Source organism: Cololabis saira, chromosome 3, assembly GCF_033807715.1.
Source record: "Cololabis saira isolate AMF1-May2022 chromosome 3, fColSai1.1, whole genome shotgun sequence".
Taxonomy (NCBI): domain Eukaryota; kingdom Metazoa; phylum Chordata; class Actinopteri; order Beloniformes; family Belonidae; genus Cololabis; species Cololabis saira.
The window spans coordinates 52670753-52814931 of record NC_084589.1 but is presented as its reverse complement, the minus strand read 5'-3'; the positions used below and the strand labels follow the sequence as shown (position 1 = coordinate 52814931).

At 42.5% G+C, this 144179-nt stretch overlaps 2 protein-coding genes and 1 long non-coding RNA gene across 3 annotated transcripts in view; 1 reads left to right on the top strand and 2 right to left on the bottom strand.

Moving 5' to 3' along the window:
- Positions 1-26256: 26256 nt before the first annotated feature.
- LOC133441200 (uncharacterized) lies at positions 26257-36152 on the bottom strand. The gene is made up of 3 exons (XR_009782409.1): positions 36019-36152; positions 32066-32125; positions 26257-26405 (listed from the first exon to the last, which is right to left on the bottom strand). It is a non-coding gene; the product is annotated as an uncharacterized LOC133441200 (long non-coding RNA).
- A 211-nt stretch (positions 36153-36363) lies between these two features.
- Positions 36364-127195, bottom strand: LOC133440788 (collagen alpha-6(VI) chain-like). Its single transcript, XM_061718108.1, has 40 exons — positions 127181-127195; positions 125163-125262; positions 123727-124314; positions 115499-116164; positions 102580-102872; positions 100741-101047; positions 95690-96244; positions 93959-94516; positions 92320-92486; positions 90530-90941; positions 86445-87008; positions 84782-85116; positions 82990-83068; positions 81388-81530; positions 81054-81146; positions 80724-80777; positions 78795-78866; positions 76316-76342; positions 76134-76178; positions 74785-74838; positions 74643-74705; positions 72592-72657; positions 67595-67648; positions 65816-65851; positions 65668-65730; positions 64614-64676; positions 63697-63759; positions 51671-51733; positions 48880-48930; positions 47947-47982; positions 47786-47848; positions 46227-46289; positions 45208-45243; positions 44927-45122; positions 43915-43926; positions 40613-41106; positions 40436-40532; positions 39921-40182; positions 36774-37168; positions 36364-36464 (listed from the first exon to the last, which is right to left on the bottom strand). The coding sequence occupies exons 2-40, from the start codon at positions 125233-125235 to the stop codon at positions 36364-36366; spliced, it is 7362 nt and encodes a 2453-aa protein (XP_061574092.1). The 5' UTR covers positions 125236-125262; positions 127181-127195.
- A 14454-nt stretch (positions 127196-141649) lies between these two features.
- rpp25l (ribonuclease P/MRP 25 subunit-like) overlaps positions 141650-144179 on the top strand; it is a 3234-nt gene continuing 704 nt past the window's right edge. Inside the window, exon 1 of the mRNA XM_061718601.1 lies at positions 141650-141727. The gene's annotated coding sequence lies outside the window, so the exon portion shown is untranslated. The remainder of the gene's footprint in view (positions 141728-144179) is intronic.

Below are 144179 nucleotides of genomic sequence, written 5' to 3'. Positions count from 1 at the left end.
TGCATTGTTTGTTTTCATGGATTAATGTTAATGTTTCAGATTTAAGTTGATCACAAGATAAAAAGGTATAAAAGCTTCGGCTTCAGCTACACCTTTTCGGCAAAAGCAATGTTTATTTTACTTTTTCATTTTGTTTTGTAAAATAACTTGTACAAGACTGAAATAAAGAGCATTCATATTAATTAACACTACATGAAGCAGTGTAAAACATTTTAGCAGAAATGCTCGTTTCCACCACAGAAAACATAAAAACTATTCAGTCAAACAATAGAATCAAACAAGAGAACAAACATAAAACATAGATAGCAGCAAAAATAGATTCACCAGCATTTAAAAGCAGTATGGATTGTACCTAAAGTGACTTTTATTTTGAAAGTCTGCATACTTTTGCTTGCTGTTATCTTATAGATTTTTTTTAAAGGAAAATGTACTGAAGTCTTAAGTATGAACAGTTAAAGTTATTCCAGATGTTCATCACCACCCGGACGACTTTCACCTGAGATATGATTCTACTTTAAGCTTTTCAAGCATAAAAGTTGTTAAAAGTCCTGCTTTAACGCATGAATGACTTTAGAGAATAAAAGACAGATCAAGAGGAAAAACAGCTGGACTTGGTCCTACATTGTTCAAATCAAATGAAATCAAATGAAATCAAATCAAATCAAATCAAATCAAATGCATATTAATGAACACTACATGCAGCAGTGTAAATATACACCGGGTTTTAGCAGAAATCCTCGTTTCCACCACAGAAAACATAAAAACAATTCAGTCAAACAATAGAATCAAACAAGAGAACAAACATAAAACATACATAAAACATAGATAGCAGCAAATTAGATTTAAAAGCAGTAAGGATTGTATCTAAAGTGACTTGAGTTTAAAGTGACTTGAGCAGAAAATGCATATTAAAAGCTGATGTTTTTTCAGCTAAAATCCAACACCTGTATCTGAGCAGGAGTTACTTACAGATGTGCAGCTCCACGTCCGTCCGTCCGTCCGTCCTTCTCGCTGCAGCCAGCCGAGTCCCGGAGGCCCTGGAGGATCGGGCTCCGTCCTCCGGGCCCCTCCCTCCATCCCTCCATCCCTCCTCCTCCCTCCCTCCTCCCTCCTCCATCCTCCCCCCTGCAGCAACATCTGCAACACAAACACCACCAGCTGATCAGAATCTGCTCACGCAGAAGTCTGTCCTGCAGAGACAAACATCTGTAAACTCTTAGTTTCCGTTCGGACCTGCAGACTCTGAATCACAGAAATGCTGGAGGAGTCACATGACCGGCCTGAACTCCTGCAGGTTCCCAGGTCCACGGGTCGGTTCCTCCTGCAGGTTCCCAGCTGCTGGACGGTTGAATTCTATCTATCTATCTATCTATCTATCTATCTATCTATCTATCTATCTATCTATCTATCTATCTATCTATCTATCTATCTATCTATCTATCTATCTATCTATCTATCTATCTATCTATCTATCTATCTATCTATCTATCTATCTATCTATCTATCTATTTATCTATCTATCTATCTATCTATCTATCTATCTATCTATCTAATCCTTTTTTAACATATGTGTGTACAGATACATGCATGTATGTAAGAGTGTACATATGTATGTGGATATGTAATGTGCTTATATGTATGTACATGTGTAGGTTTGTCATAAGCAGACAGGTATGCATGTACATGTGCATATGCTCTTTGTTGTTATTAGCTATTATTCATTGGTTGTATTTTATATAAGGGAAATGTCTCAAACATGTCAGATAAAAGAACATTTTGAAATGTAAGAAGGGGGGGGCATTCATTCATGCGTGCATTCATTCATTCATTCATTAATTCATTCACAAGCCGAGGCTTCAGCCGCGACCCTTTGGTTGTGACCTAAGTGTTCATGCTTGGTGGTGACCAATACATTTTATTCATTCATTCATCATATACATGAATACATTTCCAGTTCTTATAAACCCTGGAGTAGTTACAACCTGATCTCACAAAAATCCGTGAAATGCCCACGACCTCTCACCACTATTTTCCGCGGTACCAACAAGGAAAGTGGTATAATTCCGTGTGAGCACCACGGATATTGTACCATGCAAAGTCAATGGGATCCGTGGTCGTGATATATACGGTCGCTTGCCTGACCAAGCGTCGGTTTTGGACGCGTCCGGAGTGAGAGTGTGTTGAAGAATAATATATAAATAATAATAATGTCATAATCCGTGTATATACCACAACCACGGATCTTCTGTGGTCGTGGTCGATCAGCCTAGCACTATATCCGTGGTGTTCCCATTAAAACCTCAATAAAACACTGCTAAAACATCGTTAAAAACATGTTTTTACAAACTGACAGTAACAAACAGTACCTTGCGTGACAAAAACGTATAACTTAGCCACTATAACAAAGAACAATATATAAATAATAATAATAATGTAATAATCCGTGTATATATCACGACCACGGATCCCATTGACTTTGCATGGTACAATATCCGTGGTGCTCACACGGAATTATACCGTTTTCTGTGTTGGTACCACGGAAAATAGTGGTGAGAGGTCGTGGGCATTTCACAGATTTTTGTGAGATCAGGTTCAGTAGTTACAGGCAACACCGTACATCTTTCCTAGGAAAGTATCAAACCCTCATCATTATGCAACTAAACTTTGTACTTTCCAGAAATAAAGTAGGTTTTGTGTAAATGCTGATGGAAACAATTACTGCTGATACGGTGTAATATTTCCAGAGGGAATCAATCAACCGTGATTTGTTTCCCAAACGTTATCAACATAATCTGTCAAACTGTGCACTGATCAAAGAACCAATCAGGTCAGGAGAGCCGACAGCGCGAGGGACAGGAAGTGATGACGTTAGTGATGAGGTCATGGACCTATAGGAGGAAACTCCTTTGCTGCCGTAGATCTGGGACGGTTTCTAATCTGGGAATTTATCAGCGGAGCTCATTTCATCAGCTGATTGCTCTCCCTGGAACTTCCTCTTCCTGGAACGCCCGGAAACGGCTGCGTCTTCACCGAGGTAAGCTAAGAGATCTGTAGAGGAACCGCAGGTCTGGATCTGGACCTGGTAAAGCCTGCAGGCGATATATTAGTATCCAGAAAAGGTTTCTTCTTCTTCTTCTTCTTCTTCTTCTTCTTCTTCTTCTTCTTCTTCTTCTTCTTCTTCTTCTTCTTCTTCTTCTTCTTCTTCTTCTTCTTCTTCTTCTTCTTCTTCTTCTTCTTCTTCTTCTTCTTCTTCTTTTTCAATCATTCTCACCGACACAGACGCACAATCACGCACCGGTGGGGGGGGGTCCAGTACCGCCCCTTCGCCTATGTGCGTATGAATTGTATAGGGGGGGGAAGGAGGGGGAGCGGAGGCCGAAGCCAGGAGGCAGGACCAGCAGAGCCGGCCCTGGAAGGACGCCCACGCTCCCCCACCGGCCATCCAGTTTACGTTTTTGCGATTTTTAACTTTCAATTAAAAAAAAATTCCATTTGACTTTATACGCTTGTTGCTAGGCAACAGGTTATCGTAGGGACATGATTCAAATGTTCCAAAATTCGCCTCGCTGTGGAATACAGCATATCGAATTTCATGAAGATGTGATTTACGTAAATTTTTAAGTCAAAATGCTTGCCAACTGGCCCCATCCCCAAAGTGTTATCAACAACCTTTAACGGTTTATTAACAACCCTAAACTACTTCTTGGCCATTATTAATCACCCTAAACCACACAACCCCGAAGCAGAGGGTGTGGTTTATTAACAACCCTAAACTACACTCCCTGCAGGGAGAACAGGGACCTGCAGGTCTGGATCTGGACCCAGTAAAGCCACTGCAACTTTCTCAGCTCCTGCATGGATTGAACCCAGAAAGTTGGGACTGAGGTCCGAGCCACCGAGACTCCAACACCAGCCACATTTTTGTCTTAATTCAATCAGATCAGGTAACTTGAATGTCCTTCTGCTGGTGTCAACAGTTCATGTGACAAGGTTAGTCTTCGGTTCTTAAAGGGGACCTATTATGGATCTAATATCTATTTTAAACAGGCCTTGAATGTCTTAAAAACAAGCTTTTGATTGTTTTTTCTAAATACATTAGAAATTCAGCCTCTAAACCATGTCTTTATCTTCCCATTCTCTAACCTCATTATCTATGCAGGATTCTGAGTGGGCGGGGCTATGATAATGAGGCTCTGTGCTGATTGGCTGCCTGAATGACATGATACACCGCTACAAAAAATGGAGGAAGCTCCGGCCGGTGGAGTTAGTTCTTAGTGGTTTCACACATCGGAGGACAACCGATGTAAATCGCTCCCGTGGTTCCGTAACGACGGGAGCACAATCTTATTGACTTTTTTGCTTGACATTTTTACTTTTTTCCTTGACATTTTGACTTTTTTCTCGAAATTTCAACTTTTTTCTCGAAATTTCGACTTTTTCTCGACATTTCGACTTTTTTCTCGAAATTATATATATATAAGTTAAAGCAAGAGGAAACCTGTTTTTCAGAATAGTTCCCCTTTAATCTCGACATTTCCACTTTTTTTCTCGAAATTTCGAATTTTTTGCTCGACATTTTGACCTTTTTTCTCGAAATTTTGACTTTTTTGCTCGACATTTTGACTTTTTTCCTGGACATTTTGACTTTTTTCCTCGACATTTTGACTTTTTTCTCGATATTTCAACTTTTTTATCGACATTTCGACTTATTTTTTCAACATTTTGACTTTTTTCTCGAAATCTTGACTTTTTTCTCGAAATTTCGACTTTTTACCTCGACATTTCCACTTTTTTTCTCGACATTTCGACTTTTTCCTCGACATTTTGATTTTTTTCTCGAAATTTCGACTTTTTTCTTGAAATTTCGACTTTTTTCTCGAAATTTCGACTTTTTCTCGACATTTCGACTTTTTTTTTTCGACATTTCGACTTTTTCCTAGACATTTCGACTTTTTTCTCGACTTTTTTCTCGAAATTATATATACATGTTAAAGCAAGAGAAAACCTGCTTTTCAGAATAGGTCCCGTTTAAATAAAGCTCCTAACACGTTCTCATCGGCCGGGATTTAGTTCCTGACATTCACTTGTTTGTTGGAAGAAGGTGGAGAATCCCCCGCTGGAGATCCGTTCCTGGCTCAGAGGAAGAAAACAGAGGAAACTACCGACATGATATCAAGTCACCTTGAGTCCAGAAATCACCGGTAAGAAGCCCCAACCCTGCTCTGCATCTCAGGCCCCGTTTCCACGTATCAAAAACGGTGTTTTCATGCGTTTTGTTCGTTCGTTTACACGAAAACGAAGCTCAAAGTCTCCAAAAACCATCATTTCTGAAAACTCCGGCCAAAGTGTAGATTTTTAAAACCTCCGTCTTCACGTTTGCTTGTAAACGGAGAGAAACGGACATTTATTCTTCAGAACGTCACATTATGAGACAGAAACGTCACCAGCGTCATGAGTGACACCTGTGGTTACAATTAGTTTGTAACCGTCAATATTTTCTTGTATTTTACCTGTTTTATATTCTAAAGTCACACTTAAAAGTAACTCCACTTCTCTGTCACTCCAAACCAAAGACTCTGGTTCATCTTGGAAGTAACTGGAAGTTCCTCGTGTCATTTGTTGATGTTTTTTTCCAGGATTCTGATTGGCTAGCATGACTTTATCTTCTCGTTACACTGCCCCCTGTAGGTCTGGCTGCTCATAGCACCTTAACAGATATTTATGCAGGTTCCTGGAAATGATGGTATTTTTATAAACGTAGAGGGGGAAATATCCGTTTTTGAGAAATTTTGAGAAATGTTGAGAAATTTCAAGAAAAAAGTCGAAATGTTTAGAAAAAAGTCAACATTTTGTGAAAAAATGTCGAAATTTTGTGAAAAAACTCGAGAAAAAAGTCGACATTTTGAGAAAAAAGTCGAAATTTTGAGAAAAAGTCGAAATGTAGAGAAAAAGTCGAGAAAAAAGACGAAATGTCGAGAAGTAACTCCACTTCTCTGTCACTCCAAACCAAAGACTCTCATTCATCTTGGAAGTAACTGGAAAAATCTGTCAAGTTACTGATGAGAAACAGGGCTGGGATTAAATACGTTTTCTTCTTCCCACTCCCTTTCGAGTGTTAATGAATTCATTTGAATATTGAACCTGCACGTCTACTGTTAAAGGTATTTGCTTAATTTTCTGTTGCACGCAGGTCACTTATGTTGTAAATGTTGTACCGCTTGAAATACATATGAACTGAACTGAAGTGAACTGAAGTGAACTGAACTGAAGTGAAGTGAAAGTTGCTGCATCATTCAGGACCAAAGCTGGATGTGATCACTGAGACAACAGAACAAATGTTCTGACCCGTCAACAGTCATTTATCTTAAGCGTTTCCAGGATGTTCAGCCGTGACCGCGCGACGAGCGGCCGCTCGGCCGTAAATCTGGCCGTCGTTACTCCTGCGAGGAATTCAGCCGCAGAATCCTCCCATTATCTGCTGGAGAAAAGCGGTGCAGGATGTGGCGGCAGAAGAACCAGGAAGATCTGGCTACGGTGGGGGAGGGAGGGACGGGTGTGCCAGAAACAACACATGTGATGAATTTCTAGAGAAGCAGACGCAGGAATCTGTGGATCTGGCTGCTGACGAAAAGGAGGAGGAGATGAAGAAGAGGAGGAGGTGACGAAGAGGAGGAGATGTTGGGAAATTCTGAGGAAAACTGCAAAGAATAGACGGGAACGTGTTGCTGTTGTTGTGATGCAGCGGAGCCCTGGTACCCCGACCGGGAATCAGGTTCACAGCTGTGTGTGTGTGTGTGTGTGTGTGTGTGTGTGTGTGTGTGTGTGTGTGTGTGTGTGTGTGTGTGTGTGTGTGTGTGTGTGTGTGTGTGTGTGTGTGTGTGTATATGTGTGGCTATGTGTGTGCATGTATGCATGTATGAATGTATTCTATGTATCTCTATTTTAGAGATCTTGACTCACTTATTTTGGATTTTCTTTGGGGAAACTCGCATCATCGCTTAAGCCAAAAGAAATGACAAACTCATACAAAAAGAGGAGGATTTTCTCCTCCCAACTTTAGACGGCACTGCTGGGCTATTTATATGAAATATTTAAGAGCTGTATATCCAAATATTAAGACAAGAGATAAACGTAGTTATTTATTAGTTAGTTATTTATTATAAAGCTGCCATTACTAGCTGCCATCCTGTCATCACAAACACTAAATTATTGTGGCACAAACACACAGATCTGGGACTTGTTTAAATCCCCTCATGCTCCTTTATGGAATAAAGATTCTGATTGGAGGCAGAACGCTTAATTGGACGATTTGGCAAAAAGCTGGAATAATCTACATTTTACATTTATTTGATGATGAAACCAAAGCACTTTTGTGTGTGTGTGTGTTCAGGACGTTCCTCCTCCACGTGGAGCAGCTGCTGAGCTGTGATTGGTTGAGGACGTATCGCAGGAAGGACGACGGACCTGGATGATTGACACCTCGGAGGAGTCTCCACGGCCAACAGAACCAACGACAGTTCACACGTCCACATCCCTGTGGGCGTTGCCCAAGCGAATGTTGACCTAGCGGGCGTTGCCCAAGAGGGCGGTGCCCAAGCGCAAGAGGGCGGTGCCCAAGAGGGCGGTGCCGAAGCGCAAGCAGATGTTCCCCAAGCGGGCCGTGCCCAAGCGCAAGCGGACTTTGCCCAAGCGTGCGTTGCCCAAGCAAGCGGTGCCCAAGCGCAAGCGGGCGTTGAGCAAGTGGGTGGTGCCCAATAGGGTGTTACCCAAGCGGGCATTGCCCAAGCGCAAGCGGGCGTTGCCCAAGCGGGCGTTGCCCAAGCAAGCGGTGCCCAAGTGCAAGCGGGCGTTACCAAGCAGGGCGTTGCCCAAGTGCAAGAGGGCATTGCTCAAGCGGGCCTTGCGCAAGCGGGCGTTGCGCAAGCGGGCGTTGCGCAAGCGGCCGTTGCACAAGCGGGCGTTGCCCAAGATGGCGTTGCCAAAGAGGGCGTTGCCAAAGAGGGTGGTGCCCAAGAGGGTGTTTCCCAAACGAGTGTTGCCCAAGCGCAAGCGGGCATTGCTCAAGCGGGCGTTGCCCAAGAGGGTGTTGCCCAAGTGCAAGCGGACGTTGCGCAAGCAGGCGTTGCACAAGCGCAAGCGGGCGTTACCCAAGCGGGCGGTGCCCAAGAGGGTGTCACCCAAGCCCAAGAGGGCGTTGCCCAAGAGGGGGGTGCCCGAGCGCATGCGGGCATATCCCAAGAGGGCGTTACCCAAGCGATTGCTGACCGAGCGCAAGTAGGCGTTTCTCTAGCGGGCGTCACCCAAGTGCAAGAGGGCGGTGCCCAAGCTGGCGGTGCCCAAGAGGGCGGTGCCTGAGTGCAAGAGGGTGTTGCCCAAGAAAGTGTTTCCCAAGCGAGTGTTGCCCAAGCGCAAGAGGGTGTTGCCCTAGCGGGCATTACCCAAGCGGGCGGTACCCTAGTGGGCAGTGCCCGAGTGCAAGAGGGCGTTGCCCAAGAGGGTGTTTCCCAAGCGAGTGTTGCCCAAGCGCATAAGGGCATTGCCCTAGTGGGCGTTGCCCTAGTGGGCGTTGCCCTAGTGGGCGGTGCCCAAGAAGGCATTGCCCTAGTGGGCGGTGCCCAAGCGCAATGGTCCACTACAGTCCACCACCAAGTTTCAAGTTGCAAGTTTCAAGTTTAGTTTATTCATAGATAGCCATTAAGATAAACGTATACGATTGAGACATCTATAATGGTCCTTTTGGGTGTATGAATGTATGAATGTATGAATTTATGAATGGATGAATGGATGAACGGCTCCCCCAAAGATAGATATTGAAAGCTTTTGGGAGGAAAAATGAAATTTACAATGTAATGTGGTATCGTGAGGAATATGAAAACAGTAGAAATTACAATACAGACAATCAAACATACAAAATACATACAATCATTCCACGGTCCACTACAGTCTACTACAGTCCACTACAGTCCACTACAATCCACTACAGTCCACTACAGTCCACTAGAGTCCACTACAGTCCAGTACAGTCCACTAGAGTCCACTACAGTCCACTACAGTCCACTACAGTCCACTACGGTTCACTACAATCCACTAGAGTCCACTACAGTCCACTACAGTCCACTACAATCCACTACGGTCCACCAGAGTCGTCTGCATCTGCATCTGCATCTGCATCATCTGACGACGACACCACACATGAAGTGATGATTTCGCTTCAGACCCGTCACGTTCAGAGACCGTTGGAGCTTCTTCTGCCGTCAGTAACTCCAGTAAATAAAAGTCCCCTGCCAGAACCGTCCGCCGCTCCGCTCTGAGGACTCTCCAAACCACATGATTCGCCATAAAACTTTAGTGTCCCACAGAGCCATAAAAGCTAACGACTCAGCAAACGGCTGCTGCGACTGTCCAAGTCTGACGTCTCCATCAGAACTCCGGTTCCTGCGGGACTGCAGCTGCTCGCCAGGACACGTTTCATCGTTTAGAGTCTGAACCGAGTCCAAACGATTAAAACAAACCTCTTCCACGCTTAGACATCACGCCAGGACTCCCCCCGACGCATCGGCGGTTCCTTGGAAAGACACTGATATGAGACATCTATTGTGATCTAAAAGAGGGATAACAAAGTTTTAAGTCGTTACAGTAAAAACATCTGAAATGTCTCCGTGTTGAACTTAAGAATAATATATAAAAACATCGAAGTAGATCAGTTTAAACACTCTCTGGTGAAACAAGGGCCTCTAAAAACCTTTTAACAGCCCTCCTGTTAGCCGCAGAAGCTAACAATGCTAACACACAATACTTTAAAAAAACAAACAGCAAGGTTGAACTTTACCTCCAGTTGGTTTATCCGAGAGTCGTGGAGGGAATTGTTAAGTTTGATCACGTCGGAGTTGCAGCTCCTGCAGCTCCAGCAGCTCCAGGACCTTTAATTTACACTTTATTGGCCTTTTAAGATTGATTTTCTCTGAGTGACACCACAAATGGCGGGAATTATTTCTATATTTACACCAAGTATTTTCTCCAAGTTCAAGTTCAAGTTTATTTTAAATACATCATTGCATAATAATGTGAATTATGATGTTTTTTACACTTTGCGACACGAGGACCGCTCTATTGAAAAAAAAAACTCTTCCACGCTCCGACATCACGCCAGGACTTTGAGAGCGCCGGTGTTTGAGGCCGAGCGTCTCCACGTCCAATCAGAGCAGGTTCACGCCCACTCACCCCCAACTGCAACACCCCCAACCCGACAACCATGGGGCAGGTTTAGGAGCTGATCAAGAACTGCTGTAGGGCGAATGGCTCCATGTGTAAATTATCATAAATATATGGACGACGCGGAGGCGTGAACCGGTTTGCCTCCGCGTCATCCATATATTTATGTTAATGTCACCTGGAAGGACATTATCCACTTATACCACGGTCACTTACCAAAAAACATGAATATTAAATCAGTTCTTCATGCTTTAATGTGTTTTCAGTGTAAATCATTAGTTTTATAACGAGCCACAGCTGAGCGACTATTTAAACTCTCGTCTGCAGCTGTTGGAACCTGGTAACGTTTTTTAGCAAGCCATAACTCTAAATTCTAAAACTCCTCTCCCTGGCCCTGCCCCTTCTCAACCTTTCCCCGACCCTGCACCAACCTGGGACTTGCTGATTGGGCCGGAGCTTCGGGAGCTGCGTGCTGGCCTGCGGTCCCCACCCCTGGTCATCTCGTTGCTGGCCCCCCCTTCTCCTCCCTTTTCTCTCTTTTGTCCTGCAGGTGGTCGTGGGTGGCTTGTAGCTTGCATTACGGAGCACAAGTCTTTCCCCAACCCTGCACCCCAACCTGGGACTTGCTGATTGGGCCGGAGCTTCGGGAGCTGCGTGCTGGCCTGCGGTCCCCACCCCTGGTCATCCCGTTGCTGCTTCCACCTGCCTGCTGTGCTGCTGACGTCCCTGACCCACCAGTCTGGCCCTCGGCAGGAGGGTCCCCCCTTATGATCCTGGTCCTGCTCAAGGTTTCTTCCTCCTAAAGGGGAGTTTTTCCTTGCCACTGTTTGGCTTAAGGTTTTTCTCCCACTAGGGGAGTTTTTACCTGCCATTGTTTATGTAATAACTGCTCGGGGGTTTATGTTCATGTTTCTGTTCATGTTCATGTTTATGCTCTGGATCTCTGGAAAGCGTCTGGAGACAACTTTTGTTGTATTAGATGCTTTATAAATAAAATTGAATTGAATTGAATTAAATCACTACCGTCCCATAAGCTCCCTATTGGACACAGTGTTGATTCTCCAGTAACTAGGACGGACCTGAAATACGACTCAGCACCGGGAGATATTCTAGTCCGCTCAGCTCCGCTACAGTAACAAACAGGAAATAGATTTGTGTCAAAGAATCAAAGTCCACAGGTAGTTTCCTAAACCGTTTTCTTAAGCTACTGTGAGAAAGTGAGCAACCCCTCCCCTTCTCACCGGACTTTTTTTAATGCATGTGGCAGAGTGGAGGATTGGGCGTGGTCTGCGGGGGAGCAGCACACAGGTGTGCCTGGTTCTGTTGATTGTGGCGCACCTGTGTCCAATCAACCTCTCCACCCTGCCTGGGGTTAAAAGCAGCAACTGGATACCAGAAAGGAGGCTGCTGAATGGAGGAAGCTTGCAGAGAGGCTATGCCCCATTGTGCCATTTTAAAGACTACTGTTTTGCCTTCACCTGTATGTCTTTGTGCTTTTTACAATAAAAAGCCTTATTTTTTGGCATTCTACGCTCTGCAAGGTTCTTTTTACACCTCATCACCCAGGTCCAGTTTTGCCTTGTCCCCTTGTACGTGGGGAGGCCGCTCTGGTTCCTCACAGCTACATATATGATCAACCATTCAAAAAAATAAACGTTTCACCAAATAAATTAAAATAAATGACCAAATCCCTCATGTGTCCGTTCTACGGTAGCCGGCTCTTCTTCTCTGAATCTCCGTTGCTGTGGTAACCACCTGGCAGCTGATCCAGTAATGATATTAAAGTTATCAGGCAATTTGACCGAACTTGTTTTCTAGGTGGAGGTTAAAAGTGATGACCCACACCTGCCAGCCAATCAGAATCCAGTATTCTGCTCCCCCACTATAGATGCACACACACACACACACACACACACACACATACACACACACACACACACACACACACACACACACACACACATACACACACACACACACACACACACACACACACACACACACACACACACACACACACACACACACACACACACACACACACACACACATGCTGGCTCTGTAGTTTTTGGGGTTAGGTAGCGATAGCTTAGCTCAGACTGCGATCAGATCTCAAGATTTGGGTCGATTGCTGCTCGTGTTTTGGTTGGCTCCGTGCCGGTTTCGTGTTTTGTTTGTGGTTTTTTGTTGCAGATTTCCAGTGCTTGACGTGAGGCCTCCGTGTGTTCCTGCTTCCTGGATTGGCAGTGGATGTCGTCACCCAAAAAAAAAACACTCACTGAGTTTGTATGCGTATATATATGTATATATATTAAATATAGTAATAATGCACATACGTCTTAGGTTTTTACCTGCATAGTATTAACCATTAATATGTGCAGACAAGGTAAAATAATAGAAAAAAAAAAGAATCAAGTATTCAAACAGACCGTGGTGTAACTTCAGTAGTAAAGACCACTATAGTTCCAGATCTTTCTCAGATCGGGTCATACATGGTGAAGCTCCGGAGACGCCCCTGCTCCGTCACAGGAGCCCTGGATATATTTTAGTTATACAAGTAAGAAGATTCGTGTTTAAAAAACATTTATGTTAGTTGAGGAAAAAGAAAATCTCACCTGTTTTCTTTTAGTGAAAGAAGTTGGAATGAATCTTTTTTTTTTAAATGGTTCAAGAAAAGAAACAAAAACAACAGATGTTTTTAATTTACCAAAACATATTTTGGATTATTGTCTTACTGGTGACATTTTTGTCTCAATTCAGTTTCATTTAAAGTTTCTGGCTGCAAGCAGACGAACAGCTGACACCAGGGGCCCCCAGCTGACACCAGGGCCCCCAGCTGACACCAGGGGCCCCCAGCTGACACCAGGGGCCCCCAGCTGACACCAGGGGCCCCCAGCTGACACCAGGGGCTCCCAGCTGACACCAGGGGCCCCCAGCTGACACCAGGGGCCCCCAGCTGACACCAGGGGCTCCCAGCTGACACCAGGGGCCCCCAGACACTGATATGAGCCATCTATTGCAGGGGTCTTCAACAGGGGGTCGGCGACCCCTAGTGGGGCTGCGAAGGTACTGCAGGGGGTCCAACAAAATGAAGGCAATTTTGACCAAGATAATTTGAGAGTTAAAAAAAAAAATATAGGCATATATATGTAACAGGGTTGAATACGTTGTGGTTAAAATCCCGCTAAATGGGGAAACTACGCCCCCTGCTGTTGTACATGCCTGCATTCATAATAGCGGGGAATTGTGGGAAATCCTCAGTGCTGGAGGATTCCCATGAGGCAGGTAATGCATCTGTATGTCTGTGGACAAAACAAGTTATAAATGTTTTGTAAAGCACTTAAAAGTTTAATCTGGGATAAATGTCTGAAAGCTAATTATATTATACCAACTTTGTCACGTTTTTTGTTCAGTCAAATATATGTTCTGTGTATGTTTATTACTTGTAAAAAAAACGTCTCCAATACAAGTAGCTAACAGGTTTTATTGTTGTTTTCCCAGACAGATTATGTGCTTTGGTCCACACATTAATGTGCACTGTCTCCTGTACCCCTTTTTCTGTTGATGCAGGTATGTTGAGTGTCACAATTTTATGTTTTGTTCAAATTCATTAAGCTAAAATAATATATAAAAAACGGTAACAGTTCATAGTAAAAAGATAATACATGCATTTTACATTTTCTGTTTTTTTATGTATTAGACATTTGATTTATTTTATTTTGCAAATATGAAATCCACTATACGATCACCATAGTATATTAGTACTCTCAGTGCTGGAGGATTCCCATGAGGCAGACAGATTATGTGCTTTGGTCCACACATTAATGTGCACTGTCTCCTGTACCCCTTTTTCTGTTGATGCAGAATAAACACCATTTGAGCTGTTACCAACACACGAGTTCCAGAGCGTGATTAATTGAGAGAAGACATCCATCGGTCACATATATATATATATATATATATATATAATTATATATATATATATATATATATATATATATATATATATATATATATATATATATATATATATATATATATGATTGAGAAAACTCTCAGGCGATAATAGTCTACTTTTGACAATAACTATTTAGTCTACAACTCTACATACTGTCTCAGAAAATTAGAATATTGTGATAAAGTTCTTTATTTTCTGTAATACAATTAAAAAAACAAAACTGTCATCCATTCTGGATTCATTACAAATCAACTGAAATATTGCAAGCCTTTTATTATTTTAATATTACTGATTATAGCTACAGTTTAAGATTAAGATTCCCAGAATATTCTAATTTTTTGAGATAGGATATTTGAGTTTTCTTAAGCTGTAAACCATGATCAGCAATATTAAAATAATAAAAGGCTTGAGATATTTCAGTTGATTTGTAATGAATCCAGAATGTAGGACATTTTTGCATTACTGAAAATAAAGAACTTCATCACAATATTCTAATTTTCTGAGACAGTCCTGTGTATTAGTTTCACCTTTTAAGTTGAATTGAAATAAATTAACTTTTACACCATATTCTAATTTCCCGACCTTCACCTGTATCTATATTTATATTTAGCATATTTCAGTTGCTACATGGTTGTCTGTCTTTACAGTCATGCAAGTTCAATGTAATTAAAGCACTTTAAACTTTAAATCAAAGTATTTAGTTTTTTCATATAAAATAAATACATTTCTATGCAGTTAAGAAGTTTTGGGGACATTCCCTTTTTTTTGGCTCCTGCGCTGCTGAAATCGGGGCGTCACTTATTTCTATTTCTGAAAGGTGGAAACGCTAAAAGATGCAGAACTAACAGTTTATTTAGTTTTCCTCCGTCAGTGTTTGCTGGTGCGAGCAGCTTTCATTCTGAGTGTTTATGAGAGTTCATGTGGTTAAAAACATGTCACTTAAACCCTCGACGAGGGTGGAAACTCCTCATGTGGTTTTAAAGTTTAAACCGACCGGCCCGGAATATCTGAAAACCACTTCCTGTTCCTGCAGAATCTGGAAACCACTTCCTGTTCCTGCAGAATCTGGAAACCACTTCCTGTTCCTGCAGAATCTGGAAACCACTTCCTCCACTAATGTTATGAGTGAGCCTGTGGCAAGATGGCCGCCGGTGAACGACGTCGCAGCAGCGCGGACGAGTCATCTAGCCTTTATATACGTCGTTTCCACGGATCGTCAGATCCAAGATGGCGACGTGAGCGCTTGCATTTTCGGGAGCTGCCCACCTCAATCCGTATAAAACGAGTGAAACACGACTATATTGAGCTTTTTCTGTTGGCAAATATTAGAACGACGTTTATTAGCCACATTAGCGGCATGGAACCGAAGTGTGCACCGGAGAACGCGCTTGTGACCAACATGCACGACTACTGCTTGCTAAACCAGCCCGTCCTGGCTGTTGCGGAGGCGGACCTTCCTCCCCTGCCCATCTCGCCGACGAAGCCACCGCCACTGAAGAAAAGTAAGCATCCTCGTGCAACAGACGGAGATAACACGGATATTGTGCAGCAAATATCAGTGATGTTTAACACCAGAATTGATGCTCTGGAGAAAAATGTTGAGAAGCTAATAACTGACAACTCTTTGAAGATAGAGGGTCTCAAGAAGACAGTTGACTTTGCCTGTGCCGAAATCCGTGAGGTAAAAGGGAAAGTTACGCACATCGAGGGACGTATCGGAGTGGCGGAGAAGAAAGCGGCCGTGATGGAGCAGCGGCTGGCTGAGCTCGAAAGCTATTCACGCGATGGAACCTGCGACTCTACGGGGTGCCTGAGAAGAAGAATCAAAACGTCCGTGAAGAGGTGATACTGATCTGCCAGGCCGTTTTACCTGACAACAAAACCAAGTTTCCTGACGTCATCGACACTGTGCATCGTCTGGGCCAGCTGAAAAAGGATGAGTCCAGGCCTCGAGGAATTATCCTCCAGTTCAGAATCAGAATCAGAATCAGAATCAGAATCAGAATCAGAATCAGCTTTATTGGCCAGGTTCGAACATTGTCCAACAAGGAATTTGATTCGGTTATTTCGCTCTTTGGTAGTAAAACAAATAAACAATAAACAAATGTGGTATTACTATATACATATAAACATTTTAACATTTTAAGGTGCAGCAGTTTGAGGTAGTGATAAAAGAAGGATAGTTCTGAATAAAAATAAGAATAAGTATAAGTATAACCTATATACAATTTTAACAGACAAATTATACAAAAAATACAAAAAATTATACAAAAGGAAGTACAAAAGTGAGAGGTGCAGCAGAGTGAGGCAGACATGATTATTAAAGAGGGTGCTGGATGATTTTTATTGCACGTGTTTGGTTACTCTGAGACTTATTATTTGTGGGAGTTCATCAGAGCAACCGCTTGCGGGAAGAAACTGTCTTTGTGTCTGGAGGTTTTGGCGTACAGTGCTCTGTAGCGCCGTCCAGAGGGAGGAGTTGGAACAGGCGGTGTCCCGGGTGTGAGGGGTCTGCAGAGATTCAACCTGCCCGTTTCCTGGTCCTGGACCGGTACAGGTCCTGGATAGATGGGAGGTTAGTCCCAACTATCCTCTCTGCAGACATTGCGAATCCACCGGGATGCAGTTTGGAAAGCTGCAAAAAAGTCCACCTTCCTCCAGAGCAACAAGCTGCGTTTTGCTGAGGATCTGTCTCCGATCATCAGACAGAGAAAGAGGCAGCTCTGGTCGCTGGTGGCCAAGGCACGCGAGCAAGGAAAGACTGCTTATTTCGTCGGAGGACGAGCCTTTGCAGACGGGGCTGAACTGGCACTGGCTACCTAAGATTTCTGTGGTGATCTCCACTGACGGGAACTGTTGCTGAACTCTCATGTTACTGAGATTTGTTGGATACACTATACAATGTGTCACATATTAATAACTGAACTCTGCTGAGTAACCCAAGTGCTGAACTTGTGTATTTTTTCTCTCTTTTTCCTCTCTATCGAGATGGCTTTTAACCCTTTCCTTGAAAAGGAGTTTTTTGTTTAAGACTGAAAAGCACAATAATGCTGTTTAAGTATGTCATTTTTGTGACAAAGACTATATCCCTAACTATATTGATATATCTTTTTTATTTTTTACTTATGTCACTATTCTGATGAGTATTAGTTTGGTATGCAGGTATAGTTTATTTGACAGTGAATATCAGTTATAGGTTAATGTTTACTTTATTTAGTTTCTCAACCTGGGTTATATATATTATGTTTATTATGTTTATATATATTATGTTTAAGCACACTATTACTCAGGGTTATATTCATATGTAGAGCAACAACTTACCTCTAATAAAGTCCCGTCAGCTCAATGTTACTGTTCCTTAAAAATGTCTTCTATTTGAGAGCTGAACAACTACTGAAATGATCTGTCCACGGATAACTAAAATATTTAACTAGTTTCATAGCTGTGTTCCACTATTTCACTTTATATAGATGTTATAAGTGTGCAGCTCCTGACAGCAGGACTGTTTCTCTAGCGCACTACAACTTAAATCTTGTTCCTATTTGTGTCTTAATTAGGGCCCGAGCACCTTCAGTGCGAAGGCCCTATTGTATCTGTAGGAATTTTTTTTTTTTCTTTTTCTTTTTCTTTTTCTTCCTACGAAAGGAGGGCCTTTTTGCCCCCCCTAAACGTGCCCAAAAAGTCACCAAATTTTGCATGCAAGCCAGGCCTGGCGATAAATTTGATATTTAATGGTTTGCATTAATGGGCGTGGCCTAATGGCTCAACAGCGCCCCCTAGAAAACTTTGCGCCTCAAGCCCCACAATACGGTTTGACGTACATGCACGAAAATCGCTACACACCTGTATCAGTACACAACTTAAAGAAAAGTCTCTTGGAGCCATGGCCCAAACCGAACAGGACGTCGGCCATTTTGAATAAATTGTGTCATTTTGGCGAAATTTATGCCATTCGTTCGGCAATTAATAGGGCCCGAACCGTAACATGCACCCAGGTGTGTTATACATCAAAATGTGCGTCTCCATCCTGCGACGACGCGCATTACTTTTCTCTTTCAAAAGTGTTACCGTGGCAACGCTAGACGCCAAAAGGCGGGCCCCCCCTTCATGTGATTGGTCCATATTTGATAGTTCTCCAAAAGGCACCAAATTTTGCATGCAAGCCAGACCTGGTGATAAATTTGATTTTTCATGGTTTGCATTAATGGGCGTGGCCTAACGGCTCAACAGCGCCCCCTAGAATACTTTTATCTGCCATAACTTTTGAATGTTTTGACATAGAGAGTCGTGGGTGGCGTCATGGGACTCTGTAATGAGTCCTTGAGCTTCTTTGGCCTTAATTAGCCCCGCCCCTTCTTCTGATTGGTTGTTCCTTTTTTCTGCTATAACTTTTGAATGGTTTGACATAGGAAGTCGTGGGTGGTGTCATTTCTGATATGCTTATGGGGGGCGGTGGCCGTGAGTGCGAGGGCCCGTTCATCGCTGCTTGCAGCTTTAATTGTTATTAATACGTCTTTGTCTATTATTACTCTCAATGCCAGGGGGTTAAGAAATATTATAAAGCGTAAAGCTATTTTTTTGTTTGCTAAACAACACAGAATTGATTTTTGCTTTATTCAAGAGTCACACTCGGTTGCCGATGATGCAAGGTTATGGAAGGCTCAGTGGGGGAATGACTTATGGCTAGCGCATGGATCTGAACGTTCTGCTGGGGTCTCCACGCTCAAACATTCATTTTCAGGAACTATTTTACATTCTGTCTGTGATAAAGCAGGACATTTCATTTAGTAATTAATACTGACAACTTGAATGTGATAGTTATTAATGTGTATGGGTATAATTCCAAATCTGAGAACGATAGTCTTCTTGAAATCTTAGAATATCAGATTCAACAGTCTCTCAACAAGTTTCCAAATTCAGGCTTGGTGTTAGGAGGGGATTTCAACATGATTTTGGACAATAATATGGACTGTTGGCCTCCACGAGATCAATCCTCTGTAAATAATAACTTAAAGACGTTTATGCAAACATTTAATCTGATAGATGTATGGAGGAATAACAATCCAAACCTGAATGCTTTTACATGGAGAAACAGAAATGCCACCAGACAATCTCGCATAGACTTTTGGCTTGTTTCCCAAAATATGAACCTGATCTCAGTTAATATCATTACAACACCTTTAACAGATCATAATTCAGTCTCCATTTCTATCCCGTTACTATTCCTAAAATATACAGGAATGCATACTGGAAGCTTAATAGCTCACTATTACAACACAAGACAGCCAAAACAGATATCGAAAAACTAATAAGGAAATTCTGGAACAAAGCAAAACCTGAAAACTCTTTCTGTAGCAATTGGGAGCTTCTTAAATTTGAGACCTGTCAATACTTCAGAAATGATGGTAGTGTCTTAGCAAAAGCTCGTAGATCTGAGGAAGAAAAAATAGTTTCTAAAATAATTGCCCTGTCACAAAAAAGTCCTGCAAATATGTCAGATGAAGACCGACTAGAATTAACTTCAGAACAATTTAAATTAAAGGAAGTGTATCTTAACAAAGCTAAAGGAGCCTTTGTGAGATCAAGGAAAAGATGGATCGAGGAAGGTGAACAAAATTCAGCCTATTTTTTTAATTTAGAAAGGCATTATGGAAAAATCAATTAGATCCAGCAACTTAATGTTGATGGCGTCATAACTGATGACCCAAAGAGAATAGCCAGTTATTGCTCTAAATTTTACAGTAGCCTGTATAACTCTAAATATTGTGAACATTCAACAACTACTTTCTTAGATGCGCTTAACAATGTCAAACAGATAAATCAAAACGACAAAGAATTTTGTGATGGAAATATCAATATAGATGAATTCATTTTCGCAATTGAACACTTTAAAATTAACAAATCACCTGGAGTTGATGGTCTCTCTGCAGAATTTTACCAAGCCTTCACAAAATATTTAGCTCCTTTTTTGCTTCAAGTTTTTTTAGAAAGCATTAAAAAAGGTTGTCTACCCCCGTCACTGACTACGTTTCCATGCAGTCAATAACCCTTTTAAAACCCGAATATTGGCAATAACCCGAATTTGCACGGCCATGTAAACACTTTAAATAACCCGAATTTGCTCATATTCCGGTTTTTAAAAACCCCAATATTCCCCTGGGTTACTCCTTTTAAACCTGAATATTGGGTCATGTAAACACCAAACAGAATATCCCCATCAAACGGAACAGGAATGTGTTTTCTGCACATGTTCTGTTCACAAGGAATCCTGGTCTTTTGAGTCCAGGAAGTTCTTATAAACCAGCCTTTCTCGACCGGGCTGTCGCGGCACCCTGGGGTGTCGTCAAAAAATGACCTATTCTGACATTTCATATATAAATACCGTATTTTCGCAACCATACGGCGCGCTGTGTGGAAAGGCATACCCTCATTTTTGTGTGTCATTTGTGTATTTAAAACACACACACACACACACGGCGCGCCGTCTACACAGGCTGAGTTATGTTTCTGCGTCAAACCAACGCAGAGCACACGCCGCAGCCGTGACGCCGTCATGAACCCTTCTGACTTCTCCATCACTCCATTTCTCCACGGTGCAGTACCCCCCGCGGCCACTAGTTAGCGATCTTTTCCTGAATGGTTTATCCGACTTTTTCCGGTCACAGTAAATCAAAGAAATAAGGACAACTATTGTGCAAAAAACAAAAACAAAAAAAATCACATATAAACGAAGAAAAGAGCCCTGGAAGTTCACTACTGATTCAAACCGGAAACCGGAAATGCTTCGCTTTCAAACGAACCAATCACAGCCCTCTCGGTCTGCGTGTGGACGGCGTCTCCTCGACGCGTAGTTACAATTTTCAGGAGGTGCACGTCAGTGACGGCGCAGGTGACGGCGTGTCCTCTGCGTGTACAAAAACCACACGCCGTAGACACGGCGCCATTTTGACGCAGAAGCATAACTGAACACACACGCGCCGCGGAACACACACACAAGCACGCAAGTGTGCGTTTTTAAAAATAGAGCCGGAGCAAAACTTAGTTTGATTTACTTTATTTCAGTTTTTACATTAATCAAACCCATTGAAGTCTCATCCTCTGTGTCTGCATTAAAGAGCTCCGCTAAATCAGCTGTGTCAGTCCGGATTCCTCGCTGTCAGAGTCTCTTTCCGTGCCGTGCGGCGCCTCGGAATGCTGGCTTTTGCAAAAGCTCGCAAAATAGTCCCAGCAGACACGTTAGCCCACGCATCAACAATCTATCTGCAAACTGTGGCATAATTTGCCCGGCGCTGCTTTCCACTCCTGGAGAAACTGTCCCCCCTCAGTCATCCATCTCTCCCACGCCGGTGCAGCATTAAGGCTGATTTATGGTCCCGCGTTAAACCGACGCAGAGCCTACGCCGTAGTTTACGTAACCTCCGGCGTAGGCTCTGCGTCGATTTATCGCGGAACCCTAAGGCTTCACTTTGAACGGCCGGTTCACACCGACGTCCAGCGGTTGGAGTTACTTTGTCAGACCTCCCGGAATAACAGCAAGCACAGCGTTCATATTTTTCACTTGTTTTTTTATACTGTCTGTGAGATGGGCGCATAGAGTCACAGATCAGCAGCGATGGTGATGTGTGGAAAATACCACCGGGTCCCCGCAAACATACACCTGCCTCAGCCACTCATCATCATGCCTTCATCCATCCAGCCCTTTTTGAACATTTTGTCATTTGTGGACGGTAGAAAGTACAGGGATAGCGAGATTTACATGAAGTTGAGAGAAAAGTTGCGCGAAGCAGCATTTGTTTTGAATTTGGATACAGGAAGGAGAAGCAGAAATGACGGTAATTGTGTCATGACGTTCTCCGTGCGTTGCTGGTTTGATCCAGATATCCTGAATGATTAATCACCATGGAAACAGGGATAACCCTGTTTGCTCACGCATGGAAACAGAATATTCCCAATGTTTCAGTAACCGGAATATTATCAATAACCCGAATTTTGACTGCATGTAAACGTAGTCACTGACACAAGGACTAATTACGCTAATTCCAAAACCCAAAAAAGACCATAACTTTATTGATAACTGGAGACCCATCTCTTTATTGAATAATGACTACAAAGTTTTTGCTTCCATAATTGCTAAGAGAATCAAATCTGTGCTAGATCCAATTATTGATGGAGTTCAGTCAGGCTTCATGAGAAAAAGGCATATCTCTAATAATATTAGGCTTGTCCTGGATCTTATTGATTATTCATTCCTCTGCTCTGATGATAGCTACCTTTTGTTTCTGGACTTCTATAAAGCCTTTGACACGGTAGAACACAATTTCATATTTCGCTCCATGAAAAAATTTGGATTTGGTGACTTTTTTTGTAAAGCTGTTAAAACTATGTACACTAATGGTAACAGCTCCGTCAGATTGAGAAATGGAACCTCCCCAAGATTTGATTTAAAACGCGGCATCCGGCAGGGTTGTCCAGCCTCGCCATATTTATTCCTTCTCTGTACACAACTCCTCACCTGTCATATTAGAAATAGTTCTATACAAGGTATATCTGTTGCAGGCAGAGAGATCTTAATTAGTCAGCTTGCGGACGATACTACCTTATTTCTGAAGAATTCTAGTCAAATACCCAGTGCTATTAAAACAATAGAATGATTTTCTGCAGCTTCTGGACTCTGTTTAAACTTGAACAAATGCAAGCTTTTTGGTATCAATGAGTGTAATGGACCTTATATCTGTAATATACCGGTTAAAGAAAAGATGACCTATTTAGGGATTACTATAATGAAAGATCAGGTAACGAGATGTAATGAGAACTTTGATCCAATTGTTGATAAAACTAAGAAAAAACTTAATCAGTGGTTACAAAGAGATCTTTCTTTAAAAGGACGTACATTGCTGACGAAGGCGGAAGGATTATCTCGTCTCACATATGCAGCAATCTCCCTGTTTGTTCATAAGAAAACTTGTAATGCTATTGATAAGCTACTTTTTGATTTCCTTTGGAGAAACAAGAGTCATTATGTGAAAAAGTCTGTTGTAATGAATAACTTGGAGGCTGGTGGCTTGAACTTCCTCCATTTCTCTACCCTGAATAATACCTTTAAAATGAATTGGATAAAACAGTTTATGTGCAATCCCACATCCATTTGGAATTTTATACCTAATAATGTTTTCTCTGAGATTGGAGGTCTTAATTTTGTACTTTTATGTGACTATAAAATAGACAAAATTCCCTTATCTCTGTCCAACTTCCACAAACAAATGCTTTTAGCTGGTCCTTAATTTATAAACATCATTTTCCCCCCATAAATGTTTTATTTGGAATAGCCGACATATCTTATTTAAAAGGAAATCTTTATTCTACCCAAATTGGTTTAATAATAATATCATTTTGGTCAACCAGTTAATCAATGATAATGGACTATTATTGAATTATTCTGAATTTCTTAACCAATGTAGCTTCCCTGTTCCCCCAAAGCAGTTTGCTACAGTCCTAAATGCTATTCCTTCTGGAATTCTGCTTCTTTTAAAGGGCGGAAAGACCAGCCTGCTTAATCTGGACCCCAAGAAACTTCCGTGGGCAAAGTTTGTCTAGTTACATCCACAAGAAGTAACAATCGTAATATACCTTCCCTGTTTCAACATGATATAATGTTATTGCTTACTGGTCTGGTTTTGGTGATGACTTAAATTGGAAAAACATCTGGACTCTTCCATACAAATACCTTCTTACAAATAAAGTGATGGAAATCTCTTTTAAAATGTTACATAAGTATTACCTGTTAATCATTATCTTCTTAAATTCAAAAGAGATATTTGTGTTGACTGTTCGTTGTGTGAAATGTCCCTGAAACACTGGTACCTGTTTAAATGTCCCTACACTAACACATTCTGGAAAGATGTTTCCTGATTTATTATAGATAAAATTGACTCTGACTTCACTCTGTATTGGAAAGATGTATTGTTTGGTTTCATCAGTAATGAAATAAACAAATCTAAAGAATGTTTTGTAATCAATTTAATAATTATTCTTGCAAAGTTTCATATTCATAAATCCAAATTCAGTCATTCAAAACCCCTTTTTTTTAATTTTTAAGAATGAAACCAAACAATACTTGAGTTCCATCTCTGACTCAAATAACAAAAAAGCTGTAAAACTGTTAATTTATGCTCTCTATTTTTATGTGTTTGTTTAAAAATCCCCCTGGCTCCTGTGTTGTTGTACTTTTATGTATTAACGACTGTTTTGTATGTCTGTCTGTTTATGTTTTTTGTAATATGAGAACTATTCAATAAAGCTTGTTAAAAAAAAAAAAAGAATATCTGGAAACCACTTCCTGTTCCTGCAGAATCTGAAAACCACTTCCTGTTCCTGCAGAATCTGGAAACCACTTCCTGTTCCTGCAGAATCTGAAAACCACTTCCTGTTCCTGCAGAATCTGGAAACCACTTCCTGTTCCTGCAGAATCTGGAAACCACTTCCTGTTCCTGCAGAATCTGAAAACCACTTCCTGTTCCTGCAGAATCTGGAAACCACTTCCTGTTCCTGCAGAATCTGGAAACCACTTCCTGTTCCTGCAGAATCTGGAAACCACTTCCTGTTCCTGCAGAATCTGGAAACCACTTCCTGTTCCTGCAGAATCTGGAAACCACTTCCTGTTCCTGCAGAATCCACGACATTCCGACGAGCTCCGTCCGTTCTCTTCTCGTCTTCTATCTAGTCCGGATCTGCAGTTCTGCTTTTATTAGAAACAGATAAAAACCCAAACATATTTTAGGTTCTTGTCTATGGAGCATTTTTTGTGCCAAAATTAAATAAATAAATACATCTAAATACATCTAAATTCTAAATTGCCCTGTGAGTGTGAGTGTGTCTGGTTGTTTGTGGGGACTGCGGGTGGAAACTAGCATTTCTGCTAAACCTGGTGTATTTACACTGCTTAATGTAGTGTTCATGAATATGCATTGTCCCGTCTAAATAAACTTTGAAACTGAAACTTTGAAAACATCATTAATTAATCAATTAATTAATCAATTAATTAATTAATTAAATGTGTCATTAATTAGGTAAAATGGGAATTAAATATAACATTCATTAATTAAATGTGTAATTAATTAATGAAATACTGAAATAATTAAATGTTTTTTTACTTAAAATTCATTGTATTTTAATTAATTTATTACATATTTAATTCCAATTTTAATTAATTAATGACACTTTAAAGAATGAATGATATAATTAATTCCCATTTTAATTAATTAATGACATATTTCATTCCCATTTTAATTAATTAATGATGTATTTATTTATTTAATTTTGGTACTAGAAATCCTCCATATTTCAGGCCGCTGTCCCGGGGTCTGAAGTGATTTGGCTCCACCTGGTGGCCGCGGTTTGGTACTGCAGTCCCGGGTGTTAAGACCTTTGTGCTGCTTTTTATTGAACAAAAAGTGCTACATAAATAAAGTTTGATTCGATTTACTTAAATGTTCTGGATATTTCTAAAACATCTAGTTAGTGTTTAATAAAGAATCTAGTTAGTGTTTAGTAAAGAATCTAGTTAGTGTTTAGTAAAGAATCTAGTTAGTGTTTAGTAAAGAATCTAGTTAGTGTTTAATAAAGAATCTATTCAGTGTTTAGTGTTTGTTTCAGATTTGATCTCAGATACACGTTAGAATCAGAAGGTTTTATTAAAAACAGCTGGGTCATCAGTAATCAGCATTAGTGACTGTTACAGTCTACGAGAGACGGAGTTACAGTTACAAAGACTGACATCATTTCTAGGGTTTAAGGACAGGAAGTAGCACCAGGTCTTCGTGGGGGGGACAGGGGTCAAGGTTCAGGTTCAGGTTCGGGTCCTGGTCCAGGTTCAGGTTCAGGTTCAGGTTCACCAGCGGGGGGACAGGAAGTGGGACCGATGAAGACGCTCCCAAGTGGATTATTCACAGAAAGATAAGAATGCAAATGTTCAAGATGGAACTGGTGACGCAAAGACCACAAAGCCGTCCTGGAACCGTCCTGGAACCGTCCTGGAACATGAAACCGTCCTGGAACATGAAACCGTCCTGGAACATGAAACCGTCCTGGAACATGAAACCGTCCCCGACCCAGAACTTCAGATGAAACTCTCCCAGATCCCAGTCGTCCTCCGAGTCCCTGGCGGTGGTCGTGATGAGGAGGTTACGTCGTCTTCACCGCCGGTTGTCGTCGCTGCAGCCGGCGACGTCCGGGACGTCTGGAGGAAGGAGAGAAGGAAATAGACGGAGTTACTGGTCAGTTAGGAGGTCTGGACGAAGACGAGAACTATCTGTGTTTGACTACGTTGGGCTTGTATTTAGCTTCGTAGGAAACGTTGGGTTCGTAATAAAAAAAGAATCCAGGGCCGGATTTAGCGAGGCCCACTAAGGTGTGCAGACTGAAATGTAGGGTGGGCGACGCTGACCGTGCTGCAACGCGGCGTGGGCGAAAAATGTTGGGGGGTCAAACCCCCGAAATGCGTAGAAAACTCTGCTCTCATCATATCAGTTCATCTATCTTCTCCTTCTTTGACCAACAGTATGCTAACCCTAACCCTTCCTGACACTTCCCTCTGCATTTACCCGGGCTTGGACCGCTGTTCTGCCAATCCTTGTTAGAGAAATGCTACTTCGTGGTTCTGCGCACACGCACAGTCGATTTTCAAAGTTTGCATCATTTCTTGCATGATGTAAAATGGATAATATGGGATGTTGAGTATTTGATCCTTCAAAATAAACTACCCATGACATGAATTGCATTAGGCTACATTTTGTGAACATTATACGATAAAGAGAAAAAAAACAATTCTATCTTTATTTGATATTAATTCAGTCATTCCCCTTTATTTAACCAGCAGGTCATTAAGAACATTCTTATTTACAATGACGGCCTGGCAAGAGACAAGGAAGTGGTTTAGGGAGTAAAACACAAAAAAAAACAAAACACAAAAATTGTAGCTCTGCAAAGGTAGAAAACCATTAGGTAGCATTTTTGGCAAAGCAGCAGAAATTGGCAGAACACCGACACAAATAGGACACTGGCTTGTGCCCTGTTGAGGCTGCACTTATTTTATGTTTTTTGCTTTTTCTTTATCAATCAATCGTAGCCTACGGCGTAGGCTCTGCGTTGATTTAAAAGGTCCCGCGGCAGGCTGGTGGCTCCAGAGCCTGCACGGCATGGACCGGGATAGAGAGAGGCGTCTCCATCCCGGCGAGGGCGGAGAGCGCCGGTGCGGGTGGCGGTGCTGCGGTGCCGTGCAGGCTCTGGAGCCACGGCTACGCAGTAGGGTACGCGGCGACGCGCACCATTCTGCATTGGTGTAACGGGGAACCATAAATCAGCCTTCAGTGTCTGCTGTTCTGGACTTCTCTGTGTGTCATTTTGCTGGGACGTCGGTTCCTCCGCTGAGACACAACTTTTGCGGTATGCGTTCATTGTTGTGTCTAAAAATTATGCACAGTGCCGACCCAATCAGAAACGGTACAGATAGTGATATCTTATATTTATAAAAAAATAAAATTATAAAAAAATAAAGGATCCCCATAACTTTGATTGGGTGGGCAGGATGCACGTTTGATAGAAATAGAAAAATTATATATATATATATATATATATATATATATATATATATATATATATATATATATATATATATATAATTTTTTTTATATATTTTTTTTTGTTTATTTTTTCATTACATTAATTGAAATTTGATTTCTTAGGAAAAAGGGACAGATAAAATAAACTTAGTCTTCTTTCTGTTCCCTTTCATTCCAGGAATAAGATTTGTTGTAATTACATTGAACTGTTTGTTTTTCTTTTAATGAGTGAAATAAAGAATACAATCAAAATCAAATCAAAAATCAGGACGACAGGAAACCTGTTCTCGATGCAGGAGCGCGCTGACGCCACTAGGGGGCGACAACTCTCACGCTTAGAACATTTACACTATTCTGGAATTATTGCACATGCAGGACTGTCTCAGAAAATTTGAATATTGTGATTTTCTCTAATGCAATTACAAAAACAAAAGTGTCATAAATTCTGGATTCATTACAAATCAACTGAAATATGTCAAGCCTTTTATTATTTTAATATTGCTGATTATGGTTTACAGTTTAAGAAAACTCAAATATCCTATCTCAAAAAATCAGAATATTCTGGGAATCTTAATCTTAAACTGTAAACCATGATCAGCAATATTAAAATAATAAAAGGCTTGCAATATTTCAGTTGATTTGTAATGAATCCAGAATGGATGACATTTTTGTTTTTTTTTAATTGCATTACAGAAAATAAAGAACTTTATCACAATATTCTAATTTTCTGAGACAGTCCTGTATACTCATGTTCTCTGGATTGACTTTAATAATTTTATAAATGCTAAAGTTGACTCTTCCTTTAAGTTGAGCATTCAACATGTTCTATTTGGTTTATTAAAAAATGACATGACAAGCCCAGACAAAGTATATTTAATCAACCTTCTCTTAATTATTGCTAAATATCATATTCACTGTACTAAATCTGCTAGCCAACATCTAAATATAATTGTTCTCAGAGCTTTATTAATATCATATTAAAAAACGTTTAAAACCAGAAGCTTATGTGAAAAATAGGATATTCCCTGATCTTTTGTTTTTATTTATTTTTCCTCCTTAAACTTCAAACCTTCTATTTTATTTTAGTTTTTTATTTACTTAGTTGTTGTTTTTAAAATTTTTGATTTATGTTATTTGTGAATTTATTTCTTGGAAAAAGGGGCAGATTAGATAAGATTCTTCTCAGTGGCGTAGCCAGAAAAGAGACTTTGGGTGTGCACCAGCAAAGACTGGGTGTGCCAAATTTTTTTTCAACAAAACTAGACGTTACACCTCCACAAACATTCAAATGCATGTATATCCAACATTATTGACAGTGCAAAACATATCCACATGTTGTGTGTGCTCTCAATATATAATAAGTATAATAATATATATAATATTATAATAAGTAATATAATAACCACACTTTATGCATGTCCTAAAAAAAACATCACAAAAACATAACCACACACACACACAGCTACCCAATGAAGCAAACATAGTGAAATATAACACTCATGCACTCAGAGCCATAACGTATCCACATTACGCATGATCAACAAAGCTATTTAACCAGAGGCAGAACACGACTATTTGGCTTAAGGTTGGCCTGATGGTTTTATTATAAAATAATAAAATAAAATAATATAATTTTCCCAAAAGGACAGGTTGGTCAGCAGAAATTCAAACCATACTGGGCATCTAGGTTTTTGTGCAACAAGCATTTTTAATAGCTCTGAATAAATTGCAAATCTTGCTTATGCAATTTTTCCATATAAATCATATTTAGATATTAATCACTTAGTAGCCTACCAAGTGGCTCTTCCTACACTTCCACCTAATATTAGACCAACCTGTTGGCTTCCCCTGTCTGTCCTGATTCTTTCTCTCTCTTCCTCTATTCTTTTTTTTCTACCTCTCCATAAAGTTACCGTCAATCAAAACACGCGTGCTCGCGGGGGCGCGCATTGGAGCTGCAGCTCATACTAGTGTGTGTGTCGGGGAGGAGAGAGGGGGGGTGAAGGAGCAGAGGGGCGTCTATGATAACGTGCTGCTGTTATTAATCATATACATTACACACAAACGCTGTTAAATACAGAAAATGCACACTTCAAATCTTTTTCAAACATGAGCAACGAGAGGCTCCTCAGTCTCTCTGTGAGCGTCGTCGCTCTGACGGATCTGGTCCTGTTGACGACTAAAAAAAGGCTCCACGGAGCAACTTGTAACAGGCAATGCTATCAGAATACGATGCAAACAGTTAATCTTGGATAAAACATCTTTGTCGCATAATGGACGGGAACTCATGTCCGCCATCCACCTTCCGTTTGATGAGTTGTCTGAAGGCTGATTTATGGTTCCGCGTTACACCGACGCAGAGCCTACGGCGTAGGGTACGCGGCGACGCACATCGTACGTTGTGCGTCGCCGCGTACCATATGCCGTAGGCTACGCCGATCGATTTAACGCGGAACCATAATTTAGGTTTAACAGTCCAGCTGCCGCGACACATCGCCTGACGGGGGTTTTACATGCAAAAATAATATTTGTTATTTTGAACATCATGATTACATACTAATAGCTTAGATTAGCCTAGATTTAGAATACTTAGAAGACTATACCAAAAAACATTTTTTTTTAAATGCATCAAATTTCTGGGTGTGCCAGCTGTCTCTTTGGGTGGCACTGGCACACCCTGGCACACCCGTGGCTACGCCACTGATTCTTCTTATTTCTGCTCCCTTTTCATTCACAATTTATGAACATTTGTGTTTGTATTGAATCGTTTGGTTTATTTTTTGAATGAAATAAAGAATAAAATGAAAAATGAAAATGAAATTATTTTGATATATAATTTACTGTCCTTAATTTGTAACTGCATTTTATCCTGAAGTTTTGTACCTTTTCTGTATAAATCTGTCAATAAAAAAAGAAAAAGGAGCCTTGTTGTCGTGGAAACGCACCTGGGACACGCCCACCTGTCACTCACATTTAGCCTCGTTAGCTCGGCTGGCTAATTAGCACGACAGAGACAAAGAAGGAGAGATTGTCGTGTTCTTTGGTCGTTCAGTTTCCTCCAAACATCTGACTTCTGTTGTTAAATCCTCTCTTAAAACTGATTTATTCTCCTTGGCTTTTAACCCGCGTTGAGACGACGGTTTTATCCTGATTTACGGCGGCTCCTCCGGCTCCTCGGGGTCATCTCTGTTGTGTTTTAATTCCAGTCCGCTGCTCCTTCCACTGTCATTACTTATCCTAATTCTCCCGGCGTTCAGCTCTTGGCTCGGCTGCGATGTTTTAAAGATCATCATCAATAATCTGAGTGTCAGCTGGATCAGAACTCCCAGAATCCTCCTCTCCCCTCGGCTGCAGCACTTTCAGATGTTGAACTGATGTTTGGAGCGACTTGATAACGACTAATGCATCACAGATTAGCACGAGCTCACACGGAGTTACTGTTGTAACTCAGACATGTAGTAGTAGTAGTAAACCTTTATTTTACCAGGCAAGAATTGCTAAGAATACATTCTTATTAAGGCAATGGCTGGTAGGAGGTGAAAGATCTCCTAAGGGGAAGGGAGAGGGGGAGTAACATTAAAATATAGACAATAAAAGCACATACAACAACAGTGACACAAAAGAAAAAGGAATAAAGACATAATGCAGTGACACACCACAGAATGACAGTTAGTTTGACGTACAGTGACATACGACAAGTTAAGTAAGGACAGAGACACTAAAAGTAAAAACAGTGATACTAGACAACCATAAATGAGCCAGTAACAAAACAACAGCAGTAACAGACGTGTTAGTGAGGTTAGTGAGGTTAGTGCATCAGCGCTGTGGACAGTTTTACACAGGACGTGTTTTGGACAAAGTTTGGAGGAAAAACCACCTGATCGTGGAGTATTCAAGTGAGACTGAAATATCTCACAGAGCGAAATGTAAAAAACACAAAAATAAATACAGTTGGAAATTAGAGGAAGAGACGCCTGGTTCGTATTTACCTTCGAAAAAGACGTCGGGTTCGTATTTACCTTCGGCAGAAATGTTGGGTTCGTATTTACCTTCCGAAGAGTTGACAGGTTCGTATTTTCCTTCGTAAGAGACGTTGGGTTTGTATTTATCGTCGTAAGAGACGTATTTACCTTCGAAAGAGACGCCTGGTTCGTATTTACCTTCCGAAGAGTTGACAGGTTCGTATTTATCTCCGGAAGAGACGTTAGGTTCGTATTTACCTTCAAAAAACACGTTGGGTTCGTATTTACCTTCGGAAGAAATTTTGGGTTCTATTTACCTTCGGAAGAGTCGCTGGCCGGCGGAGACGCTGCCGTTGTTCAGGTGACGTCCAGCGCCGCTGCAGACGACACAGTCGGAGAAACAATCACACAAAAGCTGTTTACGAGAACGTTAACGACTTCTCAGCCACATGGACTCAATCAGCCGAAGTTGAAGTTCATAACATGAGTTACGTCTCACTCCATTAACCACAGACAATTACAATCAGAATCTGATCCAGAGAAACTCCTCTGGGGTTCTCGGTGGTAAAGTGATCCCACATGCAGATCTGGACCAGAACCGAGCTCTGCGGGGAAAACGTCCTCATAAAACCCAAATCCCAGCCGTTGAAACGAGACGTTCAGGTTGTAGAGCAGCGAGGAGGAAGTTGTAACGTCTCCGATCATTTTACGGACCAGAAAACCTCAGAGAGCAGAGGCTTGATTGATGTTTGACAAATGTTTGACTAATGTTTGATTGACGTTTGACTAATGTTTGATTGATGTTTGATCGATGTTTGATTGATGTTTGATTGATTGATGTTTGATTGATGTTTGATCGATGTTTGATTGATGTTTGATTGATGTTTGACTGATGTTTGATTGACGTTTGATTGATGTTTGATTGATGTTTGATTGACGTTTGACTAATGTTTGATTGATGTTTGATTGATGTTTGATTGATGTTTGATTGACGTTTGACTAATGTTTGATTGATGTTTGACTAATGTTTGATTGATGTTTGACTAATGTTTGACTAATGTTTGATTGATGTTTGATTGATGTTTGATTGATGTTTGATTGATGTTTGACTAATGTTTGATTGATGTTTGACTAATGTTTGACTAATGTTTGATTGATGTTTGATTGATGTTTGATTGATGTTTGATTGATGTTTGACTAATGTTTGATTGATTTTTGATTGACGTTTGATTGATGTTTGATTGATGTTTGATTGATGTTTGACTAATGTTTGATTGATGTTTGATTGACGTTTGACTAATGTTTGATTGATGTTTGATTGACGTTTGATTGATGTTTGATTGATGTTTGACTGACGTTTGATTGATGTTTGACTAATGTTTGATTGATGTTTGACTAATGTTTGACTAATGTTTGATTGATGTTTGATTGACGTTTGATTGATGTTTGATTGATGTTTGATTGATGTTTGACTAATGTTTGATTGATGTTTGATTGATGTTTGATTGATGTTTGATTGATGTTTGATTGATGTTTGACTAATGTTTGATTGATGTTTGACTAATGTTTGACTAATGTTTGATTGATGTTTGATTGACGTTTGATTGATGTTTGATTGATGTTTGATTGATGTTTGACTAATGTTTGATTGATGTTTGATTGATGTTTGATTGATGTTTGATTGATGTTTGACTAATGTTTGATTGATGTTTGACTAATGTTTGATTGATGTTTGATTGATGTTTGATTGATGTTTGATTGATGTTTGATTGACGTTTGACTAATGTTTGATTGACGTTTGACTAATGTTTGATTGATGTTTGATTGATGTTTGATTGATGTTTGACTAATGTTTGATTGATGTTTGATTGATGTTTGATTGACGTTTGACTAATGTTTGATTGATGTTTGATTGATGTTTGATTGATGTTTGATTGATGTTTGACTAATGTTTGATTGACGTTTGATTGATGTTTGATTGATGTTTGATTGATGTTTGACTAATGTTTGACTAATGTTTGATTGATGTTTGATTGATGTTTGATTGACGTTTGACTAATGTTTGATTGATGTTTGATCGATGTTTGATTGATGTTTGATTGATGTTTGATTGATGTTTGACTAATGTTTGATTGATGTTTGACTGATGTTTGATTGATGTTTGACTGACGTTTGATTGATGTTTGACTGATGTTTGATTGATGTTTGATTGATGTTTGATTGATGTTTGATTGACGTTTGATTGACGTTTGATTGATGTTTGATTGATGTTTGATTGATGTTTGACAAATGTTTGACTAATGTTTGATTGACGTTTGATTGATGTTTGATTGATGTTTGATTGACGTTTGACTAATGTTTGATTGATGTTTGATCGATGTTTGATTGATGTTTGATTGATGTTTGACTGATGTTTGATTGACGTTTGATTGATGTTTGATTGATGTTTGATTGACGTTTGACTAATGTTTGATTGATGTTTGATTGATGTTTGATTGATGTTTGATTGACGTTTGACTAATGTTTGATTGATGTTTGATTGATGTTTGATTGATGTTTGATTGATGTTTGACTAATGTTTGATTGATTTTTGATTGATGTTTGATTGACGTTTGATTGATGTTTGATTGATGTTTGACTGATGTTTGATTGATGTTTGACTAATGTTTGATTGATGTTTGACTAATGTTTGATTGATGTTTGATTGACGTTTGATTGATGTTTGACTAATGTTTGATTGATGTTTGACTAATGTTTGATTGATGTTTGATTGATGTTTGATTGATGTTTGATTGACGTTTGATTGATGTTTGACTAATGTTTGATTGATGTTTGACTAATGTTTGACTAATGTTTGATTGATGTTTGATTGACGTTTGATTGATGTTTGACTAATGTTTGATTGATGTTTGACTAATGTTTGATTGATGTTTGATTGATGTTTGATTGATGTTTGATTGACGTTTGATTGATGTTTGACTAATGTTTGATTGATGTTTGACTAATGTTTGACTAATGTTTGATTGATTTTTGATTGATGTTTGATTGATGTTTGATTGATGTTTGATTGATGTTTGATTGATGTTTGATTGACGTTTGACTAATGTTTGATTGACGTTTGACTAATGTTTGATTGACGTTTGATTGATGTTTGATTGATGTTTGATTGATGTTTGATTGATGTTTGATTGATGTTTGATTGACGTTTGATTGACGTTTGATTGATGTTTGATTGATGTTTGATTGACGTTTGATTAATGTTTGATTGATGTTTGATTGATGTTTGATTGATGTTTGATTGACATTTGATTGATGTTTGATTGATGCTTGATTGACGTTTGATTGATGTTTGATTGACGTTTGATTGATGTTTGATTGACGTTTGATTGACGTTTGATTGACGTTTGATTGACGTTTGATTGACGTTTGATTGATGTTTGATTGATGTTTGATTAATGTTTGATTGACGTTTGATTAATGTTTGATTGATGTTTGATTGATGTTTGATTGACGTTTGATTCATGTTTGATTCATGTTTGATTCATGTTTGATTGTTTGATTGATGTTTGATAGATTTTTGATTGACGTTTGACTAATGTTTGATTAATGTTTGATTGATGTCTGATTGATGTTTGATCGATGTTTGATTGATGTTTGATTGATTTTTGATTGACGTTTGATTGATGTTTGATTGACGTTTGATTGACGTTTGATTGACGTTTGATTGATGTTTGATTGACGTTTGATTGACGTTTGATTGACGTTTGATTGACGTTTGATTGATGTTTGATTCATGTTTGATTCATGTTTGATTGTTTGATTAATGTTTGATTGATGTTTGATTGATGTTTGATTAATGTTTAATTGAGGTTTGATAGATTTTTGATAGATTTTTGATTGATGTTTGATTGACGTTTGATTGACGTTTGATTGACGTTTGATTAATGTTTGATTGATGTTTGATTGATGTTTGATTGACGTTTGATTGATGTTTGATTGATTTTTAATTGATGTTTGATTAATGTTTGATTGATGTTTGATTGATTTTTGATTGACGTTTGATTGATGTTTAATTGATGTTTGATTGATGTTTGATTGATGTTTGATTGATGTTTGATTGACGTTTGATTGATGTTTGAATGACGTTTGATTACAGTGCAGCTCTTTCGTGCGTGCTAGCGTGCGTGCTAGCGTGCGTGTGTGCTAGCGTGCTTGCGTGCATGTTACCGTGCGTGCTAGCGTGCGTGCTAGCGTGCTAGCGTGGGGCTACCTCGGAGGTTGGCTCTGGAGAGGGAAATCCCGTCCTCTCCTCGTCTCTTCATGCCTGGCGACCCTCCTGGTCTGGGGGTCGTCCCTCCTGGTCTGGGTCAAGGATCCGGTCTGGGGGTCGTCCCTGAGCACCTCGTCCCAGTATATAGGGCTCTGACTGGACAGACAGACAGGTTTGATTGGACAGACAGATGGGTATGAGGTCCCGGGGTAAAGACGCTAGGTATTTACATTCGCAAGAGGCGCTTTTTTCGTATTTACCTTTGGAAGAGACGTTGGGATCGTATTTACCTTCTGAAGAGGACTAGGAACCTACCTGGACTAGGAACCTACCTGGACTAGAAACCTACCCTTGTGGTGGAGGCGTGAAGGTGACGACATTGTCCGGCTCCGTCAGGCGGCTGCAGTCGGCCTTCAGGGCGGGTGGAGGATACGAGTTCATTCCCTCTGAAATAGACAGACACCTTAAATCCCCCTGAAACAGACACTTTAATTCCCTCTGAAACAGACACTTTAATTCCCTCTGAAACAGACACTTTAATTCCCTCTGAAACAGACACTTTAATTCCCTCTGAAACAGACACTTTAATTCCCTCTGAAACAGACACTTTAATTCCCTCTGAAACAGACACTTTAATTCCCTCTGAAACAGACACTTTAATTCCCTCTGAAACACTTTAGTTCCCTCTGAAACAGACAGACACCTTCAGGTTCCCGCCGGTCCCACGAACCCCTGGGGTCGGCGGCGGTTCTTACTCTGCAGGGCGGAGAGGAAGACCCTGAAGAAGCGGTGGGCGTAGCCCTGCTCCTCCGCCCTCAGCCGGCCCAGGTGCACCAGGTGCTGCTGCACCGGCGGACTGGCCAGCTCCTCCACCTGCGTCCGGTTGTAGCGGTCGCCCACCGTCACCACGAACATGGCCACGCCGTCGCACTTAGCCTTCTGGGAGACGTAGCGCAGCCGGGCCCGGTCCCCGTAGGCCGTCTCGGCGCCCACCACGGCTAGCATGGCCTTCCTGCGGCGCGGCGGCCCGCCGGCCTTCAGCAGCACCTCCTTCAGGGCGAAGTCCAGCGTCCGGCCCAGCGCCGCGGCGCCGCCCTGCTGCCGCGTGTTCCCCAGCAGGTGCTCCCTCACCTGCTCCTGCCTCTGGTACCTGGTGATGCATCCAAATCAACATTTGTGGCCGAAACCGAAACCGAAAATAATAATAATAATAATAATAATAATAATAATAATAATAATAATAATGGAAAATCTCATCAAATACTCACACTTATGTCTATTGTTTAAAATCATTCATGGACATGCTCCTCCTGTACTGAACCAGTTTATAAAGGATAAATAAATGTAAATGTAATTAATTCATCTCATCAAGGTGGCATCAACATCCACACGGAGCAGCTAGAGGAGAATGCTGATGTTATTGTTGCTGCTTCAGGTTGTTCTGTTTTCGTGTGTAGCAATTGTCTGTTGTTGAGTTTATGTTAACCTGTGTGTTTATGTATTTTAGCTTAGATTTTACCTCTTAATCTCTATTCTGATATAGCCTTTTTATTCGGAAATGTTTTATTGATTGTATATAACAATTCTTTCTTTTAGGTTGACTATTTTTACACCAGTCCAGGGACAGCGGATGCAAAATAGCCTTTTGGCTAATTCCGGCACATTTTACATTGGTTTAAATGTGTTATTAATGTGCATTGTCCCTGTAATTTAAACCTTTAAATAAATAAATAAACACTTGGCTGAATACCGAATAATACCGAATAATGGTTCTTTGCAGTTTTTCATTTATTTTGCCAATTTTTTCACCATTGCATAAAGATTAGATTAGATTAGATTAGATTCAACTTTATTATCATTGCACATGTTAAGGTACAGGGCAACAGAATGCAGTTAGCATCTAAGCGGAAGTGTTTGTGAAATCAGAATCGGAATCAGAATCAGGTTTATTAAATCAGCTTAGAAAACTGTTTTTGACTTCGGATACACCGTCGGCGACACAATGGTTTTATGCGCCTGTTTTTCCAAAGGGTAACACTGGAATGGGGGGGGGGGGGGACATCTTCACACTGAGTATATACACAGTATCAAGGTGCAAAAACACCTCGGCACACAGAGCAACAGACATCACAAGACTTGCATGTGGGTGTGTGTGGTGGTGGTGGTGGGGGGGGGGTCCCGGCACAGTACATCCAAGTGATCGCCGTCTGGCGCTCGAAACCCAGAGACTGTTGGGGGGGGGCTGATAAGAGGGAGGAGCCGAGGAAGGCGTTGAATTGAGGGAGGTGTGGTTATCAGTAAGTGTCTGTGAAGGGATGACTCCGTGAACTCCGCCCAGAGCTGCTCCTCAGCCAATGTCCTTGATGTTATCAGTCGGCTCAGTCAGTTCTGAAACAGGTCCACAGATGTTCCTGAGAGGGGAGGGTTAGTGGGGGCAGAGTCACCTTGTTTACATTCCACCAGGGAGATTGTGACCGGAGCGATTGGCCAAACCGCTCTGTCAAGGTCAGATTATAGAATCAACAATTATATTAAAGAACAGACAGACTCAGTAATTTTCCGTCTGCCTTTAGTCTCTGGTTCATCAATGGCGACTCCAAACAGACGAATTTGTGATCAATTCCCGCCAAGCCGAGCTTCCAACTTCTCCAAGGTCTTATCCACCTTGCCAATGAGCTCAAAGACGCCGCCAGCCTGCGATTCTGTTCAAGAATCGCATCCAGCTTACGGTTTTGCTCCCCCAACGTTAAAGTTTGAGTGTTGGTCGCCTTGCTTGATCCTTCAGCCACGTCCGGCAGCTCTGAAAGAGCCAGAACAGCTGTCGACGACTTACGCGTTTGTCGGTAGACCAGGAATCCCCCTCCTCCGATTAGGAGAAATCCTGCGATCATAAATCCAATTATGAAGCATCTTCAACGTCCTCGACAGACAGAATCTTGAGATACAAAGGCTTCCAGTATTTGTAGGAATCCATTGTGTATCCAGCAAAAAATGTCCCATCGGGGCAGGAGGGCTCCCTTACCCCCCGACTTCTCGTCGCAAAAATGTGGTCAGTTGTGCTGAGAGACCAGTTAATCAATTCCATGATTGTAAAGTTTCGGAGAGTGAAAAAGAAGAGAAGACAATGTACAGCATATACACATATATACACATATATATAAATATGTATGTACACAGTGCAGATTAATAAATAAATCAAATAAATGTGCAGTGAAATACCCGCCAGTTACAATTTGTCTTACTGTACTTATTGGATTTTTTTCTCATAAGCTTTTTATTATTTTACCTCTTTTCTTATCATTTTGTTTCATTTATTTGGTATTTAAGCGTACTCTTAAATGAAATACTTTCTGAAAACTGCGAATGAGATGTACCTGCGGTAGGGATGGGTGATATTTTACCATTCACGATAAACCGTCAAAAAAATTCCCCACGGTAAGAATTTCAAATCTCGCGGTAAAAACGATAAATTCCCGTTGATGACGTTTTTGTGTAACAAACATGGCGGATCTGAGAGAGAGATAGATTTATAGTTACAAAGGTGGAGTTGAATTGGTATTTTTTTAATCGTCATTTTTATCGTTATCAGGATAAATGCCAGAAATTATCGTGATACATTTTTTAGTCCATACCGCCCATCCCTAACCTGCGGTACTCTACTGTCTTCAGCAACTTGTGCTATTTATTATTTTACCTTCTTTTCTCATAATTTTATTTCATTTTATTTGTTATTTACTGTCTAATTATGTCTTGCCGCTTTTAATGTTGATGTAAAGCACTTTGAATTACCTTGTGATGAATTGTGCTACATAAATAAACTTGCCTTGCCTATTCCATCGAACACGGAAAGTGTTATTTAGATTTTTTCGGGGGAACAGTTCCGGTAACCGAACATTGGTCACCTCTGCAGGTTGAACTCCAGCTTGGTGGTCTGGCCCGAGCCCTGCTGGACCGCCGCCACCCGGGCCCGGTTCCCCGGCCGGCTGCTCAAGGGGCCGACGGCCAGCCGCTCCACCACCGACCCCAGCAGCTGCTGCGTGCCGGCGTACTCGTCCGCCTGGACCTCCCTGGACCCGTCCAGGACCAGGACCAGGTCCAGGTCCACCTGCTGGGGCTGCTCCACCTTCTGGATGAAGGAGCACTCCTCCGGGCGCGAGCAGGGGTCTGGGGACGGAACAGAGTCCAGTTAGGGGGTCTGGGGACCAGAACAGAGTCCGGTTTAGAGGGTCTCTGGAGGCTGGACCGGTTTACAACCTTCATCCATCAGCCAGAAGAGAAGACGGACCGGGTCAGACAACAGCGTATTTACCTTCGGAAGAGACGCTTTTTTCGTATTTACCTTCGTAAAAGATGCTAGGTTTGTGTTTACCGCGTCAACCACCGCGTCACCAGCAGGTCGACCCAGTTTGCTGCGTACCGTAACACACTGCGCAGTTCTTGACCTTCCTCAGTTCCACGGCCAGTTTCTTCTTCCCCTCCAGAACCGTGAAGATGGCGTTCCCCGAGTCGTCGGCCTGAGGGGAACCGGAGAGCAGCATCAGAACCAGGACCTCCCTGACCCCCCAGAACCGACCCCCCCGACCGGTCCACCCACCTCCAGCGCCTGCCGGACCTTGGCAGCTTTCTCCAGAGAGACAACGGCCGGGACGATGTCCAGGGCCCGGTACTCCATGGTGGCGGCCAGGATGTCTTCCGTGTCCTCGGACGGCCCGCCGGAGAAGAACACGGCCACCTTCCGGACCCGCATCCCGGCCCGGACCCGCTTGAACATGTTCCGGCCCACGAAGCGCATGGCGGCGCCGAGGCGGCGCTGCTTCCTGGTCTGCTCCAGGGTGACGCCCCGCACGGCCCGGACCAGCTCCGCCTTGCGCCGGTGCTCCTGGAACCGGATCAGGTACTGGGCGTGTGTGTTGAACATCACCACGGCGACGCGGGCGCCGGTCGGGCAGTTGCTCTCGGCGACGGTGATGTCGTCCAGCAGGGCGAGGAGCGCGGTGCGCTGACGCTCGAACCCGGACGGAGTCACGTCGCTGGACATGTCCAGACCAAAGACCAGCTCGGTGGGGTAGGCAGGGCACGCCGACGGACCTGGACAAGCAGAGACCGGTTACACTACCACCAACAGAACTGGTACCAACACCAGCAGGGAGCCGGTACACTACCACTAACAGAACTGGTACCAGCAGGGGGGCCGGTACACTACCACTAACAGAACTGGTACCAGCAGGGGGCCGGTACACTACCACTAACAGAACTGGTACCAGCAGGGGGCCGGTACACTACCACTAACAGAACTGGTACCAGCAGCGGGCCGGTACACTACCACTAACAGAACTGGTACCAGCAGCGGGCCGGTACACTACCACTAACAGAACTGGTCCCAGCAGGGGGCCGGTACACTACCACTAACAGAACTGGTACCAGCAGGGGGCCGGTACACTACCACTAACAGAACTGGCACCAGCAGGGGGCCGGTACACTACCACTAACAGAACTGGTACCAGCAGGGGGCCGGTACACTACCACTAACAGAACTGGCACCAGCAGGGGGCCGGTACACTACCACTAACAGAACTGGTACTAGCAGGGGGGCCGGTACACTACCACTAACAGAACTGGTACCAGCAGGGGGCCGGTACACTACCGCTAACAGAACTGGTACTAGCAGGGGGGCAGGTACACTACCACCAACAGAACTGGTACCAACACCAGCAGGGAGCCGGTACACTACCACCAACAGAACTGGTACCAGCAGGGGGGCCGGTACACTACCACTAACAAAACTGGTACCAGCAGGGGCCGGTACACTACCACTAACAGAACTGGTACCAGCAGGGGGTCGGTACACTACCACTAACAGAACTGGTACCAGCAGGGGGGCCGGTACACTACCACTAACAGAACTGGTACCAGCAGTGGGCCGGTACACTACCACTAACAGAACTGGTACCAGCAGGGGGCCGGTACACTACCACTAACAGAACTGGTACCAGCAGGGGGCCGGTACACTACCGCTAATAGAACTGGTACCAGCAGGAGGCCGGTACACTACCACTAACAGAACTGGTACCAGCAGGGGGCCGGTACACTACCACTAACAGAACTGGTACCAGCAGCGGGCCGGTACACTACCACTAACAGAACTGGTACCAGCAGCGGGCCGGTACACTACCACTAACAGAACTGGTCCCAGCAGGGGGCCGGTACACTACCACTAACAGAACTGGTACCAGCAGGGGGCCGGTACACTACCATTAACAGAACTGGCACCAGCAGGGGGCCGGTACACTACCACTAACAGAACTGGTACCAGCAGGGGGCCGGTACACTACCACTAACAGAACTGGCACCAGCAGGGGGCCGGTACACTACCACTAACAGAACTGGTACTAGCAGGGGGGCCGGTACACTACCACTAACAGAACTGGTACCAGCAGGGGGCCGGTACACTACCACCAACAGAACTGGTACCAACACCAGCAGGGAGCCGGTACACTACCACCAACAGAACTGGTACCAGCAGGGGGGCCGGTACACTACCACTAACAAAACTGGTACCAGCAGGGGCCGGTACACTACCACTAACAGAACTGGTACCAGCAGGGGGTCGGTACACTACCACTAACAGAACTGGTACCAGCAGGGGGGCCGGTACACTACCACTAACAGAACTGGTACCAGCAGTGGGCCGGTACACTACCACTAACAGAACTGGTACCAGCAGGGGGCCGGTACACTACCACTAACAGAACTGGTACCAGCAGGGGGCCGGTACACTACCGCTAATAGAACTGGTACCAGCAGGAGGCCGGTACACTACCACTAACAGAACTGGTACCAGCAGGGGGCCGGTACACTACCACTAACAGAACTGGTACCAGCAGGGGGCCGGTACACTACCACTAACAGAACTGGTACCAGCAGGGGGCCGGTACACTACCACTAACAGAACTGGTACCAGCAGGGGGCCGGTACTGGTACCAGCAGGGAGCCGGTACACTACCACTAACAGAACTGGTACCAGCAGGGGCCGGTACACTACCACTAACAGAACTGGCACCAGCAGGGGGCCGGTACTGGTACCACTAACAGAACTGGTACCAGCAGGGGGCCGGTACACTACCACTAACAGAACTGGTACCAGCAGGGGGCCGGTACACTACCACTAACAGAACTGGTACCAGCAGGGGGCCGGTACTGGTACCACTAACAGAACTGGTACCAGCAGGGGGCCGGTACACTACCACTAACAAAACCGGCTTCTCTGATCTCCAGCTCGGGAGTTTCAGACTAAGCGTGAGGCTTTCCAACGTCTTATAAATCACTTTTAGGTTCAGATTTTGTTTGGAGACTGGAGTTATAAATTGCTGCTACTCCTCCGCCTCGGCCCGTGTTTCTAAGAATATGATGATTAAAGTAGCCGGGCGGAGTCAATTCATTCAAACTAACAAGCTGTTCCTCCCGTAGCCACGTTTCTGTTCTTCTGGTCTCGGTAATTAGATCATTTACTAATAGAGTTCAGACCGGTTCCGACCGGCTGAACCCAGTTCACCACAGCGCCGTGAGAGAAGATAAAAACCATCTGACGGAGCAGCTGCTGGACCTCCGACTAGACCACCGTCTCATTCTGCTGCGCGTGACCCGTCTAACTACTCAGAACCGCGCCGCCGCTCTGATCTCTGCAGAACAAGTTCTGACGAGACTAAAACAAACGCTTAACGGCGCCTAAGAAAGCAGAAGAAGAGACGCAGCTGTGATGTCACACGTCCAACGCCAACAGAACACAGACCTCCAACGTCAGGCCGAGCGGTCGGGGCTGTTGTTATTCTCCCGGCAGCGATGTATTCCTGCATCTACTCACCACATTCCTCCGGGCCGATAAGGCGACATACGTACCCTGGGAACAGGCTGTGGAGGAGAAGAGGCAACGTTCAGGGTTCAGCGGGAGATAAATGAGCCACTTCACATCAAGCTTTTACAGTTTATTCAAGAGCTATTTATGTTGGGCCGAATCCCAACAAACGTCATCTCGAGGAGATTCAAGTGTGGGTTCAGATCCAGGACACGATGGAGGGGGACGGGGCTGTTTCCACGGTAACCCTCCTCCCTGTGGTGTAACGAGATGCTCGGCCCGTCTTTGCTCCTCACTAGTGTTGTTTCTGTCAGCCTGTTTCAGTTTTAGTTTTAGACCCCGTCCACACGTAGCCGGGTATTTTTAGAAACGAATATTTCCCCCCTCCGTTTATAAAATGATTTGTATCCACATTACATCGTTTTTAAAAAAAAACCCTTCCACACATAACCGAAGATCTGCGTTTTCGACCACATTCATAAGCATTCTAACCTGTAGATCATCTGCGGCTCCCGGGGAAGCTGCGCCTCCGCAGGGCAGCTTCCCTACGGCGTAGGGTACGGCGTAGGGCCGTGTCGCCGTGTACCCTACGGCGTAGCCTCTGTGTCGGTGTAACGCAGTAAGCGGTGGTCAAGAGCAGAGACCATTTATTTAATAAATAGCTTGGAGAACAGATGCTGGATCATCTGTAGTTCTATAGTAAACAAAAGTCGCACGTCAGAGCAGATTTGTTGTTGTTTTGGCGCATAATGTGACGTTCGAAAACGCAAAACTGCTCTCTGTCTCCGTCTACACCAGGTCTACACGCATCTACATAAACAGAGTTTTCAAAAATCTTCACTTTGCCCAGAGTTTTTTTAAACATTGGTTTATTTGTGTTTTCGTGTGGATGACAGGTCCAAACGTAGGAAAATATCTTCGGTTTAGCAGATACCCGGCTACGTGTGGACGGGGTCTTAGTCGTGTCTTTGGGTCCAGATATCATTTTAGTTTTTAGGGATGTGGGCCTGAAACGCAGCAGCTGATGTCAGCTAACTATTGAAGTTTCTCCCCGACAGGCCCCAAAGTAAACGTGGGAGGTTCTGATCTGGACCTGATCTGGACCTGCTGGTGTTTCTGAACGTGGGAGGTTCTGATCTGGAACTGGTTCTGATCTGGAGCTGCTGGTGTTTCTGGCGGTTTTGAGAAGCCGTGAGAAGCGCGGCGGCGGCTCACCGCAGTTGTCCCTGATGAAGGAGATCAGCTGGCACTCCTGCAACGACACAGACGGGGGTTAGGGGTCGTTAGGGGTCGCCGGAGGTCGGCACCGCGGTTCTGTTCGAGTGGACGGGACTTACGCTGGTGTTTCTGCTGCCGGGAGGACCTTTGAACCCCTGGAACAGAAGAACACAGACAATGACTACGTTTACATCAGTCAAAATTGGGGTTCAGGTCAATATTCCGGTCACTGAAACATTGGGAATATTCCGTTTCCATGCTTGACCTATCAGGGTTTTCCCTGTAAACATGGTAATTATTCATTCAGGATATCTGGATCAAACCAGCGACGCACGGAGAACATCATGACACAATTACCGTCATTTCTGCTTCTTCTTCCTGGATCCAAATTCAAAACAAATGCTGCTTCAACCAAACTTTTGTCTCACCTTCTTGTAAATCTTCTATCCCGGTACTTTCTACCGTCTACAAATGCAGAAATGTTCATATCCTTCATTACATTTATGAAGTGATTAGTCTCCTCCTGGTCTTGGTTTCTCCATTGTGCACTTTGAGAAAAAAGTTGAAATGTCGAGATTAATGTTGAAATACAATTTTGTGAATAAAGTCAAAATTTCGCCTTTTTTCTCAACATTTCAACTTTATTCACGAAATTTTGACTTTTTTCTCGAAATTGTACTTCAACATTATTCTCGACATTTCGACTTTTTTCTCAACATTTCAACTTTATTAATCAAATTTGGACTTTTCTCAACAATTCAACTTTATTCACGAAATTTTGACTTTTTTCCCGACATTTCGATTTTTTTCTGGAAGTGCGTAATGAAAAAAAAATCTTCTTCCTCTAAAGTATTATTTTTATTTTTCTCCTGCCTGGCCCTGACACTCTTCCGTAATATTCCGTTAGGCTTTACAGACCAAATATTCTGTTTTAAAAGGAGTAACCCAGGGCTCATATTGGGGTTTTTAAAACTACTCAAAGGGGTTATTGGTGTTTACATGGCCGTGTAACCGGGTTATTGATCATATTCCGGTTTTAAAAGGATTATTGACTGATGGAAACGCAGTGACTGAGACGGCGGCTGCTCCAACCGTCCTGGTGTCCGTGACGCCCGCAGGTCTCTACGGTTAAACTCACCACGTGTCCCGGGAATCCTGGTTCTCCAGGCACCCCGGGTTCCCCAGACCGGCCCGAGTTTCCCTGTGAGAACAAGAACAGACAAACATTCAGACCAGATACAAATAAATACAAATAAAAATAAATTAAAGCTGCAAGCGGCGATGCAATTTTCACCAATAAAGTTCAAGGACTCGAGTCCGATGACTCCACCATGACTCTTTATGTCAACCCGTTCAAAAGTTATGGCAGAAAGTAGGAACTATCAAATATCGACCAATCAGAAGAAGGGGGGGGGCTAATATCCACCAATTATGGTCAAAGACTCAAAACCGAGTCCGATGACACCACCCACGACTCTTTATGTCAACCCATTCACTAGTTACTAGTATCACTTCCTGTTTAATGTTGAAGTTTGACGCGGCGCCACGGCCACGCCATTTCACTAAAACTCATGATTTTGATAACTTTTCATGTTTTTTTTATTTTTTTTATTTATTAACATACAGTGCAAACAACAGAAGACGACATCAGTTTGTGTGTGTGTGTGTGCGTGTGTGCGCGTGTGTGTGTGTGTGTGTGTGTGTGTGTGTGTGTGTGTGTGTGTGTGTGTGTGTGTGTAGATAAGGTGATGAAAGTAGATACATAAATTTACAATATTAATTTGAAAGTAAATAAGTTAAACAAATAAATAATTATCATATAGAGTGGTGTAGCATTATACAATGTAGAATAATAATATAGTAATATCCTAATATAACATAATTTTTATAAAATATAACATATAACCAAATGATATCACCATACTATTATATATTACAATATAATACTATAGTTTAACATCCCATGAGATTTCATAACTTAATATAATAATAAACTATGAAACAATACATCATGATAATGCCTAGAATAATTATTTGAATTAAAATTAGTAATTTATATATTGCAATGAGGGGTGAGGTCGGACCGGGGCGTCAGGGAAGCGAGCAGGAGTAGGCAAGTAGGACGGCAGTGAAAGGAGAGCTCCCCTCTCTTTTTCATTTTAAGTATTTTTACATTTGTATATATATATACATTTTTTTTTTATTTATTCATTTTTTCCCCCTATTCCCTTTCCCCCGCTACCCTTCCTGATTAATTTTGTTAGTTCTGTTAGATGTCATTTAGAGTCAGGAGGGATCGCATCTTGGAACTTTTCATGGTTAACGTCTTTTGTGTCTCCTGAGCGAGTTTTATGTTGAACGGACAATCCTGCTAGGAGGAGTTTGTTAAAGTATAACATGTGAAAATGGCATAAATTGCGTCAATTCAAAATGGCCGACTTCCTGTTGGCGCCAGGAGACCACCAGAGCCCCGCCAGACCTCGTTACGGCTACGGCCGTCGGGGTTCAGAGGATACCAGGATGTTTGGACTGATTTGATCAGAGTCCACGGAATGTGTCAGCTAGCATCACAGGCTAGCGCGGGCTACGCCAGCTTGTGCTAAGCAGGTAGCTTCTGATTAACCAGGCCGGGGCAGCAGCACGGCACCGGGCGGCGCCAGGATGATGTCACTGGTTCCACCAGTGGTCCACACTCACCCCTCGACCCGGGTTCCCTCTTTTTCCCGGGTATCCTTTGGTTCCCGCCGGACCTTCTTCACCCTGAACAGAAAAAAACATCCGACAGAAACCAGCGTGAGTCCAACACGTCCCAGGATTTACCGTCAAACTTCAGTTATTAAAAAAGAGCAGGTACCGACCCGTGGACCGGGACGCCCCAGGAAACCCGGATCTCCCTGTGGAGAGAGAGAAGAAACAAACATGTCTGAAGCTTCAGGAAACACGTTAGAAACACAGGAAATGTATATTTACATCTGTTAAGACTAGGGCTGGGCGATATATCGAGATTTTAATATATATCGATATATTTTCAAACGCGATATGGTACGAGACAATATCGTTTATATTGATTTAAAAAAAAAAAAAAAAAAAAAATTATGATTTTGATATAGCTTATTTTATTTTATTTTTTTTATGATTTTGATATAGCTTATTTTGTGACAAATTGACTTGAATGTTTTATTTGAGATTGTCACAAATGTTTTGTTATTTGCACAACTGTCAACCTCAGTGGAAAAGTCTGCCTGTTACTGTCTACATTGTATTAATTACAGTGTATTTTAATTTAATTGTTATGCAGGAAAGGGATATTTGTTTTATTTTATTCAAGAAGCATTTTTATTCTATATATGCAGGCAGTTTATTTTTATTTCATGTGTTTTATACATGTTGATATTGTGCAGACCTCTGTTAATAAAGGAACCTGTGTGACATTTGGCACGAGGCTTTGTATTAAAACTGAGATGCTAACAGAGATGCTAACAGAGATGCTAACAGAGATGCTAACAGAGATGCTAACGGAGATGCTAACAGAGAAGCTAACAGAGATGCTAACAGAGATGCTAACTGAGATGCTAACAGAGAAGCTAACAGAGATGCTAACAGAGATGCTAACTGAGATGCTAACAGAGATGCTAACAGAGATGCTATGCTATAATGCTTTGGGGGAAACCCCAATTATGGCACAGAAAAAATATGGATATATATCGAGTATCAACATTCAGCTAGAAAATATCCAGAAATGACTTTTGGTCCATATCGCCCAGCCCTAGTTAAGACCATTAAAGTTTTACCTTGGCACCTTTAGGCCCCTTTGGTCCAAAACCGTCGGAGCCATCGTCGCCCTGGCAACAGAGAGAAACGTGAATTAATTTACGTCCTTTTCACACTTGAACCCTGAAGCTGGGATTTCCCTCCAGCAGACACGACCAGCGATGGGAATCCAGAACCAGTTCTTGTTGAGAACCGGTTCTTGTTGAGAACCGGTTCCCAGTGTTTCAATTCCTTGTAATCGTTTGCCTTTTTTGCAAACGATTCCCTTATCGATTCCAGTGGGCGCGAATGACGTCATCAGCAGGAAAACACGGCGACAAAGCGGCATAAACGCTCAAAAGTTTGGTTACATTTTACCAAAAAGGACGACAACTATGGGCTCAAATTAATGCCATAAGTATTTTGTATCTGTAAATAAACTTTGTACTTGTAGAAATATTTTGTGCGTGTGAAAAAAATATTTGCACTTGCAAAACATATTTGTACTTGTAGATACAAAGCTACAAACTTTTTACAAAGCTACAAAGTTTTTTTACAAAAGCTACAAACTTTTTTTACAAAGCTACAAACCTTTTTTACAACTACGAGTTATGGCAGTGTTTTGACGTGCCAAAACTAAGAGCCAATCAGCGATCTTTGGCACGGGTTTCAAAGCGTTTCTGGAGAGCCAATCAGATCGTTGCATCGCCTACTGACGTCGCCGCCATATTGGATGTTCAAGACTGTAAACTAATACAAGTAAATTGACTTATTTTCATAAAGCGCCTTTCTACCAAGAAATGTACGTTTTACGTCTCATTTATTCATTCACATACGCACTAATATACTTGGAAAACAGTTAGGCACCTTTAGGCAGCTTTTGAAAAAAAGTTTGTAGCTTTTGAAAAAAAGTTTGTAGCTTTGTAAAAAGTTTGTAGCTTTGTATCTACAAGTACAAATATGTTTTGCAAGTACAAATATTTTTTGCACAGGCACAAAATATTTTTACAAGTACAAATATTTTTTGCAAGTACAAATATTTTTTGCACACGCACAAAATATTTCTACAAGTACAAAGTTTATTTACAGATACAGAATACTTATGGCATTAATTTGAGCCCATAGACAACAGGTCGACTCGTTGTTCTCCACAGCTGGAGACAAACATAAGTCCTGAAAGATCATGTATCTTTCCGAAAAAGCACATATGCTTATTTTTCTGCAAAAGAATTGTTAATTCTTGGTAGTAGTTGATGGTTGCAGAATTGCACAGTTCCATTGGACTTGAGTTGATTGTATTTGCCACTGGCTGACGTAGTTTTATTTTTGAGTGCTCAGCTCAGATATCCTTTTAAAAAGGATAATTTTAATTTCTATTAGAGAAGAATATTTATTTATTTATTATTATTATTATTATTATTATTATTATTATTATTATTATTATTATTATTATTATTATTATTATTATTATTATTATTTTATATTTTATATTTATTTTCAAAAACAATAATTTTGTGGGGCCCCCCTGGTACCATGGAGGAGCCCAGGGCTGGGGCCGTCTACAGACCTCACTTGTATTTTTTTGTTCAAAGATATAAAACAAAGTTGATGCTAAAATCGACCTGTTTGTTCTCTTTTTTTACAAATGAGAATCGATAAGACAATAGATAAAGAATCGAATCGTTAAACAGAATCGAAATTGGAAAAATCTTATCAATTCCCATCTCTAGACACGACCACTTCTGGCTGATTCAATTCAATTCAGTTTTATTTATATAGCGTCTATTACAACAGATGTCTCTAGACGCTTTCCAGAGATCCAGAACATGAACATAAACCCCGAGCAGTTATTACATAAACAATGGCAGGTAAAAACTCCAACGGAATGGAAGCAGAGCAGCAGACGAGTTGCTGCTCACTCGAATCAAACCTTTAAGGAGACTAACTTTACCAGAGAACCGGCAGGAAGACCAGGTAGCAAGTACTCACTTCCAGCCCCCCAGAACATCTCTAGACCAGCAGTCGGCAACCCAACATGTTTTAGATCCATATTGGACCAAAAACACTAAAAACGAATATGTCTGGAGCCGCAAAAAATGAAGAGTCTTGTATCAGAATTAGAATGAAGGAACACATGCTGCATGTTTCTATGTTAGTTAGAACTGGGGGAAGATTTATCTTTTTTATTATGTACTTCGAGAAAAGTCGAAATGTTGAAATTAATGTTGAAGTACAATCTCGAGAAAAAAATCAAAATGTTGAGAAAAAAGGGCCGCTCGGTGGCGCAGTGGGTTAAGCAGCGGCTCATATACTGAGGCTACAGTCCTCCTGCAGCGGTCGCAGGTTCGAATCCCAGGCCTGCGCACCTTTGCTGCATGTCATCCCCGATCTCTCTCTCTCTCTACCCCTTCCTATCTGCAACTTGAATAAAGGGCCACTAGAGCCCAAAAAAAATCTTAAAAAAAAAAAAAAAAATTCGTGAAAAAAGTCGAAATGTCGAGAAAAGAAGTCGAAATGTAGAGAAAAAAAAGTCGAAATGTCGAGGAAAAAAAGTCAAAATGTCGAGAACAAAGTCAAAATTTCGAGAAAAAAGTTGAAATGTTGAGATAAAAAAGGAAAGGAAAAAGGAAGAAAAAAAGAAAAACGAAAAAAAGGAAGAAAAAAAAGGAAAAAAAAGAGAAAAAAAGGTCAAACATTTTTGAAAAAGCTCCAGGAGCCACCAGGGCGGCGCTAAAGAGCAGCATGCGGCTCTAGAGCCGCGGGTTGCAGACCCCCGCTCTAGACGATTCCATGGCTGCAGAATAGAAACGTGGTGTGAGTCGGGCTCCGTACCGGCAGTCCTCGTAGTCCTGGTGGTCCCCGGGATCCCCTCACGCCCGGCTCTCCTGGCTGGCCCTTCAACGGCAGGAACAAACGGGTCAGAACTTCAGGACGTCCAGCTGAAACCAGGACTGAACAACGTTACTGCAGGAACGGTGGACATGAACACATCGTTACTGCAGGAACGGTGACATGAACACATCGTTACTGCAGGAACGTGGACATGAACACATCGTTACTGCAGGAACGGTGGACGTGAACACATCGTTACTGCAGGAACGGTGACATGAACACATCGTTACTGCAGGAACCGTGGACATGAACACATCGTTACTGCAGGAACGTGGACATGAACACATCGTTACTGCAGGAACGGTGGACGTGAACACATCGTTACTGCAGGAACGGTAACATGAACACATCGTTACTGCAGGAACCGTGGACATGAACACATCGTTACTGCAGGAACGTGGACATGAACACATCGTTACTGCAGGAACCGTGGACGTGAACACATCGTTACTGCAGGAACGGTGGACGTGAACACATCGTTACTGCAGGAACGTGGACATGAACACATCGTTACTGCAGGAACGGTGGACATGAACACATCGTTACTGCAGGAACGGTGACATGAACACATCGTTACTGCAGGAACAGTAGACATGAACACATCGTTACTGCAGGAACGGTGACATGAACACATCGTTACTGCAGGAACCGTGGACGTGAACACATCGTTACTGCAGGAACGGTGACATGAACACATCGTTACTGCAGGAACCGTGGACATGAACACATCGTTACTGCAGGAACAATCATGAACACATCGTTACTGCAGGAACGTGGACGTGAACACATCGTTACTGCAGGGACGTGGACATGAACACATCGTTACTGCAGGAACGTGGACGTGAACACATCGTTACTGCAGGAACGGTGGACATGAACACATCGTTACTGCAGGAACCGTGGACATGAACACATCGTTACTGCAGGAACCGTGGACATGAACACATCGTTACTGCAGGAACGGTGACATGAACACATCGTTACTGCAGGAACCGTGGACGTGAACACATCGTTACTGCAGGAACGGTGGACATGAACACATCGTTACTGCAGGAACAATCATGAACACATCGTTACTGCAGGAACGTGGACGTGAACACATCGTTACTGCAGGGACGTGGACATGAACACATCGTTACTGCAGGAACGTGGACGTGAACACATCGTTACTGCAGGAACGGTGGACATGAACACATCGTTACTGCAGGAACGGTAGACATGAACACATCGTTACTGCAGGAACAGTAGACATGAACACATCGTTACTGCAGGAACAGTAGACATGAACACATCGTTACTGCAGGAACGGTGACATGAACACATCGTTACTGCAGGAACAATCATGAACACATCGTTACTGCAGGAACGGTGGACATGAACACATCGTTACTGCAGGAACGGTGACATGAACACATCGTTACTGCAGGAACCGTGGACATGAACACATCGTTACTGCAGGAACCGTAGACATGAACACATCTCCAGGTAGGAGTGAGACGGTTCCTCAAGTTGATTTCAATTTCAATTCAATTTTATTTGGTAAGGAGGGACAGTGCACATCATTATGCATTTTACAAAATAAAAGCAGATGCACCAAATGTAGCCTATTGGCTAATTCTCATTGGCAGTGTAATGGAAAATTTTGGTATAACACTGTCTGTTGCCTGTTTTCATTCCTATGCCAAGGTCATGTTCCTTTGACACAGAGCATGGCACGGTTGCCTGGGTGATGGGTGATGTTTTGTCTTTTCCAGCTCCAAACTATAAAATAACCTGTCCCTAATCTTCTTCAGCGCACTCAGGACTGTCGGTTCATGTGACCGGTTGGACTGTGTGGCTCCGTTCAATTGAATGTTTGTCCTCTTTTCATTAAATCTTCGAAAGACAGCTGAGGTGTCCTGACATTCTTTTTGAACAACAATTTTTGCCACCGCAATTTGGCGACCACGAAGGGACCTCATCTGTGCCGGATTTTTTCCTTCTCTCCTCCGGAATCGAAGGTGTTTTAAGCATGCAACAACCTCGTACTCCCCCATCAAGTGAAGGTCGAGTGAGGGCCTCGCGTCCGGAGGGGGGTTGGGAAGGTCCCCGCACCGACTGGGGTCGAACGAACCGGTGGCTTCAGAAACGCCTCGCTGTTCTTTTGGGTGAGTTTTGGAAAGAAAACGGCCGAAATAAGGTGCGCGCTAACGTCTCCTCTCTGCCTATTCAGCTGATGTTGCCGGTAGTCCAAGTATTTGGAACCGGGGAGGGCTGGTCCAGCCAGGGTCTGAGGACCTTGGGCTGTTTTATTACTGACCTAGGAGTTAGTGATCGAGGGGCCAGACTAGGTCTGGGGGCGTCGTAGAATGCCTTTCAATTCTAGGTGATGAAGGAATTTTGTTTGTTACTAACCTAGGAGTTAGTGATCGAGGGGCCAGATTTGTCTGGGGGCGTCGTAGAATGCCTTTCAATTCTAGGTGATGAGGGAATTTTGTTTAAGAGAAAAAGACTCGCCTTTCGGTACGACATCAGCTGTAGGTCGCCAGACGTGACGGATCACGAGTGCTTCTGTAGCCGTGGTTTGAGAGGGAGACTACTTCAAGTCGGGAACTTGAGGGCTCTGGATTCGGGGAATCCGAGTGTGCCAGACGGGGTCTGGGGGCGGCTAGGATGCCTCATTCAATCCTAGGAGGAGTCGGAGGATTTGTGTTTGTGCTCTGAGCTGTCTGTTAATGTCTGTTGACTGTCTGGAGGATAACAAATAATTTTGAGAAATAATTGGAGTTGGAATGTTTTCCTGTTGATTATGTCGTGGGCTTCTGCGTCTAGAATCCGGTTTGAGTTAAGTGGGTAATCCGAAGTATACCTGGTAGGATTTAAAAGATGCAGGACTCCAGTCAAATCTGAACCGTGACTTTTTCTAATATATTTTTAATCCAACTTTCTCTGTGAAAGAGCTGCGCGAGTGTTTCCGGCTGTTGTGACGTCACAAACCCTGATAAGCGGAAGACCTTGGTTAGCCATGGTGTTGTTTTTTTTGTGTTTTTTTTTTTTTTTCCTCTCTCCTTCTGAAAATTTAGACTCGCAACATGTCTGAGAGGATCAAATAATCAGTTGTGGAGGCCAGTTTTTCAATAAGCCTTCTGGGAGTAATTTTTCCGAAGGACCAGATTTTTCAGCACTAAATGTGAGATATATGATAGTTAATTATGGAAAAGAATAGAACCCACAACCTTTGTCGGAGCTGTGGGTCAGACAACTTAAATTCCCAAAATAAAGAAAACACGAGAAACAGGAAGCCTGAGCGTTAAGCAGCTGGAGGCTTTGCAGGTTAGACCAGTTATCACTCGCTAAAAAGAAAAATGAAAAACAAATTTAGATAGATTGGAATGTTGCTGAGTGAGGCAGACACCCAAACAGACTGTGCCCCAGTGTGTGAAGCTGGACCCGGTCTGGACTCTGCGCCCCCCGCCCCACCCGCCCCCCCAACTAGCGCCGGGACCTCAGGCAGAGCTCACCAGCGCCTGGACTTCAACCAGCTGCGTCCGTTTGCCCCCAACTGCCCCCAACTCCACCCGTGGGAGCACCCCTCCCCCATCTTCACCCGTTTCACCCATCGGAGAGATGAGGAAAAGTGCTGGGAAGACTGGCTGTCTCAAGGACATTTTTGACTGGCAGAAAGCCTGCGTTTCGCCAGGAAAATTGTGAGACTATTGCTGCAAAAGGCTGAAAGAGGCAACGGGGGGGCAGAACACAGTGAGGGCCCGCGCGAAAAGGGGGGCCGGACTGTCTAGGGGTGGCGAGGAGAGCCGGTGAGGTGTCCGGTGGACACGCAGAGGCCGGCTGTGAAGTCTGCAGAACACGTGAGCACCTGAATACTAAATACACATACACACAAGAACCTTGTTTTTCATTTAATAGGTCTGGATTTTATGTTTAATGTCCGAAGGGAAGGGAAATCAGCACTTGTCTGTTTAAGATTAGATTATGATTTAAGATTACAACGTAATTTATTAATAGACGTTGGAATTGAGTATTGTGTCAGGTGAGGTTATTCATGACGTGTGGGTACGCACCCCAATGCTGTTGTAGCTGCTTTCCCGTGATTAGTATCTTCTCAGACGTGGTTATTAATAAATAAAGAACTTCAAGTTACGTGAAAACAATTGTAAAATTAAATAAGTATCGGTAATTTTACTCATGCCGAACTGTTAGTGAGTTAAAGGCTTCATTATAATACTTTCGGCTGTTAGAACATTGTTGCAGGGGACTTTTTGTTTATTCTGCAGCAGGAAAACTCTTGCATCACATGCCAGACTGGTACGCCTCATTCCCGGTTAATTAAAAATGAGGTACAAATAAGATGAGGTGATATAAATGGACTAGAAGTGAAATGGATTCGACCTGAATTCACACGCTATTTTCTGTCAGGTTCCGGTAGAACGTTTTAGTTTTATTTATTTTTTGCTCGGCATTCCAGTCCATCCTAACAGTCAATTTTGTTTGCTGTTGTTTTGATGGTAAAATTTTGTTTGCTGTTGTTTTGATGGTAAAATTTTGTTTGCTGTTGTTTTGATGCTAAAATTTTGTTTGCTGTTGTTTTGATGGTAAAATTTTGTTTGCTGTTGTTTTGATGGTAAAATTTAGTTTGCTGTTGTTTTGATGCTAAAATTTTGTTTGCTGTTGTTTTGATGGTAAAATTTTGTTTGCTGTTGTTTTGATGGTAAAATTTTGTTTGCTGTTGTTTTGATGGTAAAATTTTGTTTGCTGTTGTTTTGATGGTAAAATTTTGTTTGCTGTTGTTTTGATGCTAAAATTTTGTTTGCTGTTGTTTGATGGTAAAATGTTACACTGTTGTTTTGATGGTAAAATGTTACACTGTTGTTTTGATGGTAAAATGTTACACTGTTGTTTTGATGGTAAAATGTTACACGTTTGTTTTGATGGTAAAATGTTACACTGTTGTTTTGATGGTAAACTGTTACACGTTTGTTTTGATGGTAATATGTTATACGTTCACTCGTGTGGGGTCGGCTCGACCGGGGGTCAAGAGACCCGGTGACCAGCAAGGAGGAGGGGTAACTGATGTAAGAGACACTCCTCTCGATGGATCTAGTGGAATGGGAATTTTTGTTTGCCTGTTTTGGCTAATGGTTCTCCTGTCCAATGTTTTTGTCTAGTGTTCATGACTGGAACTGTTTATTGAATTGGGATTCCTGTAAATGCATTAAAGTGGGTTTGAGTCCCGCTGAGGGGTTGAGTTGAAGGTCAGGGACCTTCGGGGGTCTGGGACCCCCCCCTTTTTTAGCTAGGGATTTAAATTGCCAGATAAACTTGGATGTTGATGGCGTGGCTTCGTGAAGATACTATGTTGATACTTTACTATGTTGACATGGGCCTGAAAAACATAAACAGAGATGTTGAGGTTGTGAAATGTATGTGAAATTCAGCATTACCTGCTGATGCGCCTGCGCTCTGTGTGTGCGTGTGTAAACGCGTGGGTGTGTGTGGGTGTGTAAGCTCCGTGTCGCTTGTCTGACTGCGCGTTCACGCAGGGAGCGTTCACGTGAGGCTGCGTGAATGGGAGAGAGATGTTGTCTCGTTTTCCTTTCTGTTGACATTTTTTTTTGTTAAATTGATACAAGTAAAATAGTTTTTTACTCATTCTTTTCCCTGTGTGGGGAATTGATGATGTGGAATTGTCAGAATTGGGTTGATTTACTGTTCCAATGGGTGCAGGTTACTTTTGTGATACTGTATTTGAACCGGATTGTGGGTCAAGGACGTATAAGGCCTTTGAGTAGCCCATTTTTAAAATACTTAAAATAAAGATATTTTTGGCCATTTTCCAAACATTTGAAATGTAGTGTACACGTACATGTATGTGAAAGCTTCAAACAAAGGTATTTTAGTGTTTTTAAACCTACATCTATAGGGCAACGACCCTGGTTTTTGTTGTATGGAAATTGGATTCTTGCCGTTGAGCTGTGTATGATTGTGAAAAGCATGTTACATATCAATCATTTTCCTTTATTTTGTCTGTCGTGAAGTCACATACTGTTGATTGACGGTTTCGTCAGGAGTGGGTTTCGTCCCGTAAAATGAGTGCCCTGTGTTTTTTTTGGATATGGGTCAATGACAAATAAGGCTTCCGCAGAAGGTATTTTTAAAAGAACTCTGTTGTATCTACAATATTTTAAGATTATTGCATTCCAGTGGCCAGGTATTTAGTATCTTTAGCGTCCAATTTTACATTTAAAGACGGAATAATAATTATACAAATATACAAATGAATGCATTTAATACAATATCTATTCACATCATAGTTGTCAACCATTCGTTCACTTTAACCTATTATTTATTGGTTTAAATGAATGTTTTATGTGGTCGCACCACCTGACATCAGTTGTGCCACCTGACTTTTACAGCTAATTTTAAATTAGACGGGCTTCTACTTGGACACCTGTATTGGCTACCTTGGCTGTCAACTTCATACATATCATTTTTAAATAGAATAGAGAGTTTTATGATAAAATCACATTTTCCTGGTTTTACATTGGTTGTACCATTTGACATGCCAAAATGTAAAGTAACATATATTATCTGAATGTACCTGGAAGGTATTCAAACTAAATAGGTTTTATAGAATAAAGTGATATATGTCATAAATTGATTAACATTATTTTAAAGGGAAATAATGCACCCGGACACCAAAATATGCATGCCATGTCGTTGACCCATATAGTGTTCATGAGCCTACTGTCATTGGCTCTGAGAGGCAGTTTGGAAGTGCTTATTGCAGTATGTTGTTGTTATCTTGGTTGCGAGTGAGTCCTGAGACGAATGCGTTAAAGCTTCTCTGGACCTGTTGACCCATTTTGGCTGAACAGGGGCATCAAGCCGGCCTGTCCGAACTGCAGTTTGTTGCCACAAGGGTTGCGTTTCTGGGTCATGTCATTTCGGGGGAGGGCAGATCCCTCTCACCTGGCAGAATTACGGCCATTCAAAAGGAGAAACGCCAGAACTGATCATTAAGAAACAAATGATGTAAATTCTGGGCTCCACCAGGTATTGTCGACAGTGGGTCTCGCATTATGCGGAAATTGAGGCACCATTGGCAGCAATTGCCCATGGAGAAGGCCTACAAGCATCAGACCCTGGTACCTGGACTGACGAGGCTGACGACGCCTTCACTGACCTGAAACTGACGTTACAGACGCCTCCACTACCTGGACTGCCTGACTGTTCACGACTTTTCGTCCAGACTGTGGACGGAAAGGGGGGTTACATGACTTCAAGTGCTACAGCAAGTTCTTAACCCTTACCCTTTTGCCAACAGCGGATGATGGAGAACCACTCGCAACGCTAACATCCATTTGTTCCCCAAGACCTGAATTTGAGTGATGATGCTGTTGTAATGATGTTGTCTTTGTTCCCCAAGACCTGAATTTGAGTGAGGTTGCAATTGACAATGCTGACTTTGATCTTTTTTGTTGTTGGTTCTGCTTCCAGGGCTCCTGCTACGTGAGTTAACATTGCAGGTTTTGCTTTTGGGGCTTTTGTCCCCGATACGTTTTTTTTATTTTTCCACAGGTAGACCCATAGCGCATCACGTGGATACAATGTTCCTGCCTACACAAATTGCTGTGTGTAAATGTGATGATCACACTAACAATCTGATTTTGTCTCTCAAAGTACGAGCTGTCTCCCTGCTACTTCCGTCCTCGGCTGTGACCTCAGTTGAGATTGGTGAATTGTAACTAAGGGCTTTGCACACTGAAATATGGTCCTGGGAGGATGCGGACTGCAGGGTAATTAACAGGGTGTGAATGGGGCCCGACGGCCGGCCATGTCTCCCCAAGAATTTTTTCCCTCACTTTGCTTAATTGACACAAGGTTTCATGTGTCAAGGGGTGGGGGATGGTGAGTGAAATTCGCAATACGAGTGTATTCGATGACACTGGTTCACGAGAGGGGGTTCACAACTCGCCCCCACCAGACAGACGTTTCAGCATTTGCAGATGGATTTCGTTGAACTTGCACCCAGTGAAGGCAAAAAGTTTGTTTTGGTTATCATTTGCATGTTTTCTGGGTGGATTGAGGCTGTTCCCACGGCAGGACAGGACTCCGCCGCAGTGGCCAAGGCTTTGATGAACCTGATAATTCCCAGGGATTCCCGGGGGATTCTGGCGAAAAAATCAGTTCAGACAATGGCGCTCCGTTTGTGAGCGCGGCACTGAAACAGGTCGGTGAGTACATGGGCGTAGATATACGACAACATTGCGCCTACCACCCAGCCTAATGTGGTGCTAATGTGGCGCGCCAGAGAAGCAAACATGGCCTGAGCCCCTTTGAAATCCTGTTTCAAGAGACCTTTAAACAAGGATTGGGCCCGTTTAAGAGGCAGCAGCAAGAAACGGGCCTTTGTGAAGACGAAATGTTACGATATTGTGCAACCTTGTCGTCTGTTTTGTCTGATATCAACAAGCAGGTTAAGGCGGCCCTCCCCAAACCAGCAGAGACGAAACTCCATGACCTCGGAGTGGAGACTACATCGTGGTCAAAGACTTCAGACGTAAACACTGGAAAGCTCGGAGGTGGAACAGACCGTTCCATGTGCTTCTGGTGACGGAGACAGCAGTCGAGGTTGCAGAGAAACGTACCACGTGGATCCACGCCAGCCACTGCCGACGGGTTCCTGATCCACGCGCACGCCATGCACCTGATCGAGAGGCCACGGCCGTACCATCCCCTTAGGCGGCTCGGATGCGGCCTAAGGGTGGCGACCAGCGTCCTGCTGGTCGTCTCCATAGGGGTGAGGTTGCTTCTGCTGCTGTTGGAGAGCCTGCACGATCACACGTCACAGACCGACTGCACGACAAACTCACCTCCCCCTGACCACGATTCTGAGGCGGCACCTACCCCTCTTTGGCTGGTGAGAAGGGCTGCTGTTTACACGAACAACACGACCAACACGGCGTTGCAGCTACAGGACAACATATGGTTCCGTACCATGACCACTGTGACGAGGCAGCTGACCAACGAGATCGATGTGACACATGTTGTCGGACACCTGAATGAATTGTTGCATTTGCAGAGGAGGTCCTTGTTTTCCATTTCAGGGTGGGAAACTGCACTGTTCAACCTCTTTGCCCCTGAACTGACTATTCTTTTGGGTTTGTGTGTTTTTCTGTGTTTTATTGTGCCATGGGTGAAGAAGTTCATTCAACTTAAATCTTTCACATCCCAGCCTTCCCCTGTCACTTCAGGTGTGCCCCAGGGCTCTGTCCTGGGGCCCCTCCTTTTCATCATCTATCTTCTCCCCCTCGGCAACATCTTCCGTAAGTACAACATCAGCTTTCACTGCTACGCGGATGACACCCAGCTCTACCTCTCCAGTAAGCCCACCTCCACCCTCCCACCTTCGTCCCTCGCTGACTGCCTAACCGATATCAAATCCTGGTTCTCTTCCAACTTCCTCAAACTAAACAGTGACAAAACCGAGGTCCTCCTCATTGGTTCTAAATCAACACTATCCAAAACCGACAGTTTCCCTATACTCATTGACAACTCCACTGTTTCCCCCTCCCCACAGGTCAAGAGTCTGGGTGTCATCCTCGACAGTACCCTATCTTTTCATTCTCATATCAACAATATTACCCGGTCCGCTTATTTCCACCTGCGCAACATCAACCGCCTCCGCCCCTCCCTCACCCCCCACACCACTTCTATTCTTGTGCATAGCCTCGTCACTTCTCGCCTTGATTACTGTAACTCTCTCCTCTCCGGTGTCATTCACAAATTCCTCCACAAACTCCAGTTAGTTCAGAATTCAGCTGCCCGCATCATCTCAAGGACCCCATCCATCAACCACATCACCCCTGTCCTACAACAGCTCCACTGGCTTCCAATAAAACACAGAATCGACTTCAAAATCCTTCTCCTAACGTTTAAGTCAATCCACAACCTTGCCCCTCCCTACCTGTCGGACCTCCTCCACGTCGCCACGCCCCCACGCACCCTCAGATCCTCCTCCTCCATCCACCTGACTGTTCCACCTGCCCGTCTTGCCACCATGGGGAGCAGAGCATTCAGCCGCTCTGCTCCCCGTCTCTGGAACAGCCTACCACCGGATCTCAGGAACACCACCTCACTCCCTCACTTCAAATCCAAACTGAAAACCCACCTGTTCAGAACTGCCTTCTCCCTCTGACCCCACTTGCACTGTGTCGTTGTGTCGTTGTTGTGGTTTTTTTATTCTGAGTATTTGTTTACCCCCTAGCTTTTATTATTGTGTTACACTGTTTTTAACTATTGTACGGCGACCTTGAGTGCTCAGAAAGGCGCCTTCAAATAAAATGTATTATTATTATTATTATTAAGAAACTAGTAGCTTCTGCCATTCCCACCGCACCTGGACGGTTTGCCCAGGAGATGGACCACAATGATGAGTGGGTTCCTCCTTCCATGGAGGATCCAGAGCTACTTTAATTTATATTCTGCATTAATCCTTCCTCAGGTTGATGATGTTTTTTTTCATTTATGCTGTTTTGAACTGATTATGAGCTGTTATGTCCTGTTGACAGGTTGTGAGGGAATCAAGCATTAGCCCCGTGGTACGGTGGGTTAAAACATGGAGGGTTTTGCCAGGACATGTGGAGAATTTTGTCATTTTTTGATTATTATTATTATTATTATTATTATTTTACATGTTATCTCATTTTATCCTTGAACTGCATAGTCACACAGTGCCTTTGATTTTTTTCTCTTCTCCTTTTCCCTTCATGGACTATTGTGCTGAATGTGATTTGTTTTGGTATTGTTTGAAGTAGATTAGTTTATATTCCATGATGTGTTTTTCCCCTACGGGGGTTTTTTCCTTCCTTATCTATGATAGGGTAGCTAGACAGATTGAGTCTTTTGACTCTCCCCCTTTTTCTAGTGGAGGGAGAGGTTTTGGCTCTTCTGTACCCGTGACCTAAGATCCTCTGTCGGGGTTTCTGTGACTCCCGCGTTGGAGAATGGGTGTGCTAGCGTTTGGCTGGTGCGCGACAGAGCATATTGGTCGCGGGGTAGGTCAGTGCAAAATTTCCTATTTTATTATGGTTTAGCATACAATGCTAAAAGGGGTGGAATGTAATGGAAAATTTTGGTATAACACTGTCTGTTGCCTGTTTTCATTCCTATGCCAAGGTCATGTTCCTTTGACACAGAGCATGGCACGGTTGCCAGGGTGATGGGTGATGTTTTGTCTTTTCCAGCTCCAAACTATAAAATAACCTGTCCCTAATCTTCTTCAGCGCACTCAGGACTGTCGGTTCATGTGACCGGTTGGACTGTGTGGCTCCGTTCAATTGAATGTTTGTCCTCTTTTCATTAAATCTTCGAAAGACAGCTGAGGTGTCCTGACATTCTTTTTGAACAACAATTTTTGCCACCACAGCAGTTCCCCCGGCTAGAATATAAAAACAAGCAAGTTTAAGAGCAACACAATGTTCAGTTAAAAAAATACAATAGTACAATAATATAACCAATATCACGATGATACAACCAACCACATAACACATTTCATAGTATTTTTACATTTATAGTTTATAAGTTACTGTTATAGTTATAGCAGCAGGCTAAAGTACAGTGTCTATGTAAAGTGTCACAGCTATAAAGTGCAGAGTAGAGGTATAAAGTACGTGGTGTATGGGGTTATGGACTTGAGAAAGAAAAAAGATAAATAAACAAAAAAAAAAAAAATAAATAAATAAATAAATTAAAAATAAAAATAAAATAATAATAGTAATAATTAAAAAAAAACAAAAAAAACAAGGGGTATTGTAGGTGGAATGGGCTTGCAGCAATGCTATTGTTTTAGATGTGGTGTAGAAGAATTGATTTTAGTATTTAGTCATTGTACTGTGGGGAGAAAAAAAAACAAACAAAAAAAAAACAAAAAACACAATGAAACGATGACAGGAAATGACGCTGCACACCTTGGGTCCGTTGGCGCCACGACCTCCAGGTTTTCCCGGGTCTCCAACTTTTCCTGGTTGACCCTGCAGGAACAGACGGAACCAGATCTTACACCCCCAAACTGGTCTGGTGTGATGACATCACAACCCCTGGTGTGATGACATCACAAACCCTGGTGTGATGACATCACAAACCCTGGTGTGATGACATCACAACCCCTGGTGTGATGACATCACAAACCCTGGTGTGATGACATCACAAACCCTGGTGTGATGACATCACAAACCCTGGTGTGATGACATCACAAACACTGATGTGATGACATCACAAACCCTGGGTGTGATGACATCACAAACCCTGGTGTGATGACATCACAAACCCTGGTGTGATGACATCACAAACCCTGGTGTGATGACATCACAAACACTGATGTGATGACATCACAAACCCTGGGTGTGATGACATCACAAACCCTGATGTGATGACATCACAAACCCTGGGTGTGGTGACATCACAAACCTCTGCAAACTGAACCAACATGTTTTTCAACTACAGAAACAGTTTTCTGGATATGGCATTTCTTATTATTTATGAATGAATTAATATACATCATTTCCACATTTTCAAGTTCACGTTTCTCCATCAAAACACACAAACTGCATTTGTGTGTTATGGACATTTTCAAACAGTTTCTATGAAGAAAGTTGTCTAGAACTCTAGTCTGGTTCCTGTTTATTAGGATCAAATTCCAACACTTCAGTGTTTCAACCACAGGCAGAATTATTTTGAAACTTCTTCTCCTTCTGTAATTGACAATATTCTCAGTAATGACGGTAAATGTTGTTCCCGTCTCCGACATCCTCCCGTTCCGGACAGAAAGAGACTTTTCTGAGTAGAACTTGAGACTTGATCAGTTCGTATCAGATAACGTTCTGACCTGCAGTCCAGAGAAACCGGGCACTCCCCTCGGTCCGGGTTCCCCGTCGGGTCCTCTCGGTCCCTGCAGAGACACCACGGTTAAAATCTCTCAGCTAGCCGCTAGGTGAGTTTGTTTTATGTCATGTATGTTTAGATCAGCAGTCGGCAACACAAAATGTTTTAGATCCATATTGGACCAAAAACACAAAAAAACTAATATGTCTGGAGCTGCAAAAAATGAAAAGTCTTGTATCATCTTAGAATGAAGAAACACATGCTGCATGTTTCTATATTAGTTAGAACTGGGTCCTCGGCTGATAATGTAGCTGCTAATGTCTTTCCACATGACTCTTTTTGTTACGCAAATCTATGGAAGAGTATTAGGGCCAGGCAGGAGAAAAATAAAATAATATTTTAGAGGAGGAAGATTTTTTTTTCATTATGCACTTTGAGAAAAAAGTCGAAATTTCAAGAAAAAAGTCGAAATGTCGAGATTAAAAAGGAAGAAAAAAAGGAAAAAGAAGAAAAAAGAAAAAAAAAGGAAAAAAAAGAAAAAAGAGAAAAAAGGATAAGAAAAGAAAAAAGAAATAAAAGAAGAAAAAAAGAAAAAAAAGAGAAAAAAGGAAAAGAAAAGAAAAAAGAAATAAAAGAAGAAAAAAAAGAAAAAAGGAGAAAAAAGAGAAAAAAAGAAAAAAAGGAAAAGAAAAAAGAAATAAAAGAAGAAAAGAAGAAAAAAAGGAGAAAAAAAGGAAAAGAAAAGAAAAAATAAATAAAAGAAGAAAAAAAGAAAAAAAGAGAAAAAAAGGAAAAGAAAAGAAATAAAAGAAGAAAAAAAGAAAAAAGAAAAAAAAGAGAAAAAAAGAAAAAAAAGGAAATAAAAGGTCAAACATTTTTGAAAAAGCTCCAGGAGCCACTAGGGAGGCGCTAAAGAGCCGCATGCAGCTCTAGAGCCGCGGGTTGACGAGCCCTGCTCTAAACTGTAATGTGATGTATTGTAATGTTGGCTATCCTTTAATAAATTCTGAAATATGGAGGACAGGTGAAACCAAAGAGGTGTTGGGTGTCGTCGTCACCTGAGCACCAGCAGCCCCCGGGACTCCCGCTGGTCCTGGAGATCCAGGACCTCCAGGTTTCCCCTAAAAAACCGGATCAGGGACAAGACGACGGGTCAAAACCGAGACATAAACCTGCAGAAACAGCAGGAGGGGGATCGGTCTGTACCTGATCTCCGGTGGGTCCTCGTCTCCCGTCCAGACCCTGCAGCAGCAGAAAGCAGATTCAACAGTTTTCAAGGGAAATCCCTCTCAGAACAAAACACAAGCTCTTCCAGAAACCAGACCAGATGTCGCCGTCATTCATGCACGTTTGTTCACCAGGACTGAGGAAATCTTTCTGGAGCAAAGAGAAAACTGTAAATTATTATTATTATAATCGTCTCAGAGCGACAGAAGGATCTGATGTTTGGCTCTCGGTGTCGGGGTTTTCTGCTCGGCTGCAACAATCCAGCTGCAAACACTTCACAAGTGTTTCACTAGTTGTACTGATGCATGCTGGGAACTGGAACACCACCAGGAGTAGAGAGATGTAAACTGATGCATGCTGGGAACTGGAACACCACCAGGAGTAGAGAGTAGAGAGATGTAAACTGTAAACTGCTGCATCCTTCCAATACAGACAGAAGACTCCACAACGGTTGCTGGAATAACTGACCGAAGTTTGAGGAGGGAGGGTTTACTGTTGAACTGTAGTTCTGACTGGTTCCTGGCTGGTTCTGTGTAGCACGGCGAGTGCTACGGGGGCCGACCGACAGGACAGAGGACACGGGGTTTCGTGCAAGAACTCTTTATTCACCAGATCCAAACAACCACACGTGCACAAGCACCTTCTCCAACAGCCCTTGCTGCTGCAGCCGCGCCTTATGAAGGCAGGCAGGGTGGAGAGGTTGATGGGGCACACCTGTCCCCCATCAACCTGAGTGGTTTTTAAGTCTTTAAGTGGTTTTTAAGTCTTCTTCAAAAACGTATTTATTTTCTTTGGCTTTTAGTGTGTGACAAATTAGTTCCCTACATCTGTGAGAAGTGATTGTGCACTTTATGTGTCTGTTCTTTGTCGTCTATTCTCTATTTTCTATTTTTTATTACTATTTTATTGATCATTTTAGTATGTTAGTGATTTTATTGTTTCTATACTGTGTTTTTCTTTTGGTATTGTTTTATTTTCTTGTATGCTGTACAGCACTTTGGTCGACCTCGGTCATTTTTAAATGTGCTTTATAAATAAAATTGACATTGACATTGAGTGGCTGCTCCTCCACCCTGCCACATTCTGGTTGTGGCTCTGATTCCTGGCTGGTTCTGGTTGTGTGTTTTGGGTCATGATCCTGTTGGAGGACCTGAGACCTGAGACTGAGACCAAGCTCTCTGACTCTGGACATTTGTCTCCAGAACGTCTTGATGGTCTTGATGTTTCTGCACAGATTTAAAGCAGCACTATGTAATTTTTCCAGCTTAATATCATATTTCATCATCATCATTGTGATGGAACATCAACTTCCAACAGGTTTAATGAACCTCTGTCCTGGTCTGAGGGGTCTGTATGTAACTTTACATACAGTTACTATGTTACAGTTACTTTAGTTACTATGTAACTTTAGGTGCATGGTAGGAACCCTGCCACACTACTGGTAAAGCACTAATAATAATAATAATAATAATAATAATAATAATAATAAAGCACTACCGCTTTTGTCCAAAGGAGCCGCCAAACTCAACAAAAGCTGAAAGTTACGTTGTGCTGCTTTAAGACCCGATACCAGACGTAACGGCAGCTCCAGAACAGAACCGAGCCTCCTCAGTGGTCCACCTTGGTTCCTGGTAGAGTTCTCCTCGGTGAAGTGGGTTGTCTCTCTCTCTCTCTCCTGCCCACTCGCCCCAGCCCCCTGAGGCTGACCCCCCCGGTTCTGGTTCTGGTTCTGGATCTGGTTCTGGTTCTGGTTCTCACCTGGTCTCCCAGTTCTCCGGGTCCGCCCTCCTTCCCGTCCTCTCCAGCCTCTCCCTGTGGAGCAGAAACAAACATGAGGACGTTCTTTAGCAACCAATGTAAGGCCACGTTTCCACATAGCCGGGTTTTTACAAAAACAGATATTTCCCCCTCAACGCTTAGAAAAATCCCATCATTTCCAGGAACCTGCATAAATATCTGTTAAGGTGCTATGAGCAGCCAAACCTACAGGGGGCAGTGTAACGAGAAGATAAAGTCTTTTTTTCTTTTTTCTCGACTTTTTTCTCAAAATGTCGACTTTTTCTCAATATTTCGACTTTTTTCTCAAAATTTCAACTTTTTTCTCAAAATTTCAACTTTTTTTCTCAAAATTTCAACTTTTTCTCAAAATTTTTACTTTTTTCTCAAAATTTTGTCCTTTTTCTCGACATTTCGTCTTTTTTCTCAAAATTTCTCAAAATGTCTTAAAATTGGATATTTCCCTCTACGTTTCTAAAAATCCCATAATTTCCAGGAACCTGCATGAATATCTGTTAAGGTGCTATGAGCAGCCAAACCTACAGGGGGCAGTGTAACGAGAAGATAAAGTCATGCTAGCCAATCAGAATCCTGGAAAAAAACATCAACAAATGAATAAAAAAAACAAGGGAAGGATAGTTTTTGGTTGTGTTGCTTCTTTTCATGCTTACTATAAAATACTTGTACTTTTACTTTTGATACTTAAGTACATTTGATGTGAGCTACTTTAAGACTTTTACTCAAGTAATTTTCTTATGGGCGACTTTAACTTTTACCAAAGTCTTTTTAAGTTATGGTATTTCTACTTTTACTTAGTTACTTTATACACCTCTGCCAATGTCGTGGAAAGGCAACCACATGTTTTCCCAGGGTCCTGATTAATGATGACTCTCAGTTAAATCTACTTTACAAAGTAAAAGTTGTACCTGCAGGATTAACAGCTGCTAAAGAAAAGCTTGCTCTTCTATGGAAACCCGCACATCATCTACCAACAGGTTTCATCTGTTTATGGACATTTAACATATGGAACTTTCAGTGGCAGGAATTCCTGGTGCGGGACCAGGAAATTAAAAATATGGACACATGCCATTAAAAAACTGGAAGAACTGAATATTGAATGAACATTTTTTTCTGTTTTCTTGTCTTGTCCTGTTGTTGTTGTTATTGTTGTCTTGTTGGATCGCTACTGGGTGGGGGGAGACGGCTTATTTAAAGGTTTTTGCTATAATTGCGTATAATATATAATAAAAAACAGTTAATCACAAAAAAAGGAGACCTTTAGTAAACTACGGTGCTGATTACAGTGACATGTGCAAAAGTTGCTTTGCATCTTTTAAGCTTGTGTAATGAGGTAATTTAAATCCTCTGATAATAGTAGATAAAAAACTCCTCCAGAACCCTGACCAAGTCAGACAGGAACCTTCTAACGAGAGTTCCTACTGGAGGAACCATCTACTGAAGGTTCCTGCTGGAGGAACCATCTACTGAAGGTTCCTGCTGGAGGAACCATCTACTGAAGGTTCCTACTGGAGGAACCATCTACTGAAGGTTCCTGCTGGAGGAACCATCTACTGAAGGTTCCTGCTGGAGGAACCATCTACTGAAGGTTCCTACTGGAGGAACCGACGGCCAACGACACGTTTTATGAAGAACTTATATTCTTAAAGAATGTGACCAAAACAAAAGAAGAGGAGAACGCTAAAAGCAATTACAGACAAATAAAAGCTAGAACAGCTGATAAAAGGTTAAATTACAGACAAATAAAAGCTAGAACAGCTGATAAAAGGTCCAATTACAGACAAATAAAAGCTAGAACAGCTGATAAAAGGTTAAATTACAGACAAATAAAAGCTAGAACAGCTGATAAAAGGTCCAATTACAGACAAATAAAAGCTAGAACAGCTGATAAAAGGTCCAATTACAGACAAATAAAAGCTAGAACAGCTGATAAAAGGTCCAACCAGAATCACAACTTGATCTTTGATTCTGCAATAAACCTGAAAGGATAAGAAAAAGATCTGATCACTGGTTTTATCTGACCACAATTTAACTCTGATGGCAAAAACAACACATCAATATCACGCCACAAAAGTGTTCTCTGTGTACCCAAAGGTAAGAAAGACACATTTGATAATGAGATAAATAACTTTCTCTCCGCCATCAAACATCAACGCTGTCAGAGATAAAACTGTTAAAACCAAGAGAAACAGAAACAAGTCAACCTGCTGATGCTGCTTTAAAAATCCATTAAGACCAAAAGAGACATTTTAGTTTCCAAAGTCTTGAGGAACAAAGTGATTCATGAAGTGAGATTATCCGAGATGAATGAGTTGAGTTGAGTTGAGTTATACTTTAATGTCCTTTAATGAACGATGCTGCAGTTCGACAGCAGTGGAAGTTGGAAAAGTAAAAAACAGTCTAACGGGGAGACGTCGACATCATCCCGAGGACAAAAACTGCCTCTGCTTTTAATTCATGTTTTATTGATTCTGTTCTGGAATTAGGAAACTTTTTTAAACCTTGAGAGGAGGATTTTGACCTGGTCACAGTCACTGAAGACGAAGTAAAGAAAAGGATTTGCTCCCTAAGAAATTCAAGAAGCAAAGATTCTTCCCATCTGGACTCAGAAAACACTCAGCTACTCTAATCCCCTTATTCCTATTTAGTAAACCTCTCAATTACTCTCAATTCCTTTCCTACAGACTAGAAACATGTTGTAACTTCCATCTTCAGATCTGGTTTCCGTCACGTATCAGTAACTACAGACCGTTAGGAATATCACCAGGAATCTCCACAGTTGCTGGAAAAGTGGTCGTAAACCGATTTACAGACCACATTAGCAGCTGAGTTACAACTCTACGCTGACGACACAATCTTGTACACACAAGTGAAATCGGCTCAACGAGCTGCAACTAAACCAACCAACGCCCTGGTTGGAGTGGCTGCTACACCGACCAATCCCGTCTCACCTTGACTGTAGGGAAAACTCAAGGCATGTTATTTTCCAAAACCAAGCTGAACATCCCAGATGTAAAACATCCGTATTAAAGATGAACAGATAGAGTCGGTCGCTGAATTCAAATATCTTGCTGCTCGATTCAAATCTGAGCTTCAAAAAACACATCGAGAAGATGACAAAAGCTATTAAATACAACTTTAGGCAGATTAGATCATGTCTATCAACAGAGGCTGCTAAAATATTTCTACATGCTCTCATTCTCTCACATGTTTCATACTGTATCACCTGCTGGGGACAGGCTAGGCTAGGCTATAGCTGGTGGTAGGCTAGGCTAGGCTAGGCTAGGCTAGTCAAACAACAGTTAGGCCTTTAGAATCCCGTACAGGCCCTGACAGGTTCCAGGTTCCACCACTGGGATATATTACAGAAGCACAATCTACTAACTTTTGAACATTTTAGAATATTTTCAAGTCTATGTGGGTCAATGACGTGACGCCTATATTTTCTGAAAAACAGATTTCTTTTTCAATTAAAAAAAGGTTTAAATGGATAAAAAAATACCATATATATGACCGACCTGTCCCACATATGGACTCACTTGAACTTTACAAGAAAATACTAGTTATTTGTGATTTTGTTGTTGTTTTAAGCGTCTAAATGTCTTGTGGTACGACTGTCCAACCAGGACTCTGGTTTTGAAATCACTCTAAATGTTTTTAAATCAATCTTCTTCTATCTGGCAGGATTTCTGAAGTGTCCTCTTGTAGTGTGTAAGATTGCAACACATTTGTATTTATATTTCCATCATAATATACAAACAAAGTTTGACTGATGTCCATTTTATGAAATATCATGTGACGCAACCTTTAAAAAAACAACAATTTTTGTATAATACTGAAGATGTCAAGATGTTAAGGAAATTATTTTATTGCCAATTCATCTTGACAAAAAACTCTGAAATCACTTAATTTAAAATGTTTATATGAATTTATGTGTACACAACATTCTTAATGTTTGAACTACTGCCATAGATATTCTTTTTTTTAATTATTTTAAAATTGACTTGTTGAAAATCCTTATTCGTCATTGACCCATAGACAGTTTCCAAAATCCTAAAAGGCCTTTCGCTATTCAGCACGTGGACCGGCACCTTCTCTGTTAAAGCTGTAAACAATGGAACAGCTAGCCTAAGGCTAACTCTGGCGCAATGCATCAAATGTTTTATGTTTTTAATTAGTCCCTCTCAAATAAAATGTAAGAAAGAAAGAAAGAAAGCAACAGTGATGCTTTTCTTAAACGTCCAGTTTGTTGAGTCTAACCCTGTCGGGGACTCGACCCTGGCCAGTTTCCCCCATGGATGTATTAATAAAATCTGGATGGGACATCGAAAATGGCCGCCCATTCATTTCAATGGAAGTTGCTCACTCAGCGCATACGCTGAAAAAGTTCCTGACTTCCTGGTTTACTTCCGCATACACGGGCCCATAGAGCATGCTCAGTTGAGTCACCTCCCATGATGCTCTGGGGCCTCCCATCATGCCCCGGGGCAATGACGCGAATATTAATATAATATGTATTAATATAATATATTAATTAATGTATATTATTACATGTATAGTATTACATATATTATTAATGTATTAATATAATATAATTACATAATATATATTAATATAAACATCCGTGGAATGCACGGACACGGCTGTGACGTCATCCGTGACGTCACGCCCAGAAAGAGACTTTTCTTTGACTTTTCTGGCCGTTATAAAACATTTTTGACGGATATAAAGTCCATGACTTAAAAATATAGAATACAAAGATTAGTAATTGCCGGTGATTACAGCTGGAGGTTCCTGTGAACAGTTTTAGAGGACGATCTTTTACTATTGCGGTCTATGGGAAAAAAGCTTTCTGGGCCACATGGGATTTTTGTTGCAGTACCGCGGCTGGACACTGGGGGAAACCGGCGTGCTGCTGAGTGGAGACTGGGGGGCCAGTTTCCCCCCCATGTGTTTCTCACCATGAAGCCCGGGTTCCCCGGTTCTCCCTTGGGTCCAGGGCTGGTGTTGGCGGTTCCGGGTTCCCCCTGTCACAAAAACACAGAAAACACACTCGTCATGCTGGCGGCTTCATTTAGATCTTTTGATTTGAAGATTTTGTTTCGAATATGTATATAAAATGAAAGTAAAAATAATAATAAAAAGATAAACATCTTCATATGCACAAAGGTTCTAAAAAGGAGTAGGAAGAAGTTTACACTTTTTCCTAGTTCCTACCCCTTTATAACTCTATGAATTTACATTAGTACGTATACTACGTAAACATGCCTATTACTACATAATTATCCATATAAGTATATAGAAAATATAAATATTACATAAATATTATATCAATATATAGAAAATACAAATATTATATAAATCTATATAAATATACACTATAAACTACATTAATATCCCTATAAATATATATATATATATATATATATATATATATATATATATATATATATATATGTATATATATATATATGTATATATATATATATATATATATATATATATATATATATATATATATATATATATATATATATATATATATGTATATATATATATATATATATACATATATATACATATATATATATATATATATATATATATATATATATACATATATATATATATATATATATATATATATATATATATATATATATATAAATCTATATAAATATACACTATATAAACTACATTAATATCCCTATAAATATATATATATATATAAATATATATATGCTACATACATCATATATATAACATATATTACATAATTATAACTATCCCTCTCAACATATAATATATACTACATAAATATCTAAACATATCTTAAGCAAGTATAATATACAATTTTTCCCTATTTTATTTGTTTCTCACACTCCTCGTTAACCCATTTCCTCTTCCATAAACCTGTTTCTAAATCATTTTTTGTATCTCTTTTTAAACAGATTTATGTTAGTACTTTGTTTCATTTCCTGCTCCAAACTGTCACTCCACAGTTCCATATTATTATTATTATTATTATTATTATTATTATTATTATTATTATTATTATTATTATTACTGTTACTATTATTATTATTATTATTATTATTATTATTATTATTATTATTATTATTATTATTATTACTGTTACTATTATTATTATTATTATTATTATTATTATTACTGTTACTATTATTATTATTATTATTATTATTATTATTATTATTATTATTATTATACTGTGAACGTTCCTCTGATATTTTTTGGTAGTAGATTATTCTTTGCTTTGAACATTATTTGGGCTGTTTTGTATTTAACCAGATCCATAAATGTCAGTGTGTGTAATTTTATAAACAGTGGGTTTGTGTGTTTTTCTCTGTATCCTGCATTGTTTATTGTCCTTATGGCTCTTTTCTGAAGTTTATCGGCTGTAGAAGCTTCTGTAGGTTTTTCCCCAGAACTCTACGCAGTAACATAGATATGTAAGAACAGTGAACAGTATCGAGTATGGAATGATTTATGATCCAGAATGGATCCAGAATTGAATAACTATATAAGAGTAGATAAGCTATATATACACTGGTTCATATATTTACCTCCAATTATATACATAAAAATTACAATAAATCTATATATCAACATATCTACATATAACTATAAATCAATATATATTAATAGAGATATAGATACACAAATACTGTACGTATAATATAACTCAATATATCTATATACATACCTACATATAAAATATCTATATCCATAATATACATCTATATATTAATAAATGTACATATCTACATGTTTATTCGCATCTGTATTTTGAATAGAATGTTTCTTTGTATCTTTTTTGTTTAAATTGAGGAGGAACGGATGCTAACAGCTGGACATCCTCAGCACTTCACAGTATTTACGTTAAAGTTGCTTCCCCTCCAGCTCCGTCTCTAAACACCGGAGGAGGTAAAAAGGTTCCAGCCGGGACTCCTCCCACTTCCTGTGATGTCATCAGTGTCAGTTTAAAACTCACCGGATCTCCTCTGAGTCCTCGTCCTCCTGCGTGTCCGTCCTCCCCTCTGATCCCGGGGATTCCCTGAGGACGAGACGCTCCGTTAGCCGACCCATCACAGTTCAACCGTTTTATCTCTTATTTCTGTTTCCGTGTCTCTTACCGGTCTACCGGCTGGTCCTCGCTCCCCCCGAACGCCGTGGCGACCCGTCTCTCCCTGTAAACACACAAACCAGGACAAACTACTGCGTAAACACGGAGCGTAAACACGGAGCGTAAACACGGAGCGTAAACGCGGAGCGTAAACACGGAGCGTAAACATCAGAGTTTAGTTTACTGCAGCACTTCCTGTTGACCTCAGCTCCTGAAACTGGAGGGACGCCGGTTGGACACGGCGTCAACAAATGACACGAGTAACTTCCAGTTACTTCCAAGATGAACGAGTCTTTCATTTGGAGTGACAGAGAAGTGGCGTTACTTCTCAACATTTTAACTTTTTTCTCAACATATCGACTTTTTTCTCAAAATTTTGAGTTTTTTCTAAAAATGTCTACTTTTTTCTCAAAAATTTGACTTTTTTCTCAAAATTTTGACTTTTTTCTCAAAATTTTGACTTTTTTCTCGACTTTGACTTTTTTAATCGACTTTTTTTCCTCAAAATTTCGACTTTTTTATCGACTTTTTTCTCAATATTTTGACTTTTTTCTCAAAATTTCGACTCTTTTCTCAAAATTTTGACTTTTTTCTCAAAATTTTGACTTTTTTCTTTAGCCCTCGTTATGTCCACTAGCCCTCGTTATGTCCACTAGCCCTACATGCAAAGAGGAATTGGGACACCACTACTCTCACGGGAACGCACAACATTTAGGGGTAGGACTGAAAAGTAGGACTAAGGGGCAGGGGCGGACTGGCCATCTGTGTGATCTGGAGAATCACAGCAGGGCCGGTACTCCAGGACGGCCGGCCACAGTGTTAGGGCTCGGCCAGGCGGGGCTTTATAAATATATGGGCTTAACAAATGTATTAAATATATGAGCGCGGAGTCGGCGTGGTGAGGAGCTGTGCGGCGGACAGTGAGTCGCGCTGTGAAGCCTGATTTATGGTTCCACGTTAAATCGATGCAGAGCCTACGGTTACGCGGCGACGTGCACGTACGGCGCGCGTGGCCGCGTAACCGTAGGCTCTGCATCGATTTAACAAGGAAAAATGGCATTACTGGTTTGTTTTTTAAATTAGCATTGAGTATTCAAGTTAAACTGTATATTTACACCCTCTTTACATTGTGATTTATCATACAGTAACTATTTCAGATACCGGTTTTGTCTTGGTTCAACCAGAGAGACTGCAGTGAGACCTTCATTTCTATGTGAGAGTATTCAAGTTAAACTAGGCTCTTAACACATCTAGTCAAATCAGTGCTATTGCTATAATTTGGATGGTATAATATCATGAGCCAGGACCAGGTCCAGGACCAGGTCTTACCCCAGACCCCCCTCACATCAAGCCCATTACCTGTTCTCCGTCCACCCCGTCCAGCCCGTCCGGTCCGTCTTCTCCCTGAAACAGGAAGTTTCAGTTGTCACGTCTCCGGTGTAAACGGCTCGTTTATGGATGTGGAACCTGCGGCGGGTCGGAACCAGAACCAGAACCGGAACCAGAACCAGAACCAGAACCAGAACCGGCGGTAAACTCACCCTCTCGCCGGAGAAACCTCGGGATCCCTGCAACGAAAAACAGAGATTAGTGTCCAGACTGGTTTAGATCAGATCTATCTGGTAGATTCCAGTTCTCTATCGGAAATAGGGAAAAGAGTTTCCACTCGCTGTTTTAATTCACAATTTAGATTTTCAAACACATCAATGGAATCAGATAACGGGTAATGGATAACGGAAAACGGAAAACGGAAACATTTTTTATTATCAAAACAAAAAACGGAAACTGATTATTTTGGATTATTTCTCTATTTTTATTTTGTCATTTCCAAACACAGAACGGATGGCCGTGAAGTCCACAGACCCCTGAGTCTCTGCCGACACTTTTCCATCTAATGGTCTGTCTGACTCTATGAGTTCCTGCAGCTGGTTCCTCTTAAGCTCCTTTTCCCGCTCGTTTCCCCTCTCCTTCCAACTTTTAAAGACGTGTTGCTGCAATTCCACTCAACATGAGCTAATATGTTTCTCACTAAGTAGAAAATACCTCCTCTAAACATTTGCTCTGGATTGTTCAGCTGGTTTATGTGAGACGTTCACTCTGGTTTTATGTTTGTTTTACAGTCTTGAGTGGGTTTGGATGTTTAGATCAGCGGTCTCAACCCAACATGTTAAAGAGACATTTTGGACCAAAAACACAAAAAACTATTAAAGCTGCAGCAGCGATGAACGGATGAACGGATGAACGGATGAACAGATGAAGGGATGAACGGATGAACGGATGAACGGCCTCCACCCTTGTGCAGGTTCAGGCTGCAGTGGAAGCTTGTAGGACTTGATGTAGATTCTTCAGGCTGGACATTTAGCGGATGAAACACCCATGACTCTTTATGTCAAACCATTCAAAAGTTATGGCCGAAAGTAGGAACTATCAGATATGGACCAATCAGATGAAGGGGGGTCGCGCTTTTTGGCTGAGAAAAGTAATGCGTGGTGTCGCAGGATGGAGACGCACATTTTGATGTATAACACACCTGGGTGCACGTTACGGTTCGGGCCGTATTAACTGCTGAAGGAATGGCATAAATTGCGCCAAAATTACACGATTAAATCAAAATGTTCAAAATGGCCGACTTCCTGTTCGGTTTGGGCCATGGCTCAAAGAGACTTTTCTTTAAGTTGTGACATGATACAGGTGTGTACCGATTTTCGTGCATGTACGTCAAACCGTATTGTGGGGCTTGAGGCACAAAGTTTTCTAGGGGGCGCTGTTGAGCCGTTAGGCCACGCCCATTAATGTAAACCATTAAATATCACATTTTTCACCAGGCCTGGCTTGGTGCAACATTTGGTGACTTTTGGGGCACGTTTAGGGGAAAAAAAGACCTAATTTCATCAGAAAAAGAAAAAGAAAAAGAAAGAAAGAAAGAAAGAAAGAAAGAAAGAAAGAAAGAAAGAAAGAAAGAAAGAAAGAAAGAAAGAAAGAAAGAAAGAAAGAAAGAAAGAAAATTCCTACAGATACAATAAGGCCCTAAATCTGTCTGGAGCTGCAAAAAATGAAAAGTCTTGTATCATCTTAGAATGAAGAAACACATGCTGCATGTTTCTATATTAGTTAGAACTGGGTCCTCGGCTGCTAATGTAGCTGCTAATGTAGCTGCTAATGTAGCTGCTAATGTAGCTGCTAATGTAGCTGCTAATGTAGCTGCTAATGTAGCTGCTAATGTGTTTCCACGTTACTCTTTTTGTTATTGAACTTCTCGCTACAGAGCAAACATTCAGGCGATGAATGCAAATGATTCGCTCCAAGAAACGTTGAATCCTCTACGGAAGAGGATCAGGGCCAGAAGGAGAAAACATATTGGAGAGGGGAAGATTTTTTTTTATTGTGCACTTTGAGAAAAAAGTCGAAATGTCGAAATTAATGTTGAAATACAATTTCAAGAATAAAGTCAAAATTTCGCCTTTTTCCTCAACATTTCAAGTTTATTCACAAAATTTTGACTTTTTTCTCAACATTTTGACTTTTTCCCCGAAGTGCACAATAAAAAAAAATCTTCCCCTCTCTAATATTTTTTCTCCTGCACGGCCTTGATTCTTTTTCGTACAAATCTTCGTTAACAGAAATGTTGAAATGTAATATTTATTCTACACATTTTACAGCATTGTAAAACGTTCAGAATGTTTGTGTCATGTTTTTTCTCCTACAGAAACCACGTTAAAATAAAAAATATATTCCCTTAGTGTAAAAGAGTAAAATAAGAAAAAAGAGAAAAAAACGGGAAAAAAGGAAAAAAAAGAAGAGAAAAGGGATAAAAAAGGAAGGAAAAAAAGAGAAAAAAAAGAAAAAAAACGGGAAAAAAACGGGAAAAAAGGAAAAAAAAGAAGAGAAAAAGAATAAAAAAGGAAGAAAAAAAGGAAAAAAAGTTCAAACATTTTGTAAAAAGCTCCAGGAGCCACTAGGGCGGCGCTCTAGCGCCCCGGGTTTAGACCCCGGGTTTAGCTGGTCTTACTGGTCCAGTACCTTCTGTCCTCTGGTACCAGAACATCCCTCCAGGCCTGGAGGTCCAGACGGTCCCGGAGAACCTCGGTCGCCCTGCAGGAAACACAGAGAATAATAATAATATCATCAAAAGAGTTCTGGAGGAGCTGAGTCTCCCCGTGGTTTTCCTACAGAACCGGCCCGGCGGATAGGAAGTTAGGAAGTTAAGAAGTTAGGAAGTTATGAAGTTAGGAAGTTATGAAGTTAGGAAGTGAGGAAGTGAGGAAGTTAGGAAGTTATGAAGTTAGGAAGTTAGGAAGTTAGGAAGTTAGGAAGTTATGAAGTTAGGAAGTTATGAAGTTATGAAGTTAGGAAGTGAGGAAGTTAGGAAGTTATTAAGTTATGAAGTTAGGAAGTTAGGAAGTTAGGAAGTGAGGAAGTTAGGAAGTTAGGAAGTTAGGAAGTGAGGAAGTTAGGAAGTTAGGAAGTTATTAAGTTATGAAGTTAGGAAGTTAGGAAGTTAGGAAGTGAGGAAGTTAGGAAGTTATGAAGTTAGGAAGTTAGGAAGTTAGGAAGTTATGAAGTTAGGAAGTTATGAAGTTAGGAAGTTATGAAGTTAGGAAGTTAGGAAGTGAGGAAGTTAGGAAGTTATTAAGTTATGAAGTTAGGAAGTTAGGAAGTTAGGAAGTGAGGAAGTTAGGAAGTTAGGAAGTGAGGAAGTTAGGAAGTTAGGAAGTTAGGAAGTGAGGAAGTTAGGAAGTTAGGAAGTGAGGAAGTGAGGAAGTTATTAAGTTATGAAGGTAGGAAGTTAGGAAGTTAGGAAGTGAGGAAGTTAGGAAGTGAGGAAGTGAGGAAGTTATTAAGTTATGAAGGTAGGAAGTTAGGAAGTTAGGAAGTGAGGAAGTTAGGAAGTGAGGAAGTTAGGAAGTTAGGAAGTTATGAAGTTAGGAAGTTAGGAAGTTAGGAAGTTAGGAAGTTATTAAGTTATTAAGTTATGAAGTTAGGAAGTTAGGAAGTGAGGAAGTTAGGAAGTGAGGAAGTTAGGAAGTTAGGAAGTGAGGAAGTTATTAAGTTATGAAGGTAGGAAGTGAGGAAGTTAGGAAGTTATGAAGTTATGAAGGTAGGAAGTTAGGAAGTTAGGAAGTTATGAAGTTAGGAAGTTAAGACGTTAGGAAGTTAGGAAGTTAAGACGTTAGGAAGTTATGAAGTTAGGAAGTTAGGAAGTTAGGAAGTTAGGAAGTTAGGAAGTTTGGAAGTTTGGAACTTAGGAAGTTAGGAAGTGATGAAGTTAGGAAGTTAGGAAGTTAGGAAGTGAGGAAGTTAGGAAGTTAGGAAGTGAGGAAGTTAGGAAGTTAGGAAGTTAGGAAGTTAGGAAGCTAGGAGGTTAGGAAGTTAGGAAGTTAGAAGTTATGAAGTTAGGAAGCTAGGAGGTTAGGAAGTTAGGAAGTTATTAAGTTATGAAGGTAGGAAGTTAGGAAGTTAGGAAGTGAGGAAGTTAGGAAGTGAGGAAGTTATTAAGTTATGAAGGTAGGAAGTTAGGAAGTTAGGAAGTGAGGAAGTTAGGAAGTGAGGAAGTTAGGAAGTTATGAAGTTAGGAAGTTATGAAGTTAGGAAGTTAGGAAGTTATTAAGTTATTAAGTTATGAAGGTAGGAAGTGAGGAAGTTAGGAAGTGAGGAAGTTAGGAAGTTAGGAAGTGAGGAAGTTATTAAGTTATGAAGGTAGGAAGTTAGGAAGTTAGGAAGTTATGAAGTTAGGAAGTGAGGAAGTTAAGACGTTAGGAAGTTAGGAAGTTATGAAGTTATGAAGTTAGGAAGTTAGGAAGTTAGGAAGTTAGGAAGTTAGGAAGTTAGGAAGTTAGGAAGTTAGGAAGTTTGGAAGTTTGGAACTTAGGAAGTTAGGAAGTGATGAAGTTAGGAAGTTAGGAAGTTAGGAAGTTAGGAAGTTAGGAAGTGAGATAAACCAGGACTTACAGGGACGCCTTCGTCTCCAGGGAACCCGGGCCGGCCGTCCAGTCCAAACGGACCCTGTTAGACACGGAGATAAATGTTCAGAGACGAGTGGAACAGCCGTTTTAGAGTAAATAATGTTCTGTTTTAGTGAAAATAACAGCCGTTTTAGTGTAAATAACACTGATTTAGTGTAAATAAAGGTCTGTTTAAGAGTCCGGAGGAGGAGCGGAGTGACCAGCCGGCTCTTTTACTGCCGTTGACGTGTTTTCACCCCCGTCCTCCCCCCGGACCCCAGAGTCCAGCAGGGAGAGGGTCCAGGTTTCCCAGGCTTTCCAGGTTTTCCAGGCCCACCTTGGTTCCGGGTCCACCACGACCACCGGGATTCCCTTCGTATCCAGAACATTTGCACATGACGTTGCAGCAAACACGTTCAGCCACGGAGCTCTGGAGAGAGACGGAGCAGAAACACCTGATCAAGGACTGAACAGACCAGGAGACCAGGAACAATGAAGAACCGGTCTGGGGTTACTATGGTAACCAGTCTAATGATCAAGGACTGAACACACCAGGAACAAGTCCTGGTTACCTTGGTTACCAGGACTGGTTACCGTGGTTACCGTGGTTACCAGTCCTGGTTACCGTGGTTACCGTGGTTACCGTGGTTACCAGTAACGTCAGAACTCACGATCTGCTGCAGGATGCGGCTGCTGATTCCCGGCGTGCTGATGGAGAGAGAATCCTTGTAGCCGAAGCGCCGGCCGAACTCCACGGAGAGAAGCTGGCGGGGGTCGGAGCCCTCCAGCGCCACCGTGAGGAGAGCACTGACGCCTGCAGACGAGAGGACACCCGTTATCCACGGACCAGACCAGAAACCACAACTGGGAGGTTCATTAACCTTTAAACTTGTTTTTGTCCTTACAGAAACTGTCACATGCTTTATTAACAGATGTCACAACAGCCACTTCCTGATCTACTCAGGGTTTGGACTGTTCTGGTGACATCTGTCCACTGTAGTGTCAGGAATCAATCACACGTTATCACTTCCACCCATTGTCTACTGTTCACTGTCCATATTTGGTCAGTTCCTCTCAGGTTTCTCAATAAAAGCCTCATGCAGGAGGAGGAACTTTGGGAAGCGTTTGCTGTTGCTGTTGCTCTCCTCCTCCTGCAGAAGTGGTTAAAACTATTCCAAGTAGTCTCTGTTGTGTTTCCTCATTACGAACTTATGTAATGTTGATTTAGACCTAACAAGAACCACTCAAGGTGAAACAACTTGCTTATCATTTTTGAAATGTCTATAGATGATACTTTGGTCTGATAACCTTCCTGAGTGGCAGCTGGATCAGAGTTATCAGAGTTATCAGGACCAGGACCAGGACCTGGACCAGGACCATGTCTGTAGATGATATTCTGGTATAAAACCTTCCTGAGTGGCAGCTGGATCAGAGTTATCAGCTCATGAAGTTCAGAAAATTACATTTTAGATGCTGCTGCATATCCTGGTTTAGACTCAGGAAATCTGTCAATGTTTCATAATATTGTCTTCGGTATCATTTTAATCATTCATTCAACTAAGATGTGAATCTTTCTGACCAACATAGAGGTCACTGCAGCTCTTTAAACTAAAAACAACACACATTTTTACACAATTTTCACCTAAATGATATACTATCTTTTATCCCTGTGTCATCTAGGAACAACAGAGACACAAAAAACTAAAATTGGAATACTCACAGGACCATAAGGATTCAGGAAATGTATCACATCTTAGCTTGAATGAATGATTAAAATGATACCAAAGACAATATAGTGAAACATTGACAGATTTCCTGAGTCTAAACCAGGATATGCAGCAGCATCTAAAATGTAATTTTCTGATTTCCAGTGGCCCCTGGACTAACGCTGGCCCCTGGATTAACGGTGGCCCCTGGACTACTGTAGGTGACATAGCTCTTCTCCTGGCAAGGAGGACGGAGCTACACTGTGGCAGGGTGGAGGAGCAGCCACTCAGTGCCCAATCAGCCTCTCCACCCTGCCTGCCTTCATAAGGAGCAGCTGCACCAGCAAGGGTGGTGGGAAGAAGCTGCTGAAGGTGACGGCACGTGTGTCTGGGGTGAAAGAAGAGAATAAAGAGTTCCTGCACTAAACCCTGTGTCCTCTGTCCTGTCGGTCGACCCCCCGTACCAGTAGCCTTGCTACATACACCTTACCAGACTCCCACAGCTGCTCCTGACACCCGTGGGTGACGGAGCTCCTGACACCCGTGGGTGACGGGGCTGCACCTTACCAGACTGCCGCAGCAGCTCCGTCTCCTGCTCCAACACCATCACGTCCTCGTCCAGCCCGTCGGAGAAAATCAGCAGCACCTGGAGGGAAAGATACACCGCTTAAATCTGGTTTCAATCTGGATTCAATCTGGTTTCAATCTGGTTTCAATCTGGTTTCAATCTGGTTTCAATCTGGTTTCAATCTGGTTTCAATCTGGTTTCAATCTGGTTTCAATCTGGATTCAATCTGGTTTCAATCTGGTTTCAACCTGCTCCGGTTAAACCTGGATTCGACCTGGATTTAATCTGGTTTCAATCTGGTTTCAATCTGGTTTCAATCTAGATTCAACCTGGAGTCAATCTGGTTTCAATCTGGTTTCTATCTGGTTTCAATCTAGATTCAACCTGGAGTCAATCTGGTTTCAATCCGGTTTCAATCTGGTTTCAATCTGCTCCGGTTTCAACCTGGATTCAATCTGGTTTCAATCTGGATTCAACCTGGTTTCAATCTGGTTCTAATCTGGTTTCAATCTGGATTCAACCTGGATTCAACCTGGTTTCAATCTGGTTCTAATCTGGTTTCAATCTGGATTCAATCTGGATTCAATCTGGTTTCAATCTGGTTTCAACCTGCTCTGTTTCCAAACTCAGTGCGTTCACATGCAGCAATTCAACCAGGTTGCAGATCGGATTAGACATCGTTCAGACTTTTAAACTGCATGTAAACACCTCAACCTGATCTAGTTGGGACCTGTGTGGGACTGACTAACCCGATTCATTAATCGGGTTGGAACACCTAGATAAGCCAGTCGCAACCGCCTTGTTAATGCCATGTATACGGGGACATGGATATTACAGTCTGCGCATGCTCGAGAATTTCCCCCGGGTGGGATTTTCCCCCGGGGGAGGGGATTCACACGGAAGTGAAAGGAGACGACGCAACGCGTGCTCAGTAGTAGCTCCCTGGGGTGTCGTGTGACTGCTTCAGGGGTGTCGTCAAAAAATTACCTATTCTGACATTTCATATGTAAATACCGTATTTTCGCGACCATACGGGCGCCGTGTGGAAAGGTGCACGCTCAGTTTTGTGTCATTTCTGTATTTAAAACACACACACGTCGCACCGACCGAAAAGGAGCCGTCTACACACACACACACACATGCGCGCGCGCGCCGCAGAACACACAAGCACACAAGTGTGCGTATTTGAAAATAGAGCGGGAGCAAAACTTTGTCTGATTGTACTTTATTTCAGTTTTTACATTAATCAAACCCTTCAAAGTCCTCATCCTCTGTTTCTGCATTAAAGAGCTCCGCTAAATCAGCTGTGCCTGTCCCAATTTCCTCGCTGTCAGAGTCTCTTTCCGTGCCGTGCGGCCCCTCGGACTTGCCGGCTTTTGCAAAAGCTCGCAAAATAGTCCCGGCAGACACGTTAGCCCACGGATCAACAATACATCTGCAAACTGTGGCATAACTTGCCCGGCGCTGCGTTCCACTCCTGGAGAAACTGTTCTCCCTCAGTCATCCATCGCTCCCACGACGCTGCAGCCTTAAGTCTGATTTATGGTTCCGCGTTAACCAACGCAGAGATTACACCGTAGGTTATGCGGCGACGCGCACGTACGGGGCGCGTCGCCGCGTACGTTACGGCGTAGACTCTGCGTCAATTTAACGCGGAACCATAAATCAGGCTTCACTTTGAACGACCGGTGTGAAAAGCTGGAAAAGCCGGCTGGAAAAGTCTCTTTAGGCAGTCTTTCTTTTAAAAATCACCATAGTTTCTGTCCATCTACGGACAGGACTGGTTCTCACCTTGACTCTAGCTTGAGACTTGGTCCTGAACTCGTCCCCCAGGAACCGGATCAGGGAGGAGTTGAAGGACGTGGACCGGGTCCAGGGCGTCCCCAGGACCTTCTGGACCAGGTGTGGGTCGTAGGGCTCAAAGCTGGCGTCGAACACGGACCGGCCGGACCCGTCCAGGCCGTAGAAGCCGATGCCGACCGGGTCCATGGCCGTGCAGCAGAGTCCGTCCGGAGAGGACACGTACCGGACCACGTCCCCCAGGACCGGGACGTGGCGGCGCAGCGTCTCGCCGGGGACGCCCAGCCGGGACACGTCGAAGGCCACGGCCACGTCCACCTGGCAGTCTGAGGGACAGGACGAATACTTAAACAACAGTCTGCAGGACAGGACAAATACTTAGAGAACAGTCTGAGGGACAGGACGAATACTTAAACAACAGTCTGCAGGACAGGACAAATACTTAGAGAACAGTCTGAGGGACAGGACGAATACTTAAACAACAGTCTGCAGGACAGGACAAGAACTTAGAGAATCTCTAGATACAAACATCTTTATTTTAGATACAAACATCTTTATTTTAGATACACACCGTATTTTCTGGACTATAAGCCGCACCTGCATATAAGACGCATCCGCTCTATTTAAAAAAGATATTTAGCCGCAGATATTTCTGTTAGATTAGATATTTCTGTTGTTAGATTAGATATTTCTGTTAGATTAGATATTACGATGTACAGAAGGATTTTGAACTGTAAATGATGTACATGTTTGTACCTAAATAGATCCTTTCTAACAGTTTTTTCTTTAACATGGCAGCAACACTTCAACTTTTTTTTCGACATTTCGAATTTTTGTTGAAATTTCGCCTTTTTTCTCGAAATTCTACTACATTATTCTCGACCTTTCAATTTATTTCTCGACATTTCGACTTTTTTCTCGACATTTCAACTTTTTTCTCGACCTTTCAATTTTTTTGTTGAAATTTCGACTTTTTTCTCAAAATTGTAACTTTTGTCTCAAAATTTTGATTTTTTTCTCGAAATTGTATTTCAACATTATTTTCGACATTTCAACTTTTTTCACAACATTTCGACTTTTTTGTTGAAATTTCAACTTTTTTCTCGACATTTCGACTTTTTTCTCGAAATTTTGAATTTTTTCTCAAAATTGTACTTCAACATTATTCTCGACCTTTCAATTTTTTCCTCGACATTTCGACTTTTTTCTCGACATTTCGACTTTTTTGTTGAAATTTTGACTTTTTTCTCAAAATTGTAACTTTTGTCTCAAAATTTAGAATTTTTCTCGAAATTGCATTTCAACATTATTTTCGACATTTCGACTTTTTTCACAACATTTCGACTTTTTTGTTGAAATTTCGACTTTTTTCTCGAGATTTTGACTTTTTTCTCAAAATTTCAACTTTTTCTAGAAATTTCTACTTTTGGACGTCCTGCTCACCGTAGGGCAGCCCGCCCGGGTCCATAGTGGTTCTACTTGACCTCAGATAGGGGTTTATACTGGTTCTACTGGTTCTACTGGTTCTACTGGACCCCAGATAGGGTTTATACTGGTTCTACCGGTTCTCACCGTAGGGCCGCCCGGCCGGCTCCTTGCACACGTCCCTCAGGTAGGGGTCTATACTGGTTCTACTGGTACTGGAGCTGCTCACCATAGGGCCGCCCGGCCGGCTCCTTGCACACGTCCTCCACCAGCTTGCCCTTGATGCCGGCCAGCTCCCTGAAGTTCTTGACGGTGAAGAGTTTCTCCGGCGTGCCGGTGATCTGCAGCAGCTGCAGGTCGTAGACGTCGCCCACGCCGACAGCCAGCACGTTCACGCCGGCCGCCCGCAGCTCGTCCGCCGCGTCCTCCACGTCGTCGTGGGAGTCTCCGTCGCTGACCACCACCAGCGTCTTGGGCGTGCCGCCGCGGGCGCCGGCCGCCGGGAGGAGGTAGCCGCGGATCTGTTTCAGCGCCGCCCCCAGGAAGGTGTTCCCGCCCGCGTAGCTCGCCCCGCGGATGTGCCGGTCCAGCTTCTCCGGAGAGTCGTAGGTGTTCAGGTGGAACTCGTGCTGGAAGCGGTCGCTGAACTGCGCCAGGCCCACGCGGACAAACTTGTCCCCCAACGGGAGGCTGGCCACCACGTCGGCCGTGAAGTTCACCATGATCTGGTGCTCCGTCTGGTCGATGCTGCCGGAGAAGTCCAGCAGGAACACCAGGTCCGTCTGGATGCAGTCTGCCGGGGGAGAGAGACACGCAGCTGATTAGACTGAAGAACAACACCCTTAAAACCTCATCTGAACCGTCACGAGCAGGAGTCGGCAACCCAAAATGTTTTAGATCCATATTGAACCAAAAACACAAAAAACAAATATGTCTGGAGCCACAAAAAATGAAAAGTCTTGTATCAGAATTAGAATGAAGAAACACATGCTGCATGTTTCTATATTAGTTAGAACTGGGGGAAGATTTATTTATTCATTATGCACTTTGAGAAAAAAGTCGAAATGTTGAGAAAAAAGTCGAAATGTCGAGAAAAAAGTTGAAATGTTGAGAAAAAATTCAAAATGTCAAGAAAAAAGTCGAAATTTCGAGAAAAAAGTCAAAGTGTTGAAAAAAAAGTCAAAATGTCGAGAAAAAAGTCAAAATGTCGAGAAAAAAGTCGAAATTTCGAGAAAAAAGTCAAAGTGTTGAAAAAAAAGTCAAAATGTCGAGAAAAAATTCAAAATGTCGAGAAAAAATTCAAAATGTCGAGAAAAAATTCAAAATGTCGAGAAAAAAGTCAAAATGTCCTTTTTCTTTTTTTCTCTTTTTTTCTTCCTTTTCCCTTTTTCAAAGTGCATAATGAATAAATACATCTCCCCCAGTTCTAACTAATATAAAAACATGCAGCATGTGTTTCTTCATTCTAATTCTGATACAAGACTTTTCATGTTTTGCGGCTCCAGAAATATTAGTTTTTTGTGTTTTTGGTCCAATATGGATCTGAAACATGTTGGGTTGCCGACCGCTGGATTAGTCTTTGGGTCAAGCTTTCGTTTTAGTTTTTATTGCAGTTTGGCTTCCGAGCTCACCATTCCACAGAAACAGCCGTCACCATGTTTGTTGGAAATACCCAATGTCTCCTGGAAAGAAATGCTCGTGTGGGAGCCATTTTCCTCAAGACCTCCAGACCTCAAGACCTCAAGAGGGCGTTTGACACCGTGGACCGCCGAGTACTGTTGGCTAAACTGTCCCATTTGGATGGCATCTTATCTGGCTGGCAGAAAGCAGCGGTGCCAAATCCCCTTACCTGGACTGGACTGTAGGGGTCCCTCAGGGGTCCATACTTGGACCTCTTTTACCTGGACTGGACTGTAGGGGTCCCTCAGGGGTCCATACTTGGACCTCTTTTGTTTTCTCTGTACATTAAAACCCGTTGCTCTGACGGCCCGCCCACGGGTCCATAATCAGTCTATCATTTACAAAACTAGATAATTTACACAGCTCATATGTTATGTAAGATTCTTGTGATTCCACCAATATAAACCAGTTCAGGATATAATCATAGCAACTGGTACAAATCAACACGCAACTCATTAATGAAGCCTCATAGAACTCGTCCGGCCAAAAATATTCCTACAAAAATGGTCTGGTTAAATTCAGAATGGTCCAGTCGATCCAATCCAGTAAAGCATTTAGTCCAAAATACATTATCATACCAGTAAATATCCACAAACAGCCGCTCTTCATTTGAAATAAGCCGGATGTTCAACGTGTTGTTGGCTGTAACTTCGCTTGGCACGTCTTTGCCAAGAGATCTTTACTCAAAATGGAGTCTGTACGCTGTTCTTTTGATTGACATCTCATTCGACCAATCAGGAGCTTCCCTGTCCCCTCCACAGCCTACAATAACCCATGGGCGCCTGTATGGAAATGAAGCGCATGTCCCCCTTTTGTCATAAAAAAATGAGCCAATTGGAACCAATCGTGCTGATGATTGGCACGTTGAATAGCCAATGAAATGCTGAAAACAACAATGTGCCGCTTCAGGGGGTGGGAATAAAAACCAAAGCCGGGAATTACATGCAAACCAGTGAAATCACTGCAGCAAATCAAACGTGCGTCCGTGTTTTGACTCTTTATATGTATTTATATATATTTTTTTAAATATTGATAGTGAATCTAGATATGGGATAGGATTCCTCTAAGTGTCTCTTTCATTAGAGGCCAAAGTTTTGACTGTACATTGAAAAGTTCAAGAGTTATGCCCATGGATATCCAAGTGTCTTTTTGGCATCTCCAAATGGCCATTTGGAGATGCCAAAGGTCTAGACACAATCTTACAGAAACATGTGTAAAATATTCATTTTTTGTGGTATTGTTATCAAATGTGAACTTGCACTAGATAAGGCTTCATGGTGTGGTCTCAGTGTGTTTTACAGCTAATAAGTCACAGATTCATCTGCAGACATCGGATTACAAAACAAATCTCCGGCTGAAATAAAAACCTTCTATTTCAGCGTGTTCAAACAGGCTGTGGAGGGGACAGGGAGCTCCTGTATGGTCGGATGAGCTGTCAATCAAAAGGAGGAGGTGCAGACTCCATTTTGAGACCAAGATATCTTTAATATATAAGTGCAAAGTGGAGTTACAGGAATAATAGTTGAAAATGTGGGACGTTGAGCGGCTATTTTGTCTTTGACTGTAACCAGACCATTTTTGTGGGAATATTTTTGACCGGGCGTGTTGTATGAGGGATCATTTCCATACAGGCGCTCATTCGCTATGAGGTCGGTGGAGGGGACAGGGAAGCTCCTGTATGGTCGGATGAGCTGTCAATCACGGTAGAGTGTACGCTCCATTTTACCATCGCGCTCTCCCGTCTGCAGACGTGAAGAACGGAGTTACAGACGTAAACATGTGGTCCGACGACGGTGGTCACAATGAAGAGGCTGTTTTTGGATATTTACTGGTATAATAATGTATTTTGGACTAAATACTTTACTGGATTGGATTGACTGGACCTTTCTTACTGTAACCAGACAGCTTCATCGGTAAGTTGCGTCATTTGCGCAAATCTTTGTTAGTTTGTCTGTGGGGTTGATTTGTACCAGCTGCTATGATTATATCCTGAACTGGTTTATATTGCTGGAATCACAAGAATCTTAGCTTTCCAAAGATACGTCGCATGAGAACCTCATGTAACATATGAGCTGTGGACTGACATTTTGACTTTTTTCTCGACATTTCGACTTTTTTCTCGACATTTCAACTTTTTTGTTGAAATTTTTACTTTTTTCTCGACATTTCGACATTTTTCTCGAAATTGTACAACAACATGATTCTTGACATTTCAATTTTTTTCTCAACATTTCGACTTTTTTCTCGACATTTCGACTTTTTTGTTGAAATTTCAACGTTTTTCTCAAAATTTTAACTTTTGTCTCAAAATTTTGAATTTTTTCTCGAAATTGTATTTCAACATTATTTTCGACATTTCGAGTTTTTTCACAACATTCACATTTTTTTTTAAATTTCGGCTTTTTTCTTGAAATTTTGACTTTTTTCTCGACATTGCGACTTTTTTCTCAACATTATTCTTGACATTTCCATTTAGCTTTCCAAATATACGTTGCATGAGAACCTCACGTAACATATGAGCTGTGGAAATGACCTAGTTTTGTAAATTATGGACTGATTATGGACCGTGGGCGGGCCGTCAGAGCGGCAACGGAAGATTGTTAAGAATAAAAGCAGAATCCGTCCCCTGCGTACCTGGTTTGGTGGTGTTGCAGACCTCCAGGGACATGTTCTGGTACAGCGTCTCCAGCTCCTTGAAGCTGTCCACCTGGAAGACCTTGGACGTGTCCCCCCCGGCCATCGTCTCCAGCTGCTCCAGGATGGCGTCCTTCACGCCGATGCTGAACACGCTGACGTCGTTGCCCCGCAGCGCGTCCGACGCCGCCTTCAGGCCGTGGTGGTCGGTGGCGTCGCCGTCCGTCACCACCATGAGGATCTGGGGCACCTTGAGCTGCCGCCGCCCGCCCTGCGCCTTGTCGAAGAACTTCAGGGAGAACTTGAGGGCCTTGGAGGTGTAGGTGTCTCCGGTCGGAGCCTTCAGCCCCTGCACCGCCTGCAGGACCTCGCCCCGGGACTTGAACTGGTCCAGCTGGAACTGCAGCGCAACCTGTAAATACACGGAAAACATCAGCTGGACCTGTAAATATACGGAAAACATCAGCTGGAACTGCAGCTCGACCTGTAAATATACGGAAAACATCAGCTGGAACTGCAGCTCGACCTGTAAATGTACGGAAAACATCAGCTGGAACTGCAGCTCGACCTGTAAATGTACGGAAAACATCAGCTCGACCTGTAAATATACAGAAAACATCAGCTGGAACTGCAGCTTGACCTGTAAATGTACGGAAAACATCAGCTGGAACTGCAGCTCGACCTGTAAATATACGGAAAACATCAGCTGGAACTGCAGCTCGACCTGTAAATATACGGAAAACATCAGCTGGAAATGCAGCTCGACCTGTAAATATACGGAAAACATCAGCTGGAACTGCAGCTCGACCTGTAAATGAACGGAAAACATCAGCTGGAACTGCAGCTCGACCTGTAAATGAACGGAAAACATCAGCTGGAACTGCAGCTCGACCTGTAAATATAGAGAAAACATCAGCTGGAACTGTAAATATACGGAAAACATCAGCTGGAACTGCAGCTCGACCTGTAAATATAGAGAAAACATCAGCTGGAACTGTAAATATACGGAAAACATTGGAAAAAGGAGGAAATAAGTATAATACAGAAGAGTATCAGGGCCATGCAGGGAATTTTTTTTATTTTTTTTTATTGTGCACTTCGATAAAAAAGTCGAAATGTCAAGATTAATGTTGAAGTACAAATTTGAGAATAAAGTCAAAATTTTCCCCTTTTTTCTCAACATTTGGACTTTTTTCTTCACATTTCGATTTTTTTCTCAACATTTCGACTTTTTTCTCGAAGTGTACAACAAAAAAAGGACAGATAAAATAAGCTTAGTCTTCTTTCTGCTCCGTTTCATTCAAGGAAAGAGATTTGTTGTAATTATATTGAACGGTTTTGTTTTACTTGAATGAATGAAATGAAGTAAAGTAAAGTAAAGTAAAGTAAAGTAGAGTAGAGTAGAGTAGAGTAGAGTAGAGTAGAGTAGAGTAGAGTAGAGTAAAGTAAAGTAAAGTAGAGTAGAGTAGAGTAAAGTAGAGTAGAGTAGAGTAGAGTAGAGTAGAGTAGAGTAGAGTAGAGTAGAGTAGAGTAAAGTAGAGTAGAGTAGAGTAGAGTAGAGTAGAGTAGAGTAGAGTAGAGTAAAGTAAAGTAAAGTAAAGTAAAGTAAAGTAGAGTAGAGTAGAGCAGAGTAAAGTAAAGTAAAGTAAAGTAGAGTAGAGTAGAGTAGAATAAAGTAAAATAAAGTAAAGTGGTGACCTTGGTGGAGTAGAGGATGTGTGTGTGTGGTGGTGTGGTGTTGTCGTAGTGTCGTGGAGTGGTGTCGTGGTGTTGTGTCGTGGTGCGGTGACCTCGGTGGAGTAGAGGATGACCCCAAAGCGGGTCTCGTCCGGGCCCACCGTGGTCCGGTTCACCACCGAGCTCATGAACGTCTGCATGCTCTGGAACTCTTCATCACTGATGCTGCTGGATCCGTCCACCAGGAAGATGATGTCGGCTTTGTCCGACTTCTTACAGTCTGACCGGACAGAGAGAGAAGAACCGGTGAAGCAACGTTTGATTTGTTTTAATTAGGATCCCCGTTAGCATTAGCAACAGTGTTAGCTATTCTTCCCGGGGTCCGACATAAAAACACAACACACAAATGAACACTTAACACATAACAGACATACATGGATCTGATTCGGTTCTTTATCGATTCCCTTATCAATTCTCATTTGGAATAAAAGGACAACAATGTGTTGCTTCCACCTCCCCGTGTTGCTTCCACCTCCCCGTGTTGCTCTCACCTCCCCGAGAGTCGAAATGTCGAGAAAAAAGTTGAAATTTCAACAAAAAAGTTGAAATTTCGAGAAAAAAGTCGAAATATCGAAAATAATGTTGAAATACAATTTGGAGAAAAAAATCAAAATTTTTAGACAAAAATCAAAATTTTTAGACAAAAATCAAAATTTTTAGACAAAAGTTACAATTTTGAGACAAAAGTCGAAATTTCAACAAAAAAGTCGAAATGTCGAGAAAAAAATTGAAAGGTCGAGAATAATGTTGAAGTACAATTTCGAGAAAAAATTCAAAATTTTGAGAAAAAAGTTACAATTTTGAGAAAAAAGTCGAAATTTACGGAAAACAGTCGACATGTCAAGAAAAAAGTTGAAATGTCAAGAATAATGTTGTTGTACAATTTCGAGAAAAAAGTCGAAATGTCGAGAAAAAAGTCAAAATTTCAACAAAAATTCGAAATGTCGAGAAAAAAGTTGAAATTTCAACAAAAAAGTCGAAATGTTGTGAAAAAAGTCGAAATGTCGAAAATAATGTTGAAATACAATTTCAAGAAAAAATTCAAAATTTTGAGAAAAAAGTTAAAATTTAGTGTTGCTTCCACCTCCCCGTGTTGCCTCCACCTCCCCGTGTTGCTTCCACCTCCCCGTGTTGCTCTCACCTCCCTGTGTTGCTTCCACCTGCCCGTGTTGCTCTCACCTCCCCGTGTTGCTCTCACCTCCCTGTGTTGCTCCCACCTCCCCGTGTTGCTCCCACCTCCCTGTGTTGCTCTCACCTCCCCGTGTTGCTTCCACCTCCCCGTGTTGCTCTCACCTTCCCGTGTTGCTTCCACCTCCCCGTGTTGCTCTCACCTCCCCGTGTTGCTTCCACCTGCCCGTGTTGCTCTCACCTCCCCGTGTTGCTCTCACCTCCCCGTGTTGCTTCCACCTCCCCGTGTTGCTCTCACCTCCCTGTGTTGCTTCCACCTGCCCGTGTTGCTTCCACCTCCCCGTGCTGCTCTCACCTCCCTGTGTTGCTCCCACCTCCCCGTGTTGTTTCCACCTCCCCGTGTTGCTTCCTACCTGCCCGTGTTGCTCTCACCTCCCCGTGTTGCTCTCACCTCCCCGTGTTGCTTCCACCTCCCCGTGTTGCTTCCACCTCCCCGTGTTGCCTCCACCTCCCCGTGTTGCTTCCACCTCCCCGTTTTGCTTCCACCTCCCCGTGTTTTCTCACCTCTTTGCGGGTCACAGAACTTCAGGGCCAGCGTGCTGTCCAGATCCTCCAGCGCGTCCACGTTCTCCCGGTTGAAGACGTTGCTCAGCGATCCGCCGATCTCCAGCAGCTGGGCCTGGTTGGCGTCGAACACCCCGACGGTGTAAACCGTCACTCCTTTGGCCCTCAGGGCGTCGGCCGGGCCCTTGACCCGATCCTCGGCCTTGCCGTACGTCAGCACCACCAGGATCTGGCTCAGCGCCGGCCGGCCCCCCGCGCCGGCGTCGAAGAGCGGCGCCGCGGCGGCCAGGCCTTTCCCGGTGAAGGTGCGTCCGTTCATCCGCTCCATGCGGTCGATGGCTCCGAACATCTCCTGCTTGGAGCGGTGCCGGCCCAGAGGGAACTCCAGGTGCGGGTCGGTGCTGAACTGCATCACTCCCACGTGCACGTTGTCCAAACCCACCACCGACTTGCCGATGACGGATTTCATGAACGCTTTCATCTTCACGTAATCTTTCTCGGAGATTCTCTCGGAGCTGTCGGTCAGGAAGATGATGTCGCTGGGGACGTCCTTGCAGACTGTGGAGAGAAAACACAGAGACGTGTGATGGTCCAAGCTCCCGGTATCAGCGCCATGCAGGAGGAATATATTGGAGATTTTTTTCATTGTGCAAAAAGTCGAAATATCGAGAAAAAAATCGAAATGTCGAGAAAAAGTCGAAATGTCAAGATTAATGTTGAAATACAATTTCAGGAATGAAGTCGAAATTTCATGAATAAAGTTGAAATTTCGCCCTTTTTCTCAACATTTCAACTTCATGTTGAGAAAAAAAAAAAAAAAAAAAAAGGGAGGAGGCCCCGAGGAAGACCCAGGACACGCTGGAGTGACTACGTCACTCGGCTGGCCTGGGAACGCCTTGGAGTCCCCCCGGAGGAGCTGGAGGAAGTGTCTGGGGAGAGGGAAGTCTGGGGATCCCTGCTCCGACTGCTGCCCCCGCGACCCGGACTCGGATAATGCGGTGGACAATGGATGGATGGATGGATTTCAACTTCATTCACGAAATTTTGACTTTTTCTCGACATTTCGACTTTTGAAAAATTGAAAATCCTAATAAACAAAGTAAAAAAATAAATAAAATAAAACAAAAACAAAAAACAACTCAATCCCAAATACTGGTGAAGTCAAAATGACGAGAATAATGTTGAAGTACAATTTCAACAATAAAGTCGAAATCGTGAATGAAGTTAAAATATCGCCTTTTTTCTCGACATTTCAACTTTTAAAAAATTGAATATCCTAATAATCAAAGTAAAAAAAATAAAATAAAATAAAAACAAAAAAGTCTTCATGAATTACGAACTTTGACTCTTTCCGGGCTAAATGTAAAACTCTAGAAGGTTTCTTACCCTCCGGAGCGCAGATTTCTCTGAAAAGGTCGTCGAGTTTGTTGACGGAGAAAAAAGTCGAAATGACGAGATAAATGTTGAAGTACAATTTTGAATAAATAGAACAATTTCAAGAATAAAGTCGAAATTTCGTGAATGAAGTTGAAATATCGCCTTTTTTCTCAACATTTCAACTTTTTTCCTCAACATTTTGACTTTTTTCCCGACATTTCGACTTTTAAAAAATTGAATATCCTAATTAATCAAAGTAAAAAAAAATAAAAAAAAATAAATAGAAACAAAAAAGTCCTCATGAATTCCGAACTTCTTTCCAGGCTAATTGTAAGACTCTAAAAGGTTTCTTACCCTCCGGAGCGCAGATTTCCCTGAAAAGGTCGTCGAGTTTGTGCTTGAGTCCGTCGAAGTTGTTGACGGAGAAGACCTTGCTGGCGTTGCCGGCGATCTCCAGCAGCTGCGTGCGGTTGGAGGCCTTGACGCCGATGGCCAGGATGTCGATGCCCTGCCGCCGCAGCGTCGCGGCCGGGGCCTTCACCTTGTCCTGGGACTCCCCGTCCGTGATGACGATCAGGTACGCGGGGACGCGCCGCGCCGCCGCCGCGCGCTGGAAGTGCTGCTCCATGAACGCCAGCGCCCGGCCCGTGTTGGTGCCCCCGCCCTTGTGCTCCGTGCCGTTCACCGCCGTCTCCATCTCGCTAGCGCTGGAGAACTTGGTCAGGTCGAACTCCAGCGTCGGGGAGTCCGAGTACTTGGCCAGGCCCAGGCGGACGTGGTGCGGCCCCACGCGGAACATGCGGATGAAGGCGTTGATGAAAGCCTTCATGTCGTCGAAGTCGGCGTTTCCGATGCTCCCCGAGTCGTCGATCAGGAAGAAGATGTCGGACTCGTCTTTCTGGGTGCATGCTGGGAGGAGACACGCACAAGTTAGCACAAGTTAGCACAAGTTAGCACAAGTTAGCACAAGTTAGCACAAGTTAGCACAAATTAGCACAAGTTAGTACAAGTTAGAAGTTAGCACAAGTTAGCACAAATTAGTACAAGTTAGCACAAGTTAGCAGTAGCACAAGTTAACACAAATTAGCACAAGTTAGCACAAGTTAGCAAAAGTTAGCACAAGCCGGGACAAGTTAGCACAAGTTAGCACACGTTAGCACAAGTTAGAAGTTAGCACAAGTTAGAAGTTAGTACAAGTTAGGACAAGTTAGGACAAGTTAGCACAAGTTAGGACAAGTTAGCACAAGTTAGGACAAGTTAGGACAAGTTAGCACAAGTTAGGACAAGTTAGGACAAGTTAGCACAAGTTAGGACAAGTTAGCACAAGTTAGGACATGTTAGCACAAGTTAGTACAAGTTAGCACAAGTTAGTACAAGTTAGCACAAGTTAGGACAAGTTATCACAAGTTAGGACAAGTTAGCACAAGTTAGGACAAGTTAGGACAAGTTAGCACAAGTTAGGACAAGTTAGCACAAGTTAGGACATGTTAGCACAAGTTAGGACAAGTTAGCACAAGTTATCACAAGTTAGCACAAGTTAGCACAAGTTAGGACAAGTTAGGACAAGTTAGCACAAGTTAGGACAAGTTAGCACAAGTTAGCACAAGTTAGAAGTTAGTACAAGTTAGTACAAGTTAGCACAAGTTAGCACAAGTTAGCACAAATTAGCACAAGTTAGCACAAGTTAGTACAAGTTAGCACAAGTTAGGACAAGTTAGCACAAATTAGCCCCTTTCCCAATGTTTTCCTTTGTAACACAAATTGTGACGTATTGGTCATTCGATGCCAGTGTCGTATGTATGTATGTATCAGTGGTGTAGTCTGCGTGATACGCAGGTATACACCGTATACCCACTAGAAAAGGTCCTGAATTTCCGTATAACCACTTAGAAATGCGCAATGATACGTATCAACATGATTTTGTGACATTCATTTTCACTTTTCCATTCATAAATTCGCATTCTCTGGGTTTCGAAGAGCGGACTTTAGGACCCTGGGGCTTCCGTCAGGCGTGACGGTGACGTTCACGTCACCTACAAGGAAAGAGCAAATTTGTATGGCGGGCTCGAGTAGTAGGCAGACGTATTGGAGAAAGAAGGTAGAGAAAAGAAAAGAATGAAAAGAAAAGCAAACCAAATGACACTATTTAAGTATTTCGGTAAGCCTCCCGCTTGCCCTGCTACTGCCGCTTCGGGGGAAACTACAGCTGCAGCTAACGCCAGCGACAGCGTTTCAGAAAGGGAGCGTGCTGACTGTGAATTGGCCACAGCTGCACCTGATGATGGAGACGAGGAGCCTGCTGATGCTATCACCTCACCTGGTAAGTAGAACTCGTATATGTTATAATAATAGTAAACGTTACTGTAACAGCAAGTGAATGGCACATTGAAATAATATCTAGCTAACTGGTGGTTGTGTGTGTGTCTGTGTCTGTGTGTGTGTCAGTCAACTCCAACTGGCCAACCCTGTGGAGTGAGAGTCAGACGAGGGAGTTTAAAAACAGGCATCCTTGGTTAGACTGGAGAAACGGAAAGTTAGGTAAATATTTGCCTGCCAACATTTAAAGCTGGTATAAAGAATTTAAATGCATAAACTTAAAGGGATAACTGGTCAGTTAAGGAGGAGTGCAGAGAGTTTTTGCAGAGAGTTCACTTCAAAAAATGCTACTATCCCAATGCTATATGCAAATAGTTAATTCATAAAATTGTCAATAAAAAATAAGTTAATTCATTGTCATCTTAAAGGTGCATTAATAAGACACTGTGTGCACCATTTAATTACTGATATGTTAGATATAGTCACATAATTAGAGCTATTGAACAGTTCATTCATATATTTTGCCCCTGTTCAACAAGTCCTAATAGTAATCTAGATACAAAAAAGGACTTGTATTATAATGTTAATTACTCATGTTTTTGTTTACTTCCAGGTTGTGCTATCTGCAGTGCAGCAAAGTCAACTGGCGTCCTCACAGAGAAAAGAGTGTCTATATCGGAGGAGTGGGTGTCCTTTGAAATCAAGTCTTCGGGCACAAATGAAAACAGACAAACAGCTCTAGCGTCCTAGAGGAACAAAATTCGACGACATGAGATGTCTAGGGCACACGAAATAGCTCAGGAGCTCACTGAGAAGGCTGGACATGATTTACTTGGAAATATAGTGAGAACTGTGTCAGAGACTGTGTTAGCTGAGACTGATGCTGTATTCAGAACAGCATACTATCTTGCTAAAATGAACCGACCTTTCACTGACCATAATGATCTCATTGAGCTTCAGAAGGAAACAACACCTGGATCATCTCTAAATGTTCCATCCTTTTCCAGGGCTTCTGGGCTAGGACACACAGTAACCATATTATGATGATGGTAAACGAACACAAACAGTTTTGAAATCATTCATTTAGTTTGAAAGATATTGAAAGTTGAGTTATTGAAGTGTTTACCAGTGATGTAATTTGTGCAATGTGTTTAGACTGTTCACACTTTTCTGATAAAGTACTGTTGTAATGTTACAAAGGTAGTTGAAATGTGGCTGTTACTTTAGTGCCTTTTCAACCTTTTTAAGTTTATTTGTGTAGTCTGCACCTATTTTGCACTTGATTGCTGAAACTTTATTTGTGTTAAGTGTATTATTTTTTATTTATTTTTATTTATTTGAAACGTATTTGTCTTGTCACTGGCTGTTCAATGGGTATTTAAAGTCCAGTGATGTGATGTAAGTCCAGGGATGTAATTTGTGTGTGACTGTTTACAAGATTCTGAATCTGATATAGGATACTACTGATTCTCTAATGATACAAAGCTGGTTGAAAATCAATTTACTTAAGTGTCTTTCAACATTCAGAGAAGTTTATTTTTGTGATTTGCACTAATTTAGCACTTGACTGCTTAAACTTCATTGTGTAAACATATTTTTGTTTATTAGGCTATTAATATTCCTTTATTTGAAACTAATTTGCCTTGTCTTGTCACTGGCTGTTCGATGGTTCATTAAAATCCAGCTGTTAATGACTGTTATAAGTCTTGTGTTGCTTACAATACATTTACATTTAGATAATACATAACCAGTCTTTCAGAATGATCTCAGTTATGTGTGGATACATTCTGTATGCATTAATGAGCGTGCTGATGCTTGTGTGGGGTCGTTTTGGAGCGGCTGTTGCTCCTGAAGTGGTGTTTCGGGACAGATGTCGTACCAGGACGGGTGTGTACGGGGCTGGGAGGTGAAAAATCAGAGTATACCCACTAGAATAAATTAGACTACACCACTTGTATGTATGTATGTATGTATGTATGTGTGTGTGTGTGTGTGTGTGTGTGTGTGTGTGTGTGTGTGTGTGTGTGTGTGTGTATGTATGTATGTATGTATGTATGTATGTATGTATGTATACGTGTACACATCATCGTCATCATCGGCGATCACTCGAAACGAGTATGATTGTCCTCCTGTCGGTGAGTCTGGTCATCTGTGGGTCTTCAGGTGGCTGTGGAGGCCGATCCTTGATCCACGGTCTCTTGAGCAGTGGGGGCAGATATGACAGCGTGACTGGGTGGTGGTGGTGGTGGTGGTGCGGAGAGCCGTTTTGGTGGCAGATCTCTCCTCCCTCTGTTGTCTCTTGGTTTCCGCGGCACAGTGGACGTCCTTGTCCAGCTGTGTTGTGCCTTCATGGACCATCCTGCTCCACATGTCCCTCCGGAGAGCAACCTCCTCCCAGGTGTTAAGGTTGAAGCGGCATTTCTTCAGGTGGGTTTTGATATTGTTCTTGTATTCTTCTTCTGCCCTCCTTGGGTACGTTTCCCCTCCTTTGGTTGCGCGTACAGCATTAGCTTTGGGAGGCGGTTGTCAGCGTCCAACATGGCCTGTCCATGGCAGCTGGTGGCGGATGATGGTTGTGCTGATGCTGGGGATGCTGGCCTCCTTCAGGACACTGATGTTAGTCCGCCTGTCCTCCCAGCCCATCCTGAGGATCTTTCTGAGACATGGCTGGTGGTACCAGGGCCTTCAGATGTCTGCTGTAGATGGTCCAGCTATCAGCCCCGTAGAGCAGAGTGGGCAAAACTACTGCTTGGTAGACATGCCCTATCGCCACAGACCTTACGGCCATGGGTGACCCTTGACCTTACCGCCATGGGTGACTCTTGACCTTACCGCCATGGGTGACCCTTGACCTTCCCGCCATGGGCGACCCAACCAGGAGCTTAAAGCTCCAGACGGCATCGCTTTCAGGTTCATCGGAACACGCAAGGCTCTCCACCACAGCAAAGTGGCGATCCAAGGAGAGCCATACATGTATACAAACATGTATACGTGTATGTAGACATGTATACATACATTCATGTCTAATGTAAGTGTAGAGGGTGATGCGTCCAGAACTACTATAAAAGTATTAAAAAGTCTTTTCCCACCTTCCTTGACGTCGGTGTCGGGGACGGCTCCGTCGATGATGACGGTGCAGAGACTCTTCTGCAGGTCGTGCACCAGCGGCTTCAGCTGGACGAAGTCGTCCAGGCCGAACACGTACCGGGACGACGGCTCCGACGCCATCTCCACCATCTCCGTCCTGTTGGCGTCCTTGATGCCGATGGCGTAGACGGTGACGCCGGCGCGCCGCAGAGCGCTGGCTTTATCGCTCACGGCGTCCTCGGACTTCCCGTCCGTGATGACGACGGCCACTTTCTGGACGCCCTTCCTGCCGCCCTTCCTGTTGATGACCTAAGGAAGTTTTATCGGTAAGTTTTATCACACACATGTGAATTGTTCTCCTGGAGAATCAAAAGCTTCTGGTAGGAGCCAACCAACATAAATACATTAGACAGGAATACACACATGTATGAAATGTTGAGAAAAAAGTTGATATGTTGAGAAAAAAGTCTAAATGTCGAGAAAAAAGTCAAGATGTCGAAAATAATGTTGAAGTACAATTTCGAGAAAAAAGTTGAAATGTCGAGAAAAAAGTGGAAATTTTGAGAAAAAAGTTGAAATGGCGAGAAAACCGCCAAATAATTTAAATGTGGTTCTAACAAAGTTGTATAAAGAGCGAGGGGCAGAGTGGAAGCAGTTGTCTCAGTTTGAAAAACAGACCGACATATTTAGATAATTTTTGCACAAGGTTGATCTATATGACATTTAAAGTTTAGACCGTCATCAATGACGACCCCAAGGAACTTTCTAGAGTTTACTCTATTACTTTATTTCTTCATCATTTATTTTGATCTGAAAGGCCAAATTTTCCATATTTATTCGTTTTTTATTGAAACAAAATAATATATAATTTGTTTTCTTAATATTAAGAGAGAGTTTATTTACTTGAAACCAAATATCCACCTTAGAGAGCTCATTGTTAAGGAGCTCATGAATGTTGTTATGTGATATAAAAAGGTTTGTATCATCAGCAAAAATGATTTTTTGGAAGACCTTTGAGCAATTGACCAGATCATTTATATAAATAATAAAGAGTAATGGCCCCAAAATAGAACCCTGAGGAACCCCGTATTTGATGTGTCTATATTGAGATTTGTTGTCATGGATGTGTACATATTGTTGTCTCTGAGAAAGATAACTAGTGAACCATTTAAGAGCTGTGGCTCTGATATTGGGTAGTGGGTCAATTTGTTTAGCACAGGGATCGTCAACCCGTAGCTCTTTAGCTTCGCCCTAGTGGCTCCTGGAGCTTTTTCAAAAATGTTTGACCTTTTTCTTTTTTTTCTCTCTTTTTTTTTCCTTTTTTTCTCTTTTTTGTTCTTCTTTTTTTCCTTTTCTTCTCTTTTTTTCTTCTTTTTTTCTTTCCTTTTTAATCTCGACATTTCAACTTTTTTCTCGACATTTCAACTTTTTTCTCAAAATTTTGACTTTTTTCTCGACATTTCAACTTTTTTCTCAAGATTGTACTTCAACGTTAATCTTGACATTTCTACTTTTTTCTCGAAATTTTAATTTTTTCACGATATTTTGACCTTTTTAACGACATTTCGACTTTTTTCTCGAAATTTCTACTTTTTTCTCAACATTTTGACTTTTTCTCGAAGTGCATAATGAAAAATAAATCTTCCCCCAGTTCTAACTAATACAGAAACATGCAGCATGTGTTTCTTCATTCTAATTCTGACACAAGACTTTTCATTTTTTGCGGCTCCAGACATATTAGTTTTTTGTGTTTTTGGTCCAATATGGATCTAAAACATGTTGGGTCACCGAGCCCTGGTTTAGCGGTTACGATGGATGGTATAAAAGGTCCAGAAACCCACCTGCTCCAGGGCGAAGTCCAGGGCGGCCCCGGTTCTGGTGCCGCCCCGCCGGTACGGGAGGGTCCGGATGAAGTTCAGGATGTCGCTCTTGTACTTGACGGAGTCGAGGTGGAGCCGGGCCACGGGCGTGGTGCTGTAGGTCACGATGCCCACCCTGACCCGGTTCAGACCCACGTCCAGGCTCGTCACCACCGACTCCAGGAAGTTACGGATCAGCTGGAAGTTGCTGCTCTGAATGCTGCCGGACTCGTCCACGATGAACACCACGTCTGCCACGTTGGCGCCTTTGCAATCTGTGAAGAGAGGGTCGTTAGTAGAGCTGGGTGTCATCACTGACCTGGCAATACGATACGATTCCGATCACTAGGTCCCAATACGATACGATTTACGATACGATTCCGATCACTAGGTCCCAAGTCGATACGATTCCGATCACTAGGTCCCAAGTCGATACGATTTATGATACGATACGATTCCGATCACTAGGTCCCAAGTCGATACGATTTACGATACGATACGATTCCGATCACTAGGTCCCAAGTCGATACGATTTACGATACGATACAATTCCGATCACTAGGTCCCAAGTCGATACGATTCTGATACACTAGGTCCCAAGTCCATACGATTTACAATACGAATCCGATCACTAGGTCCCAAGTCGATACGATACGATTCCGATCACTAGGTCCCAAGTCCATACGATTTACAATACGAATCCGATCACTAGGTCCCAAGTCGATACGATACGATTCCGATCACTAGGTCCCAAGTCGATACGATACGATTCCGATCACTAGGTCCAAAGTCGATACGATTTACGATACGATTCCGATCACTAGGTCCCAAGTCCATACGATTTACAATACGAATCCGATCACTAGGTCCCAAGTCGATACGATACGATTCCGATCACTAGGTCCCAAGTCGATACGATTTACGATACGATTCCGATCACAAGGTCCAAAGTCGATACGATTTACGATACGATTCCGATCACTAGGTCCCAAGTCGTTACGATACGATTCCGATCACTAGGTCCCAAGTCGATACGATACGATTCCGATCACTAGGTCCAAAGTCGATACGATTTACGATACGATTCCGATCACTAGGTCCCAAGTCGATACGATTTACGATACGATTCCGATCACTAGGTCCCAAGTCGATACGATTTACGATACGATTCCGATCACTAGGTCCCAAGTTGATACGATTTACGATACGATACGATTCCGATCACTGGGTCCCAAGTTGATACGATTTACGATACGATTCCGATCACTAGGTCCCAAGTCGATACGATTTACGATACGATTCCGATCACTAGGTCCCAAGTTGATACGATTTACGATACGATACGATTCCGATCACTGGGTCCCAAGTCGATACGATTTAGGATACGATACGATTCCGATCACTAGGTCCCAAGTTGATACGATTTTACAATATGATTCCGATCACTAGGTCCCAAGTCGATACGATTTACAATTTACGATACGATTCCGATCAATAGGTCGCAAGTCGATAGATTTACGATACGATACAATTCCGATACACTAAGTCCCAAGTCGATACGATTTACGATACGATACAATTCCGATCACTAGGTCCCAAGTTGATACGATTTTACAATACGATTCCGATCACTAGGTCCCAAGTCGATATGATTTACGATAAGATTCCGATCACTAGGTCGCAAATCGATACGATTTACGATACGATACGATTCCGATCACTAGGTCCCAAGTTGATACGATTTTACAATACGATTCCGATCACTAGGGCCCAAGTCGATACGATTTACGATACGATTCCGATCAATAGGTCGCAAGTCGATACGATTTACGATACGATACAATTCCGATACACTAAGTCCCAAGTCGATACGATTTACGATACGATATGATTCCGATCACTAGCTTACAAGTCGATACGATTTACGATACTATTCCGATCACTAGGTCGCAAGTCGCTACGATTTACAATACGATACGATTCAGATCACTAGGTCCGAAGTCGATACGATTCCGATCACTAGGTCCCAAGTTGATACGATTTTACAATACGATTCCGATCACTAGGGCCCAAGTCGATACGATTTACGATACTATTCCGATCACTAGGTCGCAAGTCGCTACGATTTACAATACGATACGATTCCGATCACTAGATCCCAAGTCGATACGATTTACGATACGATACCATTCCGATGACTAGGTCCCAAGTTGATACGATTTACGATACGATACGATTCCGATCACTAGGTCCCAAGTCCATACGATACGATACGATTCCGATCACTAGGTCCCAAGTCGATACGATTTACGATACGATTCCGATCACTAGGTCCCAAGTCGATACGATTTACGATACGATTCCGATCACTAGGTCCCAAGTCGATACGATTCCGATCACTAGGTCCCAAGTCGATAGATTTTCGATACGATTCCGATCACTAGGTCCCAAGTCGATACGATTTATGATACGATTCCGATCACTAGGTCCCAAGTTGATACGATTTACGATACGATTCCGATCACTAAGTCCCAAGTCGATACGATTTACGATACGATTCTGATCACTAGGTCCCAAGCCGATAGGATTTACGATACGATACAATTCCGATACACTAGGTCCCAAGTCGATACGATTCTGATACACTAGGTCCCAAGTCGATACGATTTACGATACGATTCCGATCACTAAGTCCCAAGTCGATAGGATTTACGATACGATACAATTCCGATCACTAGGTCCCAAGTCGATACGATTCCGATCACTAGGTCCCAAGTCAATACGATTTACGATACGATAAGATTCTGATCACTAGGTCCCAAGTCCATACGATTTACGATACGATTCCGATTACTAGGTCCCAAGTCAATACGATTTACGATACGATACGATTCCGATCACTAGGTCCCAAATCGATACGATTTACGATACGATACAATTCCAATTACTAGGTCCCAAGTCGATACGATACGATTCCGATCACTAAGTCCCAAGTCGATACGATTTCGAGACACTAGGTCCAAAGTCGTTACGATTTACGATACGATACAATTCCGATCACTAGGTCCCAAGTTGATACGATTTACGATACGATACAATTCCGATACACTAGGTCCCAAGTCGATACGATTCTGATACACTAGGTCCCAAGTCGATACGATTTACGATACGATAAGATTCTGATCACTAGGTCCCAAGTCGATACGATTTACGATACGAATCCGATCACTAGGTCCCAAGTCGATATGATACGATTCCGATCACTAGGTCCCAAATCGATACGATTTACGATACGATACAATTCCAATTACTAGGTCCCAAGTCGATACGATACGATTCCGATCACTAAGTCCCAAGTCGATACGATTTCGAGACACTAGGTCCAAAGTCGTTACGATTTACGATACGATACAATTCCGATCACTAGGTCCCACGTCGATACAATTTACGATACGATTCCGATCACTAGGTCCCAAGTCGATACGATTTACGATACGATTCCGATCACTAGGTCCCAAGTCGATACGATTTACGATACGATACGATTCCGATCACTAGGTCCCAAGTTGATATGATTTACGATAAGATTCCGATCACTAGGTCGCAAGTCGATACGATTTACGATACGATACGATTCCGATCACTAGGTCCCAAGTTGATACGATTTTACAATACGATTCCGATCACTAGGTCCCAAGTCGATATGATTTACGATAAGATTCCGATCACTAGGTCCCAAGTCGATATGATTTACGATACGATTCCGATCAATAGGTCGCAAGTCGATACGATTTACGATACGATACAATTCCGATACACTAAGTCCTAAGTCGATACGATTTACGATACGATTCCGATCACTAGGTCCCAAGTTGATATGATTTACGATAAGATTCCGATCACTAGGTCCCAAGTCGATACGATTTACGATTTACGATAAGATTCCGATCAATAGGTCGCAAGTCGATACGATTTCCGATACGATACAATTCCGATACACTAAGTCCCAAGTCTATACGATTTACGATACGATTCCGATCACTAGGTCCCAAGTTGATATGATTTACGATACGATTCCGATCACTAGGTCACAAGTCGATACGATTCCGATCACTAGGTTCCAAGTCGATACGATTTACGATATGATACGATACTATTCCGATCACTAGGTCGCAAGTCGCTACGATTTACAATACGATACGATTCCGATGACTAGGTCCCAAGTCGATACGATTTACGATACAAAACGATTACGATCACTAGGTCCCAAGTTGATACGATTTACGATACGATAAGATTCCGATCACTAGGTCCCAAGTCCATACGATACGATACGATTCCGATCACTAGGTCCCAAGTCGATACGATTCCGATACACTAGGTCACAAGTCGATACGATTTACGATACGATTCCGATCACTAGGTCCCAAGTCGATACGATTTACGATACGATTCCGATCACTAGGTCCCAAGTCGATACGATTTACGATACGATTTCGATCACTAGGTCTTAAGTCGATACGATTCCGATCACTAGGTCCCAAGTCGATACGATTTACTATACGATTCCGATCACTAGGTCTTAAGTCCAGACGATTCCGATCACTAGGTCCCAAGTCGATACGATTTACTATACGATTCCGATCACTAGGTCTTAAGTCGATACGATTCCGATACACTAGGTCACAAGTCGATACGATTTACGATACGATTCCGATCACTAGGTCCCAAGTCGATACGATTTACGATACGATTCCGATCACTAGGTCTTAAGTCGATACGATTCCGATCACTAGGTCCCACGTCGATATGATTTACAATAAGATTCCGATTACTAGGTCCCAAGTCGATACGATTTACGATACGATTCCGATCACTAGGTCCCAAGTCGATACGATTTATGATACGATACAATTCCAATTACTAGGTCCCAAGTCGATACGATACGATTCCGATCACTGGGTCCCAAGTCGATACGATTTATGATACGATTCCGATCACTAGGTCCCAAGTCGATACGATTTATGATACGATTCCGATCACTAGGTCCCAAGTCGATACGATTTATGATACGATTCCGATCACTAGGTCCCAAGTCGATACGATTTACGATACGATTCCGATCACTAGGTCCCAAGTCGATACGATTTATGATACGATTCCGATCACTAGGTCCCACGTCGATACGATTCCGATACGATTCCGATCACTAGGTCCCAAGTCGATACGATACGATACGATACACTAGGTCCCAAGTCGAAACGATTCCGATACGATTCCGATCACTAGGTCCCAAGTCGATACGATACGATTCCGATACACTAGGTCCCAAGTCGAAACGATTCTGATACGATTCCGATCACTAGGTCCCAAGTCGATACGATTTATGATACGATTCCGATCACTAGGTCCCAAGTCGATACGATACGATTCCGATCACTAGGTCCCAAGTCCATACGATTTACAATACGAATCCGATCACTAGGTCCCAAGTCGATACGATACGATTCCGATCACTAGGTCCCAAGTCGATACGATACGATTCCGATCACTAGGTCCAAAGTCGATACGATTTACGATACGATTCCGATCACTAGGTCCCAAGTCCATACGATTTACAATACGAATCCGATCACTAGGTCCCAAGTCGATACGATACGATTCCGATCACTAGGTCCCAAGTCGATACGATTTACGATACGATTCCGATCACAAGGTCCAAAGTCGATACGATTTACGATACGATTCCGATCACTAGGTCCCAAGTCGTTACGATACGATTCCGATCACTAGGTCCCAAGTCGATACGATACGATTCCGATCACTAGGTCCAAAGTCGATACGATTTACGATACGATTCCGATCACTAGGTCCCAAGTCGATACGATTTACGATACGATTCCGATCACTAGGTCCCAAGTCGATACGATTTACGATACGATTCCGATCACTAGGTCCCAAGTTGATACGATTTACGATACGATACGATTCCGATCACTGGGTCCCAAGTTGATACGATTTACGATACGATTCCGATCACTAGGTCCCAAGTCGATACGATTTAGGATACGATACGATTCCGATCACTAGGTCCCAAGTTGATACGATTTTACAATATGATTCCGATCACTAGGTCCCAAGTCGATACGATTTACAATTTACGATACGATTCCGATCAATAGGTCGCAAGTCGATAGATTTACGATACGATACAATTCCGATACACTAAGTCCCAAGTCGATACGATTTACGATACGATACAATTCCGATCACTAGGTCCCAAGTTGATACGATTTTACAATACGATTCCGATCACTAGGTCCCAAGTCGATATGATTTACGATAAGATTCCGATCACTAGGTCGCAAATCGATACGATTTACGATACGATACGATTCCGATCACTAGGTCCCAAGTTGATACGATTTTACAATACGATTCCGATCACTAGGGCCCAAGTCGATACGATTTACGATACGATTCCGATCAATAGGTCGCAAGTCGATACGATTTACGATACGATACAATTCCGATACACTAAGTCCCAAGTCGATACGATTTACGATACGATATGATTCCGATCACTAGCTTACAAGTCGATACGATTTACGATACTATTCCGATCACTAGGTCGCAAGTCGCTACGATTTACAATACGATACGATTCAGATCACTAGGTCTGAAGTCGATACGATTCCGATCACTAGGTCCCAAGTTGATACGATTTTACAATACGATTCCGATCACTAGGGCCCAAGTCGATACGATTTACGATACTATTCCGATCACTAGGTCGCAAGTCGCTACGATTTACAATACGATACGATTCCGATCACTAGATCCCAAGTCGATACGATTTACGATACGATACCATTCCGATGACTAGGTCCCAAGTTGATACGATTTACGATACGATACGATTCCGATCACTAGGTCCCAAGTCCATACGATACGATACGATTCCGATCACTAGGTCCCAAGTCGATACGATTTACGATACGATTCCGATCACTAGGTCCCAAGTCGATACGATTTACGATACGATTCCGATCACTAGGTCCCAAGTCGATACGATTCCGATCACTAGGTCCCAAGTCGATAGATTTTCGATACGATTCCGATCACTAGGTCCCAAGTCGATACGATTTATGATACGATTCCGATCACTAGGTCCCAAGTTGATACGATTTACGATACGATTCCGATCACTAAGTCCCAAGTCGATACGATTTACGATACGATTCTGATCACTAGGTCCCAAGCCGATAGGATTTACGATACGATACAATTCCGATACACTAGGTCCCAAGTCGATACGATTCTGATACACTAGGTCCCAAGTCGATACGATTTACGATACGATTCCGATCACTAAGTCCCAAGTCGATAGGATTTACGATACGATACAATTCCGATCACTAGGTCCCAAGTCGATACGATTCCGATCACTAGGTCCCAAGTCGATACGATTTACGATACGATTCCGATCACTAAGTCCCAAGTCGATAGGATTTACGATACGATACAATTCCGATCACTAGGTCCCAAGTCGATACGATTCCGATCACTAGGTCCCAAGTCAATACGATTTACGATACGATAAGATTCTGATCACTAGGTCCCAAGTCCATACGATTTACGATACGATTCCGATTACTAGGTCCCAAGTCAATACGATTTACGATACGATACGATTCCGATCACTAGGTCCCAAATCGATACGATTTACGATACGATACAATTCCAATTACTAGGTCCCAAGTCGATACGATACGATTCCGATCACTAAGTCCCAAGTCGATACGATTTCGAGACACTAGGTCCAAAGTCGTTACGATTTACGATACGATACAATTCCGATCACTAGGTCCCAAGTTGATACGATTTACGATACGATACAATTCCGATACACTAGGTCCCAAGTCGATACGATTCTGATACACTAGGTCCCAAGTCGATACGATTTACGATACGATAAGATTCTGATCACTAGGTCCCAAGTCGATACGATTTACGATACGAATCCGATCACTAGGTCCCAAGTCGATATGATACGATTCCGATCACTAGGTCCCAAATCGATACGATTTACGATACGATACAATTCCAATTACTAGGTCCCAAGTCGATACGATACGATTCCGATCACTAAGTCCCAAGTCGATACGATTTCGAGACACTAGGTCCAAAGTCGTTACGATTTACGATACGATACAATTCCGATCACTAGGTCCCACGTCGATACAATTTACGATACGATTCCGATCACTAGGTCCCAAGTCGATACGATTTACGATACGATTCCGATCACTAGGTCCCAAGTCGATACGATTTACGATACGATACGATTCCGATCACTAGGTCCCAAGTTGATATGATTTACGATAAGATTCCGATCACTAGGTCGCAAGTCGATACGATTTACGATACGATACGATTCCGATCACTAGGTCCCAAGTTGATACGATTTTACAATACGATTCCGATCACTAGGTCCCAAGTCGATATGATTTACGATAAGATTCCGATCACTAGGTCCCAAGTCGATATGATTTACGATACGATTCCGATCAATAGGTCGCAAGTCGATACGATTTACGATACGATACAATTCCGATACACTAAGTCCTAAGTCGATACGATTTACGATACGATTCCGATCACTAGGTCCCAAGTTGATATGATTTACGATAAGATTCCGATCACTAGGTCCCAAGTCGATACGATTTACGATTTACGATAAGATTCCGATCAATAGGTCGCAAGTCGATACGATTTCCGATACGATACAATTCCGATACACTAAGTCCCAAGTCTATACGATTTACGATACGATTCCGATCACTAGGTCCCAAGTTGATATGATTTACGATACGATTCCGATCACTAGGTCACAAGTCGATACGATTCCGATCACTAGGTTCCAAGTCGATACGATTTACGATATGATACGATACTATTCCGATCACTAGGTCGCAAGTCGCTACGATTTACAATACGATACGATTCCGATGACTAGGTCCCAAGTCGATACGATTTACGATACAAAACGATTACGATCACTAGGTCCCAAGTTGATACGATTTACGATACGATAAGATTCCGATCACTAGGTCCCAAGTCCATACGATACGATACGATTCCGATCACTAGGTCCCAAGTCGATACGATTCCGATACACTAGGTCACAAGTCGATACGATTTACGATACGATTCCGATCACTAGGTCCCAAGTCGATACGATTTACGATACGATTCCGATCACTAGGTCCCAAGTCGATACGATTTACGATACGATTTCGATCACTAGGTCTTAAGTCGATACGATTCCGATCACTAGGTCCCAAGTCGATACGATTTACTATACGATTCCGATCACTAGGTCTTAAGTCCAGACGATTCCGATCACTAGGTCCCAAGTCGATACGATTTACTATACGATTCCGATCACTAGGTCTTAAGTCGATACGATTCCGATACACTAGGTCACAAGTCGATACGATTTACGATACGATTCCGATCACTAGGTCCCAAGTCGATACGATTTACGATACGATTCCGATCACTAGGTCTTAAGTCGATACGATTCCGATCACTAGGTCCCACGTCGATATGATTTACAATAAGATTCCGATTACTAGGTCCCAAGTCGATACGATTTACGATACGATTCCGATCACTAGGTCCCAAGTCGATACGATTTATGATACGATACAATTCCAATTACTAGGTCCCAAGTCGATACGATACGATTCCGATCACTGGGTCCCAAGTCGATACGATTTATGATACGATTCCGATCACTAGGTCCCAAGTCGATACGATTTATGATACGATTCCGATCACTAGGTCCCAAGTCGATACGATTTATGATACGATTCCGATCACTAGGTCCCAAGTCGATACGATTTACGATACGATTCCGATCACTAGGTCCCAAGTCGATACGATTTATGATACGATTCCGATCACTAGGTCCCACGTCGATACGATTCCGATACGATTCCGATCACTAGGTCCCAAGTCGATACGATACGATACGATACACTAGGTCCCAAGTCGAAACGATTCCGATACGATTCCGATCACTAGGTCCCAAGTCGATACGATACGATTCCGATACACTAGGTCCCAAGTCGAAACGATTCTGATACGATTCCGATCACTAGGTCCCAAGTCGATACGATTTATGATACGATTCCGATCACTAGGTCCCAAGTCGATACGATTTATGATACGATTCCGATCACTAGGTCCCAAGTCGATACGATTTATGATACGATTCCGATCACTAGGTCCCAAGTCGATACGATTTACGATACGATTCCGATCACTAGGTCCCAAGTCGATACGATTTATGATACGATTCCGATCACTAGGTCCCACGTCGATACGATTCCGATACGATTCCGATCACTAGGTCCCAAGTCGATACGATACGATACGATACACTAGGTCCCAAGTCGAAACGATTCCGATACGATTCCGATCACTAGGTCCCAAGTCGATACGATACGATTCCGATACACTAGGTCCCAAGTCGAAACGATTCTGATACGATTCCGATCACTAGGTCCCAAGTCGATACGATTTATGATACGATTCCGATACACTAGGTCCCAAGTCGATACGATACGATTCCGATCACTAGGTCCCAAGTCGATACGATACGATACGATTCCGATCACTAGGTCCCAAGTCGATATGATACGATACTATTCCGATCACTAGGTCCCTAGTCGATACGATTTACGATACGATTCCGATCACTAGGTCCCAAGTCGAAACGATTCCTATACGATTCCGATCACTAGGTCCCAAGTCGATACGATTTATGATACGATTCCGATCACTAGGTCCCAAGTCGATACGATTCATGATACGATTCCGATCACTAGGTCCCAAGTCGATACGATACGATTCCGATCACTAGGTCCCAAGTCGATACGATACAATTTCGATACACTAGGTCCAAGTCGATACGATACGATTCCGATCACTAGGTCCCAAGTCGATACGATACGATACGATTCCGATCACTAGGTCCCAAGTCGAAACGATTCTGATATGATTCCGATCACTAGGTCCCAAGTCGATACGATTTACGATACGATACAATTCCGATACACTAGGTCCAAAGTCGATACGATACGATTCCGATCACTAGGTCCCAAGTCGAAACGATTCCGATACGATTCCGATCACTAGGTCTTAAGTCGATACGATTTATGATACGATACAATTCCGATACACTAGGTCCCAAGTCGATACGATTCCGATACGATTCCGATCACTAGGTCCCAAGTCGATACGTTTTATGATACGATACAATTCCGATACACTATGTCCCAAGTCGATACGATACGATTCCGATCACTAGGTCCCAAGTCGTTACGATACGATATTATTCCGATGTCTAGGTCCCAAGTCGATACGATTTACGATACAATATTCTAGTTACATCACCAATTTTGCTTTGGCAATGGAAGGGATTCTCAAAAAAACTAAGGGTTGGTAGATGGAGCAACGCCCAGGACTGGCTTAGCTAGCAGCACTGGGTCATAAAATGGGGAAAAAATAGTGAGAAAAAAAAATGTTTTTGTTATTTTTTTTGTCGTTAGCTGATACATCTACATCGTAGCTTTGGTGAGAACAGAAATACTGACTACGTTTCCATGCAGTCAAAATTCAGGTTAAGGTCAATATTCCGGTGACTGAAACATCGGGAATATTCCGTTTCCATGCTGAGCTAACAGGGTTATCCCTGTATCCATGGTAACAGGGTTATCCCAGTATCCATGGTAACAGGGTTATCTCTGTATCCATGGTGATTAATCATTTATCTGGATAAAACCAGCGACGCACGGAGAACGTGATGACGCAATTCCCATCATTTCGGCTTCTTCTTGCTGTATCCAAATCCACAACAACAACAACAACAGCAGGATATTCGACATGATCTGGTCTGGCGTTCCTACAAATCCTGCTGCAACTTTTCTCTCACCTTCTTGTAAATCTGTCTATCCCAGTACTTTTGTTAGGTTTATACACTTAACATTTGTATCATGAAACTTTCTGGAGACAAAAAGAGACACAACAACAGTTAAATGACTTGCGCAAGGAGAGCAGTCGAGACGTGTAAGATCTCCAACATACTCTGATTTGTCTCTGCTGCTTCCTTGCTTTTATTCACTCTGGGTGTTCCCTAGATTACAGAGCTGACTGCGCCCCTAAAGGGAGGGGGAAAGGGAGTGGTCGCAGTCAGTGGACAGGTATAAATTGTTCTTGTTTAGCAACAAGTAGTTTCCTCTTCTCTGCAGATTTCTGCTTTATGCTGACAAACAGGAAACTTCTTTTGCAGCACTTTTTAATCACTTAACAGAGCATTGTTTTATCAGTGTGTCACAGGCATAAGCAAATTATCATACGTTCTGTTAATAGCAAGCATGATAACTTACTACAATAATTCCAACAACTTTCTACCGTCTACAAATGCAGAAATGTTCATATCCTTCATTCCATTTATGAAGTGATTAGTCTCCTCCTGGTCTTGGTTTCTCCGTGTTTATAAGAACTTCCTGGACTCAAAAGACCAGGATTCCTTGTGAACAGAGCATGTGCAGAAAACACATTCCTGTTCCGTTTGATGGAGAAATCCCATTAGTCTATACATGACCAAATATTCGGGTTAGAAAAGGAGTAACCCAGGGGTCATATGAGCAAATTATGGTTATTCAAAGGGGTTATTGGAGTTTACATGCCCGTGGAACCGGGTTATTGATCATATTCCGGTTAGAAAAGGGTTATTGCATGGAAACGTAAAAATTGATCTCATGCAAAAAGTTGACTAATTTTTTTTTAGTAGATCAAGCACGATATTTGTATCAGTGTACTTCCTCACCTTCAGCGACCATCGGATCCATCGTCTTCATCGTGTCAAACGCCCCCACCGTGTCCGTCTGAACGCTGGTACTGACGTTCAGCAGTTTGCTTATTTTGAAGTCGTGAAACAGACGCTTGTCTTTGACATGTGCGTCTATTTGGTAGGCAAGGATATCCTCCAGTATTCCCGGCAGTCCCGGTCCCCCCGGCCCCCCCGGCCCCCCCGGCCCCGCCGGTCCCCTTGGTCCAAACCGGCCCAGCTCCACTCCCGTTGCCAGGACATCTTTGGCCGCCCAGAACACCGAATCGTCCGACTCCTTCCCCAGAACCACGTACAGGAACTGCCGGGCCCCCCGGTGCGCGCGGCCGCCGACCTCCGGCCCGAAGAAGTTCCGGGCGGCGAACTCCAGAGCGGCGCCCAGGTTGGACGGCTGCTTGGACTCCGAGTCCAGCCGGAAACCCTTCACGGCCTTCATGACCTGCGCTTTGGTGTCGTGGGAGTCCAGGCGGAAGTCCACCTTGACCCGTTCCCCGTACTGGGCCAAGCCGAAGCGGTAGCCGGACCGGCCCACCGAATCCATCTGGCCGATCAGCTTTTGGAGCTCGCTCCGGAACTGGGCGAACTGTCGAGGCGACAAACCGCTGTCCACCAGGAAGAAGGTGTCTGCAAACGGGTCGGCCAGCGCTGAAACAAGGCGGGACAAGCGTGTTCATTAATTAAACCTGGTTAGGATTTTATGAAATGGTTAAGAGTTCCTCCTGTTCAGGAATTCAGCTTTAGTTCAGCTGTTTTCTCTAGTTTCGGGGTCAACTCCTGTTTTATGACTAGCCTGTTTCCTCTAGTTGCAGGGCCAACTCCTGATTTATGACTAGGCTGTTTTCTCTAGTCAACTCCTGTTTTATGACTAGGCTCTTTCCTCTAGTTGCAGGGTCAACTCCTGTTTTATGACTAGGCTGTTTCCTCTAGTTGCAGGGTCAACTCCTGTTTTATGACTAGGCTGTTTTCTCTAGTTGCAGGGTCAACTCCTGTTTTATGACTAGGCTGTTTTCTCTAGTTGCAGGGTCAACTCCTGTTTTATGACTAGGCTGTTTCCTCTAGTTGCAGGGTCAACTCCTGTTTTATGACTAGGCTGTTTCCTCTAGTTACAGGGTCAACTCCTGTTTTATGACTAGGCTGTTTCCTCTAGTTGCAGGGTCAACTCCTGTTTTATGACTAGGCTGTTTTCTCTAGTTGCAGGGTCAACTCCTGTTTTATGACTAGGCTTTTTTCTCTTTTCTCCTCGAACGGCGTCACATTACTTCTGGACTAACGGTACACAAATTGGCCTACAGGGACCATCAAAAGGCTTACTCCGAGGCCCTCAGAAAGACACGGACTGATTTCTACTCCAACATCATCAATAACAACCCTGGCAACTCAAAACAGCTCTTTTCAACTATAGACCACCTCCTAAAAGCACAAACCCCATCAAACAGAGCAGCCACAACTGAACAGTGTGACAAATTCCTAATGTTCTTCAGAGCAAAAGTTGACAATATTCGTCCCCCCCCCCCCCACCCCCCCTACTTCTTCTGCCCCAACAGCCAGCCCACAGCCTGGGCCTTCCCAGCCTCTCTGCTGCTTTTCTCCCACCACGCAGCAAGAGGTTGAAGACACCATCGGCCGAATTAAGCCCTCCACCTGTTCCCTGGACCCCCTTCCCACATCCCTGGTCAAACTGCACATTAAAGCCATAAGCCCCCTGATCACAGAAGCAATTAACCTCTCCCTTCAGTCCGGCCACGTTCCCCCAGCTCTGAAAACGGCCATCATCACCCCACTTCTCAAAAAACCCACCTTAGACCGAGAACTCCATGCCAACTACAGACCCATCTCCAACCTCCCGTTCCTCTCCAAGGTCCTGGAGAAAGTAGTTGCCACTCAACTACAACATCACCTGAACGGCAATAACCTGGCTGAAAAATTCCAGTCTGGTTTCCGCTCCGCCCACAGTACTGAAACAGCTCTGGTCAGGGTCACCAACGACCTTCTAATGGCAGCTGATGGCGGCTCCCCCTCCCTCCTCATCCTCCTGGATCTCACAGCCGCATTTGACACCGTCGACCACTCCATCCTGCTACACCGCCTCCACTCCACCATCGGAATCCGCAATACCGCCCTGGACTGGTTCAGATCATACCTCACAGAAAGAACCGAGTGCAGGGGCGTTAAATCCCGAACCCAGCCCATCACCTGCGGTGTCCCTCAAGGATCTGTACTCGGCCCCACCCTCTTCACCCTGTACATGCTCCCCCTCGGCAGTGTCATCAGCAGGCACGGCTTGGCCTTCCACTGCTATGCAGATGACACACAGCTATACATAAAACTGGACCCATCTGCTGCAGAGTCATCTTCATCCACACTCACCATCTGCCTGGAGGAGATCAAGGCGTGGATGAAACAACACTTTTTACAGATCAACAGCGGCAAAACAGAAGCCATGCTCATCGGCACCCCACACCAGGTCAAGTCATCTCCCATCATATGCATCACCTTTTCTGGCCAGGATATCCCTCTGTCATCCGTCATCACCAACCTGGGTGTCAGAATGGACCCCCACCTCAACTATGAGGCCCACATTAATCACCTCCGTCAAACATCCTTCTTCCACCTCAAAAACATCGCCAAACTCCGCCCCATCCTGTCCCCGAAAGATGCCGAAAAACTGGTCCACGCCTTCGTCTCCTCCAGGCTAGACTACTGCAACGCACTTCTCATCGGGATCCCAAGCAAGAGCCTTCAAAAGCTCCAATACATCCTGAACAGTGCCGCTAGGATCCTGATGAGAGTGCGCAAATATGACCACATCACTCCCATCCTCCACTCACTGCACTGGCTTCCCATCTCCTCCCGGACTGAATACAAGATCTCCCTTCTTACCTACCAATGAATCCATGGCAACGCACCCCCTTACCTCAAGGAGCTGATCCATCCTCAGCCCCCCACCCGCACCCGCTCAGCAAACAACAACCTCCTCAAACCCACCAAGACTAAGCTGGTCACTATGGGTGACCGGGCCTTCTGCTCCGTTACCCCTAAACTGTGGAATACCCTCCCCACCCACCTGAGAGAACCACAGACACTTTTAAGAGAGGACTTAAAACCCACCTTTTTAACAAAGCATATGCCAGCTATGATAAATGATCTGAATGTTTTTTTTTTTTTTCTTGTAGCACTTTGAGATTTCCGAATGGAAAGTGCATTATAAATTAAATTAATTATTATTATTATTATTATTAGTTGCAGGGTCAACTCCTGTTTTATTACTAGGCTGTTTCCTCTAGTTGCAGGGCCAACTCCTGTTTTATGACTAGGCTGTTTTCTCTAGTTGCAGGGCCAACTCCTGTTTTATGACTAGGCTGTTTTCTCTAGTTGCAGGGCCAACTCCTGTTTTATGACTAGGCTGTTTTCTCTAGTTGCAGGGCCAACTCCTGTTTTATGACTAGGCTGTTTTCTCTAGTTGCAGGGCCAACTCCTGTTTTATGACTAGGCTGTTTACTCTAGTTGCAGGGTCAACTCCTGTTTCATGACTAGGCTGTTTTCTCTAGTTGCAGGGTCAACTCCTGTTTTATGACTAGGCTGTTTCCTCTAGTTGCAGGGTCAACTCCTGTTTTATGACTAGGCTGTTTTCTCTAGTTGCAGGGTCAACTCCTGTTTTATGACTAGGCTGTTTTCTCTAGTTGCAGGGTCAACTCCTGTTTCATGACTAGGCTGTTTTCTCTAGTTGCAGGGTCAACTCCTGTTTTATGACTAGGCTGTTTTCTCTAGTTGCAGGGTCAACTCATGTTTTATGACTAGGCTGTTTCCTCTAGTTGCAGGGTCAACTCCTGTTTTATGACTAGGCTGTTTTCTCTAGTTGCAGGGTCAACTCCTGTTTTATGACTAGGCTGTTTTCTGTAGTTGCAGGGTCAACTCCTGTTTCATGACTAGGCTGTTTTCTCTAGTTGCAGGGTCAACTCCTGTTTTATGACTAGGCTGTTTTCTCTAGTTGCAGGGTCAACTCCTGTTTTATAACTAGGCTGTTTCCTCTAGTTGCAGGGTCAACTCCTGTTTTATGACTAGGCTGTTTCCTCTAGTTGCAGGGTCAACTCCTGTTTCATGACTAGGCTTTTTTCTCTAATTGCAGGGTCAACTCCTGTTTTACGACTAGGCTGTTTTCTCTAGTAGCAGGGTCAACTCCTGTTTTATGACTAGGCTGTTTTCTCTAGTTGCAGGGTCAACTCCTGTTTTATGACTAGGCTGTTTTCTCTAGTTGCAGGGTCAACTCCTGTTTTATGACTAAGCTGTTTTCTCTAGTTGCTGGGTCAACTCTTGTTTAATGACTAGGCTGTTTTCTCTAGTTGCAGGGTCAACTCCTGTTTTATGACTAGGCTGTTTCCTGTAGTTGCAGGGTCAACTCCTGTTTTATGACTAGGCTGTTTCCTCTAGTTGCAGGGTCAACTCCTGTTTTATGACTAGGCTGTTTTCTCTAGTTGCAGGGTCAACTCCTGTTTCATGACTAGGCTGTTTTCTCTAGTTGCAGGGTCAACTCCTGTTTTATGACTAGGCTGTTTTCTCTAGTTGCAGGGTCAACTCCTGTTTCATGACTAGGCTGTTTTCTCTAGTTGCAGGGTCAACTCCTGTTTTATGACTAGGCTGTTTTCTCTAGTTGCAGGGTCAACTCATGTTTTATGACTAGGCTGTTTCCTCTAGTTGCAGGGTCAACTCCTGTTTTATGACTAGGCTGTTTCCTCTAGTTGCAGGGTCAACTCCTGTTTCATGACTAGGCTTTTTTCTCTAATTGCAGGGTCAACTCCTGTTTTACGACTAGGCTGTTTTCTCTAGTAGCAGGGTCAACTCCTGTTTTATGACTAGGCTGTTTTCTCTAGTTGCAGGGTCAACTCCTGTTTTATGACTAGGCTGTTTTCTCTAGTTGCAGGGTCAACTCATGTTTTATGACTAGGCTGTTTTCTCTAGTTGCAGGGTCAACTCCTGTTTTATGACTAGGCTGTTTTCTCTAGTTGCAGGGTCAACTCCTGTTTTATGACCAGGCTGTTTCCTCTAGTTGCAGGGTCAACTCCTGTTTTATGACTAGGCTGTTTCCTCTAGTTGCAGGGTCAACTCCTGTTTTATGACTAGGCTGTTTTCTCTAGTTGCAGGGTCAACTCCTGTTTCATGACTAGGCTGTTTTCTCTAGTTGCAGGGTCAACTCCTGTTTTATGACTAGGCTGTTTTCTCTAGTTGCAGGGTCAACTCATGTTTTATGACTAGGCTGTTTCCTCTAGTTGCAGGGTCAACTCCTGTTTAATGACTAGGCTGTTTTCTCTAGTGGCGGGGTCAACTCCTGTTTTATGACTAGGCTGTTTCCTCTAGTTGCAGGGTAATCTCCTGTTTTATGACTAGGCTGTTTTCTCTAGTTGCAGGGTCAACTCCTGTTTTATGACTAGGCTGTTTTCTCTAGTTGCAGGGTCAACTCATGTTTTATGACTAGGCTGTTTTCTCTAGTTGCAGGATCAACTCCTGTTTTATGACTAGGCTGTTTTCTCTAGTTGCAGGGTCAACTCCTGTTTTATGACTAGGCTGTTTTCTCTAGTTGCAGGGTCAACTCATGTTTTATGACTAGGCTGTTTCCTCTAGTTGCAGGGTCAACTCCTGTTTTATGACTAGGCTGTTTCCTCTAGTTGCAGGGTCAACTCCTGTTTTATGACTAGGCTGTTTTCTCTAGTTGCAGGGTCAACTCCTGTTTTATGACTAGGCTGTTTCCTCTAGTTGCAGGTTCAACTCCTGTTTCATGACTAGGCGGTTTTCTCTAGTTGCAGGGTCAACTCCTGTTTTATGACTAGGCGTTTTTCTCTAGTTGCAGGGTCAACTCCTGTTTTATGACTAGGCTGTTTTCTCTAGTTGCAGGGTCAACTCATGTTTTATGACTAGGCTGTTTCCTCTAGTTGCAGGGTCAACTCCTGTTTTATGACTAGGCTGTTTTCTCTAGTTGCAGGGTCAACTCCTGTTTTATGACTAGGCTTTTTTCTCTTTTCTCCTCGAACGGCGTCACATTACTTCTGGACTAACGGTACACAAATTGGCCTACAGGGACCATCAAAAGGCTTACTCCGAGGCCCTCAGAAAGACACGGACTGATTTCTACTCCAACATCATCAATAACAACCCTGGCAACTCTAAACAGCTCTTTTCAACCATAGACCACCTCCTAAAACCACAAACCCCATCAAACAGAGCAGCCACAACTGAACAGTGTGACAAATTCCTAACGTTCTTCAGAGCAAAAGTTGACAATATTCGTTCCCCCCCCACCCCCCCTACTTCTTCTGCCCCAACAGCCAGCCCACAGCCTGGGCCTTCCCAGCCTCTCTGCTGCTTTTCTCCCACCACGCAGCAAGAGGTTGAAGACACCATCGGCCGCATGAAGCCCTCCACCTGTTCCCTGGACCCCTTCCCACATCCCTGGTCAAACTGCACATTAAAGCCATAAGCAATTAACCTCTCCCTTCAGTCCGGCCACGTTCCCCCAGCTCTGAAAACGGCCATCATCACCCCACTTCTCAAAAAACCCACCCTAGACCCAGAACTCCATGCCAACTATAGACCCATCTCCAACATCCTGTTCCTCTCCAAGGTCCTGGAAAAAGTAGTTGCCACTCAACTACAACATCACCTGAACGGCAATAACCTGGCTGAAAAATTCCAGTCTGGTTTCCGCTCCGCCCACAGTACTGAAACAGCACTGGTCAGGGTCACCAACGACCTTCTAATGGCAGCTGATGGCGGCTCCCCCTCCCTCCTCATCCTCCTGGATCTCACAGCCGCATTTGACACCGTCGACCACTCCATCCTGCTACACCGCCTCCACTCCACCATCGGACTCCGCAATACCGCCCTGGACTGGTTCAGATCATACCTCACAGAAAGAACCGAGTGCATCTCCTTGGGAGGCGTTAAATCCCGAACCCAGCCCATCACCTGCGGTGTCCCTCAAGGATCTGTACTCGGCCCCACCCTCTTCACCCTGTACATGCTCCCCCTCGGCAGTGTCATCAGCAGGCACGGCTTGGCCTTCCACTGCTATGCAGATGACACACAGCTATACATAAAACTGGACCCATCTGCTGCAGAGTCATCTTCATCCACACTCACCATCTGCCTGGAGGAGATCAAGGCGTGGATGAAACAACACTTTTTACAGATCAACAGCGGCAAAACAGAAGACATGCTCATCGGCACCCCACACCAGATCAAGTCATCCCCCATCACATGCATCACCTTTTCTGGCCAGGATATCCCTCTGTCAACCGTCATCACCAACCTGGGTGTCAGAATGGACCCCCACCTCAACTATGAGGCCCACATTAATCACCTCCGTCAAACATCCTTCTTCCACCTCAAAAACATAGCCAAACTCCGCCCCATCCTGTCCCCGAAAGATGCAGAAAAACTGGTCCACGCCTTCGTCTCCTCCAGGCTAGACTACTGCAACGCACTTCTCATCGGGATCCCAAGCAAGAGCCTTCAAAAGCTCCAATACATCCTGAACAGTGCCGCTAGGATCCTGATGAGAGTGCGCAAATATGACCACATCACTCCCATCCTCCACTCACTGCACTGGCTTCCCATCTCCTCCCGGACTGAATACAAGATCTCCCTTCTTACCTACCAATGAATCCATGGCAACGCACCCCCTTACCTCAAGGAGCTGATCCATCCTCAGCCCCCCACCCGCACCCGCTCAGCAAACAACAACCTCCTCAAACCCACCAAGACTAAGCTGGTCACTATGGGTGACCGGGCCTTCTGCTCCGTTACCCCTAAACTGTGGAATACCCTCCCCACCCACCTGAGAGAACCACAGACACTTTTAAGAGAGGACTTAAAACCCACCTTTTTAACAAAGCATATGCCAGCTATGATAAATGATCTGAATGTTTTTTTTTTTCTTGTAGCACTTTGAGATTTCCGAATGGAAAGTGCATTATAAATTAAATTCATTATTATTATTATTATTATTAGTTGCAGGGTCAACTCCTGTTTTATTACTAGGCTGTTTCCTCTAGTTGCAGGGCCAACTCCTGTTTTATGACTAGGCTGTTTTCTCTAGTTGCAGGGTCAACTCCTGTTTTATTACTAGGCTGTTTCCTCTAGTTGCAGGGTCAACTCCTGTTTTATGACTAGGCTGTTTCCAGTTGATTTCCTCTCCGTGGTTTTTTGGTGCTTACCTTGTCTCTGGCCCTCCATGGAGCTGCACACGTTCTCCAGCAGCGTTCCCGCCATGGCCTGCAGGGCCTGGAAGTTCTCCATGGTGTAGAGGAACTGCTCGTGGGGCCAGCTGGCGATGGAGCGCAGCTGCGTCCGGTTGTACTCGCCCACGCCCACGCCGAACATGGTGACGCCGTGCCGCCGCAGGAGCAGCGCGGCGGTCTCCACCTCGTCCAGGGACTCCCCATCCGTCAGCACCACGGCGATCTGGGGCACCCGCTGGCCGACCCGGCTGCCGGCGACGGCCGTGAAGTATTCCTCCCGCAGGAAGTTCAGCGCCTTCCCCGTCTGCGTCCCGCCGCCGCGGTAGGGCAGCTGCTCCACCGCCGCCAGCAGGGACTTCCTGTCCGGGTGGCTCCTCAGCAGGAACTCCGGGTGCGTCTCGTAGCCGTACTGCGCCAGGCCGATCTGGACCTTCTTGGCGCCGATGTCCAGGCCCTGGATGATGTTGCGGAGGAAAGTTCGGACTTCCCCAAAGTTCTCGGCGCCGATGCTGTCGGAGCCGTCGACCAGGAAGACGATGTCGGCCACCGTGGCGTTTTCACACTCTGGTCAGGGAGAGAGGAGTTAGTTGATAACGCAGCTGCAGATGCAGTTGCAAACGCAGACGCCAACGCAGACGCCAGTTAATAACGCCAGACGCCAGTCGCAGACCCCAATGCAGAGGCAGTCACCAGACACCAACGCAGACGTCAACGCAGACGCCAATGCAGACGCCAACGAGGCAGTCGCAGAAGCCAGTCGCCAGACACCAGTCGCAGACCCCAATGCAGAGGCCAGACAGAGACGGCAGACGCCAGCTGCAGATGCAGTCACCAGACGCCAACACAGACACCAGACACCAGTCGCAGATGCAGACGCCAACGCAGACTCTAGTCGCAGACGCAGCCGCGAGTCGCAGACGCAAGTTAAGAACGCCAGTCGCAGACGCAGACACCAGCTGCAGACGCCAGCCACAGATGCCAGTTGCAGAAGCCAAATCAGAGGCAGTCACCAGACACCAACGCAGACGCCAGACCCAGTCGCCAGTCGCAGACGCAGACGCCAGTTAATAACGCCAGTCGCAGACCCCAATGCAGAGGCCAGACAGAGACGGCAGACGCCAGCTGCAGACGCCAGTTAATAACGCCGACCGCAGACGCCAGTCGCAGATGCCAGTCGCAGATGCCAGTCGCAGATGCCAGTCGCAGACGGCAGATGCAGACTCTAGTCGCAGACGCAGCCGCGAGTCACAGACGCAAGTTAAGAACGCCAGTCGCAGACACCAACGCAGACACCAGACGCAGACGCCCGTTAATAACAGCAGTCGCAGACACCAGCTGCAAACGCAAACGCCGGCGTGGGCGACAGACGCAGCCAGAGACGTATGCAGGCGTGTCTGAACTGAACTACCCACCTGAGCTCTGAGCAGCGACGCCGCAGAAGCAGGCGGCTGCGATGAGGCCGAGGAAACCGGCTCTGCTCCTCATGCTGGAAGATCCTGGTCCACGAAGTTCCTGCAGGAAAACAGAAGGAGTTTGGATCTTTATCCTCTGAGCTATCAAAGCTAAATTAGCTTTTAAAAGATTAAAGTCTAACGAAACAGACAAAAAAACAGCCCCCAGCATTTAATCACCTCTCTCTTGCAGCTGTGCTAAAGTCTGTTTGTGTTATGAATAAGAATTTAGCATTAGCTGGAATTAAAGTAGGTTTAAAAAACATAAAGGTTGGAATAACTTCTGATTTCCTGTTACAGAACTCAGGTATGATTAAGAACTGGATCTGCGGTTCCTCTTCATCTCCACTAGTCCTGGTTTCAGGACGGGTGCAGAATTACTAATAACACTTTAAATGAAGAAGAGAGTAACTAAGTTTAGATCTTGAGGGGGAGTGGGGAATAAAAACAAGCTATTAAAACCGTCTACAAACCTCTAAAAACCGCCTGCACTAAAATACGTGTTTAAACTAATTAAAACAAGAGTAACAGATCTGTGTGAACATAGTGTTTTCATTAACTTCCACATTAAAAAAACACTAAAGTTCCTTTAATTTCCTGTTCAAACAGTTGTTGAGTTGATGCTTTAGTTCAAATTTCCAATTAAAGTTGATAAAATAAGGTGAAAAACTGTTGTTAAACAAACACAAAAACATGAAAATGGTTGGTGCTTCATCACAATTTGGCAACCCACACATTCAGATCCACCGTAGATGTCAACTCCTAGCTCCTAACTCCTAACCTTAACTCCTAACCCTAACCTTAACTTTAACTCCTAACCTTAGGCTCCGTTTCCACGTATCAAAAACGCTGGTGTTTTCATGCGTTTTGTTCGTTCGTTTACTCGAAAACGAAGCTCAAAGTCTCCAAAAACGATCATTTCTGAAAACTCCGGCCAAAGTGGAGATTTTCAAAAACTCAGTTTTTACATTTGCGTCTAAACAGAGGAAAACGGACATTTATCTTCAGAACGTCACATTATGAGACAGAAACGTCACCAGCGTCATGAGTGACACCTGTGGTTACAATTAGTTTGTAACGTCAATATTTTCTTGTATTTTACCTGTTTTATATTCAAAAGTCACACTTAAAAGTAACTCCACTTCTCTGTCACTCCAAACCAAAGACTCTCGTTCCGTCTTGGAAGTAAATCCTGAATTATGGTTCCGTTACACCAACGAAGAGCCTATGGCGTAGGGTACGCGGCGACGCACACCGTACTGCGCGCATCGCCGCGTACCCTACGCCATAGCTCTGCGTTGGTGTAACGCGGAACCATAAATCAGCCTTAACTGGAAGTTACACGTGTCATTTGTTGATGTTTTTTCCAGGATTCTGATTGGCTGGCATGACGTTAACAGCATTTTCATGCAGGTCCGTGTAAACCAGGATATTTTTGAAAATGTAGAGGGGAAAATATCAGTTTTTTTTTTTTTTTTTCCTCTCTTACCTCAACTTCTCAACAAAAATTATTTTTCAACAAAAAGATACAATTTTTGCTTGTTTGGTTGTATATTTTTTTGGTTTGTTTTTGATCCTTTGCCATGGATCCCCTCTGTCCGTCCTTCTGGTCCTGCTTGGGGTTCGAACCCTCGGTACATGTGTGGAAGACGACCGTGCTCCCACTGCTCCATCCCTTTTCATCAGTACAGTAGGCTCGTGCACCATATTGAAACCACAAAAACCTAACACCAACCCCAACCCCAACCCTAACACTAACCCTAACCCTAACCATATCCATAACCCTCTAACCATAACCAAAACCCGAACATAACCCTAACCTAACCCCTAACCTTTAATCCTAACCCTAATCTAACATAACCTAACATAACCATAAACTTAACCTTAACCTAGATCACAAGTAAACACTCTTCCAGCCTGAACCTGTAAACATCACCGTTTTCTGTTGATGAAAAGATTTAAGCGACGTCGTCACTCACAGTTCTGCTGCATCCGCACCATCAGCACCGTCAGCACCGTCAGCACCCTCAGCACCCTCAGCACCGTCAGCACCGTCAGCACCCTCAGGAACACCAGCACCCTCAGCACCGTCAGCACCAACCAGAGCCCGACCAGAGTCCGACTGTACAGAGCTCCACAAGTCATTCTGGTTTTAAGTGATGGGGAGGGACGAGGATGAGGAGGGGAGGGCCGCTGGACCACACCCCCTCCTCCGGAGACGAGGGGAGGGCCGGCCGCTGGAGGAGACGAGGAGGGGAGGGCCGGCCGCTGGAACTGTAACTTGTTGGAGCAGATTCTGACCTGGACTGCAGAGGCGGCTCGTTAATCACCAGCCTGCTGTTTCAGTGTTTCAGCTCTCTGCACTAGAATATCAGAGCATTTGTTTACCCAGCAGACCTCTGGGAAAGCAGATGTTGAGCAGCATTCAAGTCTCTGCTAACACAACGCTAAACAGGGAAAAGCATCAGCAATGGACTATGCATAGAGAAGCTGCACAACAATCTGGAAATGGTTATTAAAACATTTAAACATTTTACAATGAGGACGATTATGCAGTGGACATCCCAGTAAATACCCCACAAGACCATTGATAATAATAATATGATATTATAATTATAATTAATAATAATAATAATAATAATAATAATAATAATCATAATCATAATAATAATAATCATAATAATCATAATAATCATAATAATCATAATAATCATAATAATAATCATAATCATAATAATAATGATAATGATGATGATGTTACAATTTTCCCCAATGAAGGACTCAAAACTAAGTCCGATGACACCACCACAACTCTTTATATGGAAATATGGACCAATCAGATGAAGGGGGGGCGCGCTTTTTGGCGTCTATCGTCGCCACGGTAACGCTGTTGAAAGAGAAAAGTAATGCACGTCGTCGCAGGATGGAGACGCACATTTTGATGTATAACACACCTGGGGGCACGTTACGGTTCGGGCGAAGAAATGGCATAAATTGCGGCAAAATTACACGATTAATTCAAAATGGCCGACTTCCTGTTCGGTTTCGGCCATGGCGCCAAGAGACTTTTCTTTAAGTTGCGCCATGATACAGGTGTGTACCGATTTTCGTGCATGTACGTCAAACCGTATTGTGGGGCTTGAGGCACAAAGTTTTCTAGGGGGCGCTGTTGAGCCGTTAGGCCACGCCCATTAATGCAAACCATTAAATATCAATTTTTTTGCCAGGCCTGGCTTGGTGCAAAATTTGGTGACTTTTTGGGCACGTTTAGGGGAAAAAAGACCCTCATTTCGTCAGAAGAAAAAAAACTTCTAAAGCCCAAAATGGCTCAGCTCTGCAGTATTTACAAGACCTGATAGAGCCTTATGTTCCTGGCAGAGCTCTCCGCTCTCAGAGTGCAGGTTTACTCGTAGTTCCTAGAGTATCTAAATGTAGATTTGGAGGGCGGGCGTTCTGCTATCAGGCACCATTACTTTGGAACCAACTTCCAATCTGGGTTAAGGAGGCTGACACCACCTCCACCTTTAAAACTAAACTTAAAACCTTTCTGTTTAGTAAAGCCTATAATAATAATAATAATAATAATAATAATAATAATAATAATAATAATAATAATGATAATAATAATAATAAGAATAAGAATAAGAATAATAAACATCACAGATACAATAGGGTCCTCGCACCTTCAGTGCTCGGGCCCTAATAATAGTAATAATAATAATAATAATAATAATAATAATAATAATAATAATAATAATAATAATAATAATATGAATTGTGAGGACCGGGTCATGTTGCTTCTGTGGGAGGTGGAGGAGAAACTGCAGGTGAGGACACACCTGTCCTTATTAACTCACGTTAGTCCAGATATTATACTGGTGAAACTTTGACATATTTAATAACAAACACTCCTGAGCTTGTGATGAAACCTCCTTCTTAACTTAACAGTTATCTATTAATCGGCACTATGTACATACATGTATATATATATATATATATATATATATATATATATATATATATATATATATATATATATATATATGTGTATATATGTGTTTATTTCACTGGTTAGATACTAACTGCATTCCATTGCTGTGTACTTTATGACGTGTGCAACGACAATAAAGTTGAATCTAAACTAAACTAAAGTTCCAGCTCCAACTTGTTACAACTCGGACCTCCCTGGAGTCTCTGATCCAACACGCTGCAGCGGCTGGTTCTGCTCCGTGACACACTTGGACCAGTTCAGCGCTGGGAACAAGCTCCGGGGATTCGGGTTCTGCAGAACAGCCTGGACCGGTACCAGAGCCTGGACCTGGACCGGTACCAGAGCCTGGACCTGGACCAGAGCCTGGACCTGGACCGCTACCAGAGCCTGGACCGGTACCAGAGCCTGGACCGGTACCAGAGCCTGGACCGGTACCAGAGCCTGGACCTGGACCAGAGCCTGGACCTGGACCAGAGCCTGGACCTGGACCCGTACCAGAGCCTGGACCGGTACCAGAGCCTGGACCGGTACCAGAGCCTGGACCCGTACCAGAGCCTGGACCGGTACCAGAGCCTGGACCGGTACCAGCAGTTCCTGGACCGGTACCAGAGCCTGGACCGGTACCAGAGCCTGGACCCGTACCAGCAGTTCCTGGACCGGTACCAGAGCCTGGATCCGTACCAGAGCCTGGACCTGGACCGGTACCAGCAGTTCTGGGGAAATTCTGCAGAAACTCACTCTCTGAGCCAGGGAGGATGTTGGGGGTCTGATCTGAATCTCTGATCTGAATCTCTGATCTGAATCTCTGATCTGAATCTCTGATCTGAATCTCTGATCATGATGGAGGTGAAAGTTGGTTGGAAAACAAACATTTAAAACATTTTCCTGCTAAAAATAAAATATCTGTTCCTGCACTTTTACAGTTCACACGTCGACAACCTCCTGATGGAAGTTTGCAGACTGTAGGACAGACCTTTTACCTGCCAGTGTTTGTGTTATATGTATGTAATAATAATGTTCTGGTCTCTGGAAACATCTAGAGAAACTTCCCCCACCTCCACCTTAAAGCAGACTGACCGTGTGATATTTCCTTCTAACCTCCCGGTAGTAAGGTCATCTTATGGGATATTTGACAAATCTGGGAACTAAATCGTTACCAGGAAATCTCTTCACCAATGTGTTTCTAAAGGTGTCTGATAACATGTCCTAAAAAGTTGAAATTCAACTCCTGGGGGAAACTTTGTAAAAATCTGCACAAAGTCGGGGTACCAATAAACGATTTTCAAAAATTTGAAAATGCTTAATTTGGCCTTAAATAACTTGCGAGGGATCAAACTAGGGTTTTTTTCAATATTCTGAGTTCATTGCAAGTATTTATTTTTCACTACAACCATTCCTTAGTGGAAAAACGGCCACGCCCACTTTCCCAGGTCATCGTCCATCCCCCGATTCCCCCCACTCACACATAGCATATGTTAAAAAAGAAAAAAAGATAATAGTTTATTCTTTATCGTTTGACATGATGAATAGGCCAAGTCAGTGTTTAGTGATGGTTGCTGTAGTTGTTTTTGCATTCAACGTGAGGACGTTTTGAGTTACAGTTTTTCTTGATTGCCTAAGCATGATTTTCAAAACAGGGCCCGTGGTTTCAAAACACTACACACAATTAGCACAACAACACACCAAATTAGCAAAACACTACAGATCCTTTGCAAAATTAAACACGCTTGTAAAAACTATACACTTCTTTTGAAAAACCACACTTTGTTACCATATGAAACAAACACGTTTCACATTACTATACTCTGTTTGCACGAGTTACACTCTGCTGTGATAAACCTAAAACACTTTTAGCACTTCTACGTCCCTATGATTAGAGTAGGCTACTATCAACAAAGTACAAATATACAGTTTTTCTTGATCGTTTTGGCCCATTTTTCCATTCACAGTTTACTTTTTCAAAACAGCTCACACAAAGCCCTTAACAGAAGCTGAAATAACCAAAACACTTTATGATGTTTGCAGAATGACACCACTTTCTCAAAACTTGTCACACATCCATCAAAACCAAACTTTTCCATCAAAACCTACAATTTTTTCTCAATTGAACATGTGTGTTTTCTCATTTATTTACTGTAACGATGGATAACAAAATTGAAACCACAGCTATCAATATCAACTTTTGTTCAACACCCTCATAGTATTGACTATTTTACAACTGACAACATACTACAATTTGGGTTTTGTATTGAGCACTCTAACTTAGTTATATAACTTAGAAATATACTGTCACAGAGTATTTATAGTAAAATCAGAAAATGTGTATACAGTAAAATATTGTAGATCTGTTTTTGTATTGCTGAAGTTCCTGTCAACACCATTGATTTACATTTGTTCTACTGTGTACAAAATGTCAAGATTCTGACAGAAAAATATTTATTGCAGTACTTGTCACATGCACGTACTGTAAGCAATCAAAATGACAGGGTTCAATATGCAGTACAACAAAGGTCAATTCTCAAAGAAAGTACTGTAAATGAAACACAATGAAATGAAACCCTGTAAATATGAAAAAAATAAAAATACAGGAAAATGATGCATTGTCGACACGGGCCTGACGATCAGGCCACATGTCCTCGTCCACGTCCTCCTCCATCCATGCTTGGTGTCAACTTCAAGCTATCTATCTTTGATAGGTTGAGGACTACTTGCTTTGTTTTGCAAAGAGAGTTCACACAGGTGCTGATCATTTTTAGAATTGAGAGAGCAGTTCCAATTGGCTGCTACAAAGTGTCTGCAATGTGTTGCCATGGTAAATCAGTTATGTTTGGTGTCTCTTTGTGAGAAGTGTGTTAACTGTTTTGAAAAGTGTATTACAGTAAAAGTCAAAGAAAATTGTGTGAAAGCAATGAGAAATAGTTAACCGATTCGCCAGAGAGGACTCTTGCTGTGCAAAGAAGGTGTGAGTATTAGATAAAGTTGACCCATGATGTGCAAAATGTGTCAAAGCAATCGAGAAAAACTGTAGTCTTTCTCTGACTCTTGTGCTTGGAGACCAATGAGCTCACCTGCTGCTTTCTATAGTGTAGATACACCTGATTGCTGTGTCTACATTCAAGCAAACAAGTGTTTGCACACCTGATGACTGTGTTGAACCAACTGGTTGGACGGTGTGCTAATTTGACAGTCAGTGCTTTGGTATTGCAAAGAAGTGACTTTATGATAGATTTTTGTGTCTAATGTACGTTTAGTGTGTTTAGTGTTTTGAAAATCACTGTGTGTAGAGTTTTGCAACAAGTGTGAGGTTGACAATGTGCTTATAGTTGTGCAAATATGGGCTGATGTTTTGCTTCTTGAGTGTAAGGTTTTGCTAATAGTGTACTACTTTTAATTTTAGTGTGTAAGCAATCGAAAAAAACTGTAAAATTAGGACCAAACATATAGTGAAAAAGCTTGTTCTCCTCTGAAGTGGAGAACAACCCGATCTGACGTTTTTACACAGAAATAAAAACTCTGCAGCGGCGGTGAGGCAGGGGGGGGGAAACAGTGAGAGCAGAAGGGAAGAGAAGAAAAGGAGTCGCCGGCCAGAAACGACTTCCAGAGAACTGCACAGGAAACATCAGGAAACAGAAATGAGGCATGTGGGGGGAACCAGATCTTCCAGGCCTGAGATTCTGCAACAGGACGTGTTTTGTAAAGCCTGTTCACATCAAACATGGTCCCGGGGCAGCGGGCCAAGACCAGGACCTGTACCGGATTCCTAACCAGGAACCGCTTTCCCACAGTGGTGTAAAGTAACGAAGTACAAGTACTTCGTTATTGTACTTAAGTAAGATTTTTGAGAATTTGTACTTTTATTGATACTTTCATTTTTCTGTACTTTTACTTTTACTTCGTTACATTTTCAAGGAAAAAATCTTACTTTTAATCCGCTATATTTAAAATTGGACACGTCGTTACTCGCTACAAATTAAAGTCTTACATTAAATGAAAATGTAGGCTATTGCCGTGAGAACAGCACAGCGGGGGCTGATTTATGGTTCCGCGTTACACCGGCGTAGAGCTACGGCGTAGAGCTACGGCGTAGGGTACGCGGCGACGCACACCCTACGCCGTAGCCTACGGCGTAGGGTGTGCATCGATTTAATACGCGGAACCATAAGGCGGACGGGAAGGAAGGGGGGAGTGAATTGCGAATTGTGAAAGCAGTGATGAGCATAGGGAGAAATTAAAATGGGATAATGGAGACAAAAGCTAAAGGGGTCATTATTTAGAGTTGTAAGCAAATTCTTGGCATAAAGCCACTTTCGACAGCATGACAATGTTGGGACTTCATTTCTTTGCAATCCTTTTGAAAATAATTTTGTACTTTGAATTTTGTACTTTGTACTTTTGTAATTAAGTACATTTTACACCATGTACTTTTGGTACTTTATTATATTTAATTTGAGGTACTTTTATACTTTTACTTAAGTAATGTTCTTAATGGGTACTTTTTACTTTTACTTAAGTAATTTTCAAGCAGAAAATTTGTACTTTTACTTAAGTACAATATTTTTGTACTTTTTCCACCTCTGCTTTCCCACCATTTGGATTAGTTAGTGCCACGGCTGCGCCAGAGGCATCTCTTATTACTGCTCAGGCTTATTATTTATTCTTCCGTATAAACTTCGGCGCGTAACTAGTCCCGCAACTTTGAGAAAACGTGCAAAGTAAAAACGTAGAAACGTGCGCCTTAAGCGGGAATCGCGTGGTAATGACTTTTATTAGCGATTGGTGCGCACGTTTTTGCGCAACGTGCGAAAACGTGCGCTTTTTGGCCCATCCGGAACGCATTGGGAGAACTTTGGGGCCTCACCACTCGCACACCGTTACTGGAATAATTCTGAACCGATTTAGAAAATTGTAGGCCCTGAATTTAACTACAGTCCTGTGAATTTTCAGAATGATCGCACAAATAGTTTTCACACAAAGTGCAAAAACATTTCCAAATTTCCAAACTAATGGGGAGATTTTCCCATGTGTGTGGCGCGGAATGTCACAAAAGCCTACTGTGGATGGGAGGAGGTAAAAAAAAGCCAAAATTCACCTTTTTTCTAAGTCACCTAACTTTCTCATACTTGCACGTAGAAATGTCATTCAAACTTCAAAACGGAGGAAAACTTCTCTTCTCTCCAAAACACCAGTGTTTTCCTAAGATGTACACTTTTCAAAATATGAGCACTCAAGAACTGGAAATCACTTTTTCATTAAACCTAGAGTGCGGGTGTCAGTTGGTAGAGTGTGAGAAACAGTAAAAAATAACCCACATTTTTATTTGTAACTCGAGCTCACGGCCAAACCGTAAAAAGGAGACAAATAATTTTTGGTCAGAATGTAGACATAGGTGTTGGGATTCATAAAATGTGACTTTGACAAGCGGGGTTTGCACAAAATTTAAACAGGGAAGGCTAGAGCGGCACCAATACCTGTCTCAGTCCCCATTCGCTATAATGTAATCAAACGTTTTCTTCAAAAGAATCTCACTTCGCACAGAGCTTACTCACTCATTTTAAGGAATATCTGAATAAATAAATTACAGTTTTTTCCAATTGCTAAAACACAATTTTGCAAACTAGGCTGGTTTTATCAAAATACTTAACACAATTCACAAAACCACACCCCCAAACTGCAAAATACCTCATATATCCTGCAAAATGAAGCACTGCAACCAAAACTACAAATAGCATTATCAAAATCAAACTTTTGCACCACATGGCACACACTCCATTCATGTTACCAGATTTTTGTCTAACCAACTACACACTGTTTGGTATAATGTAAAGCACTCTCATCTTTAGTATGCTAAAATAGTTCAGATTGTAGAGAATTCTTCAGATTGTTCTCATGCACAGAAATATTTGCGGATACACTCATATGCTGTTGAAACATTTTTTTTATTTTTCACCAAACAACAAGTCATACATTGGAATGAACAAAAATATCCTCACAAAAAACAGTACACTGAAAAAGAAAACTGCAGAAGAAGTGTGCAGAAAAAATGTTGGAAAAAAAAGAGGCAAGAAAAATAATTAGGCAGCATCTTGCCGCACAGCTGGGTCTGGCCACAACGCCTCGTCCACATCACAGGCAATATCTTCTCTTGCCAGACAGAGGGAAGAAGCGCCTTGAGTGCCTTATCCATCCCTGAATCACACCCACATCAATTTCATCACATGCCTCTTCCATAGCCTGTACAAGAGGCATGCGCACAAAGGGCTGCTGGTCGTATACCTTCCACCGCCATGCCGAAAAGAACTCTTCTATGGGGTTCAGAAATGGTGAGTATGGTGGGAGGTATTGCACGAGAATTGCTGGGTGGTCAGCAAACCAGTTTTGGACTGGGGCTGCACGATGAAAGCTCACGTTGTCCCATACTACAACGTACCGGTTTCTTTGATGGTCTGCATCATTCATACGCTCTGGTGGTATGATAATGTTGTGGAGTCTGTCCAGAAATGTGAGAATTTGGGCTGTGTTGTATGGTCCAAGGTTGGCATGACGGTGGAGGACACCATGCGTACTGGAGATGGCAGCGCACATTGTGATGTTCCCACCACGTTGGCCAGGAACATCTATAATGGCTCTGTGGCCGATGATGTTTCTTCCCCTTCTTCTGGTCTTTGCTAGGTTGAACCCAGCCTCATCTATAAAGATGAACTCATGTGGGATTGCATGAGCATCCATTTCCAGTACTCTCTGAAAACAAAAAACAAAAAAGCAGTCAATTTGGTGTTATCCAGTACACCGGGAAAAAATGTTGCATGTAGTGTACTGCAGTCAATATTGTACTTACATCCACATACGCTCGTCTGAGCTCTTTGTTTCTTTGAGAGTTTCTCTCAAAAGGCACCTTATAAAGTTGTTTCATTCCGATTTGGTTTCGCTTGAGAATGCGAGCCAATGTGGAAAGACTGACACGAGCGGCCCTTCTTAAGACATTTCTTAAGATTGTTGTTAAGAACATATTGCTGAATCCGACCCCAGAACTGAATAAACGAGGCTTCAGTTTTATCTTTATAAGTTCTGGCAGGATAAAAAAAGGAGCCCTTATTGGTTCATGTGAGCTGGTGTTTGACGGGGAGGAAACATTTCCAGGAAAAACCTTCGTACCGACTCAAATGGTCCAGATCTGAGATCAGTAGTTCATCCAGAGTATTCAGGATTATTTAAGGAGGAGACATTTCTGCTCATGTTGAGGGGCCTGGTAGTTTGGGGCCCCCTAGTGGTCTAGAATCAGAACCAGAACCAGAATCAGAATCAGAATCAGAACCAGAATCAGAACCAGAACCACCCAGAACCAGAACCAGAATCAGAACCAGAATCAGAATCAGGATCAGGACCAGAACCAGGACCAGAACCAGAACCAGAACCAGAACCAGAACCAGAACCAGAACCAGAACCAGAATCAGAACCAGAACCAGAATCAGAACCAGAACCAGAACCAGAACCAGAATCAGAACCAAGTTTATTTGGCCAGTTCAGGTCAAACAAGACATGCAATTTGACGGTTATTTTGGCTGACTGTACAGTAAATAGATACATGACAGCTCTTATAAAAATACTGTACAGGACTGTCTGAGAAAATGAGAATATTGTGATAAAGTTCTTTATTTTCTGTAATGCAATTAAAAAAACAAAAATGTCATCCATTCTGGATTCATTACAAATCAACTGAAATATTGCAAGCCTTTTATTATTTTAATATTGCTGATTATGGTTTACAATTTAAGACCCGTCCACACGTAGCCGGTATCTGCTAAACCGGAGATATTTTCCTACGTTTGGACCAGTCATCCACATGAAAACGCAAATAAATGAATGTTTAAAAAAAGTGAAGATTTTTGAAAACTCCGTTTATGTAGATGCGTGTAGACACACACAACCGGAGTTTTGCGTTTTCAAACGTCACATTATGCTCCAAAACAACAACAAATCTGCTCTGACGTGCGACCTTTGTTTACTACAGAACTACAGATGATCCAGCATCTGTTCTCTATTTATTAAATAAATGGTCTCTGGTCTTGACCACCGCTTACTGCGTTACACCGACACAGAGGCTACGCCGAAGGTACACGGCGACGCGCACCCTACGCCGTACCCTACGGCGTAGGGCTGCGTCGATAACGCTTCAGCTCCGTGGCGGGACACGGGGGGACTCGGGCTCGTTAACCGAGAAGGAGACGCGCTTGCCAGGGAAGCGGAGCCGCGGAGCCGCGGAGGCGCAGCTTCCCCGGGAGCCGCAGATGATCTACAGGTTAGAATGCTTATGAATGTGGTCGAAAACGCAGATCTTCGGTTACGTGTGGAAGGGTTTTTTTTAAAACGATGTAATGTGGATAAAAATTATTTATAAACGGAGGGGGTAAATATTCGGTTTTAAAAATACCCGGCTACGTGTGGACGGGGTCTAAGATTAAGATTCCCAGAATATTCTAATTTTTTGAGATAGGATATTTGAGTTTTCTTAAACTGTAAACCATAATCAGCAATATTAAAATAATAAAAGGCTTGCAATATTTCAGTTGATTTGTAATGAATCCAGAATGTATGACATTTATGTTTTTTTTAATTGTATTACAGAAAATAAAGAACTTTATCACAATATTCTAATTTTCTGAGACCGTCCTGTATATACCATTTTTTAAAAGTGAAAGGGGCAGCAGAATGAGGTAGATATGATTATTATTGGGAGGTGCATTGTTACAGCATATGATTGTGTTCTTATAATTAGGGCCCGAGCACTTACAGTGCGAAGGCCCTAATGTATCTGTAGGAATTATTTCTTTCTTTCTTTCTTTCTTTCTTTCATTTTTTTATTTTTATTCTTCTGACGAAAGGAGGGCCTTTTTTCCCCCTAAACGTGCCCAAAAAGTCACCAAATTTATCACCAAGCCGGGCCTGGTGATAAATTTGATATTTAATGGTTTGTATTAATGGGCGTGGCCTAACGGCTCAACAGCGCCCCCTAGAAAACTTTGTGCCTCAAGCCCCACAATACGGTTTGACGTACATGCACGAAAATCAGTACACACCTGTATCATGTCACAACTTAAAGAAAAGTCTCTTGGCACCATGGCCCAAACCCAACAGGAAGTCGGCCATTTTTAATTAATTGTGTAATTTTGGCGAAATTTATGCCATTCCTTCAACAGTTAATACGGCCCGAACCGTAATGTGCACCCAGATGTGTTATACATCAAAATGTGCGTCTCCATCCTGCGACTACAGGCATTACTTTTCTCTTTCAAAAGTGTTACCGTGGCGACGGTAGACGCCAAAAAGCGTGCCCCCTTTCATGTGATTGGTCCATATTTGATAGTTCTCCAAAAGTCACCAAATTTTGCATGCAAGCCAGACTTGGCGATAAATTTGATATTTCATGGTTTGCATTAATGGGCGTGGCCTAACGGCTCAACAGCGCCCCCTAGAATACTTTTATTTGCCATAACTTTTGAATGTTTTGACATAGAGAGTCGTGGGTGGCGTCATCAGATTATGTATGGAGTCCTTGACCTTCATTGGCCTGAATTAGACCCGCCCCTTCTTCTGATTGGTTGTCCCTTTTTTCTGCTATAACTTTTGAATGGTTTGACATAGAGAGTCGTAAGTGGTGTTGTTTCTGATATGCTTAAGGGGGACAGTGGCCGTGAGTGCGAGGGCCCGTTCATCGCTGCTTGCAGCTTTAATTACTGTTATTATTGTTATTTTATTATTACACAGTGATTGATTACTCTGAGACTGTATGAGTGATGAGATTCATCAGAGCAACAGCTCGGGGGAAGAAACAGAGCTCTGTAGACCTGGTCCTGGTCCTGGACCAGGACTGCTCTTTTTAATTCAGTTGCCAATGTGTCCAAAAGCTGTTCCAAATGATCTCCACAGCAGAGCAGGTTAGTGTCATCTGCAAACAAAATCATTTTCAGTGTATTTGAAACCTCACATATCGAGGGCTGAAGAAAATAACCTCCTATCTGCAAAACTGTCTGACTGGTGTTTTTCACTTAGATGCAGAGGTGGAAAAAGTACAAAAATATTGTACTTAAGTAAAAGTACAAATTTTTTGCTTGAAAATTACTTAAGTAAAAGTAAAAAGTACCCATTAAGAAAATTACTTAAGTAAAAGTATAAAAGTACCTCAAATTAAATATAATAAAGTACCAAAAGTACATGGTGTAAAATGTACTTAAGTACAAAAGTACAAAGTAAAAAGTACAAAGTACAAAATTATTTTCAAAAGGATTGCAAAGAAATGAAGAATCCAAGAATTTGCTTACAACTCTAAATAATGGTGATATTATTCTGACCCCTTTAGCGTTTGTTTCCATTAACTCATTTTAATTTCGTCGGCTTGAGCGTCGGCTGCCGCTCAAGGCTGATTTATGGTTCCGCGTTACACCAACGCAGAGCCTACGGCGTAGGGTACGCGGCGACACGCACCGTACGGTGCGCTTCGCCGCGTACCCTACGCCGTACCTCACGGCGTAGGTTCTGCGTCGATTTAACGCAGACCGATAATTCAGGCTTCAGTCTTCATCGGTACTCGACGCGACGGCGGTTCCTCCGGCCTTTCCGGCCCGCCTCTGCGGCGCAACTCTCCCGGGAGCTGCGGCTCCTTCTCGGGGAGGCCGAGTCTCCCCGTCTGCCCCAGGTGTCTCGCATGGATCTATAATATTAACGGTATTAAAGGTGTCTCGTCACGGACCCGCCGCCGGGCAATCACGGGCAATTCACTCGCCCCCTTTCCTTCCCGTCCGCCTTATAGTTCCGCGTAAAAATCGACGCACACCTACGCCGTAGGGTACGGAACCATAAATCAGCCCCCGCTGTGCTGTTCTCATGGCTTTAATTTGTAGCGAGTAACGACGTGTCCAATTTTAAATGTAGCGGATTAAAAGTAAGATTTTTTCCTTGAAAATGTAACGAAGTAAAAGTAAAAGTACAGAAAAATGAAAGTATCAATAAAAGTACAAATTCTCAAAAATCTTACTTAAGTACAATAACGAAGTACTTGTACTTCGTTACTTTACACCACTGCTTAGATGACATCACAAGGTGGGCTGCACCTAATCAGCCTGTCTGTACCTTATTTCCACCCATATGTATAGACCAGGGATCAGCAACCCGCGGCTCTAGAGCCGCATGCGGCTCTTTAGCGCCGCCCTAGTGGCTCCTGGAGCTTTTTCAAAAATGTTTGACCTTTTTTTTCCTTCTTTTTTTTCTTTTTTCTTTTCCTTCTTTTTTTCCTCTTTTTTCTTCCTTTTTCCTTTCCTTTTTAATCTCGACATTTCAACTTTTTTCTCGACATTTCGACTTTTTTTTTACTCAACTTTTTGACTTTTTGCTCGACATTTTGACTTTTTTCTCGAGAATTTCGATTTTTTTCTCGAAATTTTGACTATTTACTCAACATTTTGACTTTTTTCTCGACATTTCTACTTTTTTCTCGACATTCCGCCTTTTGCCATTTGTCTTCATTCTAAGGCTTATATACAAGACTTTTCATTTTTTGCGGCTCCAGACATATTAGCTTTTTGTGTTTTTGGTCCAATATGGATCTAAAACATTTTGGGTTGCCGACCCCTGGGCTAGAGGTATCCTTAAAAAAATAGCATTCTACAACAAAACAACACAGTTTTTTGTGTTTTCCGAAAAGTTAAATTTTCAGATAGGAGGTTACGTTCTTCGGCCCTCGATATATTGTTATAATAGTATAAACAGCAACGGTCCCAGAACTGAGCCTTGAGGAACCTCACATTTCACCTCCTTAATTAAGATTTAATTTGTTAATTTGCACAAATTGATTTCTATTGATTAGGTAGCTACTTATCCATGAAAGTGCTGCTCGTCTAATTTTATATTTCCGCAATTTTAATATTAACAGGTCGTGGTCCACTGTGTCAAAGGCTTTTTTTAGATCTAGAAATACTAGAAAGACAGCATATTTTTATATTGTTTACTTTATCCCAGAACCAATTATTATTGGTTATTAGATTATTAAGGTTTCCTGCAGTCGTCTTCAGATATTCTGCTAGAAAACACCTCTAATAATATATGAATAAAGAATAAATACAACATTTTGAGAAGGTTTTGTCCAAGCCCCTCTGATTTATCCACATTTATCACCAGTTTGGAGTTCTGGCGGGAACATTTTCGATGTAAGAGCGCCCTCTAGCGGTGGGGAGTGTTAACTACACCGGTAAAGGCACAAAAACCACCGTTGGACACCAGAACCTCCGTGTTCAGACCGGCAGGTCTGAGTGGACATCATTCAGGACCAGATGAACTGTGTTTCACGGCAATAATTCGAGTTTTTGTGAGTTAAAGTGGCTAACTGAAGAACGGACTACAACCGCCGCCTAAAGAACTACAGGAAGCGTCAGTTCCCGTCAGTTTGCGACAGTTCCCGTCGCTTTACGGCAGCGCCGTCCGCCGTGTACGCGGACACAAACAGAAACATGTGCAGATTTCTCCTCCTGGCGGCGTTTTAACTCAGGTATGAAGACAGAACTCGTATTTGAGGAGACTCCTGGGAGCGGGTGGCGGGTTTAAATCCCGGAGACCGGCGGGTTCGAGCGGGTTTTATCCCTGCGAGGTGTTTCCGGGACCGTTAGCTTGTAGCTTAGCAGCGGCTACCTGAACACGTGGTCAGATCCCACTTCCGGGTTACGGATAATAACAGATATCTGCTGAAAAACTAGAATAATAACAGATATCTGCTGAAAAACTAGAATAATAACAGATATCTGCTGAAAAACAGTAGAATAATAACAAATATCTGCTGAAAAACAGTAGAATAATAACAAATATCTGCTGAAAAACTAGAATAATAACAAATATCTGCTGAAAAACAGTAGAATAATAAATATCTGCTGAAAAACTAGAATAATAACAAATATCTGCTGAAAAACTAGAATAATAACAAATATCTGCTGAAAAACAGTAGAATAATAAATATCTGCTGAAAAACTAGAATAATAACAAATATCTGCTGAAAAACAGTAGAATAATAAATATCTGCTGAAAAACTAGAATAATAACAAATATCTGCTGAAAAACAGCAGAATAATAACAAATGTCTGCCGAAAAACAGCAGAATAATAACAAATGTCTGCCGAAAAACAGCAGAATAATAACAAATGTCTGCCGAAAAACTAGAATAATAACAAATGTCTGCTGAAAAACTAGAATAATAACAAATATCTGCTGAAAAACAGTAGAATAATAACAAATATCTGCTGAAAAACTAGAATAATAACAAATATCTGCTGAAAAACAGTAGAATAATAACAGATATCTGCCGAAAAACAGTAGAATAATAACAAATATCTGCTGAAAAACAGTAGAATAATAACAGATATCTGCTGAAAAACTAGAATAATAACATATATCTGCTGAAAAACTAGAATAATAACAGATATCTGCTGAAAAACAGGAGAATAATAACAAATGTCTGCTGAAAAACTAGAATAATAACAGATTTCTGCTGAAAGACAGAATAATAACATATATCTGCTGAAAAACAGTAGAATAATAACAGATTTCTGCTGAAAAACAGTAGAATAATAACAAATATCTGCTGAAAAACAGTAGAATAATAACAAATATCTGCTGGAAAACAGTAGAATAATAACAAATATCTGCTGAAAAACAGTAGAATAATAACATATATCTGCTGAAAAACAGTAGAATAATAACAAATATCTGCTGAAAAACTAGAATAATAACAAATATCTGCTGAAAAACTAGAATAATAACAAATATCTGCTGAAAAACTAGAATAATAACAAATATCTGCTGAAAAACAGTAGAATAATAACAAATATCTGCTGAAAAACAGTAGAATAATAACAAATATCTGCTGAAAAACTAGAATAATAACAAATATCTGCTGAAAAACTAGAATAATAACAAATATCTGCTGAAAAACTAGAATAATAACAAATATCTGCTGAAAAACAGTAGAATAATAACAGATTTCTGCTGAAAAACTAGAATAATAACAAATATCTGCTGAAAAACTAGAATAATAACAAATATCTGCTGAAAAACTAGAATAATAACAAATATCTGCTGAAAATCTAGAATAATAACAGATTTCTGCTGAAAAACAGTAGAATAATAACAGATTTCTGCTGAAAAACTAGAATAATAACTGATATCTGCTGAAAAACTAGAATAATAACAAATATCTGCTGAAAAACTAGAATAATAACAAATATCTGCTGAAAGACAGTAGAATAATAACAAATATCTGCTGAAAAACTAGAATAATAACAAATATCTGCTGAAAAACAGCAGAATAATAACAAATGTCTGCCGAAAAACTAGAATAATAACAAATGTCTGCTGAAAAACTAGAATAATAACAGATTTCTGCTGAAAAACTAGAATAATAACAAATATCTGCTGAAAAACTAGAATAATAACAAATATCTGCTGAAAAATTAGAATAATAACAGATATCTGCTGAAAAACAGTAGAATAATAACAGATTTCTGCTGAAAGACAGTAGAATAATAACATACAGGACTGTCTCAGAAAATTTGAATATTGTGATAAAGTTCTTTATTTTCTGTAATCCAATTTAAAAAAATGTCATACATTCTGGATTCATTACAAATCAAATGAAATATTTCAAGCCTTTTATTATTTTAATATTGTTGATTATGGTTTACAGTTTAAGATTAAGATTCCCAGAATATTCTAATTGTTTGAGATAGGATATTTGAGTTTTCTTAAGCTGTAAGCCATGATCAGCAATATTAAAATAATAAAAGGCTTGTAATATTTCAGTTGATTTGTAATGAATCCAGAATGTATGACATTTTTGTTTTTGTAATTGCATTACAGAAAATAAAGAACTTTATCACAATATTCTAATTTTCTGAGACAGTCCTGTAAATTGCAATATCGATTATTTTTTTATTTATTTCCCCCCCCACTAA

Coding starts and splice junctions, on each gene's coding strand:
- LOC133440788 (XM_061718108.1), bottom strand. CDS start 125,235: ATGAGGAGCAGAGCCGGTTTCCTCGGCCTCATCGCAGCCGCCTGCTTC. Junction 45,244..46,226: donor CAGGATTCCCGGGACACGTG/GTGAGTTTAACC, acceptor CTTCTGTTCCAG/GGGTTCAAAGGTCCTCCCGG. Junction 40,533..40,612: donor AGGTCCGGCAGGCGCTGGAG/GTGGGTGGACCG, acceptor GGTTCCCCTCAG/GCCGACGACTCGGGGAACGC.